This window comes from Ruditapes philippinarum, unplaced genomic scaffold, assembly GCF_026571515.1.
Source record: "Ruditapes philippinarum isolate M1 unplaced genomic scaffold, ASM2657151v2 ctg2985_1_1_1_1, whole genome shotgun sequence".
Classification (NCBI taxonomy): Eukaryota; Metazoa; Mollusca; class Bivalvia; order Venerida; family Veneridae; genus Ruditapes; species Ruditapes philippinarum.
In genome coordinates, this window is record NW_026856852.1 from 1 (window position 1) to 137,916 (window position 137,916).

A 137,916-nucleotide genomic window follows, 5' to 3' on the forward strand; every position below is an offset into this window, starting at 1 on the left:
ATTTTGCATCATGCAGTAGCCAAAAATTTTATTTAAATATAAAAACATCAACCTATTACCAAGAATTGCATAACTATTATAATCATATCTACATTGCTTAGACATTTAATATAAGAAGCCCTTACATGTTATTTAATTTAAACTTCATTTTATATAATGATGCCACGTGTTTATAGCTCTTCTCCATGTATTTTATTTTACAACAACAATGACATATAAAAGTTTACTTTAACAAGTGGAGCCATTAACCCTGCTGGTAACTCATAGTATGGGACTGACGGAGTGAGATCAATATCTGGAGGGGCATCCTCTGCATCCCCGGGGGCGGGAATCCTGGAGGGGGCTTACTGAAGTCCGGCATCGGGAAGCCTGGGCCACCAGGTCCTGAGGGTGGTGGACCTTGCCATGGAGCTGAAATATAAACCAAAATTGTTGTAATTTCTAAAGGTAATAATAACTAGAACTATCACTAAATGTGATTAATACCCCCACAAGAGTGCTTCAGAATTGAGGATGTTACTAGTAACAGAATACCTTGTGAAAAATTGAAATATAGAGTTATGGTTGTGGGCAATTAAAGATAGTTGTGGTTCTAAAGTATGTTGCATTTCCTTTCAAAAGTGGTTGGCCATTGATGAAGTTTTATTGAATTACTCTGTAATAACTCCAGAAAGACAAGGAAAAGGAACAAAGGGTAATGAACTCTATAAATACTGAAGATGGAGTTATATTTCTTGTGCACTGCACTTCCTCTTATTGTGCTTGACCATTGAAGTTGTTTTTTGAATTCCAACCAGTACCTTTTAAGTTATGCTCCGGACAAGGAAAAGTATCAAAGGGCAGTTAACTCTGTAATTTGTAAAAATGGAGTTATGGCTCTTGTGCATTGCACTTCCTTTTAATGTCCTTGACACTGTATGAAAGTTGTATTGAACACGTAGTTTTTCAATTTATGCTCTGGACAAGGAAAAGGGCAATAACTCTGTAATTAGTCAAGATGGAGTTATGGTTCTTGTGCACTGCACTTCCTCTCAATGTGCTTGACCATTGTATGAAGTTATATTGAATTTCAACCATTAGTCTTCAAGTTATGCTCCGGACAAAAAAGCAATGGAAAAGTAACAAAGGGCAATAACTCTGTAATTAGTCAAGATGGAGTTATGGTTCTTGTGCACTGCACTTCCCCTTATCGTGCTTGACTATTGTATGAAGTTTTTTTGAATTCCAACCAGTAGTTTTCATGTCATGCTCTGGACAAGGAAAAGTAACAAAAGGCAGTAACTCTGTAATAAGTCATGATGGAGTTATGGTTCTTGAGCACTGCACTTCCTCTCAATGTGCTTGACCATTGTATGAAGTTATAATGAATTCCAACAATTAGTTTTCAAGTTTATGGTCTGGACAAAAGAATGCAATAGAAGGGTAACAAAGGGCAATAACTCTGTAATTACCTTAGATAGAGTTATGGTTCTTGTGCACTGCACTTCCCTTATTGTGTTTGACAATTGTATGAAGTTTTTTTAATTCAACCAGTACTTTTCAAGTTATGCCCCGGACAAGGAAAAGTAATAAAGGGCAGTAAACTCTGTAATTACTCAAGATAGAGTTATGGTTCTTGTGCACTGCACTTCCTCTCAATGTGCTTGACCATTGTATGAAGTTATAATGAATTCCAACCATTAGTTTTCAAGTCATGGTCCGGACAAAAGAAAGCAATGGAAAAGTAACAAAGGGCAATAACTCTGTAATTACTTTAGATAGAGTTATGGTTCTTATGCACTGCAAAACTTCCCCTTATTGTGTTTTTGACATTGTATGTAGTTATATTGAATTCATACCATTATTCGTCAAGTTATGCTCCGGACAAGGAAAATGCAACGGACGTCTGGACCGACCGACCAACCAACCGACCACCGGGTGACTCCTATATACCCCCCCAAACTTCGTTTTTGGGGGTATAATTATATTACTATTTTAGCAAAACTTCTAAATTATACATGTACTTATAGAAGGTAATAATTATATACCTATAACAAGAGCTGTCGGTAGGACAGCACGCTCGACTATTCTAAGTGCTTGATAGTAAAAGAGCCTTGATAATGTTAAATTTTTTAAGTTCACAAAAGGGCAAATTTTTTTTTATAAATTTATGTTATAGGCCTTAGAGAGAGTCTAATTATACAGTATTGGCTTGGCTATTCGGAAGGTAATGTCCACAAGGGTGTTTTAAATTGAGTATAATAATACTAATTACCTATGAATACATAAATTGACAGAAAAGGTACAAAGGCTTGTAATTAAGATGTTTATCAAGTAAATCACTGCTTTATTATTATGAATGCATAAAATTTGTCCCAAAAATGGCACAAACCCTTCAGTAGGTATTAAGATAACAGCTAACAAGCAAAACTTTACCATGAATTCTAAAGTTGAAAAAGGGAGAAAAATCAGCCTAAATGCGAAGATAATTTAGGATCTTTGTCAGTGACTACAATTATGACCTAAATGCATATGTGAAGTTTAAATAAAATATCTTTAATAGTTATTGAGATATGTAAAACTTTTCATGTAAACATTAACCAAGAGACTAAGTAAGAAAAGGGGATATGATCAGCTTAATGCAAGATAGAGTTTATGGAATTGGACAGTGACAAAATTATGACCTCCAATTATGACCTAAGCATGTGTAAGTTTCAAAGTAAAAATATCTTTGAAGACTTTTACTTTAACCAAATTTCTAAGTTTCAAAGGGCAAATAATTCTGCAATTATTGCCAGGCAGAGTTATGCAATTTTGCAACTGATGTACAGTTGTTACTAAAAAAAGCTATTTAAATTTCAATTGAATATCTCAAGCAATAATTGAGATATTTGACTTTAACAAAAAAACTTTAACCAAAAATTTCGAAGTTAAAAGGGCCATAATTCTGTCAATTTCGTAGGAGAGTTATCCAACTTGTCAATCTATGTACCTTGTTATATTTTAAAAAAGTATTGTAAGTTTCAATTGAATATCTCAAGCAATAATTGAGAAATTTGACTTAAAAAAAAACTTTAAACCAAAATTTTAAGTTAAAAGGGGAATAAATTCTGTCAATATTGTAGGCAGAGTTATCAACTTGTCAATCTGATGTACTTGTTACTATAATAAGTATTGTAAGTTAAATTGAATATCTCAAAGTAATAATTGAGATATTTGACTTTACAAAAAACTTTAACCAACGCAGACGCCGACGCGGACGCTGACGCCGGGGCGACTACAATAGCTCTCATATTCTTCGAATAGTCGAGCTAAAAACCTCTTTGGTACTTATATGAAGTATAAGCATATAATATGTGTGTGTTTTTCTGCGTGTCATTTTAAAATGGCTTGAATCAAAACCTGAGGGATAAGAATCTAAGACAATTACCACTTAAGTTACAAAATGTAAAGTTAAATATAAACATCATTTCAAGATGACCAGTCACAACTATCGACCATTATGCCAGGTGAGTTTAGTTACTAAATTTGAACATGGGCAATGGTCAGAGCACCTTGCCTAGTTCAACATTTTTGCATGTTAATGAAATTGTTATCACATTTTAAATTTAAATGAATACACATTTAAATGATATAAAGTTACCATGGTAATCAAAGGGTGGTGGATGTGGAGGGCCTGGTCCTAATGGTGGTCTTGTAAATGGTGGAGGAGGGCCAAATGGTCCTGGAGGAGGATTGAAATTTCCCTGAAAATAAAAAACAGTTTAGAATCTGATAAATATTATAGTAAAAGTTGAAAATATGTGTTGTGGAGATGTTATATTAACAAAGAGACAAATAACAATTTAGAATTACAATATACATATCCATTTTATGAACCCTAGTGAACCAACTTTCAGTTTAAAAATTCTATTACTTTACAGGATATTATGACGAAAATTTGAAAGTTGGTCACCAAATAATAAACAGTTGGGTACAGATGCTCAGGCTGGTTTGGCCCTGTATTGCTGGCAAAGGCTTTTCAGTTTTGATAACAGCATTGTAAGTCTTATTGAGGCAAATTTTAATTGACAGATTCAGCATCATAATACTATTGTATCTTTTATTTTAAGTTTTTATTCAAATTTACACTGTAAAGGTAAAAAATATAACTATAAGAAGTTTGTGTAGATGTTTGTTTGTCTATCAATGAAAGCTGGAAATAAAACATGTCTTATAACCATTACAGTAACTGTTACTTAATAGTTAAAGTCTGCAATAACTATTACAAGAAAATGCCAAATGTACTCTAAAGTCTATATATATATATATATAGTTAATAAATCTGACCACATCTGAAACTAATATAAGAGTAAGTTTTACCTGAAACACAGCACTGTCAGGTCCACTTGGTGCTGTAGAATCAACTGCTGGTGCTGATGTCACTGTTACCACGGGAGCTATAGACTGTGTTATCACTGTAATATTATAATGTTACTTTCAACAACATTACATAGACTGTGTTATCACTGTAATATTATAATGTAACTTTCAACAACATTACATAGACTGTGTTATCACTGTAATATTATAATGTAAAACTTTCAAAAAACAATTTACATTAGACTGTGTTGAATCACTGTAATATTATAATGTAACTTTCACCAACATTACATAGACTGTGTTATCACTGTAATATTATAATGTAACTTTCACCAAACATTACATAGACTGTGTTATCACTGTAGTATTATAACGTAACTTTCAACAACATTACATAGACTGCGTTATCACTGTAATATTATAATGTAACTTTCACAACATTACATAGACTGTGTTATCACTGTAATATTATAATGTACTTTCACCAAACATTTCCTATAGACTGTGTTATCACTGTAATATTATAATGTAACTTCAACATTATTAACATAGACTGTGTTATCACTGTAATATTATAATGTAACTTTCAAACAACGATTCTATAGACTGTGTTATCACTGTAATATTATAATGTAACTTTCAACAACATTACATAGACTGTGTTATCACTGTAATATTATAATGTAACTTTCACCAACATTACATAGACTGTGTTATCACTGTAATATTATAATGTACTTTCACCAACATTACATAGACTGTGTTATCACTGTAATATTATAATGTAACTTTCAACAACATTACATAGACTGTTTATCACTGTAATATTATAATGTAACTTTCAACAACATTACATAGACTGTGTTACATCACTGTAATATTATAATGTAACTTTCAACAAAATTACATAGACTGTGTTATCACTGTAATATTATAATGTTACTTTCAACAACATTACATAGACTGTGTTATCACTGTAATATTATAATGTAACTTTCACCAACATTACATAGACTGTGTTATCACTGTAATATTATAATGTAACTTTCACCAACATTCTATAGACTGTGTTATCACTGTAATATTATAATGTAACTTTCAACATTATTACATAGACTGTGTTATCACTGTAATATTATAATGTAACTTTCAACAACATTCTATAGACTGTGTTATCACTGTAATATTATAATGTAACTTTCAACAACATTACATAGACTGTGTTATCACTGTAATATTATAATGTAACTTTCACCAACATTACATAGACTGTGTTATCACTGTAGTATTATAACGTAACTTTCACCAACATTACATAGACTGTGTTATCACTGTAGTATTATAACGTAACTTTCACCAACATTACATAGACTGTGTTATCACTGTAGTATTATAACGTAACTTTCAACATTATTACATAGACTGTGTTATCACTGTAGTATTATTACGTAACTTTCAACAACATTACATAGACTGCGTTATCACTGTAGTATTATAATGTAACTTTCAACATTATTACATAGACTGTGTTATCACTGTAGTATTATAATGTAACTTTCAACATTATTACATAGACTGCGTTATCACTGTAGTATTATAATGTAACTTTAAACATTATTACATAGACTGCGTTATCACTGTAGTATTATAATGTAACTTTCAACAACATTACATAGACTGTGTTATCACTGTAATATTATAATGTAACTTTCAACAACATTACATAGACTGTGTTATCACTGTAATATTATAATGTAACTTTCACCAACATTACATAGACTGTGTTATCACTGTAATATTATAATGTAACTTTCACCAACATTACATAGACTGTGTTATCACTGTAATATTATAATGTAACTTTCAACATTATTACATAGACTGTGTTATCACTCTAATATTATAATGTTACTTCCAACAATATTAATAAACATGTTTGTAGTTAAACAAGAATATCTGTAACATTGTTGGATGCTCCCTGATGTTATACAGACAAGGCTTATGTATCAACCTAATCAAGCTAAAACCCTGGCAAAGGGAAAAGGTCAATGAAAGGTATCAACATGGCAAACATAAATGTATCAACACAGCAAACATCTAAATAGTAAGTCAGTAAATATAGTTTATTTGTTTGGTTTTGCTGAGTTCAAAGTCATGCCTGTACTGTAAAGGTCATATGGCCACTTTCCAGCTTTACTGGTGGAAGAAAACCTTGGGTACCCCTTTCTGCATTATTTCATGCACATGTGGGCACCACAGTAGAACCATCAACCATCCATAAGCTAGCTGGATAACCTCCTCACATGAAAGAAATGAAAGAATCCAAAGTCGCTGGCAGAATTAAAACCAACAACAATCAGGTCAAGTGATTTAAAGTCTGCAAACTTAACTAATCAGTTAGTGGCCCTTTAGTAAATATAGATGCTCTTCCTATTAGAAATGGTCAGTGTGATGAAATGACCGACAAACGGGCATCTTTGTACTCTAACAAATTGGAGTATTGAAAATCACAATGCAGAGTACAATTACTGTGTAGCAGCAGATATTGTGGTGGCATAAAAATTAGAAAACTGCACATAAATTTCCATCTACTCATTACATGTAATAGGAAAACAAAATTTTATAACTGAGAAATGAAATATTGGCCTTCAGACAGGTTTTTCTGTAGATAGTGTTTCATTTACATGTAGTTTTTGACAAGTTTGACTGTATTCTATTTAAAACCTATTCTTCTAATTAAACAAGCAAGTTTAATTACCCTCTCCACCACTTGCATGCAAAAAAGTGGTGATTTTAATTAATTTCCTAGAATCTAATTTCTTTGATAATGTTATAACTTTGAAATCCAGCTCTCCAATATTGATATTATAAATATAGGAGACATTAATTAGTGACATTTCATGTCACATAAGCCACCTTAATTTCCCATACAGGAATAAAGTAAGACAAACACGTGAGAGTTCCTGAACTTTCACAACTATGTCAGGATGTGTTCAGCCTATATCATGTTCTACAGACATCAAAAAAGGCGAAGTCTCTCAAATGAAAATGTAACCTAATATAAAGAGGATAACCTTACTCTGACCTAATGCTTATTTCTGTAATAAAAAAACTTCCTTATCACAATCATAGAATTTTAAAATCACAATGTAATAGCAACAGTAATATCAGTAGTTGAGTTTATACAGCTTCATCTTTAATCATGTTTCATATATACTGGTGTACAGAAAGCCTAAAAAGCCACGTTTTGCACTTAAACGACACAACATGTCTACATCTAGTGTTTCTTAAAATATTTTATATAATCTAGATGATTTCTGTGACAGCATCTTGTCTCCTGATTCTCCCATTGATTTATACAATAAGGTAACTTATACAACACAGGTCTGCACTTGTACAGATTCCAAGATCATGATATCTGTCAAAGTTATCAAAAGGTTTATGGGGCTACTGTATAACGTTATAGTTAACTTATATCTGCTCTGACTTTTTTAATCATCAATTACCCATGATTCACTTGTATCATTTCAATCGAACACGTATACTATGCTGGCTGATATAAACATACCGGTAGATGTTATTCTATATTTCAATATACATGTAACTTACAGTGATAAAATTCATATCTCCGCTTGGTGTGACAATGTTGAATTTCCTACATTGTATAAAATCAATGTTTTTGTAACAAAAACATTAAAAGAGAGTAAGGGCTCCTCATCATCATAAACATAAAACACTTTTTTCTTTAAATTGGTTAGGCTGTATAATATCCAATAATGGCACTTTTACATTCCGAGCATTCAAAACAACTAGGATAGAACCACCTATCAAAAAGCTACATGTATCTGGACAACTTCTCCACATGTATCAATGTTAAGTTCTAACTTAGGAAGTGGTCTAATTAAAAAGTGCTAAAGTTACTAAAGTTGTATAAAGTTGTATAACATCAGTATACCTGCAGCCTGTGCCTGTGCTAACTGTGTTTGTAGTTGTGTAAGTTGTGTTTGTAGCTGCTGTAATTGTGTGGTGAGGTGATTACAGAAATCATTGTGTTGTTTCTGTAATGACTGGTACTGTATCTGTATCCCGGAGCTGATCTGTGTTACGATTGGTCCATTCTCTGTTATAAGGTCGGCCTATAATACATAATACAGACTTATAAAACAATTGTTATATATATTATTTGTACTGTTTATTTGGTTTACTAGAAATTACAGAACTAATGTTATACAAATTACTTGAATCATTCACATTTTTCTTAAAGAATTTCTTGATAAAATTAGTATACATAACTACCAGAGACATAGATTTTATCTCCATCTCTGTAACTACATAGAAATATTTGAAATGGATAGATAATGGTCTAAAACTATAGAAATTTCTGTATTTGTTTTTGTATTTTTTCATATGAAAGGCTTCATCATGAACAAAATTCCATTATTTAAACAAAAACAGTCATCTGCATAGATGTAAAATAACACCAGAAATGTATGATGACATGAACACTTACGTGATAATTTGACAATGCTTGATCTGGTTCTTTCATTTTCTGAAAAAAGAAGTAAAAATATCATAATAGAGTTGCTTCCCTTGAATTAAAAAAAATCATAATGTTGTGTGCAATGCAGTAGATAATTCAAGTACTATATTCTAAAGTAGGAAACATAAAATTGTGTAAGGAAAGGCAGATGCACTCTCATCAACTGCAAAAGATCAATGTTCAATACATGCAGATGATTCACAATGGTTATTCTAACACCATTAATCCATAGCAATATTCTGATATTAATTAAACATTTTTCTAGTTGTGCCATACAATATTTTATAAATGAATATTCTATTTTGTTGTTTTCTGAGTACAGAAAACAATACTAGATAATACAGCATTAACTATTCCATGAGAAAAATGGATGGATGGACCCACAAAAACCTTTTATCTTCTTATCTGTGTAAGGACTAGTTGGGCCTATTCTTTCAGAGTTTGAGACATTGCTCCTAAACTATATGATTGCATGTAAACAAATTTGGAAGGACAAAACAATTTTTCTATAATGTTCAGTACAACAACAGGTTAATATATGAAAACAATTTGTCTACAACCTCAACCGATTTAACTAATAAATAAGGCAATCAGTACATTCCACTTGCCTTAAGCTTTTCTAGTAAAACCAGCTAGACACACAGAGGTAAATAGCTTATAAATGTCAATATTCTATATATCTAATGTTTCATACTGTTTTTATAGTACTCCAATATCGTATTACACAGTAAGTTGACACTGCTATCACCTAGAGATTTGAACCTTTGTCAGCAATCACTGTTCTATAAGACATGGCAACAACCTATCAAACTTGTTTACACTCTGGTTGAATATTTTCTCAGAAATATGAAATTTGTATAATATTACAATGACAAATACAGAAAAACAATATACATGTGAAGGCAATTTTTGACTTGTCTTAGGTAATAGCATCATTTAAAAAAAAAATTATTGCATGTACATGTATTTTCACAAGTTTTGTCCAGTCTTGGTCAAGAGATATATTTTGACATAACTGTTATAAAACATGCCATATTTTAAATATATTTGAACATAAAGTATTGGTGACAAGATGTAGGAGAAGTCCATGGAGCAACTTCAGCAGGGTAAAAGCAAGTGAAATCAATTCAATATCAAGCCTGTTAAAGCAGAACAAGTCCATAGGACACACTTTAATTCAGCTGGGTTTGTTTTAATACTCAATATACTTAACCAACACCATGGACTTAAGTTGACAGGTAAAAAGAGTCTTCATTAGAGGGAACAACAAGGTGTTTTGATATAACTGATTAAAAACATAACAGTACAGTAACAAAACATGTTGACACTGTTTTTAATGTCATGTCAAACCAAGCTTCTTATTATGACAGGATACAATGATATAATGTTTATCTTGAACTATCAAGTACAAAAACTATTGTATTTTTTTATATTTTTCCCCTATTTTTTAACCAAACATCTGAAATAATATTCCGGAAACTGAGAAGTCTTTGACATCATTAAAGCAAGACCTGAGCCTGCAAATCCATTCATTCTGACAAGACTTGAAGACCAACTTCCAAGTTCTCATCAACTGATTATGTAAGTTTAATGCTTCCAATTTTTAAATGAAGCAAATTTTCAAGAGTTATGATCAGTCTGCTCCATGCCTTTGGTAAATTAGAAATTAGCACCGAAAGATTCTGTAGTCATCACTTTATCTAGTATTGTCCTAGTGACTTAAAGTTATATTCTGGGGCATCTGAAGGCACTTTAGATGTGGATTATTAGCAAATAAGCACTCCTTGACTTCAGGATATTATGAAGCAATTTGAAACTAAGCAATAATATGCAAAACTTCCTGGAGTATCAACAGTAGCAAAGTTCAGAAATTTAATATCTGCTATAAAATACTTTTTACAAAAACAACATTTTACCACAGTCTCAGGTGTGAGAATATGATAAAAACATTAATAAATTCAATAAATTACTTTTTAATACATTTGTATATCTAAACCAGGTAGATAAACTATATACAATGTATTAGCTAGACCCAAATGTCTTGAAAAATCATTACAAATAAAAATGTTATCACTTTACGTCAAAATTTGACAAGATCTCCCCCCCCCCACCCCCAAACAAAACCATTTTAATTTGCTCCTTCAAAATTCGAGAGTTTACTTCTTTAATTGTGCTTTATAGTTTACTTCTTTCTGTTTCCTGCAAACAAGAATACTTATGACCAGAGATGCAAAGATTATTCCTGCAAAATAACAAAACTCTGGCTAAGGGTTCAACAGACTATTCCTACAAACAAACTCCGGCCAGTGTTCCAAACACTATTTCTGCAAACAAACTCCAGTCAGGGGTCCACAGACTATTTCTGCAAACAAACTCCAGTCAGGGGTCCACAGACTTTTTTGCAAACAAACTCCAGTCAGGGGTCCACAGACTATTTCTGCAAACAAACTCCAGTCAGGGGTCCACAGACTATTTCTGCAAACAAACTCCAGTCAGGGGTCCACAGACTATTTCTGCAAACAAACTCCAGTCAGGGGTCCACAGACTATTTTTGCAAACAAACTCCAGTCAGGGGTCCACACACTATTTCTGCAAACAAACTCCAGTCAGGGGTCCACAGACTATTTCTGCAAACAAACTCCAGTCAGGGGTCCACAGACTATTTTTGCAAACAAACTCCTGAGTCAGGTGTCCAAAGACAATTCCTGCAAATAAATTCCCTCTTGCCAGGAGTCCAAACAAACAAACTCCAGCCAGGGATTCACTTTATCCTTTGTACTTGACATTTTGTCACATCAGCAGAATATCTACTTAAATAACATAAGTCACAAAGTGCTTCACATGATAACTACAATTTATTACATTAAAAAAAGATGTTATGTAGATTAACTTTTATATTGTAGTCCGTTTTTCTCCCTTATAAACTTTGGGTCACAGTTGAATTTTTATGTAAATAATTTCTTCAGTAAATCATATTGATGTCTTAATTATATATTATTTCATTTTTTATTCATGTTTATGTGTTGCTGAATTCTATATAATTACAAAGAAATTCAGAATTATATATGCTTTTATACATTTTATAGTCTCAAATGATTTTTGTTTCCCTGTGTTTTTGTGAGCTTCAAATCAGCAATTTTATTGTGTTTTTTTTATGTCAGAATTTTTACTCAAGTTTCTTTGCTGGTTTTTAATTGGCATTTTATTCTTTTCATTTATTCTTCATTTTTACTTTTGTTTTAACAATTTCTTTTTTTCTCAAATGATTTTCCTCTATGTTTTCCTATTTTTTTTCTTAAAAGTAACAAATAAACTACTGCATGTTACATACTAAACCACTTCTTGTTACATACTTAACTATTTTTGTTACATACTCAACTACTTCTTGTTACATACTTAACTACTGCTTGTTACATACTCAACTACTTCTTGTTACATACTTAACTACTGCTTGTAACATACACAACTACTTCTTGTTACATACTCAACTACTTCTTGTTACAAACTTAACTACTTCTTGTTACATACTTAACTACTTCTTGTTACAAACTCAACTACTTCTTGTTACAAACTTAACTACTTCTTGTTACATACTCAACTACTTCTTGTTACAAACTTAACTACTTCTTGTTACATACTCAACTACTTCTTGTTACATACTTAACTACTGCTTGTTACATACTCAACTACTTCTTGTTACATACTTAACTACTGCTTGTAACATACTCAACTACTTCTTGTTACATACTTAATTACTTCTTGTTACATACTTAACTACTTCTTGTTACATACCCAACTACTTCTTGTACTCATAATATAATGAACTACTTCTTGTTACATACTGACTTACTTCTTGTTACATACTTAACTACTGCTTGTTACATACTTAACTTCTTCTTGTAACACACTTAACTACTTCTTGTTACATACTTGAATACTGCTAGTTCAATACTTAACTACTTCTTGTTACTTATTTAACTATAATGTGTAGAGTTATCCTCAAGAAACCAGAAGAAAATAAATGGTCATGTCTTATGTTATTGCTAACAAAAGTGGTATTGATACAATTAGAAAAGATGTTTGCATTGCCAAAAGAAAACTAAGGAAATAACTGTTCTAGAATAAGGCTAACCAAATAAATTACAACAAAATTCTAGACATCACGTGCCAAGAAAATCTTTAATGAAAGGTCACACCATATGCTTTCTAAGCATTTCCAATAAAGCTCTATACTTAAATAAAAAAGATTGTGTCTGAGTTTCCAAGAATCTGTTCAATTTTCATACTACATGATCTACAACTTGAGACAAAAAGCTTTGTGGTAATTGTCTGGGTCTTGTAGTGAGGTGAAGAAAGTACAAACAGCACAGTTACATTGATAAACGCCATCACCAAAACCTAATTTTATATCTCACCATTTCCTCTATATTTCACAAAACACAATTCAATTTTTCAAGATATAAAAACTAAGTTTCTGAGAAGGCGTTACACACAGTGTATATAATGCTGGATTTTAAATTATGCTAAATGATCATACCAAGACTTTTTAACTTGACTGATGCTGATGTCAGCAAAATGCTAATCAAGATAATCATAGAAACAACTTGAAGAAAAAACTTTTAGTTAAACAAATTTAATAGGCATTGTTCTAACTGTAAGAGACAAAGCAAAATGAAGCTTTTCATTAACACAGAAAATCACTCATTGGATACTATTTATTCAGAGATAATGATTTAAAAGCTCGAAATAAAGGTTTATTAGTCTCACAAAATGGTAACATCTTTTATTTTTCAAAAGCTTTTTATTTTGATGCCCTGTTACAGCTTCCAAAATATTATACTCATTTGTCATTTATCACAGCTAATCCGTTTGCTTCTTTGGCATGTTGGCAATTTAAGTGCAGCTATAGTGACTAAGAATTTTGTATGGAAGTCAAAATACTACTTTGCAATTTCAGAAAGCACATGTTTGCCCTTCAGTTTCTAAGGCTAACTGTGTCTTTAGTCCAATTTAAAAGAAGGGTTACAAAATTCAACAACTCAATGAGCAGAAAAAACACTTATCATACATGTACAAAAAACAAACTTTATTTTCATTTCTACAAACTTAGAAAATTAGTCTGTTCATGTTTACCTTCTTAAACTTAAATCAAATTCTTTACATTCGATTCAGTCCATCAATTAAAAATTTCATTGAGAAATTAACATACTTGTTTTGCTCATCATTCTCTGATGTAATTATGTCAACATTTTATGTAACGTTATTGAAACTTTACGAGCGTGCATGTATACGTAGGATGATCTGTTATGTTCATTAACAAAACAGTGACGGTGACATAATTAACAAAGATTGCCCCAGATCTTGGTCTTGTTGAATATATTTATCAATATTCTTTTTAAATTTTGTTGTGTTTTTGTCTTGTTATGTTACCATGTTTTCTCTCCAAGCAAAATTAATCAAATAATTTCTATTAAATAACTTCTACATTTAGTTGTTACAATATAATGAAGTCTGTTTTTCAATTTTGACCTAGAATAGTTGAAACAAAATTTATTTTTTTTAAAAAGAATGCTATTTTCACATAAAAGATGCCCTGGTAACAAATTCTCAGTCAGATGAAAGTGAACATTTACATGACAATCCCTCCAGTCGGGTCATTATGACTAAATGGTCAGCACTAACATTTTCTTTTTTTTCCTGACCTTGGATCTCTGTATTTGACCTTCATATGGCATATGAACATGAATTTTGCACACTTCACCTTACCTCACAACGATATAAACATTTATGCCAAGTTATATAACAATCCCTGAATTTATGTAGAAGTTTCCTCTGACCCCTAAGTGTGACGTTGACCTTTGTTCTATTATCCCGGATTATGATGGTGAATATTTGTGTCAAGTAAAACTAAGATCAAAGAAAAGCTCCAGACAAAGTCTTTTCATTTTAATCATCTCTGGTGACCTAGACCTTGCAATACTGACCTTAACTGAGCTGGCAATATTTTGAAGGTTTTTCCAATAAGGAAATGTCACCAAAACAAAATATGAATAATGGTTAAAAAAAAAAATTTAAATACACTCATTGAAATTGTGTGGTGATATATCAATCTTAGATTATTATACACATTGTTTGTAACACAACAGATGTTTATATCCACGTAGATATCCTTGAAAACTTATGGAGGACATATATTGAAGTGTTATGATCATTAACTCTTATCCCTACAGGCTATTATGACCTGCCTAAGCCAACAACCTTAGTGCATGACTAAGTCTTGACTGCTTAATTTTACTAAATTTTATCAATTTTTGAAAAACTTGTTTTACGGTTTCTACTTCAAAGTTATTAAAATTTCTCATAAAAATTAGCTTATCAGAGTAGTGGTTAAAATTGCACTGAATTATTTACATAAACTATTCTTTTGGGGTTTTTTTCTTCTTTTTTTCTTGTAGGAAAGAAACACATCATTATATTTATGCAGTTTGTTTCAGATTTTAATAGCAGTCTGAGTTAATGATATTGCAAGTTGAAAATAAATTTCCATGATATTCTTCAAATCATTGGAAGTACTGATTGGATGATTTAAATCTTAAAACAGATCTACTTTATACAAAAAGCTCTGTTTTTAATTTTACCAATGTTGATTGGTTGACTCAAAGTTAAATTTGAAAATTAACCAATGGCAACTAAAGTTATTCTTTTATTAATCTACAATTGTTTTCCATCTAACTGTCTATCCTATTTCAATTAAAATTGTCCACAGTTCATAACTAGGAAACATAAAATAGTTCATTAACTTATAGAAATTGCTTAAATTTACATACAAAGCATAACTTTGCAATAAGATGAATATCTTATCTTATAATACACTGCAATTAAACAGCCACATCTAAAAGGTTGACAGTCATAAAATATCATATCTTAATAAGCATTTAAATATTACAATGGAAGAAATATGGAAACAAAAGAATAATATTCCTTAATCGTACATCATTTCACTTCATTTTGAAGAGAGGTCTAATGTCAAACTCTTGCAAAATACCTGCACAATCAAATAAACACTGTGTTAGTAAAGCCTAACTTATGGCATCTGACCAGGCTCTATATTGTTGCTTCCTCAATTTTGGTATTTTAATAATATAAAATTTAAATTTAAATCCAGGCAATACAATCATATAAACTCAGCAGGTTAAGTTATTTTTTTTCTATTAGTTTTTAAGTCATATACCAGCACAGTACAAGTCACATGGTGATTTTACGGCTTTACTGGTGGGAGAAGACCTCAAGTGCCTTTCATACATTATTTCAGGCATGAACGTGGTGCACCTGAGTGGAACCAGCAACCTTCCATCAGTTTACTGGATAGCCCCCTCACATAATATCCGTAGAATCCAAAGTTCCTGTCAGGATTTAAACAAGTTACTGTCAGGGGCAAGTACTTTGAAGCCTTCTTCAAACCACTCGGCCTCGGGCTAAGAGTTAAAATTCAGGACAACAACATGGTAGTATATGTGTTATTTATTCTGAGAAAAGAATTCAATTGTAACTGTGTAGAAGGGCAAGTTTTCTATTGTTGATTTACAAAGAAACTTGAACAATGTACATGTTTAAACTTAAGTCATTATCACATTGCAATTACAGGTTTTCTATAGCCAGTATAATTAACTATCAGGCTTCTAAAACATGAGAGAATTATTACTGCAGTGTTATTTTAAACATAGTAATGACTACATTTCACAATTAAAAAACACTTGAAACTATAATTACATTGCTAAAACCTTTTAATTATTTCCCTGTATGGAAATTTACTAATTAAGCTACAGCCCACACACAATGTCAAAATCTCATAGAAATATCTTTCTAAAACTGAAACAATTATTAGTCTCATTTAAAATCAATTTCTTCAAATACCGGAAGAAAAATTGGAACAGACTTCTTTCTAGAAGAATGGAAAGGATAAATATAATGTACATCATTATAATAATTTGCACTTAACAGACAAGAAAACCAATGAATTATATACAATTTATCATTTCTTATTATGCACTTAATATATATATTTAAACATAGTTATTCCTTTGTCAGTAAAGTTTTATATGTAGAACAGTGTATGAAATATTCTTTATCCTTAGAAATTAGGTCAACTAAATGCAAGACAATTAATTAAAGTAAAATTTCTGTCATTCAAAATTAATCTCTTTAAATACAATAGTAGGGTTATAACAGCTTTTTTCTAGAAGAATGGACAGAATGAATATTATGCATATTCACCAATTGTTTCATTATAATAATAAAGTACTTAACAGACAAGAAAACCAATGAATTATATATAATTTATCATTTCTTATTATGCACTTAATATATATCTTTAAACACAGTTATACCTTTTGTAAGTTTTATATGTAGAACAGTGTATGAAATATTCTTTATCCTTAGAAACTAGGTCAATTAAATGCAAGACAATAAATTAAATGCATAAAATTACATTAAAATTTCTGTCAAAAAAGTTTATTAATGTACTTTTAATGGTTTATAATATAATTATGTAAGTAAATTTTGCCTTATATCAAAATTTTGGAATTTCTTGCTAATATTATGTAATGTAAGCATTAACATATAAGTTAATATTAACAAACTGGTCTTGATACAATACTGACAACTAAGCTAGGCTTTATGTCTCCCCATAACAGTTGACAAGTAACCTTGTCAAGATCTAGATTCATAAAATATTCTGCCACTTGCTGCATAAGCAAAAATCTTTGTCACAATGAGGACAAAAAAATGTCTGTCACACTCACATTTCAGTTGAGAATCAGAAATGCAAATTTCTATAGGAAAAAAAAAGAGCTGCAAGACTATTTTTGCATAATTTTGTCAGATTCAAAAGTTAAAAGAGGAAACAGTGGCCTGAACACGATTAAAATGCTAAAATGTTTAATCTATGCTCTTTACATGGTTGCAGCTCAAGTACATTAAGTTTTCATATTGGTGTTTAACAATCACAACAACACTTCCAAATGTAACTTTAATATACATGTAGTTTCCTCAAAAACAAAGTTCTTTCATTTTGCCTATACCAGGACTCATGTTAGACCAGGAAACATTTTTTAAACCAGGACTTTAAACTAAGGAATTTAAGACCAGAATATGTATTTTAGACTTGAGTATTAATTTCTTTAAACCAGGACTTATCTTTACAAATACCATAGGTCTCAAATAGCTGCATTCAGCTAAAACAGTTGTTGCATGTTAATTTCATAGTTCAAAAACATACTATATGTCTGATTTTTTTGGTTGGCATTTTACTTCAGCAACACATCATTTTGTTTGCCATAAAGGAAATGCTGACTTATAATGGAAATTAAGATGCATTAGTCAAGGAACAATAGATTTATGGAAAAAAAAAAACTAAAACTGTACTTGTGGAAGTTTGCTTATTTTTCCCGCTAGTGTGGGACTTTTGCATATATTGAAAATAAAAATCTTGAAATCTTGGATCCTCTACATTTAATACATTTTTAAGGCACAACAACTTAAGGTTGCATTTAAGAAAATGTCATCAGCTTCTTGTGAAAAATTCATGTACTTACAAAAGGTTTCAAGCATAATCTAGAAATGTGTTCATAGGACATGGATGCTCCCCTATTTAATTTCACTGTTTTGTCAGTCTATAGATGGACAGTATGATGGACAAGGGCAAATCTACCCCCCCCCCCTACTTCCACAAAAGTCAGTGCATAAAAATATTTTTTTTAATGTTTACCTATTAGTAATAAGCAATTGTGACTAAACCCTGAATCCATTGCTCAAATATTACCCCAACTTCATTTGCCACAGTACCTACTGACCTTAACATCAATAAGGGTCATCTACTAGTCATGACCAATTTCCACACTCCTTACTTATTGGCTGGACAAGCTTTTAGCAGACCAGACCAGACTGTTTCAAACTAAATTGAGACACAAATATCACCATTAAACAACTTTTCTTTGTAACTGAACAAAAAGTGTGAAAGTTTAACATAAATGGCAACTGATTATAAGAAGTCACATTAAAAAATGTTTCTTGAGCCTTCCTTGATTCAAAGAAAAACCATTTGTTTTGTTTGTTTATTTCCTCAATGACCTTATAAAAAGAATATTACGCAGAAACAGACTTCAATCTAACATGTCAAACATTGTGATTACATTTGACATATAAACATGTAGGCGTTAGCATTTTCTTATCATTCCAAGCATCATGTTAACATCGACAATTACACACCAAAAAAAACAACACAATGACGAGCATCAAATTCTTACCTTTGCAAAACAAATGTTAACAAAAGTAAATATGCTTTGCTTAATGATTTGGAATGCATTCAAAGAAATAAAACATTAAAGTTGTTAAAAAACTAAGGTTAAATAACTTGAGGCTGTTTTTAACCTGTATATTTAAATGATAATTTCTCACAAAAAGGAACACACTAAGTCTTCAGCCGCAGTGTGCAATTAATATCTTTTATTTCAAGTTATTTCTATATATAGAGACAAATCTTAATTCAATACTATTTGAAAGTTTTCCTATATGCACTTCAAATGTTAATAGATGTACAAATATAAAAATAATTTCTTTAATAACTGTGATGGTTGTAAAGAGCAAAAGTTCATATTTCATTACATCAAGTCATAAAGTATTGACGTTCACAATATATTATATGTACAGACATCACGATTTTCACAACTTTCTCACAATTATAGCAGAAACATACACCAATGTTGACATATAACAGCAAAATTAATAATGGAGAGTTAATATCAAGATTCAAGTTTCCGTAAGAATAAATGCCCATATATGAGAAATAATAAAAAGTATCACGATTAAAATACTAAAGGTTTCAAATATGGTTCACATAAAGGTGAAATAGAAACAAATTAGCTAAGAAATGTTTTTTTCCCCCGACATTTCAGTATCATATAGTGTGAACATAACAAAATACAAGGAACAAACATATTTGACCAGGATAAAAAAAATAATGTTTTCCTCTTACTGTGGTTATGAAAGCGGATTTGTTTACTTGTTAACATTAAAAAAATCTTTACTTGAACATGGTTATGGTCATGTAACAACTCTCTGGGAGGCTTTTATCCGTTTATCCTTTTAACCTCCCTGGAAGATTTTAAAGTCAGCAATAGTACTAAGTACATTAATGTTATTATTAATAGCAAACATTTCATTGCCTCTCAAATAAGATCAACAAAATAAATGGTTTGATATAAAAAGTGCATCTTTCAACAACATTTGCCAAGGACATGAACTGGTCATCTAAACGTGTACTATATGAACCCAGCAATCAAACAGTCTGAATCATAAAGTGTCATGGATATTGGTTAAATTCGTAATTCAGCTTATTATTTAATATTGGCTGAAAGTGTCCATTTTGAAAATGCACATTTTTCATTTTGGCGATTTCATATTTGAACAATTAATTAAAATCAATCATTTGACAGTAGTAAGGTCAAACTGACTATATATGTAGTCAAGCTTGGCTGTAAACTAGTAGCATAAGCAAGTTGTGGAAGGACGCCAGCATTCAGACTTTTCAGAGAAATGGTAGACTACAAAAACTGTAAACTGATGTCCGTGTACAAACCAGTCTGTCTTCTTTATGCTAGAAATAACCTACCTCTATAGTGTCCTGGGTGAAATATTTGTTTTGTTCCCATAATGTCAGTAACTGTAAATAGAAAAAGAAACTCTATATAATTTCTAATATGTAACATTTTACTTTGCTTTAAGCTGAATCTTTCACTACAAAGCCTCTATATCAAACAAAGGCACTCATTCAGATTTCTTATACATTAAAATGACAACAGGATTGAACATGGCCATACCACAAGGCTGGATAAGCATAAAACATAAATCAGCATGGCAGCAAGGTCATAATTTTTTTTATTTTGCTAAAAAAACTTAATATGACTGATTTCTCTTATTTCATTTGTCATTTGATGTTAAAAAATACCTTCCATTTCAATCTGTTACTGTATTCAAATAACAGGCGTAATTATACCCATTGCCTTAACAAAAATGTGTTAAAAATTCTGACAATGTCATCATTCATAGGTACAATGTCTGGATTTGAATTGCAGATTTATGATTGATCACTTCCTTGTAATTTGCATATCATAATTTAAGATAACATTTCAATATTCTTATTTAAATCATGATTTTAATGATAAAGTACATCTCTTTTTTGTTCAATTTCATTTTGCACTTTATAACACCATCATTGATTAGTATAGTCTTCCAAAACTGCAGAATCATTGTCTAGTAGTACAATAAGAACTAGATACAAGTAGATGAGATTTTTAATCAAATCAGAGGGTAGCAATGGATATTCCTAAATTAACTTGAAGACTGTAATCTTCTGTTTGTATAATAGTTTGGGGACCTTTCTGTTGAAAATGTGTCAGAGTTAAATATGCTCATTCATTGGTTACTTTTTTCTGGGGTTTCATATTGTGACAACAGGAAAAGTTTTTTATGCTTGACTATGATATAAAAGAATAAAAAGAAAGAACATCAAAACACTCAGCAATGTGATTGATACTCACAAAACAGATAGCCTGGTGTTTTGATGTTCTTTCTATTACATATTTCATGACCTGACTAGATTAAAAGCATAAATTTATGACAAAAAGAAAGATCTGGATTTCCATATAATCAATGCCAATGACACAAGCCAACAACTCTAATATTCCTTCTTGATTTACTGGTACATAAAGTATTGATAAGTTAACATTGTTCCACTAGTTTTTGAACCCCAAATGACCCAAAGTTATCCATGTTAACATTAAAACAAAATTTCAGACTATAATGATGACCCTATTTAAACTGGGATATCTATAGTGTTAACAGGGTTTTCCTGAGATTTAAAAGATCAAGTTTCTGATCCAAAAATTAACTATATTCAATCTTAGGTAAGAAATCATTAAAACAGACCCACTGAGCAAGTTCCATGGCCATTGTCTGAGCTTTAAGACCTAACCTTCATTATATAATTTGGCAGTTAACAAACAAATGTTTTTTATCTTTACCAGAAATAATCATTCTTTACAAGTCAAACATTCCCAAGAATTGCTTGAACTAGTGATCACATACTATATGCAAAACTCATATTTAGCAAGTGTCCTAATTTTATGTACATCAATAAAACATCTCTATGATACCAAGATCATAATCAAAATATTGTCTACTAAATGCTTTCTATATCGGTAAGTAAACTGACCCATTTTTACAGTTTGTAGATCAAGGATGTTATACATTAATATTCCCAGAAAAACAACAACATCATTTCTAAAACCTTTTACATGTACACTGTATAATTATCTATGCTTATATAAACAAGATATGTTTGTAAAACATGTATGCCCCCTATCAGCAGCCAATTATTCATGTGATAAGGTAATTATGCATGACTTCTGACCCAGTGATCAAAACAATTAATAAGGGTTATCAAGTATCTACTGGTCATTGACCTTGACCTTTGACGCCCTTGACCCAAAACTCAATAGGGGTCATCTGCTGGTCAAGACCAATCATCATACAAAGTTTGAAGTTCCTAGGCCTAAGCGTTTTTTAGTTAATTGATCAGAAACCGTTTTTACTTACAAGGTCAATGTGACCTTGACCTTTGACCCCTTGACCCAAAAATCAATAGGGGTCATTTGCTGGTCATGACTAATCATCATGCCAAGTTTGAAGTTCCTAGGCCTAAGGGTTTTTTTATTATTGATCCGAAAAACCGTTTTAACATACAAGGTCAATGTGACCTTGACCTTTGACCCCAAAATCAATAGGGGTCATCTGCTGATCATGACCAATCACTATATGCCAAGTTTGAAGTTCCTAGGCCGAAGCGTTCTTTAGTTATTGATCAGAAACCGTTTTTACTTACAAGGTCAATGTGACCTTGACCTTTGACCCCTTGATCCCAAAATCGAAAGGGGTAATCTGCTGGTCATGAAAAATCACCATACCAAGTTTGAAGTTCCTAGGCCTAAGCGTTTTTAAGTTATTGATCAGAAACCGTTTTTACTTACAAGGTCGATGTGACCTTTGACCTTTGACCCCTTGACCCAAAACTCAATAGGGGTCATCTGCTTGGTCACCACCAATCATCATACAAAGTTTGAAGTTCCTAGGCCTAAGCGTTTTTAGTTAATTGATCGGAAACCGTTTTTACCTACAAGGTCAATGTTACATGACCTTTGACCCCCTTGACCCTAAAAAACAAAAGGTCATCTGCTGGTCATGACCAATCACCATACAAGTTTGAAGTTCCTAGGCCTAAGGGTTCTTAAGTTATTGATCGGAAAGCATTTTTTACCTACAAGGTCAATGTGACCTTGCCCTTTGACCCCTTAACCCCAAAATCAGTAGGGGTCATCTGCTGGTCATGACCAATCACCATACCAAGTTTGAAGTCCCTAGGCCTAAGGGTTCTTTAGTTATTTGATCGGAAACTGCTTTTACCCAAGAGGTCAATGTGACCTTGACCTTTGACCCCTTGACCCAAAATCAATAGGGGTCATCTACTGATCATGACCAATCACCATACCAAGTTTGAAGTTCCTAGGCCTAAGGGTTCTTTCGTTATTGATCGGAAACCGTTTTTACCTACAAGGTCAATGTGACCTTGACCTTTGACCCCTTAACCCCAAAAATCAATAGGGGTCATCTACTGATCATGACCAATCACCATATCAAGTTTGAAGTCCCTAGGCCTAAGGGTTCTTTCGTTATTGATAGGAAACCGTTTTTACCTACAAGGTCAATGTGACCTTGACCTTTGACCACTTAACCCCAAAATCAATAGGGGTCATCTGCTGGTCATAACCAATCACCATACCAAGTTTGAAGTTCCTAGGCCTAAGGGTTTTTTTTTTTATTGATCGGAAACCGTTTTATCCAAGAGGTCAATGTGACCTTGACCTTTGACCCCCTTGACCCCAAAATCAATAGGGGTCATCTACTGATCATGACCAATCACCATACCAAGTTTGAAGTTCCTAGGCCTTAAGGTTCTTTACTTATTGATCGGAAACCGTTTTGCTTACAAGGTCAATGTGACCTTGACCTTTGACCCCTTGACCCCAAAATCAATAGGGGTCATCTACTGATCATGACAAATCACCATACCAAGTTTGAAGTTCCTAGGCCTAAATGTTCTTTAGTTATTGATCGGAAACCGTTTTTGCTTACAAGGTCAATGTGACCTTGACCTTTGACCCCTTGACCCCAAAATCAATAGGGGTCATCTACTTGTCATGACCAATCACCATACCAAGTTTGAAGTTCCTAGGCCTAAGGGTTCTTTAGTTATCACTCGGAAACCATTTGGTCTACGGACCGACGGACCGACAGACCGACGGACCGACAAGTGCAAAGCAATATACCCCCTTTTCTTCGAAATGGGGGCATAATAATAGGTTAACCAATTAATTTCTCTGCTCTTGCCTTTAATCCAAGTAACATTTAAACATTAAAGTAAGGTCTGATTAATGTACAAATGTAGTTAAACCACGAAACACTTACATAATCATGTTACATAGGTTGACAAAACATGTCACAACTGACCTACATGTAGCTATATTGTCTCTTTTATATTAATTATAACTGTTTACAAGGTTCATCTTTAACTTAAAACATACATAACCCAAATATTCCTATTACATTATCATATTATTTTATTTTTCTTCAGATATCTTTAACAATAAATTCGTTCAACCAATATGTTTGAATGTTTAAAAAAAATAAAGTTAATTATCAGCATTATTTTGCATATTCAGCAGATTTTCCTTTGATGGAGAAACTCAAACATTACCTTATTCAGTTTAACTTTCTTGGCATCGTCTGCGCCCACTAATGCTGTACAAAACACCGGGACAACAATCTGTGCTAGATGTGACTTTAGAAGTTCCGCATTCTTTCTTTGACTGAAATGTTAAATAATTGAAATTAAGTTATATCAATCTATACCCTGCGAAACTGATAAGATAAGTCTTTGTCACCAGTATATAGCTGAGCCAGTCAGCAAAGCTAGCTGCAAAGCCCCTCGGCAAAGCCGGTCTGCAGGCCATCTGTGCTGTCTGACTAGGCTCTAAACAGTTGCCTGACTTACTTTAAAATCTCCATTTGATAATTGATAGTTGCAAGAATAGAAGCTGGAAATGTCCATTTTAAAAATTCCAGCAGGTTAAGAGCTAAACAGTATAAAATAAGAGTATAAAATAAGAGTATAAAATAAGAGTATAAAATAAGAGTGATATGAAATTAGGTGCTACCTATGGCGCGGAAAGCATTATGAATTATGATTTTAGCATAACATATTTAGTGTACATGTAAACCAGATCTTTCTTGAAGGTAATTTGTACCATAAACAAAACGAATAAATTGGTGGTGTTCAACCTATCATCGGAGCACCCGGAATATTCCGAAAATCTCTGAACGTACAGGGGGGACCTCTGCGCATGCGTCGGCGTTTGGAAAATCCCGTCCACCATTTTTAATCTCTAATCACAGTTGTTGTTTTAACGTTATTTTCAATGTGCTTATTTATCAAAAAGGATATGTTAAAGTAACTTTTTATATTTATAATCGTTATTAAAATTCTTGTTGATGAAATGCAGGTTTATTTTCTGATTTTGTACGTCATTCTTTCACCGGAAGTGTTACTTAGCATGCGTCTGCTAACAATAGTCTGAATTATGTAGACGCTCATTAAAAGCGCTCTGATATCTATATTTAGCTCAAAATGATTTCAAAATGGCGGCGCCCTGTTAACTAAGGATTTTTTCACAGCTCATTAGGTATAGGATATATATTTTTTTGAAATTTTCATTTAGTTTGAATTTGATTTCATTTGAACTGATACACGTCATACATGTTATCTAACAGCGCTATAGCCCTCGCGGGGCCTTTGGCCCCGCTCGGACTTTCCGCGTATAAAATAAGAGTATAAAATAAGAGTATAAAATAAGAGCATAAAATAAGAGTGTAAAATAAGATGACCAAACCAAAACACTACCACACAAGCTTTCATTGGTACCCAAAATGTCATAGAAAGATAAGAGGACACTTGGAGAAGATAACTGAATAACTGGATCCCATACAGAGATAAGATCTGCCAGTCTTGCATTTTGGTGAAGTCAACATAGCAGGATAATAATTATAGTACCAAATAAAATTACATAAAGAGGACCATATTGACGGGCGATAAGGAGTGAGTATTCTACAGTGGAATTTTAATAAACCATCAAACACACTTTATATCACACACACACACACACACACCATATCAAATCAGTAATTAATTCATTTCGACAATATTTACAAGTTAAAGCAGGGAAAAGGCAAAGCAAAGCAAGGAAAAAACAGTGATACTTAAGAAGAAAAATAATGTATGAAAAGTCCAATACAGTATATATTAAGTTAGAAGGGACGAAGGAATAATGTTTGTCAAAAGGGAAAGATCTTACAATGCCCCAAGGTGACTGGGTATATCAGTACTGACCACAGTATGAGATAGGACAAAATTTAATGAAATGGATTTATAGCAGAAGCACAAGAGAGGATAACACACTGTCATATTGGACCCAGGAAAAGAACATATGTAAGAATGACTGAAAACTAATTTTAACAATCTTCTTGGTATTCTAAAGTATGATTGGACTTGTGCCATTTTAAACCTCATTAAATGTGTGGCTTCAAACATAGTTAAATTATCTGTATATCAAGTAGCCGCATTCTAAATATTAACTTCCTTATGGTATCATGCAATCAAAAAACACCGCATTTCACTGGGTTCCCAATGATGATATCAAAATTATCAAATTACAATCTTAAAAATACTACCAGTGGAAAATCCAACCATTACCTGTTTCTATAAATAAATCCTATGAAAAAACCCTTACCTGTTACTTAAGCAGTTTTTATAAATTCTATTTTAGGCATAAATGGGTAGCAACTTAGCTTAAACCTTGATACATTTGAAAATCTCATACTGACAAGTCAAGTTGATAATCTACAAATTTAACAATAAATTACAACTTTTGATATTTGTTAAGTAAGATAACCATATACTTCTTTACAGTTCGAAAACATGGCTACCCACATGGAAAGAATGGCCAATGAGATGTACTATTGTCACATACTTGCATGTAATATACAAAATTTAACAGTAATAAAGTTAAAATATCTGAGTTTAACAACACATAATTTACTGTCAGAGACATGAAATTGGGGAAAAATCATAAAAAACTATTTATTCTATATGACCAGGCTATATCTAGCAAATATCTATATTAAATTATGGGAACAAATATCCTGTACACCATGAGGAAACCCCTTCAACTTGGCCCAACCCAAAAGGTAAAGTCTAAACAAGATACATGCAGGCCAAATATCCAAGATATTGGTCAATAACTGAATGCTTTGTAAACAAGAACTCGATTATTCTCAGTGCTTGAGTCTGGAGAATGTAGAATTTTCTATGTTCAAAATTGGTGAGGGTTTACATCGCACCAACATAGTATAGGTCACATGGTGACTTCCTAGTTTTACTGGTGGGGGAGAACCTCAGGTGTCCTTCAGTGCATTATTTCAGACACGAACTGGCACCTAAGCAGAATCAAAAACATTCAGTAAGCTAGCTGGATAGCTTCCTCACATGAAAGAATCAAAAGTTCCTGTCGGGATTTGAACCCACAGCAGTGAGGGGCAAGTGATTTAAATGGCAACCCTTTTTAGATGAGAGTTATTCTATTCAGTCTTTCCAGACCAGTTCTGGGCTTTTGCCAATAGGTAGGGAAAGGGTCCTTTCAATTTGGGGGCAAATTAACATTATGTATATACAAAAGGAGAAGATATGTTTTTATTTAAGTTGAAGTTTAGGAGAAAACTACATGATTTTTAAGAATTTTTCAGGGTCAGGATGAAATCCAAACCTGTAAACAGTCCAATCTTTAGGAGGAAATGAAACCTGAATTGTCAACGTCAACTAAATAAATTATACAAGTGAACACTAAAATCTTTTTACTGTGTTTCTTTACTTCTTTCCAGGATGGTATTAAATATGCAGGCAAATGTAAAACTCTTGTAACAACAATTACATAAGGCCTAAATAAAAATATCCAGGAAAATTAATCAATTTAGATTCAATGTTATTACATTTTATTATGTATGTTTGCTTAAAAAATATTGCCATGAAAAAGCTTTAAAACCACATGTAGTTCAATTACTTATTACAAATGAAAGTGCCTTGTGCTCTCTCACACTTTATAACAGGTCATAAATTCTCTTTTAATAAGTTTTTTCATAGAAATTATTTTCCTAAACTGAAAATAGATAACCTTCATATGATCAAGGTCATATAAAAGTCATTGTCAATTGAAGAACTTTTAACATTTTCTGTTTAAAAAGTATCATTATAATTTATCTAGCATGGTAGAATTATGGGGCTTTCTGTTACCATATCAACCTAATAAATTCCCATTGTTTTCTGTGGTTTCTTTAATCTGATCAAATTACCTGACTTAAATCAGCAGATTTTCCCGGGTTTTATATTATTTTGTTCTAGTTTTACAACACATGTGTATAAAGTAAAATACAAAACAAGTGTATATAGTAAAACGAAAGAATAATCTCCCAATCAAGTAATAGAAAGAGCATCGAAACACGAGGCTATCTGATTACTACGTGGGGGCATAGCCCTCGAGTATTAATCAGATTGCCGAGTGTTTTGATGTTCTTTCTCTTTTGTATCATAGTCAAACATAAAAACACATTCCCTGTTGTTACAATTTGATACCCCAGAAAAAAGTAACTAATGAACGAGGATCTGAATATGATATTTCTGTTGCTTTCTGTTTCTCTGTCGTCACAATAGATAAACCACAGTAAAAATGAGATAATCAATGGACATGCTCTGGAGTGCGGGTAACTAATACCTGCACTCCAGTTAACAACACTGTGCATGTATATGTATATGATTTAACTCTGACACATTTTCAACAGAAAGGTCCCCAAACTATGATACACTTTGACAATAGATTCTACCAGAGCTACATGTATTTCAAAACTTACAGGAGATCTACTGTACATGTTATAGCTCACAATATAAATAATATACAAATTGATATATCAGGTAGTTAAAACTATCAATAAATGTCATTGAGCTCATGTTTGCTTGATTGTTTATGTTGTATGTGTTACTGTGTTGTTGTTTTTATTTTTTGCTTATTTATTTGGTCCTTTTTTCATTTCTTTCTTTTTGGGAAAAGGGGAGGAGCAAGTGTTGATTGGGAGTTAAGTCACGCTGATTTTAGTCAATCTGATTTCTTTGGCTATTATGCTTCCTTAAAAGACATCTGACATGTTCACTACGTACAAGGCCTCTTATAAGAAGTATACGGGAAGAGATGATTTTTATGATTGTGATTTAAGTATGATAGTGTTAAGTATTTAAGTACTGTATGGGCGTATCATACTAAGTGTGTATTATCTTGATTTGTATTTAATTGAGAAACTGTTTCATCATGTAAGATGTATAATCTTTATGCCAATTACAGCTGAATAAATGGTCTTAAATACTATAATTGTCTGCCACTAATGCCACTAGTGCCAGGTAATTGGTCCAAATTCTTAACCCTATAATTCTTATTATTCAAAAATTCTCATCACTATTCGCAGATAGTATCAAAAACAAAATTTGCATCAGTAATTGTTTGAGACAGTAGCTGAATACTAACATCTTCCGCAAAGGTATCTCAACCTATCACAACACAAAACCATAGCAATCAGGATAAAAATTTTATTTTATAATGACATATGCAGCTATAAACCTGTCAGCCTCTATTTTAATGATGAAACTTTTGCAATATATAGACAGCATAATACCATAAATTCTTTTTTGACTATTTCTGGACCTTTGAAGTTGACGATTATTAATTTCTCTTGAAAATAAAAAAAAATCCCGGAAAATAATTGTCTTGAGGCCATAACTTACCAGTGATGAAGTAAATCATTTATTAAATAGATCAGGTGTAACCGCAATTCAAAACTTGCATCCTTGGCCATTATTCTGAAAAAAATAAAACATGTGACATAGACAATACGTATACAATGATGTGTCTAGTTTGTATCTAGTACAGTACACACCATCTTGTTCACCATAATATATTATTTACCAGTCAATATGTTACTGTTATTATTTTAAAGTTTATTATAGGAAGAAAATAACAAGGGAAAGTTTTTTAGGTGTTTATCAATTCTAGATTTCACAGGATGTTACTACACAGCTTGTGAACAAAACAAGCAAAACAACTACAAAAAAATCAGTTATGTTGTGGTATATATGCTTCATACACCACTTACGAACTTTCGCTATATGTATATACAGTATTTCGATAGAGCGGAAGTCAGTGTGCTAGCATGCGCTTTGCCATATCTCGTTCAGTTACCGCTCACGTTTTAAACTCGGTTGCCATGAAGCGACACTAAGTGTACATGGCTTTACAACTAAAATATCAGACAAACACATTAAAACAATACACATAAACTACACATGGTTGTTTTCCATATTAATATTTTGCATTTGAAACTGATAGTCAAACAAATATCTCAATATTCTTACCAATTTAATGTATTGTTTACATGTGATGACAGCAACGCTGTGTGTTAGATTACTTTCGGTTCAGAAAATTCATTTGTTTACCATCAAAACTCATATGTTTACCATAGGAACCATATATAGATAGAAAGCAAATTATACAAAGGTAAAGAAAAAATTGTTCGTTTCTGAACAAAAAATCGAATAAATAAATACAAAGTCCTTTTAAAAGGTCCCTTCTTTGAGTTCATTTGAAAGGGGAATAGTTTGGTGCGATTTTAGACAGGGAAACAGGGAGTTATCATTCATGGCTAGGGAATATGGCCGATTGAAATCATGCAAGCAAGTTTGTAAGTGTACACTTAATTACTTTTGTATATTGTTCAAAAAAACAAAACATGCAATAAATACTGGAGTGCCAAAAAAAGCATATTTTCAAAGAAAAACAACAGCTAAAAGTTAATTTTTTTTCTGGCAATTACCTCTTAAAGTTATATGCACTTTCAGATCAAATTTGAAATATGTTTTTAGTCAAACATGACTGTATGTTAAAAATATAGCACAAATAGAAGTGGTCTACAGTGTTACTGATTAAGGTCTAAATTTCTCTGTTCTGAGGATTATATAACTTTTATTTTCTAAATAAATAACATTTCAATAATACTAGTCTAGACAAGTGCCGGGGAGTAAAATATAATATCTGCTGGGGAGTAAACTCCAAGTGCAGACATAAGTATAAGTTTAGTGACCTAGTAAAAACACCATGAAATATGAAGATAAAAAATTACTAGACTTAATTTAAGCTTTTTTTTAGATATTACAATTAAGAGTATATTTGCTTACATGCACATATACTAGCTTTATATAATTTCATTTAGCAATACTTTGCTCAGTACATGTAAACAAACACGTCTTAATATTTCATCATGCCGAAATATAAGAGTTATGGAAGTTATCACTTTAACAAAATAAAGTACCATATCCTTTGTGTATCTATTACATCATCTACATTACCAAATATAGACATATAATGTATTGATTTTATCATGTTTTAAAAGGAATGTAGATAAATAAATGTTGTACTTAGACAGCGTCATAAAATTTAAAAGAAAATGTTTTCATGGTAACTTATTTTGAATTACTGTTTTGGGTTAAACATCAATTTAGCAGTATTTCAGTTATACACCTGAATGAATTAGAAAACCATGATGTAACATTAATTCTGTACCAGTACTTTACCTAATTCTCTACAAGTAATTGACAACTTCTCCACATTGATCATTTGGAACAGCAGTGGTGAACAAATGGCATTAAACATATTAAATATAATGTCTCATGAATCGTTAGAGAACAATGTCTGCCACGCTGATGTGCATGACACACAAACCTTTAAGTTTTAGACCATCAGTCCTCCCAAATGAGCTTATTATTATGTAGACTAATTAGCATTCAAAGTTATAAATAACATCTACCAGCCATGTGATAACTTATCTTATATAAGCCAGTTTTAAAATAAACTAATCAATACTGTAACACTGATGATGATCTGTATAGACTGTTTATATAAGCTTCAGTGTTAACTTAGTGACCCTATAGTTCGAAAGAGTTATATATATTAACCAAGTTGAAAGAGTTCAACTAACTCTTACAACATTTAATAACTAAACCCTTAGTCTAGTGTTGTTGATTCTATCGATGCAGCCAAGGCAGCACAAAACCAGCTGGCACACCCATGCCGTCTGCACTGTTCATTATATTTTAGTATATATTTTCAAATTTTGACTAAATACTAAAATGGATTTATCCAAATTGAAAGAGCAATAATCCATTTAAGTTATTAGAATGGTAAGTTTTAAACTTGCCGATCTCTCAATGAGAAAATTTCTAAAAACATTTTGTACATGTATGTATTAACTGAAAAGCGAACAGTGCAGACCATGATCAGATGTGAGAAATGTGCCAACTGATCTATGTTTGCATTGGTCACATGGGTACATACAGTCACTGCGAGAATGCTATAGATTAACACTGAAAGCCACATGTGACCCTGTCTGTTACCCTTCACTGTAAGTTTGTTTCTTATATAATGTTTATTTAGTATGTTTTCATTAATGGCCTACAGAAACAACATTTTTACCTTTTAACAAGGAATAAAGTAATAAGCTGTGATTGTTGGTCTGTTGTACAGTGCTGGAATATCCAACTTTTACCACTCTGAAACAATAAAATATTACACATATTTATTTAGTACACTGATACCATAAAAACCTGCTCAATCTTACAGACACCACTATTCTAGTAGAAATAAGCAGTGGCATGTAACTAAAATTACCTATTCTAAAGAAAAAAAAAGATGTAACTTTTTTTCTATAAGTAATTATTGTATTGGCTCACAAAAAAAAACACACAAAAAAACATGTATAAAGAAAACCCTAAAATAAACACATGCATGTGTGTCCAGAGGCTTTTTATACTTACACATATACATATGTTATTTTTTCAAATGAAAAATTTTGATCCTAATAATTCTGAACTTTTCACTAGACAATATTTCAGACTCTCAAATCAAGTTTCACCTGTATGAATTAAAACTAATGAGACAAAAAGAAATATCTTTGATAATTTCTGCATGAGCATTCATTAAAGTACATTTAGCAGATAAAACTATCCCTGTTCACCTAAATACCATAAAACCTTTTATATAATACATAAAAGAGCCCTTTAATGACAATGACAGAAAAACGGAGTGTAATTCAAGCCTTTTATGACTGTAATTTGTTCAATAATTCTGCTTTCACTGCAAAATATACAAATCTGAGAAACGTACAAAGGAAACCTTTTAATTTTGTCACATGCTTCTTGCATGTGAATTGTTATAATAATAATTCTAAAAGTAAGTCAATAGCCCCACTGTCCGTCATAAGGAGTCCATTTGGCTCTGGTCCTTTTAAAAGACTAAATTAGACAGAAAATTGCCTAGACATCACTTGTGTCTCCCATTAAATCAGTCATTTCAGTAAAAGCTGAACATTTAATTACTCTATTTTGTGAAGGTATCAAAAAATATGTCAAGAAATACTTCAACATTCAATCAATAAGCCTGACACAACACAACATGACACCACCAATTACCTTGTTTCTATTTTTAGAAATAATTGTAAGTCTGACATGACAAAACTTTATAATACAGTTATAACAATATTACAGTATCATGGTACATAGCCAACAAACCAACAACCTCTCCATTGTCATACAAACTTAACCTTTAACCTGCTGAATATAGGTCAAGGATTTGTCAAGCTTTGAATTTGGACCAGTCCATTTGAAGTGTTATGGCATTTTGATATCAGAATATAACAGGAGCCACAACCTAGTGGGGGTCACACTCAACTTTTTATTATTCCTAAAGCAGGAAGAATATTATAGTAAAGACAACTCCTACAAAACATATTTTTGTAACAAATAAACATATGACCTTAAAGGTGTAGGTCACTCAAGTTCAGTCTGGTCTACTTAAAAGTCTTGTCCAAAGGGTTGTTGTGTCCAAGTATGAAGACAATCCATTAAGAAAAACAAATAATGGCCAATGTTTAAGTTTCTGAATGGCAATGGCAACAGGAAAGACAACTGGACTGTAGCAATAGCTTGAAATATTTCTTCTAAAAAGTCAAGCTAAGGACAGCATAGATCATGGGCTGGTCACACTGCATGGATATGTAGACTTGGTTGGCTCTATTGTGGCAAAGGTTAATCAATTTTGGTTCCAGCTGGTCATAGGTTAAATCCAAACTTGCAAACCTAACTGTCATCTTTGTCAGGAATTTTTAAATTCATTCCAGGTAAATAAGAGCTATGACCAAACTGCCCATATGACTTGACCTATTGACCTTTACCTTCTACCATAGGTTGTGAGGTTAAATAAAAATCATTACACTTTAAAATGTCTAAATCTTTTAAAATCAGTGAAACAACTAGGACAGACATAATATGGGGATCATTTTGACATTTTTTCTCCTTGTGGTTTTGATTTAAGTCACTGCACTTTCAAAGTCATATGGCAACTTGCCAACTATAGTGCTGAGGAATGCTTCATGTGCACATACTTGCATTATTTGCATGCACCTGAGAAAAAAGCCATACAGAACAAACTGTAAACAAAGTCTTAAGTGTAAGGCACTGAAACAAATAATCTCAGAATGTATGCATTATCAATTAACATTACACACATAGCACCAGCTAAAAATTTTCATTCAATATTTATCTGGTGGATCAGTGCATGAAAGCCAAATGATTGTGAAATAATTTTCCCATAATTCAGATGCTATGACTTTATATCATTGATATATTAAGGTGTTTAGCAGTATAAGACAATCATAAAGGATGATCAAGTGTCGCCTTTCTTATGATTGACTGTATGCTAATAACATGTCAGTAAGACGCAATAAAATATTCATCGCCTCTCCACACCGTTGTCGCTGTCTACATCAACATGCATAATGACGTTAAAAACACATCCATCTTGCATGTTATAACTCAATGTCACATAATGATTTCCAAGAATAAGTATACAGTTTTCTCTATTCCAGTCAAGGTCCACGTGTAAAAAAATCACGTTATATCAAAATAAGCGACATCAATCTAAACAATTTTTGCACTTTTATAATATACCAACCTGAATGGCATCTTTGGTACATGATTCTATAATAGGCTGTACAGTTTTATCAAGGTCATCTAGGGAGATTTCACATTCCTCACTCAACTTCTGTAACTGTTCTGCTTTATTACCCCATATTGCATCTTCTATCTGTGACTGTACAATATAAATGATATTGCATTCTACATGCACATTTGTATATCAATACAAACAAAGCCTTGACAAAATACATGTATATCATGATAGATTATATAATATTAATAACAATAATAATGATATTTTCATATGAAAGAAACAAAGACAATAGGGTGTAAAATATAAGTTATTAGATGGATAATGATCAATTGTTATACACTTGTATATGCATCAATATATCATAACAAAATACTGAATAATAATATCAAAAACAAACAAACAAAAAAGACACAGTATGTTACAATAATATTGTTGATATTACAAATCAATAATTAATTCTAATAGACCTGCAATTTCCCCCACTGAACATAGAAGAACCGAAAGTGTGTGTGATTATGCTATAAAACCACAGTTTGATGTTGTTTTTTTTTAACATGTGACGTAATCATTATACATGTGATGTAACCACTAGAGATGCGACGCGCTGAATATAAGTACGGAAACAAATCATGTGCAATTTAGCTGAGTATCAGGTAGGGCAGCATTTATTTGTTGATGTCGTGTTAAAATCGAAATAATATATCCAAATCGTTGATTTTATTGCTTGATAACATCACTGTTTGTCTTTCGGATGCGCATCATTAAATCACTCGGGCTACGCCCTCGTGATATAATTCTCTCGCATCCGAAACTACAAACAGTGATGCTAATGAGCGATAAAATCGCTGTTTGGGATATATTATTTCTTAAATAAGATAAAACTAGTAGTGCTGGTCCACAGAGTGACCAACTGATTCTACCATCTCTATGACACAGAATTTAATGTAGGTCCATGTATCATTATTTGTTCAGATGAACATTTGAACTAAGTTTGAAGAAAGTCCTTCAAGGAGTTAAGAACTTATAGGTCAGACACAAAATTGTCCAACATCCCTGACCTTCAAGGATGACCTTGACCTGAAGTTGGCATAGCAGCTGCATGGATCCTGCACACTACCTTGTTAAGATAAACATTTGAGCAAAGTATGAATAGAATCCTTCAAGGTATAAAGAATTTATACAGCCAACACAGGTGCAGACAAACTAAACAGAAAATGCAACCTAGTCCCAGTAGAGGGCATAATAACTTTAGCCACTACCAAAGACTGTTCCAATCATCCATATTTTACTATATTATACAAGACATTTTCAAGTCAATTCAGGAATAAATGTTTTTTCCATTAGAATTAGGTTTAAACTTATATCTTTACAGTCACATGCCAAGCATCCCTCATATTGACTAGATGTAATTTTTGTGAATTTAATCAGCACAGTTTTGTGTACAACCCAGTGTTCATGACACTTATGTACAAACACCACTAGAAGGTTAATTTCATTCTTATCAGCACTGTATAATCTTGAAACTAGAAATGTGTCATCATGCCACGGATGCCCCCGCTTGCAGCCAAAATTTCAGATGTTATAATATTTAGTTCCAATTTATTTTGCACAAATTATTGTTTTCATTTTAAGTTCAAAGCCCTTAAAACTTTTCAATGTTAACACAAACCATTTTCATACAATGTTCAAGGCACTGAAATTATTCAGTCTCAACCTTTTGAAAATAGCATATTTCATATTTGTAGCCAAAATAATGGTTACATACATTTCCACAAAAGTATGAGTGCTGAAACTGAAAGTTCAAAATTTTTCCAGCATTCAAGAAAGCTAAGTTTGTCAAAAATCATTGAACCACAACCAAATTCAAACTTAAACTGCTTATTCCTAAGATGTATCTATATTATTTTCAAAGTGAAAGGGACATAACTCTGCCAAAAATTCATCGAACCATGACCAAATTCCAACTTGACCTGCCCATTCCTTTGACATATCCATATGTCAAATTTGAGTTGAATATGCGACACTGTTGGGTAGATAATAAACAGAAACTGTAAATTTCATATTATTTTCAAAGTGTTAGGGGCATTACTCTGCCAAAAATCATTGAACCATGACCAAATTCGAACTTGGCCTGGGCATTCCAAAAACATATCCATATGTCAAATTTGAGTTGAATGTGTTGTACTGTTGGGGAGATAATAAACAGTGTGTGTGTGTTTGGGTTTGTTTACCCTCGCCACCGGAAAGAGACCATATGGGCGAGCATATACTTCATATATAATAAACAGAAACTGAAAATTTCATATTATTTTCAAAGTGAAAGGGGCATTACTCTGCCAAAAATCATTGAACCATGACCAAATTCAAACTTGGCCTGGGCATTCCAAAAACATATCCATATGATAAATTTGAGTTGAATGTGTTGTACTGTTGGGGAGATAATAAACTGTAACTGAAAATTTCATATAATTTTCAAAGTGGTTCAAAGGGGCATAACTCTGCCAAAAATCATTGAACCATGACCAAATTCGAACTTGACCTGTATTTTCTCATGACATATCCATATGTCAAATTTGAGTTGAATGTGTTGTACTGTTGGGGAGATAATGAACGGAAACTGAAAATTTCATATTATGTTCAAAGTAAAAGGGGCATAACTCTGCCAAAAATCATCAAACCATGACCAAATTCGAACTTGACCTGTATTTTCTCATAACATATTCATATGTCAAATTTGAGTTGAATGTGTTGTAACGTTGGGAAGATAATGAACGGAAACTGAAAATTTCATATTATTTTCAAAGTTAAAGGGGCATAACTCTGCCAAAAATCATCGAACCATGACCAAATTTGAACTTGACCTGTATTTTCTCATGACATATCCACATGTCAAATATGAGTTGAATGTGTGCAACCGTTACTAAGATAATGAACGGAAACTGATGATGACGGAATGACAGAATGACGGAAGGACGGAACAGGGTAACACTGTATGCCCCGGCCATTACATGGCGGGGGCATAAAAAGGGCAAATATCTGGAACAAATGTTTGACAATTCCTCACTGTATCTACCTACAATATTCAAGTGCTGATTCTCTCTAAGCATGCTGTCAACAGCTTCTAAATCACCCTCCATGTCAATACCTGTGCATGGTCATAAACACCTGTGCATGCAGGTAAAATACCTATAAGACATGTTATGCCCATGCACAGGAGACTTGTAGTCTCGATGACTTATATTGCGTGTGAGATTTAAATATTAATGTTACAATCTTTCATATCAACGTAAAACTCCACATACAAATAATGCTATAAAACAGTTGTTTACTAAGAAAGCACTGATGCTTTTTTTAAGATATGGTATTAATACATTTGTTACTATAATTATATAGTAACAAAATTGTCAATGATTCCAACTGAATATGAGTGTCACATGATCGATTATGAGTTTGTGTTCTGTGGCCGAAAAGTCTTAATCATAATAAGCAAGCTGAACATGGGGGAAGAGCTAGTGTAAAACTGAAACAATGATGTCACATTTTACGTCAACAAAACAGCTACAGTATTTGATTAATAAACAATACATATATCTCATTCAAATTTGTTTGTTAATATGCAGCAGCACTCATTGAATATTCTTAGACAGAAATATTGTTACTTGTTTTGAACATACACACAAACAAGGGTAACACTTAAAACAACTTGATGTAGCATGTGCCACATGTTTTAAAACTATGTCATCCATGTGTCACACATCAAACAAATTCCTTGTTTTATTTCCTCATTGTTATTGTTGTTTTGAAATGATTATGAAATCAGAAAATTTGAACTTTTCTGAGAAAAGATGTTGTTGTTTTTTTCACAAGCTTGTTCCAAATTCCGCTATTTTATTAGTAATTAATGGGTTGTTATGATTGTAGTTTAGGCATGTGTTCAAGATTTTCTGTCAGCTTCCACTAAGATTATAGTGAATCAAGCAAACAAATATAACTACTGCATTACTACTGGGAAACTAGCCAATACTCACAAAGCACTATAGTTGCATAATTAACACCATTCCGTGTGCATGCTTGTACCATTTTAGTCCAATGGGATTGCAGTATTTTCAAATTAACTTTTGTAGATGGCTTTAATCAAACACTCTAGTAAATCCTATTGTGCAGATTTGTGAATGCCTTATTAAATGAATTATAACCTATACTTAATGAAGTTTTGTACAAGACTGAGATAAAAAGCTGACAAATTCAACAAAAATACTTAAGAAGCAGAAGACAAAAATACTTCCGACATACAGTTTCATTTTTTGATCAAAATCTGACAGCCACAATGTTGGTATTTGATTATGTCAAATTAATTAAAAGCAGGACAAGCCCATTTACACAAATTCAGCCGGGCAAGCAGGAAAGGTCAAGGATGATTTTACTATAATAAAACTGTGTAGATGAATTGATATTGTACATGTACGAACCTGTTGTTGCTGCATAAAGCTTTGGTACTGTGCTGCCAGGTTCTGCTCTGATTGTGTGATCTGCTGCTCATTCATTTGTTGTTGACTCTGTATCTGGGTCTGCTGCAACTGTATCTGCTGCTGCAGCTGGGCCACTTGTTGTTGTTGTGGTGTCTGGGGCGGGGCCTGACCAGGCGGAGGTTGCTGTTAATGTTAATATATATATATTTTAATATCATGTTCTGATAAAACCCTATGATATTTCAATGCTTCTTTTCATTTCTTGTTTTTGCACTTTGCAACAAGTATGTACATGCAGTGGTCTTGCTTAATTGTCTTAGATTTGGAACAAATGCTAACTTCATCGCAGCAATTTGCACATCAATATTTGCCATTGTGGGTTCTAATCCATCCAGGGAATGGATATTAAAGTCATGTTGTGAGAAAGCTATGACGTAAGCCTATAGAATCTAGGTGGCTCTGTATCTAAAATAGCACATAGAGAAGTACCGTTCTTCCTTTCATCTATAGAGCTGAGTTGTAAATTTGCAATATAACTTTAATACTGTACGTGTAGTCAGTGCGTCTAATTTGATTACTAACCATGCACTTAATGTCATCCCTAGTGGGGTTTTATGCTACATTGACATTTCTTTTTAGTTTATAAAAAAATCCAAAAAAAAATCTGGGAAAATGTCACATCACAGCTGATGCCTGTAATAACAGATGATACTTTAATGCCAGAAATATTTTACTTTAATACAATAAAATATCACATTGACCAATAATAATAATATATATCAGAATAAAAAGTTCACGTTCAAAATATTGTAAAAAAAAAAAAAAAAAAAAAAAAAAAAAAACTTTCAAATCAGGTCTGAAATACTGAAATGGGGCCTCAGAAGGTATTCTGTCACATATCAAACAAGAGCTGTCGGTAGGACAGCAACGCTGGATTATTCTTAGTGCTTGATAGTTAGAAAGCCTTGATAATGTAAAATTTCTTAAGTTAACAAAAGGGAAAAAAAATTTCTTTAAATCCATGTTACAGTAAGTGTCCTATTATGCTCTCAAAGAGTATAAAATTTCATCTTGTTTCAAAGCCATATGTCAATGGACTTTTTTTTTGAGGTATTACAAAAACTTTAACGAAAAGTCTAAGTCGAAAAAAAGGGCATAATTCTGTCAAAATGCTTGATAGAGTTACTTCCTCCTGTCTACAGGTTGGGGTCATGATGGTGAACAAGTGTGCAAAGTTTCAAGCCATATGTCAATGGACTTTGAAAATATTTGAGGTGTTACAAAAACTTTAACGTAAATTCTAAGTCAAACAAGAGCTGTCGGTAAGACAGCAACGCTCGACTATTCTTAGTGCTTGATAGTTAGAAAGCCTTGATAATGTAAAATTTCCTAAGTTAACAAAAGGGAAATTTTTTTTCTTTAAATCCATGTTACAGTTATAGACCTTGGAAGATGTCCTATTAAGCTCTCAAAGAGTATAAAATTTCATCTTGTTTCAAAGCCATAAGTCAATGGACTTTGAAAATATTTGAGGTATTACAAAAACTTTAACAAAAATTCTAAGTCAAACAAGAAGGCCATGATGGCCCTGAGGTCGCTCACCTGTATATAGGCCCCCCCCACCCCCCAACATTGCAGGGCCAATTTTAACCCAAGGGCTTTTATTTGCATAAACTTGGTAGACACCCATAAGAAGATGTTTCATGCTAAACATCTAAGCTCTAGCTCATTTGGGCTTTTTAAAAGAAGATTTTTTTAAAGTTTTTACTATACACATATAGTTAAAAACAATGACACCCCTGGGGCCGGGCCAGTTTTGACCCCAGGGCTTTTATTTGAACAAACTTTGTAGACACTAACTGGAAGATGTTTCATGCTTAATATCTAAACTCTAGCTATTTGGGTTTTTTCAAAGAAGATTTTAAGTTTTTGCTATACACATATAAGGAAAATCAATGACCCCCGGGGTGGGGCCAATTTTGACCCCAGGTCTTTTATTTGAACAAACTTTGTACTCACTAAAAGATGTTTCATGCATAATATCTTAACTCTAGCTATTTGGGTTTTTTCAAAGAAGATTTTTAAAGTTTTTCCTATACACATATAGGGAAAGTCAATGACCCCCGGGGCGGTGCCAATTTTGACCCCAGGGCTTTTATTTGAACAAACTTGGTAGACACTTATTAGAACATGTTTCATGCTAAATATCTTAGCTCTAACTCTTTGGGTTCTTTAAAAGAAGATTTTTTAAGTTTTTACTATATGCATATAGGGAAAATCAATGACCCCCTGGGGCGGGGCCAATTTTGACCCCAGGGCTTTTATTTGAACAAACTTGGTAGACACCTATTAGAACATGTTTGATGCTCAAGATCTTAGCCATAGCTCCTTGAGTTTTTTAAAAGAAGAATTTTTAAGTTTTTACTATATATGCATATAGGGAAAGTCAATGACCCCCCGGGGCGGGGCCAATTTTGACCCCAGAGCTTTTATTTGAACAAACTTGGTAGACACCCATTAGAACATGTTTCATGCTAAATATCTTAGCTCTAGCTCTTTGGGTTCTTTAAAAGAAGAATTTTTAAGTTTTTACTATATGCATATAGGGAAAATCAAAGACCCCCTGGGGCGGGGCCAATTTTGACCCAAGGGCTTTTATTTGAACAAATTTTGTAGACATCTATTAGAACATGTTTGATGCTCAAGATCTTAGGCATAGCTCCTTGAGTTCTTTAAAAGAAGAATTTTTAAGTTTTTACTATATGCATATAGGAAAAATCAATGACCCCCCGGGGCGGGGCCAATTTTGACCCCAGGGCTTTTATTTGAACAAACTTGGTAGACACCCATTAGAACATGTTTCATGCTAAATAGCTTAGCTCTAGCTCTTTGGGTTCTTTAAAAGAAGATTTTTTAAGTTTTTACTATATGCATATAGGGAAAATCAATGACCCCTTGGGGCGGGGCCAATTTTGACCCCAGGGCTTTTATTTGAACAAACTTGGTAGACACTCACTAGAAGATGTTTCATGCCAAATATCTAAGCTCTAGCTCTTATGGTTTTTTAAAAGAAGATATTCAAAGTTTTTTCTTTCGGTTGCCATGGCAACCAGAGTTCTGCATGGAATTAAATTCTTTGAACAATTTTTAAAGGTGACCACCAAAGGAACATTCCTGTGAAGTTTGGATGAAATTGGCTTGGTGGTTTATGAGGAGATGTCATTTAAAGTAAAAGTTTACGGACGGACGGACGGACGACGGACAGACGCCGGACGAAAAGCGATCACAAAAGCTCACCCTGTCACTTTGTGACAGGTGAGCTAAAAAGGGGCATAATTCTGTCAAAATGCTTGATACAGCTACCAACCCCTGTCTACAGTTTGGGGTCATGATGGTGAACAAGTGTGCAAAGTTTCAAAGCCATATGACAATGGACTTTGAAAATATTTGAGGTATTCCAAAAACTTTAACATAAGTGGTTACGCCGACGCGGACGCCGACGTTCAGGTGACTACAATAGCTCTACTTATTCTTATCGAATAGTCGAGCTAAAAATATCAATGTAACTGATTCAGTTTTATGAATCTACTCATGGATGGCAGTGGTTATTGCATATACTAGTACATGATCCATAGTAAATGGTTAAAGAACAACTCTAAATGAACACTTAATAAAGATACATAGATCAAGGCCAATTTGAAACACACTGATTTTAATAACTGCTGTCATTATCTATAACAAGACTTTTCTTAGTGGTTAATAGTTAAATATAAGCAACATAGGAAATGGGGCATAATTCTGCACTAGTACTCAGCAGATTTACCTGCACTTGACAACAAAGTCAACAAGAATTGATGCTAAAACTTAAACCAACATTAGATTTGTTTTTTCTTTGAAAGTGTACCTAAATATGGGCACTGTTTTGAACTTCTCTAAGCCAATCTCTATTTCTCTAATGCTATTAATCTTGAAAGTTCCCCCATAAGGAAATATAATGAGCCTTACCTCTATAGGTGCTGCCTGCTGTATTGTTATAGATGGCAGTAATGATGGGGGAGGAGCTGAAGTAGGCCATGGTGCCACCTGGGGAGGAGGGATCACGCCCGGAGCTACTGATGTGATCTGACTGATGGCAGCTAGAGGAGGTTGTTGGGGTGGAGGCTGTGGCAGGGGCTGCAGTTGTTGCTGAGCTTGTTCTTGGATCTTCTTGTTCTGTACATTTATTACTGCAAATAAATTAAAACAAAACATTATGAAATGTGTGAAGTCAGCCATATATTCTTCTAGTTAAACCATAAAACACTCAAGCTTTACTAGTTAAGGATATCATGAATTATTTCAAGCACTAGCAGGTAACTCTAAAAAATACATTTAGCTTTATAACAGTCTCAAAGCTAGAATTTTAATGTCCATTGTAGGGTCACCTTAATTTTAACCATGTTAGAAAAGGGTGAATAATATAAAGTCATTGATTTTAAGCAATCTTATAAATAAAAAAAATATATATACCTGTAATTAACATTTATCTGAATAAATGACTTTAATGACTTACAAGAGAAAAAAAATAATTTCATATCATTTTGATTTGTATGAATTAAGTTATTGGATGTTGTTACAATAAAATTTTAATATTGAATAAACTGTTACAAATATATGACAAAATGTATATATCATGATTCACAGATATTTGAACTATAAAATAATAATTAAAGTAACATTGTAGCATTTCAATAATTCTGCCTGATTCTGACATTCACAATTAATCTTACTTTTAGCAATGTACATTTGATTATATGCATCATCTAATAGAGATAAAGTTGTTATGGAAACATTAATTAACTTTGGAAATTCATGCTATTGAACTCTGGCAATCCTAGAATTATAACTTTACAACTTTGTAACTAATGTTAACAATGATAATTATCAATGTTGAAAACTAATGTGTAATGTAAAGTAATAATATCTATACAAATGTATTTGTTTTTTTGTTGGGTTTAAAGTCACTGACACTGTAATGGCAACATTCCAGCTTTCACTGAACAAAGACCTCAGCATTACTTTGGGTATAAACCCTAATTAGAACCACAAAAGTTCAGTTAGCTAACCTGAAAGCTTCTTTATATAAAAGAATTCAGAGTCCCTGGTAGGATTTGAACCCACAATGGTGAAAGGCATGTAGTTTGAAGTTAACAACCTCTACTACCAGGCCATAGCTGTCCCCAACAAATGATGACCTCTTATTCATTCAAGAATTGAAGAAAAATAGTATTTTCAATACACACAGAAGTTCATGTCTACTTTATCTAATAACATTTTCAAATCTACCTAAAGTTCAAAGGCCTATAGCTCAACAATAAAGTAATTATATTACATTCAATGACAGAAATTGTTGTTTCATGTTCGAAATAAATAAAACACAAGGCTATACTTACATACCTTAGACACATTATAACCTTGGATATATTAACAAAATCTTCAGAATGTTGATATTATTGTTTGAAAACTGGTTTTCTTGGGAAAATAAATCCTTTAACAGAATGATGTAAATTTTAGCAAGAATATATTGTATACAATTTTTCATGAACAGGGTTCATACAGACATCCAATGAGAAAATTTAAGCATGTTTTAAGTTCTTTTTCTGATCAAACTTGCCAATGATGCATTTTTTGCATTTTATTATGTGATACTACTTGCATTATTAAGAGGTTAATACACGGCAGGAGAGGGCCGGAAGGTGATAATCGGCCCGCAAAATGAATAATGGACCCGAGGGCTTTAGCCCGAGGGCCATTATTCATTCAGGGCCGATTATCACCTTCCAGCCCTACTCTGACGTGTATTAATGTCTTTAATACACTTGGTAGATCTAATAGTAGCAATTAAAAAAAACAACAAAGTTCTTTCGTTGAAATTCTTGTCTACTCTTCTACTGTTCTGTACAGAGATGTTCACTGTTTGTGTGTTCAAAGCAGTAGGATCTAGAAGCAGGTTTTATTTTCATTTTTTTCGGAATGAATTTGTCGTATTATTTCTTCAAATTTCAATAGTAACAAAAATGTGTTCGTACTAAATACGCTTAAGCTCTCATAATAAAAATAAAGCGATTCGTGCTGACAACCTACTTTCACTTTTACAGTTAACTGTTTGATGACGTAAAATATGACGTCATTGTTTCAGTTTGTGCACGTGCACATGTTCTGCGGGCTGATAACTAGTTCTCGGCCCCGGGCCGCAAACTCATAATAGGTCACATGACACTCATAATCAGTATAAAATCATAGCGATTTTGTTACTATATATAGTAACAAGTGTATTAATATCCTTTAACCCAGCAGAAATTCAGCAGGTTTTATGGTTTTTAAGAAGCTCATTGTACATGTAACAAACAAACATATTTTCAAGTAAAATGGTTTCCTGCGGTGAACATTTTAATGATATAAAGATATTTCATTTAACTATTTTCAACATTATTTTGGGGGTGGGAATAAATAAACGTTTGTATCAGGAATATAGTTGACAATTGAATAAACGATCAATATAGAATAAGGTCTTTGGAAACTGGTGACCGTTGAAGACCGGAGAAGGTCGAACATAAAACAATTATTTCTTTTTAAGAAAATGATTAAATAGGCCTGCCATTTTATGAATAATTCCGAGCAAAAAACAAATAAAGTAAACACACAAGTTTATGCAGAAGTTATCTCTATTTATTATGGCAGATGCCCCTACGAATATTTTAATTTTGTAAATTTTCAGTGTAAACAATTTATTGTTTGTAAAATTTGAGATAGATATTAAAGAAACATTGATAATTTTCAAACACATCATTCAAGTTTTTCCACCTTAAACAGTAAAATAATTATAGAAAATTAGAAATATCACGTAATAGTTTTTTGTTCTTAATAAGTTGTAATTCGGACTAATTCCCTACAGGTAAATCCGTAACGTAACGGCAACCGGTATTTAGCTAGGTTTTCGGAAAGGTCAATTAACCAATCATGTACGGTTTACAGATCACATGCTCCTCCATGTACCGAAAACAAGTCACGTGCTCCTCCATGCCTCAAAAGTTAAACGCGTACCAATACGCTGCGGTCTCCAGACCGCAGGGAATAATTCTGTGTTAAAGTCTTTATTCTAAATGTATCTTAATTTTGCTCTAATCTCTGTTATTTTTTTATGTCTCTGTATTTTGGATTTTTATGAAATGTGCTAGGCTTAGCCTGGGATTCAGGCGTTGATATTTTTTGCTTATTCTAACATATGCACTATTTCATACTCAATCGTCATAGATAACACAACATCTCTAGTTTTGATAGTATCAACGCCTGGGGAAACCTGCAGGGTTTCCCATGTAATTATCAACTTATGATAATCCTATTAATAGACCGATTAGCACGTGACCAACAAATTACATGACTAAATCAAAATCGAGGCGAAGATGACGAATGTTGAAAATTTGACTCCATTTACTATTATAAATTGCGTCCAGCACAATTCTCTGATGCTCACAAACATCAACTTTAATTATATAATCAAACCTGTTGATCAAATTCACTCGTCATGCAATAAACTTTGTCAACGAGTGTTAGTTTTTAATCGGAAATGGTGTTTTGAAAGTGAGGCTTCGTAACTGTTCGTTGAGCTTCAGGTCACTTTGTGGAAATTCCGTTTCTATTTATAGAACTAGTTTGTCGTTGCATGAGTTATCGTTCTTTAAATAACACCCATAATTTTCGGGATGAATACTTGGTGGCGCTTCGATTCATAATTGTATTTCCCCAGGCTGTCGATTTGCCGAACAGAAGCACATAAAAAATCGACAGACTGGAACCTAGGCTATGCTAGGCGGTGAAGTTACGTAAAAATTATGTGTTTGTGATCTTCTTCAAGTAAACTATATAAGTACATGCCTATACTTTATAACTATGTCTAAAAATAATATACCTATTTTTCCAGCAACTTGTCTAAAATCATATATCTATTACTAAATAACTATACGAGATATTAACAAGTCTGGAATTATATTCTTATATTAGACAATAAAGTCTGAATAACATACATATAAACAAGTCTGAAATTATTATATAACCCAGTTTGAAAATATATACCAATACTGGATTAACTAGTATGAAATTATCTTCCTAGACTAGTATTTAAAACATAAAAGATAAAAAATTTAAAGTTGCCGTAATTCAAAAATATTTGATATAGTATAGATATAGTAATTCAAATTGTTATATGCAGACCACCACAATAAATACAGAACTAAAACAGAGTAAGCAATTTCTTCTCGGAAGTTCAAAGAACGTTCATGACAAAATTCTGGGGACAATGACTTTCTCATTGCATCTCACATTCAAACTAACTGCTTTTTATACAAAAACATACAAATATAAGGACATTGTTCAAGCAATATTCCTATTTAAACTCTTTTTTCCCTGTAATCTTATTTATTTAAACCACCCACGGCTAGGATAGAATTATATTTCTACTATAAGCCAATGACCCTTGTATGTAAGAAGTTCAGTCATTCCTCTAACAATCCTAGCAATGTAAAACAGTGAACCTTATTATCCTGGTGAACAGCCGGGGTAAAATAACCAAGTTAATTATAAAATATCAGATATAATATCTAACATCAGAATTATATCAGTTCCTAATTATATATGTATACTTATAATTAACAGTGATTAAAAAATCAACAAGAGCTGTCAGTAGGACAGCATGGCTCTACTATTCTCAGTGCTTGATAGTAATCGGGCATAATATTGTTAAAATGTTTGATAGAGTTACCTCCTCCTGTCCACAGGTTGGAGGCAAGATGGTGAACTGCAAGTGTGCAAAGTTTCAAAGCCATATGTCAATGGACTTTGATAATATTTGAGGTGGTATGCAAACTTTAACATAAATTCATATAAGTCAAAAAAGGGGCATAATTCTGTTAAAATGCTTGATAGAGTTACTTCATCCTGTGTACAGGTTGATGCTGAACAAGTGTGCAAAGTTTCAAAGCCATATGTCAATGGACTTTGAAAATATTTGAGGTGGTACTGACAAACTTTAGCACAAGTGATTACCCGACGCTTGGTGTACTAGGATGAATAGTCAAGCTTAAAAACATTTGAGACAGAGTGTACATTGAAACACCTTATAGGCCACTTCCAATTTCCCAAAAAGCATGATTGCAGGAGACCATTTCTATACAGGAATAAATGAATTCAACATTTACCCTGGGTGCTATTCTGGATTTTTTGTCACATAAAGTCACTTCATGCAAAATAATTTCAGTTTATTTAGTAGAATGGTTTTTTATGAATAAAATCAGTAAAAAATTGCTTAAACAAAATGCGCAATAAGTAAGCCTCTATAACCCATCTGTGCAAATGGCAGATATAGAGGTTAGGCATCAAGCGATAAATGGGTTACCATTTCAAAACTGCTAATGTAGGCTACTCAAACTGATAAATCCAGCATAAATTTTATTGAATGACTTCATGAAGTGTAAGGTTACTAACCCTTAAAAGGTTAACAAAAGTCAAATTATTTTCAAATGATTTCTTAAATATACAGAAAAAAAACATGTGCATTATCATAGGAAGAAAAACCCAGATATTTTACAATTTATATAAAGTCCTTTTACAACTAAATTGTTCTCCTTTCTTTAAAGTTTTGGGATAAATAATGTAATTTTAAAAATGTTCTGTGAATTTTAAATGTTTTATACATGTAGAAGTAACTGAATGATAATGTCTGTAACTTTTTTCTCTGAACATGTTATAGGAGACAGCATGCTTTCTTAATGAAATACTGGACAAACAAATATTTGAAAATTAAAGTCAATCCCTTAAGTAATGAAGGTGTTAAAAGGGGAAATAATTCTGGAAATATAAATGCTAGAGTTCTTCCGCATATGGTGTGGGTGACGATAAGTAACATATATTTGAAATTAGAAGCCTCATTAAATAAAGTCTTTACTTACTTACTTACTTACTTACTATACATGTACCATTTGAGTATTTATTCTTTAAATGTATAAAACCTTAAAAAAACATGTCTTGTTTAAGTTTTCATATACATTTACCATGTTCTTAATTGTATACAGAGGTAAAATGGTAAATACTATGGTGGGTGTATCCTAAATGATTATACGCTAAACTTATTTTGAAAGATACAGGCATTTTAAGGTTTAATAACCTTTAAATAATTTGTTTTGTAAAAAAGTTTTCATCTGCAAGTTAGAAGGTAAATTTAAACTTTAAACTATTGTAATTTCTTTTAGTATCAAAACAATCTGATGAATCTGGTGCGACTTGTGAATGCTCATCAGGTCTGAATGGCCGATATAATTAATAATATAGCCCAAGTCTGGCTAAAGCACAGCCCTATTGCACAAAACTATAACTGCCGTTACTGGACATTGATGCATACATGTGGGTGAGAACAGTTCTGAATATACTTTATATAGTCTAGCTAAATATACATTAATTTCTATATAAACAGCAATTTATGTATCTATTTTATAATTATACATTGTAACTCCATTGTATTCTATATACATTGTAATTATGTAAAGTAACTCCATCAGTCAATTTTATTATTTATCATCTTTATATGTGAATAAATATGATAATTGGTGAAAATTATGGCCATTTTTATATGTTTGATCTGTCAGTCATAAATGTCACGGAATGGTCACTACATGAATAAAACACAAGTTGTAGGTGGACACCATGTTACAAATGTAACGTTTATTATAAAACTGTTGTAACTCGTTACACTGAAAGAACATGTTACATTAGTGTTGAGGAACAACATACAACCAAAAATCATTTAGCTGGTACTGCGATGATGCCCTATACAGCGGTGTTGTCCTAAACTTGTATCACATTTACAGAACACGTCAAACATGGATGACAACTTAAGATAAATGATTGTTTTTACTGTACTTCACTGACCAGGAGACCTGACAATGTTTGTCGGATAATGTAGAACATCTCGTATCTGCAGATGTTTGTCGGCATTCAAACCTAGACTTTATTGACAACAGTTCTCTTGACCTTGTAAAAATGTTTTACGATGTACCAAAAAAAAGAAAAAATCAAAATAAAAGTGCAAGAAGAATTTAGTCTACAAATGATGTCTTTCAAAACTATGTGGTTACACACTGAGCATGACCAGAATGATGGAGAAAGATTTTATCTTTAACTACATAAGTTAATGCAACCTTTTTTAATTATGTCTGACAACAGATTTTCTTAAATAGTTTCTCTTTAAAATATCTTTAAACATAATTACTGTAAAATTGACATGATATTGTAATTGATTTCAGCACTGAACATGTTTAAGTTAACTTGAATTCAGTCCTGAGAGAACTGCATTTCCTATAGCAACCTACAATATTAACAGTCAGTGACATTTTAAACACTTAATAATTTTATGAAAATTATCATGAAATATATCTCTTAAATGTTAAGATCTTGAACATACATCAATGAGTCATCTACTATAAGTGCTGTCAGGGACTGTAAACAAACAAATTACTGAAACCTGGCTGAGCGTGCAGATGTTGACCTGACTTAACTCTAACCTACTACACAACTCAACAAGCTTCTTCCTTCACCATCTCTATCTTTGTTATCAAATAACCTCATTGAACTTTTGCTTTTTATAACACTAATTGTGGGAAACATCAGTACATCATGAAATGCAAAGCCAAAATAGAATCAAAACATGACAACCATCATTAAGAATCTTTCTTTACATGCATGTACTCATATTTATGCATAATTATTTAAATTCCATAATTGCTTGTTTTTTCCTACAAGTAACATACTGAAAATAGTGAAATAATGTGTGTTAAGAAACATTAATGATCTCACAGCTCCTGAAAAATTTGCCATTTTTGACCAAAGGGGCACAATTTACATGAATTTTGAAAAGGTCCAGCATGCAATGCTAATGCCGAATACACTATGAGACTTAAATTTGTGCTCCTTAAAGTCTATACATGTACAGCAGTCTATACATGTACAGATAGAGTTGAAGGTAGAGGAGGGGAGGGGGGGTATAAACCCTGCTATAATTGTCTAAATTGAAGATGAGAAAATGCAAACTGTCTTATTTTAGATTATTAGAATAATGTAAAATATGCAAAAACTATTGATATATAATATTTTTGATTTTTGTATGTATTTCTTTGCAAAAGCCATGGGTAATAACACAGTGTCATTATTCTAAACATCAAAACAGAAAATACAATGGCAATTTAAGGTCTTTTTACTTAATTACACATTGTATTTCAAAATATCACAACATAGCTTCGAGCACTTCGAACCCGCTAACAACAGTTATATATCATAAAATATATCAGAAATGACATAATTTTTTTTTATCTTAAACTGCATAATTATCATTAACTGTTAAATAAAAGTTGTTCTATTTTCAATTTTGTTTAAAGCATCCTGTAATGAAAGAAGTAATATACTTGAACATGTTTTGATACAGTTCATATACTTGTACTTGTATCACCTCACGACTATAACCTTGATGCTATTTGTTTACTGTTTGCTGTTTGTACTTTATAAGTTCAAAACATAAGCCACTTTGGTAATTAAATATCAATCAAACGGTAAAACACAGGTTGTTCTGATGTCATAAGGTCATTTATTTTTCCTCAATTGTAACAAAACATATCTGCGTAAAAGAAATGACTGTTTCCATGAAGTAAAATTATCAACATTTCTTCAAAAGCCCCATCACAATTTTTGTAAATTATTGTAAACTGAAAAAGAGAACTTGTGAAGAGTGACTACAACAAAGCAATAGTAAATTGTACCTGTAAAGTGGATGCCCCTACAAAAGTAACAACAAAATGGATGAGTGCACATAATGTAAACAGCCAGGGTTCAACCAGCTGTGAAGACAGGTAACAGCAGCTGTCAATACTGGTCAACAGCGAAAGAATGACTAAAGCAGCTGTCAATAATGGTTAACAGTGAAAGAATGACTACAGCAGCTGTCAATACTGGTTAACAGTGAAAGAATAACTACAGCAGCTGTCAATACTTGTTAACAGTTTAAGGTGGGCTTAAGCAGCTGTTAATACTGGTTAACAGTGCAAGAATGACTACAAAAGCTGTCAATACTGGTTAACAGCAAGATATTGTCTTCAGCAGGTGGCATCAGTGAAAGTTCCGCTACAGCAGCTGTAGGAGAGTAAGATGAGAGGAGTAAAAGTCACCAAAAGCAGCTGTCAAAACCAGTTAACTTGGTAAGGTGGTCTACAGAAAATGTCATTGCACAAAGGCAGAATACAGAAACTATCTACAGTGAAGGGTAAGCCACAGAAGCTGTCACTGTCACATGATCAATAATTATCAAATGGTAACAGCAACCTATTAATAAAAGTAGAGAAAAGGTCAACTGAATTACAGTGAAAACCTAGTAAGGCTAAACTGTCACTTTCTTATAAATTAGAAACATGATTGAGAAAACTGTCATGTAATTCAGGTGTTATTCGTTCAACACTTCAAAATCATTTCACATTCTTACGACTTAAAACAACAAATCATTTATTTGAACATGTAGTACGTTAAACTAACTAACATGTTAGATAAAAGAAAAACATATGTTTAATTGATTACGATGGTTAACCACCAATACGTAATATTAAGGATGTACAACAGGAGATGTACCTACAGGCGTCACTCGCCATGTTGACATCACTCTGTCATGTTTACTCAACAGAATTCTTAATTGGCAATTAAAGTGTTTACAAAATTTAAAACCTGATTTTTAACATGATCCCTAGATTCTTTTTTAACAGCAGTATGACTGGAATGTAAATCTCAGTGAAGAAATCAGATACAAAGAAAACAGATACATTGTAGCATAAATAGTGCTTCTTCCGTTAACATTTAACTTTTTGTTTGTATTAAATACATTTTTTTCAGGAGAGATAAACCTTGCTTATATATCTTCACATTACCTAAAGCCAAATACAAGTACATCGTTTTCTTTGATTGTTTTCTAATATCATGATTCATGTATATTGTGTGATATCTAAATTATGTTCAATATTAGAAAACTTTCTTTTATTCAATATATTATAATTTAAAACATTTTTTATCACAAGGAATCAGGGCTTCTATTCAGAAGTCAGAGACTGCAAAGTCTTTGACAATTAAAGTCAGATAATAAAGGTAAAGAGGGAAAACTCATGACATTTTGGAAGGCACACATCTTAATTAAAGAAGTAAATGGCACCAAAAATCCCAGTAATGGAAACCCTATTGAATGAAATGAATTTATCTCTTAACATTTTTTAAAAAGAGCCATTCAAAACATGAACATGAAATGACAGATTTAAAGCATACAGGGCTAAATAATAAAATATTGATTAAGTTAATAGATTATTTCCTTTTCCAGAAACTGCATGCATCATCCATGTTAAGTTTACAGAATGAGATTTTACTAAAAAATATAAGTTTTCTGTTCCTAATTTCAACACATGACAATTTGTATGATTGTTTAATGCAAGTGCACACTCTTGTAAGATAACAATTATTTCTGAAGTCACCTGTAGTGTTACACGTGTCCCTCCCTTGCTATCATTTTACAGACCAATATAATTAAAACATTTTTTCACTTTTCTAGCAACAGCCCAATAATAATGAAAATTGCTTGCAGTTTTATGAAATTTTGTTGGAACAATGCAGCCGCTCTATGCTTGTGAATGCATAAAAAAATGGCGTTTATCGTTTAATTTACTTTAATAATATATCAGTCATATTATTATATACGTTCTAAAATGAGTCATATGCATGTGATGTGATTAATTACATACCTCAGGGTTCAATACTAAATATCAATTTAATACGCAATAAATGATAAGATGGCGTGGTGCAAACAGCTGCCCTTTATCCCACATAGTCCATAGTGCTTTACCATAAAAAATGGACAGGTAAAATATCTTTTAAACTGGGGTTTCCCTTTACAATTACCTGATCGATGATGCCAAGAGTCATCCTGTGTCCCGATGAGACACTGATGCTAAATACAACGCAAAATGAAAGTTATCACCTGATGGAGTTACCACGTGTTCAAATGTTACCATATAACCTATGACACAAGTTCTGACTTTACTGGTTGGTCGGTATCTAGGCTGATGCCATCTTACTATGAATCATACTGTTTACACGTCATTCTCCATATAGCAATATCCAACATGTTAAAATATTGAACTGACAAGCACATGGCAACAGCTTGAGCTATTTCTAAACTTTAATGCAACAGACATTGTGACATGGCCGATCATTATCTTATACATTGAATTTCTACGCTGATAAAGTTTATAATGACAATATTAACAGCCCTATGACTATTGCTAATAATATGCAAAAAAGACTCATGCAAATTCAAGAGGGGGAACTCATGCAAATGCAAGACGGGGAATTTATGTTAAACAAATTTTTTTGGTACAATATGATTGGATTTGGTTATAGAAAAAAAAGCCTGGAATGTCACTGATAATTAACAGAGGTGGTGGTGGTTGTGTTGGTGGTTTAACCCTCTGCATCAAGGCTCTAAGCAATTTTAAATTAACCATCTGGAGCACTGTTTAGCCACTGCATCATTCCTGGGCAGGCTGTCAAGCAGATTAGCAGAACTAGTGCCTTCACTTTGCATAACTGTACATCCAGAGCAGAGGTACAGTGTGAATGAACATAGAAAGGATTTTATGATCAATCATAACGAAAGTGACCTGTATTGTCTAGGAATCAAACCTGGGTCGCCCGATTCACAGTCCAACGCGCTAACTATTGAGCTAACTGGACAGTTTGAGCAGAGGTTTATTAAGAGTTTAATGTATAAGACCTCTGCAGGGGGTGTAGCTTTTCTAAATCCATGTGTAGGGCTCTTATAAATCATAATCTACAATGTATACCTGACTTCCTAATCAGTAAAAATAATCTTAACATTTACAGCTGTCAATGTGAACTACATGACTGTCTTAACAAAAAATAAGACCCTACAAATAACCAATTTGAACAAACAAGACCACCCAATAAACATTATAATAATAATATATTACCAATTTAAGGGCAGTAACTCTGAGTGACTACGTGTACAACACATTTTATATTGACTTTTGAGATATATACAATTTGTCAAAGTTTTCTTTCACAATATGCACCTAAAATTTGTCACACTATATGGAAATACTAGGACAAGTTGACTGATACTACAAGAACAAGTTGATTGTCCACAATAACAATGTGTACACATGACATCATGGTGAAATTTCAAAATAAAATGTTTAGAAGAATAACATGAGAAACTAAACAGCTGTCATTTATCTTCTGAAATTCTTTGAATAGTTGAAAGACCTTAAACTTACAACAGATCTGTATTATCATGTTTATACACAACGTTTCAAAATGCACATTTTTATGGTTTGGCCCCACTTAAATGACTATATTACTTTTATTGTTTTCATTTAATTAGATTAAACATATTTATGTAAGCTTGATTTCAAAACAAGTTCATGCAACTTATATTAATCACTTTCTAGTACAATTCCTTGAACCAAGTACTGGTGTCATATAAAGAAACATGGTTGTGACCTGAGAAGTGCACAAACCTGTGTCCCTAGGTTGAGAGACACAACCATCTTAACCACTTGGCCACCTCTCATTCAATTAGAAGAAAAAAGAAAAATAAATTCATCTTTTTGTTTAAAAAATTTATCTTTTTGTTTAAAATTTCCTTTAAAACCCTGTTAAGCCTCCAAAATTGCTATTATTATATTGATATTTTCAAAAGCTTTTTATTTTATTGTCCTATAACAGTTTCCAAACAGTTTTTATTGGCCATATTGCTGGGCCATCTTTTGCATCTTGCCTATATTAGTATACATTGAATTTGTATAGATTAAGTATTGTTTGATTTTATTAACCTGTCAATTCCATACTGATTATACGGTCAATGCACAGAATATATTACTATTCGATAAATGTTCGGTTAATTCCGTGAAATTAAAGCAATAAGATATGATTAAATTCATCTGGTTTTTATGCATTAGTTACACTGACCGTTATAGCGCAATAGGGTAAACTACGGGTATATAATTTCTAAATGTCGTACGTGTTGTAAGATCGAGACAGCGTATGTCCAGACATTTTTTCTAATTTATAACTATTTTCAACATTTTTTAAGTTTGTTCTCTTTGTTTTAATAGGTTTTGCACTTTTTTGTTAATACTATCTTTTTGTATATAACATTGTTAAAGAATTAATATTCAAAATTCATTCGGATTAAGATCAATAAATGTCATTTCAGTGCCGTAAAATACAATACAAAACGTGACAAGTCAGTGTTTCTTAGTTGTTTCATATCTGTGTAGAAAATTCTGAAAGCGCTTGATCATTTTCATTACAATATACTTAAAAATAAAGAAAAAATATGTCTAAAAATAAGTGACGTCTAAAAAAAAGTTAAAAGAACCTTGGACCTCTCATACATAAGGTAATCACTTAACCGACTTTGCTATTGCGGATGTTACGAGAATTTACATTGAGCTAGTGGGAGTTTTCCAAAAGTTAGCTATATACTCCATATTAATTCTCGTAAAATAAACGGACAAAACCGAAGTAGGATCGAATATTTAAATTAGTTTTATAATGTATTCATAATTGACAGGTCAATAAAATCAGACTATATTTTATGAAAGTCAAAATATACTTTTGTTTACATTTTGCTACCTATATCACAAATTATTTCACATTCAGGTGAAAAGTATCTTACAGGTTTTAAATTCACTGTATAGAACATTACACAAATTACTTTTATTGTCAGAACTTAAACAAAAGTGAATGTTATGTTTGGTTTATATTTAACTTTTTAATTTAATGTTTAAATTTGTCCTCCCATAATATGATGCAAAAATAGAAAACTTAATGTGCAGGTAGACTAGTCTTGTGGAAAGGTTAGAAAGTTGAAATAAATTACGTCAACCTTTTCCACACTTAACATTTAGTAATTATTAAATCTGTCATTACTGGCCACATCAGCCTATCATTTATAATAATTTAATCTTTTATCATGCCGTGGATATTAAAAATATAGTACCATAATCTTCTTATTTATGCACCTCAATAAACTATATTTAAACGTCAGTCATATTAATGATAGAAAATGGCCTGAGAAATTAGACGTGGACGAGATGATGCAATCAATGTACAATTTCTATATCCATAAATATTTATGTACACGTTAACTATGAGCTAATCTGATGACATTAGCATTTCAATCATGCCATATTATAAATAACCGTCTGACATGGAAAATACACATTTCTATTTTTAGACACAAAGCATGTTCTAGAAGGTTTAAAAATAGCTATGGGTATTCAGCAAAAAATCTATATTTAAATCTGCTTGTTACTATTTGAAAATCTAAAAAAAGACATTTAACGAAACTACATTGCACAAAATCATCAAGATACATTGCAACAGAAACCATTTCACTATTAACAAAAAAATATCTTTAATTATTAATTAGTTAAAGTGAAATATTTATTAAAATTGTGTTAGGCATATTTTTTTTACAATGTAACATAATTATATGAGTAATATATGATGATGTTTATATGAGAGCAGGAAGATCTTTTATGGTCTAATGTTATTACAGTGTGATGGCCATTAGCACCCAATACTTTGTTGAATAATAATACATAGTAAAACTCATTACTTCATTATAAAACCCAAGCTGGGGTCTAAGAGACCTAAAGAATTATAAGTATTTCTTTCATGCCATAGAAAAGGTAATTGGCATGTAGATTAAAGGCTGATAAAATTATATAAGAAACATGTGTGTTACATTTAGCAAGAACCTGTCTACAGTTAGTTATAACAACTACTAATTAATAATTGCAAACTATTTAGCACCTTCTCTATGCATTAGATAATACAGTACACACACAAGCTGTGAAATCTTTGAAGATCCTACCTAGCCAAAACATCAAAGAAAAACACCTCTATGTAGCAATAAAAAGGTGTATTACAGCTATTTCACATACTGTCTGGGTATGCTAAGGAAAGAATTATTGATAATTTGATACATTTTTACACAAATTATGAAAAAAGTGAACCCTTGGTTACATTTTACAGGGAAATTTCATTTAATCTTAAATATTCTGTAAGGTGACTTCATTTAATGCAGGAGCTTTCCCTGACTTTATACTTCATGGTTTCTACAACTCCAAAGCTCAAAAACTTATATTTAACTCTAAATAAGCAATGGGTGGATCTTTCATATAAGTGCTTTAGATAAGCCATATCATCAATAAAAACAACATTCTGATTCAGATTCAAGAAATATAAACATTTGACAGTTATTTTGGTTTAACCTTGTAGCCTGTTTTAAAGATTTACTTGCTGATTTAGGTATAATTAACCCTCTGTTGGCAACTGAATATACCAATGTGACCAGCACAGACCAAGATCAGCTGGTACAGATAACATCAATATTCAATTAGTTATAAATTTGAATTTTTTTTTTTAATAGTTTTGTTTGTTTTTTTTAATATATTTTATCAGAATAAGGATTAATCTATACAAGGCAACTTCCCTGATCCTTTTTTCTTTGAAAGTCTGTTTTAACTGTTCAATACACTTATTTTTTTTTCTTTTCAAGTATCATACAAGACATATCCTCCATCATTTAGAGAAATCCCTTACCAGTTTATTTATCTCATACAAATTTGTTGAATAAAAAAAGTGAGGTCCAATTTAAGTATACACTTTTAACTTTAAAATTACTTACTGGCTTGTTCTGTCTGTACTTTATATTGATAGTAACTATAATGTTCTCCTCCAAACAAAAAAGAAAATTTTGGATTATCTTGTTGCTTCTGTTTAGTCATGTTTTCAAATTCTGGTCCATTTCTTGCCACAAAGTTTGCCAGTTTGTCAATGATGTTCTTCAACTCAGGCTCTGAAATATATACATTTTTTTTTACCTTTCTAAGCAATTAAAAAGTGGAAAATTTTGGAGTGGTGAACATTAGAAAATTGATTTAAATTTAACAAAATAAGACAATTTTATGGTAGCTGAGGTTTACATTTTTGTTAGCAAGGCTATATTCTCCCATATATCTGGTCAGAAACTTGAAATACAAAATTGGCTGAAACATATTTATTCAAATAAACATTTTACAAGTGAACAATATTTATAAAGTACATTTTGGAATTGGGCAGAAAGCTATAAAGCTTATGAGTGTCCTCTCCTACAAAATTTATAACAGTTCCAAATGTCAGTGATGACGAGTTTATTCATTTTTCAACAAACATGTAGTGCAGGTTAAAGATCCAAGTAACTAAAGAAGATGAATAGGTACGTGAATGCTGCACAATCAAAAGTAATTCCAGCATAAACTCATCTTTGTAATGTAACTTATCTTTTGCAGTAATGCTTTTTAAATCAAGAAATATGCCAAATGTGATAATAAATCGTTAACAACTTATGCACCATAAAATAACATTTTACCTAAATGAAGAAAATATTGTTATTTCAATGTGCATGTAGAACAATGTTTCAGTTCTTCACAGTATATATGGCATAGTATATAAAGTGTTTAGCAAGTCAAAATTGGAAAATTTATTTGTATTATTATTATAATCATCAATATGTAAATGGTGATTGTCATAAAAACCATCGTTATATGCCTGGCAGGAAAAAAGAGTTTATGCAATTGCAATAGGTTCCATTGTGTAATGAATGTTTAATTGCATACTTTATATCTTATATTTATCATAAATTTATATTCATATAATCTTTTATTAATGAAACATCATGAACATTATAGGTATAGGCCACTTCCTACAGCCTTGCTGTTGGGTTAACCTTTTATCAATGTGGTTGAGTGTCCACTTTGTATCAAGAGGTCCCATTTCAGTGCCTGAGGATTTTCAGGTTTACAATTCAATTAATTAATTATGGCACCTTGTGTAAACAACAATGCTGGCTTATATCTATAGTGCTTCATTTGCCAGCATGAAATTCAACTTGCTATCAATTCATCTACATACAGATAGAAAGATGGAACCATGCATTTAGCATTACCCCAACAGGGAACTTTATAGGTAAAATTACAATATTAAGCATGCTGTATCCGATCAAGTACAGTTATTACAATCTGTCAAAATAATTAAGTAGGCAGAAGTGTATAGCACTTGCTGTTGGGTTAAACTTGAACCTGAAGCGACATGGATTAGTGTTAACTATTTGTACTGAGCGACAATATATTGTGCTATTTTTGTGTCTGGGCAATATCTCGCCTCTAAAAAAAGCGAGATTCTGACCCAGCATGAAAATATCTCGGAATCAAGCTTTGGCATGTCAATATATTTTGACTAGGATGAGTGTATGCCTTGTAAACGAAAAGGTCGGTAGGGCTAAACTTTAGAACATGCCTGTTGCTATTTTTAACTGTTGAATTTACCAAATATTACGGGGAAGTCAAAGTTCGGGCCCGCTTTGGCTTGCCCGGCTATAGACTACACGTGTATATTTAAAAGAAAATTCAAATTAAAAAAAAATAAAAAATATATAGAATTCTATACCTATCAATGAAATTTTCAGTGTCAGTTCTAGTTAGGCGCCGCCATTTACAATGTAACTCAATGATAAAAGGCGGTGCATTCCGATTACGAAACAAATCTCAACTTTTCGGATTAATAATAATCGTCGAGTGTTCCGAGTGAAAACGGAAGTGGGTACATATAATACCAAATGACACCTTTAAAACGGAAAAATGAAAGGATTTTTTACTGGCTTCCCCGTTCATAGGCTTTGCCTAATTTCATATTAAAAGTGCTCTGTCTGAAGTTCAAATCCCACTAAATGCCTGAGCTTTACAAAATTTTATTTTACAAAACTCCACTTGCATCAAATTTATGCATGACATGTGGGTGGGGTAAGTAATTTATCATGAATATATGGAAAACCACCCATCACCTGATAATTTTTATAACATAACCGTATAATATACCTTCTGGCGGCTTTGGTAGGTCCATGGCGAACCTTAACTTTGAAATATTAACCTTAACTATTTGAGGCAAAACTAAAATTATCCTGATAGCATGAAAAGTAATATCCGGCAAACGCTTGCAAAATGTTGTTAACCGTTCCAACGACACAGAGTAAATTTCTTTCTTATTATTACAGTTTCTTTTTATTTCAAGAAATGGCAATATATTGATAAGAATGCCTAATTACGATTTATTTGAGATGTTTCGGTCCTCTAAGCATTTATTTAGGGATTTATTTACTTCTTTTTCAAATTGTTTTTAATGTTAGTCTGGTTCTAGTATAAACTTCATTCTATGGTCTACGCTCTAGATGAAGCGAACCCGTCTGTCTTTCTTTATGCCGCAAATACAAAATGGTCTGACGGAAAATTCTATGCGATAATTCAAGGGGCAAATATGAAGCAGGTAATTACGCAAACAGATTTAAATACATTGCATTTCACTCATATATTGTATTTCTACCAAATTACTTATTAGAATAATTGGGAAAGTCGTAGAAAGATGTTGTTACAGAGCGTTTATAAATGACCTATTTCAAGTTGTGATGTAAACAACCGTGGCAGTTAGAGAGGTCATAGGTCATGTAAGAAAATGAGTCAGATATCTGTACACGTAGTTTACATATAAACATCGCCTGACGCAAGCATTATTCAGTGTTGGTATAGAATGTTTAGAAGAAAGATGGGCTTGTAGTACGAATGAAGAAAAAAAGGCTTCGGTCTAATATTATTATATTTTCAAAATCTAAACGGGTGTCACCAACGGAATTAAGCCATTCTATCAACAAAGGATTTGGAAATTATTTAGCTTTTTGAATCAAAATTAAAGAAAAAATCAGTAACAATGTTGGATACATTTGTAAGTATTCTTCCTTTTTCAGATTACCATTTATTATGAAATCTTCTGAAATCATTTGATACTAACTTTTTGATGAAAAAAAGTCTGATTTTAAAGAGATCAACGGCTAAGAATAGAAATGTTCCTGACTCTTGTACAACTTCTTAACAAAAATGAATTAATTCTTATTTTTAAAAAGGTGTAAATTGATGGATTATAGGATTATAATTTAGAGTACAAGTATGCTATCAAGCAAAGCCTTGATTACTTAATTGGTTGCCTTTTAACTAATTCAAATGTTCACACATTTTATGACTCCAGACTTTCTCATTGATAAAAATTGTGCAAGTTTTTTATCACCTTTAATGACTCTATAACTTCTCACTTATAGGCTATATAGGTTGAGCTAATCAATTGTTCACACATTCATCAGACCAGAAAAGAGTTTTTGGCTTTCATATTTGTTACACTATATTTCATACATGTATAAAATAGGAGAGCTAAAAACCACATCATTAGTTTGTTGAAGGGTGCTGGAATAAAATAAGTGTTTCTAAAGATAACATTCAAATGCTTTTTAAATTAAAATAACAACAACAATTATTTAAAATGGGAATTGCCTATGAAATTGTCTATGATGGAGTGAGTAATCAAATTATTTTCTTCTATGTTACAAGTTTTGACTGAAAGTAAAAGGATTATAATACTTTATCAGGAATAAGTAATGTGTCCTAGGATCTTACTGTGCTATCCAGCATTCACAGCAATGTTTGGTAAATTTGTATTTCTAAGTTTATAACAATCTGGAGAAACATAAATTTTGTCCATTATTAGGAAAGAATACAAGTGTTATTGGACCATATTTTAAATGTGAATATTTCTTTTTTCAGGTTGACCAGTCTCCCAGTTTTATTAATAGGTTATCACCGCCTAGACCCACTACGCTCATGATCGATAATGGACAGGAAATGGAAATGGACACTGACTTTAGGGATTGCGAAAATAACCAAATACTCAATCATAACAACTCTAACAAAAACCTTCAAAGAAATAGAAAGAAGAAGAAACGCGCTGCTGACATTCCAGTAAAAAAGTTCAACGGTAAGTTTATAAACATTCAGTATATTATATATTATCAGGAGATAAGCTTTAAGTCTGCAAAGTTTTCATATTGTTTTATTTTTAATTTTGTATGGTATCTCGCATGATTATTTTCATAACACTAGCTGTTTCAATTCACAAATACCGTAATTGCAAGAATTGCAGTTTTCAGGTTTTGAAAACTTGTGCATGTTTAACTTACATGAAATGGGAACCCAAACAAATGTTCTATAAATTTATTAATAAGAATTTTGTTTGCGCAGCATGTTTCCAGATACATTTTCATGAAAGTTTTGAAAATGTATTTTAAAGTAAAATTTTTTGAAGTGAAAACAAAGAAAGTAATTAACCCACTGCAATTAGCACTTACAATCCACATATATTACCAGAAAAAGTCAAAATATGCAAAATAATAATAATAAGCACATAACATTTTAATCATTATTTTAATTTTGAAACTCATATGAGGATAAAATATCAAATGAAAGAATGAATTATTACAAAATATTCAGAAAATAGTAACTTCTAATTTTAGAATGAAAAGATCTTCACAAACAACTGAACTATGAACTATACTAGGTCGTCTTGACTTACAAGTCTGGAAAGTTAAGGAAAGAATAACTTCAAATAAATAATTAAAAACAGAAAATTGGCAACAATTGTTGAATAGTCAAAAATGTTTTGAAATATTATTGCTTTTTTTTATAATCATAATAGAATTGAAGAATTATTACATGTTTGCCTTGAAATCTGGATATAAATAGTTTGGACAGCCAATACTTTAAATTGCTGGGGTTTTATTTGCTGTCTTCTATGTGTTCATCAGAGTATCTTTAAGATCAATAACAAAGTATGGTCACATGACATTTTGTATTCTGTATGACCCCATTCTACTTGGCCAGGAGCCAGTAACAACAAGCTAATTACTGCCCGACTTTGTTATAAATTTCCAATAGTCGTTCATAATTCCAGAAGTTTCTCTTCCTACTTATTAGTTTTAAGTCTTACACTGGCATGTAAACTTGTATTTTTAAGTTGAATAATACACAATGCATTTCATTTGTTCATGGTTTTTGCTATGTTTATAAATAAAACTGAAACTTGGGGGAATTTACCAGTATTGGTGAAATGGTTGAATAATGCCTTGCTCCGATTGGTTACTTAGTGGGTCGATAATGCATAAGGCAGGAGAGTAAATATTTTCATCCTGGCTCTGTTATCAATGAAATGTTTACTGATTAGACAGAGTGAATATAGGGTAAAAAGGCAGATTTTGGTATCCCTTCTGTTTTTCAGTTTCATTTCCTTTAACTTAACATTTAATGGCTTTCTTGTTTTTATTGGTGAATTTTAAAATAAAGCAGCAGAGCATGAAATGAATGCTACTGAATATTAAATCTTGGTCATGATCTGAATTTTTAACATTATGTAAATACTGTTTATCATTCAATTCTAATTCAAGCTCAAATTTTACAGTTCGCTAAAGTTTGTCTGCCAATAGAATTGCTCTATTTTGTTTAAATTTTGTCGAAATATTTACCATATAGTGCTGTAACTTAACTGTATGTATTTATATGTTAAATGAGCCGATTTAATGGACCCGCCTATTTACATAATGCACTCGATTTGAATGGGCTGGGCTAACTGTAAGTCGGTTATAGGTTATTACAAAGTTTTAAGAAACTAATTTTCTTGCTTCACTTTGTTCGCTCTGAAAACTAATTTTTTGAAAACCTATATGTAGCAAGTCAAATAAAGTTGGCAAAATTTTATAATAAAATGTAACTTGGGATGGGTTTTTTGTGAGAGGAAATAATTTGCGCAGTTAGTTAGTACAGATGTAAATTTGTTGAACCTCTGCCAGTATTTTCAGAAATGTTACTGGAATTGCATGTATTAATAGGATGTTTGCCTCGTGTGAAGCAGTTTCTTTCATTTAGACTTGATCTTGGCACGCTTTTCACATTCTGACTCACACACCTAGTTTCTTTGTGTCTTTCCTAGAAATAGCTTTTCACATGCAGATGTTCTCTGTATAGAATCAGGATAAAAAAAACGGATGGAGTTCTTGCGTCAGAATGTGCTGCTTTCATCCTTTATGTTATTCTGTCTGCAGAGTTATCTCAAAAACTTGGGAAGACTGTTTAATAAAAAAATTTAAAAAACGATAAATTGTTATAGAAAATATTTCTATATATTTTTTCATTTAGAGTTTAAGATCTAATTCAGGTCAAATTTCATTCAGAAATAATGCTGAAATCATCATTGCTCTTTCTGTTCAGATTTAGTCTGAGATAAGTTCAGTAAGTTAAACTGGCTGATTTGTTTAAGATTTTCTTACAAGACTTGTCTGTATCTATTTTCAGACCTATATGAACCTACAGGTGAAATATTGGGAAATGGTGCTTATGCCTCAGTACAAACATACAGAAACCTTGAAAACCAAACAGAATATGCTGTAAAGGTAGGCTGTGAATTGATTACTTTGATTTTTTTTTTATTATCAAATTTCGGAAATGTAGGTTATCTGGAAAATATAAATCTAGATGGGTAGACTGATAGCAGTATTTTGCACAGTATATAGTATGTAGAGATTGTTGTTTTACAATATGATAAAATAGGCAAGTCCGAAAAGTTAAATGCATGGATGGGACTTAAAGGCTACAAAGAAATTATATGCAATAATATCACCTTACCCTGGAGGAAAAATGTTCACTTATATGCATATGTACATTTTTCTTTGTGAAGTTTGTTTAACTGCTCATAAATTACAAAGTTGTGATTACAAATTGCCCTGCAGGTTACAGTTTGATGTAAGTTTACCGGCATGTATAGTAAAGGTATTGATAACATTTAACTTAGTTGTATAATATTACAGAGAGTCCCATTGCTGAGCAGGTAAAAATTTATTAAACACAGCTGCATATCATATGACTCCTGCCTGGCCAAGTGTACAAAGCCATTTTCTTTGTTCAGCATTTGCTGTTTACAACACTCAGTACTCTCTGCTTGACTGACTTCAAAATAAATAGCTTAAGTTTATAAACAGGTGAAGGTCGAGATTAAGAGGTGTTTGCTTAGTGTGACGGGGAGAGAGATAAACACTTTAATCTGATTGGAGCATTTTTAAACTGAATTATCGGACTGTAAAATGTTTAAACATAGTCCGTTTTGCAACTAAGCTGGAACAAACTGAATTTCAATATGTAATTTGTAAATGACCTGCTTTTAAAAACTGCCAAATGGGAGTCCTAAAATAACTTAATAATAATAAGTGCATGAAAGTTTGGCACAGGTTTGCTGTAAACTTTGACATTTGTTACACAAAATATTATATACTTGTATAAATCATTAAAGCTTAAAGATCCTGAACAAAGAAAATTACTGTTATTTTAAGAAAGTTGTGTATTGCAGGGTTTTTGTTATTAGCAAGTGTATCATATGACATGTCAGACACATTGCCTCCAGGGCGTTGTTGATGAACTTGCCTTATTAATGTCATCTAATTAAGCTGCATACATCTTAACATTAGAACGGGGAATTTTTTAGATGCCAGATGCAGTTGATAACAGAAAACTGACTGGTCTCTTTGTTTTGTTTTTGTTGTTTTTTTTTTGGTGGGGGTGCAATAATTTTTCATGCATTAAATCTGTTTGGTCATGCAAAAGAAAAATGCACAAACTATTGTTTGTGCATTCAAGTTTTGGTAAAAAAGTTGGGATAAAATAACCAAGGAATAATATGATTTAAACGAGAGGTTAACTCTCTTTTAAAAATATTTTTTATTGGATTGCAGCCAGAATTCTTGGCCTTGATATTTTCAAACAAAGCTGATACTGCCCACTTGATCTATTATTGTACTGAACCCTCATTAAATTTTGTTTGAACAATATGGTTATATGTATCCATTAAGATAATAGATAATATAAACAGGGTTTATCAAAGTACAAGATCAGACTACAGTAGAGATAACTGATATAATTGTTTTGTGATTGGTAAGCATTATAGGCAGATAGAATATGTAATATCTGAACCGAACAGTTAACACAGTGCATGTCATTGTCCTCTTGCAGTATCAAGTAAATACATAATAATATTACTGCCCAGGTTGATAGATTGATTGGTCGTATCTGACAAGATATGCTGACATGGTCATTCAATATAAAATAATCAAACATAAATGTCATTTAATATCTGTAACCTGCAAAATATTTGGCATCAGCAATTTTTCCTCTTGCGTCACTAAGATTTAAAAAAAAGAAAAATTAGGAACAACTAAGTATTTTCCTCTATTGTGAAAACTTTTTGATGTTTAACTAATACTGGCTCCCAGGACTTGTCATTGTAACAATTTCAAGATGGTTGACATAAGATGATAAATGGAGAGACAGAAAGAGAGAGAAGGGGAATAAAAAGCAAAACAGTGCAAATCACAAAGAGATAAACGTTTTGCCTTGCAGCAAATGTGTTCATGCATATAGCTTTAGTTTCTCAAGTTTTAACGCGTAAACCGTTTAAATACATTTTGTGCGTGTCTCACTCTGCCTTTATCAAATCTGTAAAGTTCAAAACGGAGCGCAATGAGATTTTTAATATGCCTTATCATTTATTTAACAAAAAATATCTAAGAAAATATTTATTTGTATACTTGCAGATTATTGAAAAAGATAATGTCCGTTCGCGTAGCAAGGTGTTTAAAGAAATTGAGATCTTCCATGTTTGTCGAGGGGAGGACAGCATCCTTCAGATGTTTGAGTATTTCGAGGAGGAAGAAAGATTCTATCTAGTCTTTGAGAAGATGCCTGGTGGAACATTACTCGCCAATATTGAACAGAGGGGCCATCTCTCAGAGCTGGAGGCTAGCCAGATTGTCAAGTGTATCGCACAAGCTCTTGACTTCCTCCACAGCAAAGGTACATATAATTTTCACAGTAGTCAAAAGAATATTGTGTAATTGTCATAGTTAATAGTTATTATTTCTCTAAAACTGAATATTTTATGCTATTAATATAAATAATACATAAATGTGAAAAAAAAATCTTATGTAGTTGTTTTTTGTTTGTTTTTATTTTAATCAAATATCATCTTTTATTTTGCAGGAATTGCTCACCGGGATCTCAAACCTGAAAACATTCTGTGCGAGAAGTGGGATGAAGTTGTACCAATTCGTATCTGTGATTTTGACTTAGCAAGTGGCATTCCAATCAGCAATGAGAAGGATTCTTGTAAAACCCCAGAGCTTCTAACACCAGTTGGTTCAGCTGAATATATGGCACCAGAGGTTGTAGATGCCTGGGTGGGCGAGTCATTCTCTTACGACAAAAAATGTGATTTGTGGAGTCTTGGAACTATCTTGTAAGTATAGTTTTGTTACCAATAGCTTTTAATTTATGCACCTTTTCAAATGAATTTAAGACTTAATATTTGATATACATGAAAATATATTGAACACAGAATTTCAGCAATTCTATCAAGAAAACTTTGTTTTCAATAAATTCTTAATTTTTGACAGGTACATCATGTTGTGTGGCTATCCCCCTTTCTATGGACAATGTGGATCAGATTGTGGTTGGGAACGTGGTGAAATGTGCTCCAACTGTCAGGAGATGCTCTTCACTACTATACAGGAAGGCATATACGAGTTCCCTGAAGAGGAATGGAGTTCTGTTACCGAGGAGGCTAAGGATCTCATCCGTAACTTGCTTGTTCGAGAACCAAGCAAGCGTTTCTCTGCTGCCCAGGTGCTGAAACATCCTTGGATCACTAACCCACCAGAGGCCACTCCACTAGCCACTCCAAGAATTCTTACAAGGTACTGTATTTCACATCCAGTTTGTGGCAGAAATAATACAGGGATACTTTATATGTAATAGAATCTAAAAGGCTATGGTATTGGTTTTTCTCTGCCTGCCTGGCATTATTGATTTAAACAAACATTTTATCCAGCTTCTAGCTGCCCCAGTTGAGAGCAGTGTTACAGTAATATTCACCCTTCCCTTCTATCTGTCATTTATATTGATATCTGTTTGAGAGTATGAAAATTCAGATAAATAAATAACAACTTGTTTTGCTATTTCAGGAACAATAGTACAAAAGATCTAGAGTCATTTGCTGATGCAGCCATTTCTATAAATCGTATGATGCAGCAACATCTTATTCTTTCTGAACCGCCAAAGTTTTATATCAGGGAAGAGATGGATGCATTTGACGAAGGTTTGGAGAGCGATGAAATCCAAAACGACGAACTTGATGATGGTTTTGATGGTCCAATGTTTCGACTTTCACCTCCATGCTCTAGCCTTGCCATGCGCAGGCAACCGCTTGAGGCGCGTATCAGCATTGGATCATCGGGATTTGAAAGCGGCAGCTCTTTGCCTAATTCACAGTCATCATCACATGGAATAATGTTCTAAACAACTATGATATATATATATATATTTGAAAGGGAAACATGACCTTTATGAACTTTGTTCCACATATCTTGTCATTCATCTCATTACACATTCTCATTTAACGTCATACCTCAAATATAAAAAAAAAACTACTTTGAAAAAAAACTGCAGTACGTCATACAAAAATGCTGAGGAAGAAAGAATTTCATTGGTCATGAAGTGGCATCTTCATTATTGATGTAATTTTGTGCAGTATTTTTGTGGCAGGCTTACAGGGCAGTATAAGCTCAAGGAACTCCAGTCCGACACAGCTAGTGAACGGAACTGAACAGTGTGCTAAGGACAAAGTGTTGAACAAAACTTGTGCTACCAAAAACGTTCAAGGATCCATTGGCAATGTGATTTGTCATCAGTTAGTGCCTAAGGATGGAGAAAAAAGATGGAGAAAACTGGTGCAGTTTTTTATTAAATGTTTGTTTTAAACATGCGCTGTCAAAACAGTGTTGATAATACGAAAAGTCTTTCAGAATGCCTTAAATATTGAAGCATCTTAGGGGAAAGTAAAGTGTACGAATGTAACTGTGATACCTATAGAGTTGACCATATTCTAGCATTCATACGCTCATTGTCACATTACAGAGATTTTCTCATTCATTTTCACATGACTTAGCTATTTTTTTCGACTTTTTTAACTAAATAAGCCAAAACAGTGCAGAAGATCAAGAAAAGACAACATAAAAAATCACTTGCCATTAAAACATTTATTTTTTAAGGGTTAATAAAGGTATTACAGTTATATTTTTTGACCACTTGAATATAGTGAGAGTCTTAAAGTGGATAATGTTGATGATCATGCAATAAAATGGGTCGTTCCAAGATTTGTCATCAACTGGTAAAGCTATTCTCAGTATTTCATGTGTAAATGTTCACTATAAATGAAGATGGGGGGTGGGGGGTAAAGAACCCAAACAAATTTTATTACATTGTTATTTACGTTTCTTTTTCATGTTTTTACAGATCATATTTGTTAAATGTATTTTTTTTGTTTGTGTGTTTTTTACATTTTTATAATGCTGGCAGAAAGTCAATATCAATGTTATAGCATCCTTTTTCACTACAGTAGCTTAGGAAACGTGTCTTTAAATACATTTGGTTTTATATTTTTAGAGGTCCTGGAAACTTTTATTGAATATTTTAAACAATCATAAACCAACAATACTGGTAAAATTATGTACGCTCAGAAATATCAAATGTTATTATGAAACTGGTTAACAAGACTTTTTTAAATATTTTAAAGTATTTCTCTGGTTATATTTAGATATTACTAAACTTATAGGGCATTGTATGTTTTTATGACAGTCATTTGTTTAAACTTCTTACATATTGATTTCATTACGTACTTAATGATAAGAGAAAAGGATTTTTAATAGTATCGTTCTCAAGCTTTTTTTCTCTCAGTAATCTAGGGAAATCATCATTAGCTAGCAGGGAAACTTTATGTTGTTGTGTTCTTGTCTAAGTTTTTATATGTTTGTTTTGTGAGATTTAATTGATAGGACTGAATGGGAAAATCTTGTTTATTTATATTTTTGTACGGTATTGATATATCAAAATTTAGTTTAAAAGAAAAACCTTTTCGGACAATTCTAACAGAACTTAATTTTTAGTTAGCAGTTTATTATTAGTTTCTTGTAAATGGTTACAAATACATAGTTTCATATGTTTTCATTTCCAAGATTTTTTTTTTTTTTTTTATGTATAAGATGTTAGAATGTATGTCTAAATGATCTCAGAGAAGTAAGGACTGATGATATATTCTATAACAAAATAGATCACTGTTCAAACTTCATTATGAAAGGGGTGGCAGTACTGTGATATGTGACGCTAAACGATAAAATTTTGATGAAAAAGAAAATTGGGTGTTTAACTGGAGCCTCTGGCCAAATATTGTGTGTTTTAGTCTGAGAACATGATGTGTTCAATTTGTGAAAAAACGTTTTGTTGTAATAATGTGTCGACACTGTGTTCAATTTTATGAACATTATGCTGCTATGTTTGAGGTTTAAACAAATTTTCTGAACACATAGTGTGCAGTGAAAAATACACAGTATTCTGGTCATCGAAGAATAGACTCAAATGATTCCAACTCTGTGATTGAATATATAAGACAAATCGATAAAGAATTGAAGTGCCCGTCATATATACCTCGTTGTTTTCGTGTCTTAGTTTTAATTTAGTTAAATTGATTTTTATAAGGGAAAAAATAATCTGTGGAATACTTGAGATTATTATTGAAACAATTTTTTCTTTCTTTTTTTTTTCTTTTAGTAATTTTATTTATAATATAGCCATCTAAGCAAATTTTTTGTTATTATTTTTCAAATTCTTTAAATTTGAGGTTGTAAAGCATGTAATAAATTTGGAGATAACCTTCACTAGTCAGTATATTAAGTGTTTATTTTGAGGGAATATTGCAAGGGGACATACTGCTTGTGCTTCCTACAGATTATAATGTTCATGTTTTATAACTGCACATTTGTCAGAATGTCTGGTCTATAAATGCTTATGTGACAAAAAAGTGTTCTTGTATTGAAAAAAATATGTTTTCTTAAATATCATTCATGACTAACTTAAATCGCTTAGATATATTTAGAAAATAATTACTGAAAATATATAAAAAAGGTCATCAAAAAAAAAAGTGATTAAAAAACTGTCATTGTTGTAAACATGAAGATGTAGATTTTGAAACACTCAGCAAATGTTCATTATAATTTGTTATTTTAAAAGGGCATGTGATCTTTTTATGTTATGTTTTTTGAAAATTGTTTGAATTCATGTTAAATCCAGGTGTAAACTATTCTAGACAAGTGTATTACAGAGCTAAGAAAATAACATTGAGGAAAAAAAAGTAATTGAATAACTAAAGGTTCTTTGTTAATACATTTTTGTCTAGTATAGTTTTCCTTATGAAATCTCTACAGCAGTACATTGGGTATAGATAGTTGATCTCATGTGTGGATAATGTGTTCTAAGAAATCCAACATTCCATGCACCTGTGTTCATATTTTTGTACTAAGAGACTGATACCATCTGGTAAAAGATGTAAAACAAATATGTATATGAACTTTGGGGTTTTGGAACTAATTTTATTTTGGGAAAAATATACAGTTGCCAATGTGATTGGAGTCTTCAGTTCTGTAGAAAAGCTAAAATTTAAATTTTTGTTTTCAAATTTGGAGTAATGGTAATGGTTACAAACATTCTGAAGAGTATAATAGAACTTGAGACATAATTGCATGTCGTGTGTTTTGTCTTGTAAAGTTAAATATCTGCTGTAGAGTCAGTCTGTCTTGAGGTTTGGTCTTCAGTAACACTTTTGTTCGGATATTTCGCAGCAGGAACCAAATGGGAACCAAACTTCAAGACAGGCTGTGATGGTGAAGGTCTGAATTGCATTCCACAATTGCATAGCTCAAAATGTTTTTAAAGTGTGCTACATTTTTATGTTAACTGAATTACTACAATGTTTTTTCAGTGAATGGGTTTTATTATGCAGGGGCACAGGAAAGCCCAGTATGCTCTTTAGCCAGAGAACCATTGGTTTATTTATTTTAATTTTTTTAGCTTATTACTAAAATATGTGCAGAACAACTTAGAATTGTGATACAGTAAAGTGAAGAAAAGCTCTGTAACGAAAACAAACCTTCTCTGGCTAGGGAAACATACTAACATGTGTGTGGTTTGCAATATTTTTTGATAAGAATCAAGAAAAAATGGAATAGTTCAAAATTTTCTACTTTTCGGAATTTAGTAGAACTATTCGAAAAAAAAGTGCAATAGAAGTAAAAAAAAAATCATCAGAAGGATGGCTTATATTTTATATTTTGAATAAGGAGATGAAGTAAAGGTTGTTTTCACCATGATTAATGGGAGATTATTTTGTTTATACTGTTATACTGGGGGCAATGGTTATTGTAAATAGTATATGACCTATTTAGATTACAAGTAAATTTTTCTTACAACATATGTACAGAGACCAAATTGATCAAAGTACAAACAATGTCTCAGTAAAACAGTATGAGTATGTTTTATGAATTTTGGCTCCAGGGCCTTCAAGTTTTGTGCCAGTTTCTCCCTGTAGTGGGCATATGTAAAATGTCTCAGGGCCAGGATGCATATGTACTTTCTGCATTTTGTAAATTGATAAAACTTGTTAAAAAGAGAAAATTTAAATAAAAAGTGCCATCAATGAAGTTCCTTTGTTGTTATTTCATGGTTTGTACTGTATCTACTAGATAGGAAGTAAAATGTTATTTTTATCAAGTATGACGTCAGAAAGCTGTTTATTTGTTAATAAGTCGTGTACAGCACTAGGCAGTGTTCCAGGTATATTACGCAATAACCAGGAAAAGAATCCGGTCATACCAGTCATGTGGGAAATTGTGATAGAAACAGATGTACGTTACTAGCACACGCCTGCTCTATTATTCCTCACATGACGCCAGCATTTCCTGTAAAATTATCCAATCAATACTTGGAAATATCCACAAAAGTATATCAATTTATTTACAATAACTTGGTGTAATTCAAGAATTGGACTTCCTATCATTTCAAGTCAACGATGCATAAAAATTGATGTCTGTCTCGTAGTGTCATTTCAGATAGATTTTGGTTAGCATCAAACTAGACCTGGTTAATGATATTTTTCCATGGAACAGAACCTGCCGCCGTGCGTTCTATAACTGGATCAGCTTATGATAATGGGCATATAGGGGGCATAGTGATATTGTGCAATATAAGAGTACATGATCGAGGAAGTGTGTTTACGAAAATAGTTAAGAAATTTTAAAAAACAGGGGTATAATTCTAACTTAAAAAAGTATACCATATACGGTAGTGATAATAATTTAAAATATAGTAAAATTGACCTCTTCATTGAGTCATAAGACCTCAAAAATCATTGGTTTAAAACGCGGAAGAGGAACTCAAATAACGAAATACGTAGTTTTGACAGTTTAATACTATGTTTATGATAAAGATATTTAATGTTAATTGACATGTTACGAAGTGCGATACCGTCATCCCGCGTTCATCCCGACGGCTTGATTATTTACCAAAATTCAAATAAAAAATAATTACTCATCGGCTGATAGCCTGGCGGCCTTACAGACGGTCAAATTATTTTACACTATGCTCCGAGGCTACACTTGCACATTTTATGGATTGGGGGTCTTATCGTGAAGACAAATATGAGCCGCGTCACGACAAAGCCAAGATAGTGCGTTTGCGACCAGCATGATTCCAGACCAGCCTGCGCATCCGCGCAGTCTGATCAGGATCCATGCTGTTCGCTATCAGTTTCTCTACTTGTAATAAGGGTTGGTAAGCGAACAGCATGGATCCTGATCAGACTGCGCGGATGCGCAGGCTGGTCTGGATCCATGCTGGTCGCAAACCCATTATGTTGGTTTTGTCATGGCACGGCTCATATTATAATAAACAGTATATTATATGAAGCGTCTTAACTTAAAACAGTTTGGACTCGTATCAAAGACATAAACAGATCCGTTAGATATTCCTCGGAAGTTATACACTTCAAGTGGTGCTATTTGGGCAACGTGTAAATTGGTTAGGATGGTAGATTCCTTATTTGTTTTCAATATATTTACATTCGCGAGAGGGATTATAAAGGTCAATAAGGAGTAGTCATTGACCTTGCTTAGAATTTCTGGTGGTCACCATCAGAATTTAAGCGACATGTTGATTATTGACGCGAATAAAGTCACATAATGATTTCTCTAGCACAACACGGTATTACATAATGAAATGAATGAAAAAACAGTGAGCTTGATATAAATCACAACTTATCATTATTTTCCTTAGTAATTCAAGAAATTTCAGAGAAATATGCTAAAATTAAGCCGTCATCAATATAAATTCTGGTCAGACTACATGTCGGATTGGACGGCCTGTTCTATATTTGTGCCTGTAAGCAAGTCATTTTAAGAGTTATTTTATACATTGAATTGCTAGTGTCAAGTTCATTAAAAGGCATATCAAGTAGAATTAATTTCAAAATAATGACATATATGCTTGATCTTAAGTTTAATGCTGTACTTAAATTTTGAAAACAGCCCGGCTTTATTTAGCTTTAATATGTTATGTCTCTATAAAGCACACGTTTAAACTAATTAATTAATTTATTTATTTACTTATTTATTTATTTAATAAAACAAAGGCCAGTAGTTTGGCAGCAGGACTCCCGTTTTGGTAGGCATTGAGCTAGTAAACTTTACTGACCAAATAGTATATGATAGAAAATATTAAAAAGGCAGGACCATAATTATCAGACACCTATCACTTCATTACTCACGTACCCGTCCGTTGTCGTCAACAGAAGGTGTACCGATGGGTAGAGTAATGAACGTACAAAACTGTTGCAGGTTCGGTTTGATTGAGTCTGTTCATGAACGGTAATGGTAAGTGCAAGTTACGGTCCACGCCCCACAGCACCGGCTTAAGCAGTTTTGAAATGTTTTGCTACATCCGCAGAAGTGCTTGGCAATTACGAGAGAACTGGGGGGAACGAGTCCTTCGTATACAAATTATTTACTTTTTGATGCCATTTCGTCAGCATTTACACTTAACCACGGACTTTAATTGACAATTTAAATCCGTGACTTAACGAAACTTATAAGTACTCCGACCAAGTTTTTATTATATTGTGTTAGAATTACTATAACTAGTCTAAGTCGATACTGTATAAACTTTAATCATAGTATCATCATTTTATAATAGTAAATGCATTTTACAATAACTCAAACTTAACAGAAAATCAGTAACTGAGATCACCATTGTAAAAAAAATCAAATACCTTCAAGTTTAGAATATATTTTGAAAACCGGAGTTTTCCTGCAAGTTTGAAATCGGAGTACTTATAAGTTTCGTTAAGTATATATTGTCTCGACTTTTATTAACATTAGCTTTGGTCTTTATTATACTATTATCTGACGAATATTTCACATTTATCAAAGAATTGTCGATATAGTTAATTATATACAAAACCGGTAAATGATCAAATTATGTATAAATAAATTCAAATAATTCAAAATAATTATACAGCAGGACTGTTTTCACTGAGCAAATTACAACCGTATTTTTAGATACATGTACGTTTGCAGTAATCACTTGCCTATTTTGTGAATATTTTAGACGACGCCTGCACGCGTTTGGAGATTTAAATCTGCCTCGTGACCGACTCCGTCACGAGGAGTTTCCTGTTGCTGATGCTGTATTCTGATAGGTAAATGAGCCGCGTCATGACAAAACCAACATAGTGCGTTTGGGACCAGCATGGATCCAGACCAGCCTGCGCATCCGCGCAGTCTGATCAGGATCCATGCTGTTCGCTATCAGTTTTGCTACTTGTAATAGAGTTTGAAAGCGAACAGCATGGATCCTGATCAGACTGCGCGGATGCGCAGGCTGGTCTGGATCCATGCTGGTCGCAAAACCATAATGTTGGTTTTGTCGTGACGCGGCTCAAATTAATGTTACTATCTTAAGTTTATTTTACTCAGAGGCACCTGTTTTAAAGGTAGAATAAATAGCGCTGCAGCACATTTGATGCCATAAATATACAAATCAACATGCATGTATCTATTGATGTTCGATCGATCTCGATTTTTTGTTGTTTATTTTGTTTAATTTATTAGTTTGAATGACTATCTAATTGGCTTCCAGAGCTATAACTAAACACTACTTTTGTCTTATGCTGAGACCAATACAGTTGAGCCCTCGTTAAGAAATATATGCGGTTGGGAAATATCAAATTTATATTATTAAAAAAACACGTTCCGCCTACATCCGCTGTTTCAGTTTAGTAATGTCATTTGAAACCACACGGCGACTACAGGATCTTAAATCCCTGTGACAAAATCCCCCAAAGTTGGATATATCATCCGAAGAAAAAATGTGTTGTTTTCTCGTACATTCTCTGGAATGAGGGATCGGGGTTACACACGTACAGACTGGTGCGTTGTAGAAGGGGTGTCACTCACCCAACTTGTAAATGATTACTTTGCCCAACTTGTAAACGATTACTTCACACACAGTTAAACAAAAATCTATTTTGTCAACAGAATATAGTGACATGGCCTTCACTTATTTCTTATCAGGTCAGCAAAATGTCGAAAAGGCCACATTGACATGTCTTGCCTGATATTGTGGTCAGATCCGTGTTTACTAATACTTAGGTATATAGTTAAATCTCTACTTCAAAACAATTCTACTAGATTCAATTTTTAAAATAAAGAACATAAACACTAAGTTCTGCACGGATTATTTTTTATTATTTCTTATTCTATTAGATTTCAAGTACTGTTTTTCTTTACATTTTAAAGTACATTTTGTACTTGTATTGTACACAATGAATTTAGCTTCTTTGATAAACAAAATTGATGTACAATAATTTAAGATTGACGAATCGCGTAAGAACAGTCTGTGAATTAAATTGTAAGAGAAATTATCAGAGAGAAAAATAATCAAGTCAGGCCATGTCTGTGTAATAAACAGCTTATTATTGATTTAAATAAATATTTGCAGAACAGCACGAACTATTTTGTACCTTCCCGCGTCGACAGGCTAAATTAGTGCCAGAAAAGCATGCAATACGGTGCTATGTTAAGAAGGTTGCTCGATCTGAGCTATAGGCAGTTTTAACATTAAATTTTCATGCAAGTCGAATTTGTCTGTTGAGATAAAAATGACTTTTGCAGTTCTTTGTAGATTAATATTTAGCATTGATTAACAAATGCATAATGGGTATAATTATATAAGAAAAATAATTATGTTTGTAACATATGACTGTTATATAATATCTTTTATATAATATCTTGTTAAGCAATGTTGATTCAAAATTGTACATAATATGAAATATGTGCAATAAAACAGTTAAAACAAAGAAACAAAACGTTTTCTTTCTTGTGGTGTTCAGGCAAAATGAAAACTGTTCGGAAGATACAGGATACAGGAGTACGGTTTTGTGCTATCTTCTCTTGAATTTGATTTTTTAGAAGGCGACTCTGAAACAAGGTCGACAGGCTCACAATCCCACAACCCTCATTATTTAGCTAATATATATTCAAAGATCTTGCAAAGTGTATAAAAAGAGCTCACAACTTTACAAAAAAAAAAAACAACAATTTTTCGCTTATATAATTCTAAAATAATTACTCATCAGCTGATAGCCTGGCGGCCTTACAGACGGTCAAATTATTTTACACTATGCTCCGAGGCTACACTTGCAGACAAAATTTAGTTCTCGTAAAATATTTATTAAAGTATGCGCCACGTTGAACGCTCTCATATGTATATATCAAACAACTGTTAAGGCCGTGGACGTGCGTTAGATCACTTTGTCGTGTTTATTAAATCTCGAATGACCTGAAGAGTTACTATTTTAGCTTTTTCCTTTTCTGGTTGTAGTGGAAGGGCTCTTTGCGTAGAGAGAGGGGGGGTATCTTTGCGCGGAGTGGAAGGGGTCCCTGTACGCTGAGTGGAAGGGGGGTCATTTTATGGATTGAAAGAGGTCTCTTAGCCTTAAGTGGAAAGGGGTCTTAGTGTGGAGAGACAGACGGACGGGGGTCTTATCGTGAAGACAAATAATTGAGCCGCGTCACGACAAAACCAACGTAGTGCGTTTGCGACCAGCATTGATCCAGACCAGCCTGCGCATCCGCGCAGTCTGATCAGGATCCATGCTGTTCGCTATCAGTTTCTCTCGCTATCAGTTTCTCTACTTGTAATAGGGTTGGTAAGCGAACAGCATTGCGTGAATGCAAAGGCTGGTCTGGATCCATGCTGGCCGCAAACCCATTATGTTGGTTTTGTCATGGCACGGCTCATATAATAAACAGTATACTATAAGAAGCTTCATAACTTAAAACAGTTTGGACTTGTATCAAAGACATAAACAGATCCGTAAGTTATACACTTCATGTGGTGCAAATAGTATTAGTATTTGGACAACGTGTAAATTGGTAAGGATGGTAGATTCCTTATTTGTTTTCAGTATATTAACATACGCGAGGGGATTTTAAAGGTCATTAAGGAGTAGTCATTGACCTTGCTTAGAATTTCTGGTGGTCTCGGTTGCTGTTTACCATCAGAATTTAAGCAACATGTTGATTATTGTTGTTAATTGCGACGCGAATAAAGTCACATAATGGTTTCTCTTTCTGAAAAAAGAAGGAAACGACGGTAATGTAGAAACAGTAAGTTTGGTATGTCTTTATTAATTCAAGAAACTTCAAGAGAAATATGCTAGAATTAAGCCGTCATCAATATAAATTTTGGTCAGACTACATGTCGGATAGGACGGCCTGTTCTATATTTGTGCCTCAACAGACGGTAGGATTTTGAAGTACAACACCAATTAAAACTAAGATGTACAGACAAATCTTAATGTGTGAAGGCTACTATTTCTTGATTTCGGAAACCTTAAGTCTAGATGTAAGGGATAGGACATGTTCTATTTTGAAAATCTTGTCGTACAGATTTTTACAGACCTCCCACAATGACAAGTAACTGATAAGCAAATTATCTCCTGATAATGGGTGTAATGAATGAAAATCCAGAACAATTAGGGCTAAAAGGTAAACATAGTAGTAAGATGGGGTAAAATGATGTTGAAAAACTCTTCAGGAGACCCAAAGTTGTGTTATGTTCGAATCCCAAATTATTCCGAAAATGATAATGTCACGGTATTGAATTGTTCTCTAATTAGGGGAGGGGAGGTAGTTTGTAGGCGGCCATATAGCTTAGTCAGTAGAGCCGCAATACAGTATTCTGAGGGTCCCCGGTTTGAGTCTCGGTCAGGCTTCACATTAAAAAAAATATATATATATTTGAAATGGAGGCGTTTCAATCATTACTCATGGCGAAAAAAGTATTTAGTGAGTAAAGTATGTAAAGGATCAATGTAAAGGGATACTTTTTAGGGGAAACCTCAGATGATTCTTACAATGTAGAATTACCGTCTGAATGCAAGTGTATAGCTTTGAAAATTGTACATCTTATCTCTAATTAGTGCTGTACAACTAAATCCTACCGTCTGTTGAAGCAAGTCATTTTAAGAGTTATTTTATACATTTAATTGCTAGATAGATAAATTAATGTTACTATCTCAAATTATTTACTCAGAGGGTAGAATAAATAGCGTTGCAGCACATTTGATGCCATAAATATACAAATCAACATGCATGTATCTATTGATGCTCGATCGATCTCGATTTTTTGTTGTTTATTTTGTTTAATTTATTGTTTGAATTCTTAGTTTGAATGACTTGTTCTACAAATTAAACATGTACAGCTCCCACAATTGACAAGTAACAGATAAGCAATTAATCTCCTGATAATGGGTGTAACGAATGAAAAAATCCAGAAAACAATTAGGGCTAAAAGGTAAACATAGTAGTAAAGATGGGGTAAAATGATGTTGAAAAAACTCTTCAGGACGACCCAAAGTTGTGTTTTCGAATCAAAATTAATCCGAAAATGACGGTATTGAATTGGTTCTCTAATTAGGGAAGGGGAGGTAGTTGTTAGGCGCGCCATATACTTCAGTAGAGCAATACAGTATTCTAGGGTCCCACGGTTGAGTCATGTTCAGGCTTCACATTAAAAAAAATATATATATATTTGAACATGGAGCTCTTTCCTTAATTTCATTATCATGCAAAAAGTATTTAGTGAAAAGTATGTACATGACAATGCTAAATGTGTATACTTTTCAGGACTCGTGATTCTTACAGTTAAATTACGTTAAGCAGTAGTTTAATAGTTGATTATACATCTATGCTCTAATTAGTACTTAAACATTTTAAAAAAAATGTTGAAGCAAAGATCATTAACATCAAAGTTATGCACCTATTTATTTTAGTTTATTTATATTCAAATTATTTTCAGATATAACACTAGGTTGCATGCACATTTGACCATTAAATTACATTTGGTTATTGATTGTATCCAATTTTTGTTTTGATAAACAGATTTGAATGCTATCTAATTGTATAAGTAAACTAATCAGCTAGTTTGCAAATCGCATGAGATACAGTCTATAGAATATAATTGTAAGAGAACTACAAATTGATATATTTAAAATAACTTCCAAGCTACAGGCCTATTTCAGTTTGATGTAATAAACAGTCTTATCACGTGACTTAAATTTAAATATTTGCAGAACAGCACGGACTATTTTGTACGTGCGTTTGTTTCATAGCGATTTTTACCTTCCCGCGTCGACAGGCTAAATTAGTGTCAGAAAATCATGCAATACCATGAATTCAGTGTTATCTCGATCTGTAACTTATATAGGCAGTTTTAACATTAATTTTCATGCAAATTTAGATAAAAATGACTTCTGCAGTTCTTTGTTTATGTAGATTTAAGACGAAGTACATTTACCTATCCCACTTTGATAATATACTTAAGCATATTAGTGCATACTTGTATTCATTGTTTCCTGTTAGTATAAAAGTAATTTGCTATGGTGTTCAGGCATTCGAAAGAATTTATTTCATATTTACAGGATACTAAGAGTACGGTTCGTCAATCTCGTTTTGTGCTATCTTCTCTTGAATTTGAATTGTTAGAAGATGACTCTTAAACAAGGTCGACAGGCTCACAATCCCACAACTCCCATTTTTTAGCTAATATATATTCAAAGATCTTGCAAAGTGTATAAAACGAGCGCATAACTTCACAAAAAAAAACCCCAGTTTTTCGTTTATATATTCTAAAATCGTGCAAGTGTCTATAAATTCAATGATACCTGTACAAACTAAATCTAACACGTAAATGAGTTCTCTCATAAGCACACACCTGCATGGAGACACGTGCTGTGTCTTTTTTTGCATTATTTAGCTTTCTATTTTAGATGTCCCGTAGTTTTCCGATACTACAAATATAATTTCAGTATGTTGAATAACATTTACTGCACAGTTGACCTAGCTATGATACGGGTGTTCCAATTTCATCAAAAAGTCGGTTAAGCATAAAGTCGGGTGATATGACTGTGTAATATGTTAGTAAACAAGCTGATATTGCTGATGATGAAATAGCAAAAAAATATATTTTGCATTATGTGACCTACTTAAAAAAATATTCTCTCATGTAAACACTTATTTAGTATATATATACAGTAGATCGTAAAAAATAATAAGGCAAACTGGCTAACCTCGGATAAAATTTTGATAAGCTTGATAAACAATACAATACATAACAAAGTGGTGTGATTTTAGATTTAGTTTATTTTGAATAATGAGTTGATCAATACGACTATATATAGATCTAGTATATAATTCATTTCATGGATCATTGATAAGCCTGTTTACAACAACCGTTGATCAATAATATTTACAATACTTTAGCCCCTGTGCATCGGACAAAAGTTTCACAGAAAAACCAGATCTACATGTATTAAAATAATAATAATAATAATAATAATAATAATAATTAATAATGATAATAATAATAATAATAATAATAAATAAATAAATAAATGCAAGATAGCCTATAACCTAAAAAATATACATAGTAAAACACTCATTCTTATTTATATTAAATTTTCAGGGTAACAGAATAAACATAAGAGATTAACCTCATATGGATCTCACAAATGAGTATATGATATTCCGCTAATCCAGATGTACTCTATAACACCATATATGTGTAGTTCCTTTAATTAGTCCTTATGCATTCTATGTCGAAGTATTCTTTCCGTCGTGGATTCTCGTGTGTCCAAAACATGCATGCGTATTAAGAAATTGTCACTAAACTGTCACATCGCTAGTTGGCGAGATTTCGTAAAATATCTTTATTTCGAATCCGTTTAGTGACATTTTCTTAATATGCATTTTGGACACATCAGAACACCCGACGGAAAGATTATCTCGACAAAGACTGCATTAAAATCCATAACAAAAAATGTGCAAATATAGAGAATAGTCAGGATGGTAGAATTACATTTTTATCTTCTTTAAAAAACTTTAGAAACTTACCCTGTGATTGACCTATTTTCTCGTTATAATATGGTGTACAAATGAATCATGAAATTTTCACCTTAAAAGGCAACTGAAGCCACCATCTAATATATAGATTCAATTTAAGACAACCATCTCCAAAACACAGTAGATAAAAATACCACACCCCAATCTGAAAATGCTTCATATGGGCCTTTTCATAATGTACTAGTACTACAATTGACATGATATTGCCATGTAATTAAACCGCTTGCCCATTTGGAACTCGAGATGTTAATCATAGTTTTACTGTAAATCCACAGAGTATTTCTTTCCGTAGGCTCAAGAGTCAGGCATAAGAGCATCTTAATTTATGACTCCTGGACATACATATATAGGCCTAATAAAAACAAAATGATTTTTTTTCCAACTTACTGAATTTAATCGGCATTACGCTCGAAAAAATTGGGAGGTGTTGGGGTCGGCGGGAAGCTGATCCCCCTCCACTGGCCCTCATGTTAGTCTCGTTCTTTTATTTTGTGTCGCCTACGAAGGATATAGAGAAGACAACAACATCAGCAAAAGCAAACAACAATGAGATATAGGGACTTATATCCCCCAAATTTTCAACAAAGCGACACAACTATTATAAATTATATAATTAAGGTACGTAAGAGTTATCTTGCCTTCTTGATTTTTGTTTAACTCCCCTTCATCGGTTGAATTTATTCCCCTTTCGATATACTACTTTCGGTTTAAAAATTTGGGTAAACAGGCGTTACATTTTGGAAGACATAATTATATTGCCTCAACGTAAAAAGAAGATTTCACCGTATGACTTATTACAGACCAAATCTACATCAGTGAAAAAGTAGGTTAATTTAATATAAATAATGAGTATTGATAAAATTAATATTTAATGTCTGAATTTAGAACACATACAAATCTGATTTTTACCAGTGTTTTCACATAACGAGCACGTATATGTATGCAAGTTTACACACAACTCATGATGTGTATGGTGTCTCATTTGTTATGTCTTGATTTTTTATTTAAATCCACCCTTCCCCCAAACTACAACTTTCGTATCTGTACTTCCTCATGAAACAACAAGAAACACAAACCTCCATTTCCTCCTTGGACGACTGAGATTCGGGACTGTCGTATTTACTAGGTAAATAAGGTTTATTTCTTTGTTTATTACACTTTCAATATTTCATTAGTGATTAACATTGAATCTTTGGAGATCTCACAATAAATTTCTATCTCCAGCGTCGACAATTTACCCCTTCTTCAAAAGTACATGTAGAATTTCATAACTTGTAGGACCCATTTCTCCCCACATCTGCAATCGTTTTCTTATATAGTTATCCTTTAAAACATTTCAGATTTATTGTCACGTGTGAGCAGGAAGCGAGTGGAGCTACTTGGGTCGTAGACGACACGGAATACAGGTAGTTGTTATCGACTACAAAATGGACGAATACTACACTGACAACGACAAAGCTGCGCCGGTTTTACCAACCTCTAAACCTGGAGAGTACTGTCACGGGAGTCCTATTGAAGGTCGGAAGACCTATGGTGAAGCGGAAGGTGCTCTTGAAGTTGAGAATACTAATACGAGTACCAATAATGAGGGTGATGAAACTGCATCAAAGCTGAAACAAATGTCTTGTGATGACCCACAAGATGAAGGCAATATCAGCAGACAGGAATGTATTGATACAGGGCAAGGAAAACATGAAACCAAACACGAGAAAAATCTACTTAGTAACATTTCTGTTTTTACAAAAGATCAGGAATACAAAGAAGCGTCAGCAAGGGAAGAGGACAACATAAAGAAAGTGGATAAAACAGAACAGGGTCCAACTTCCGTAGGATGTAAATTTAATGAAACTTTAAAAGAAGCAGAAGAACAATATGCATACTTTTGGGAAGCTCGAGACCCTTTCAGTCAGTGGCACAGATCGAAATTCCAACTGAATGAACAAACATTTTCTTGTGCAGAACAGTATATGATGTACACAAAAGCAGGTAAACTTTAAATATAATCAATCTAAAGTTCTTATTAAATTCTGATTAATATCATACTAGCCGATGACAGCAAAGAACAACATTTATTTTAAAAAAAATAAAAAGACGCAAAAAGTTTGTTTTCGATAATAACAGTTTGTCAATTTTTCCACCTCATGCGTTTTTTAAGATGAATTTTCTTTTTAGTGTTTTTTCATGATGACAGACTAGCCAAGAAAATTATGAACTGCACGGATCCAAGTCGTATTAAGTCTTTAGGTCGTAAAACTGAACAATTCAGTGAGGATTTGTGGGTAAACAACTGTCTACATGTGGTTAAAGAAGGCAACAAAGCCAAGGTTAGCCATATAAACCATGTAATAGTCCAATCAAATACATGTACATGTGCCAGAATTAATTGTTATAAAAAGTTACGTTTAACAGCATGCATCTTGTTGTTGACTGTTTTTATTTTGTTTGTTTTATGAAAACAAATACATGTATAGACATTTTGATATAATGTATTTATATGGCATTTGGTATATTAAAATCATTCATATGGTGTTGACTTTTCCACCTGTAGCGAGGGAAATGTTTCCGATATTTACGCGTTATGGTTTAATTATGCTTTTAAAAGTTTCATATTTGATTTATTTATGTTTATTCCACTTTGTTTCAGTTCAATCAAAATGTTGAGCTAAAAGCAAGATTGATTGGAACGTATCCTCGTATACTAGTGGAGGCAAGTCCTTATGATAAAGTTTGGGGTATTGGATTGAAGAAATATGAACCATGTGCATGGAATGAGGCAACGTGGGAAGGCAAAAACTTGCTCGGTTACATCCTTACAGAAGTTCGAGATGAACTGATGTATGAGAGCGAAATGATACTTAAACATCAAAGGAAGGTTTGTATATGTTAGAATGTGTATTTTCGGTCTAATTTATATGCAATGCCTATGGTCCTTTTCTTCAATGTATGTCAGAAATGGCTGTTTATGCCTATAAAGGACATATACAAACGTCTTGATATTTAAACGAATATCAACCACATGACAGCAACATCTTTGAATTAATTCACTTAATTAAAATCTAATTGACTCTTTCTTTATGTGAGTCAGTAAAATGAAAGTGTTGTAACCACATTAAAGCTGACGATATGACATGAGTTACAAAACAATTTTAATCACATCTATTTGCATTATTATGCAGGTTTACTTGGAAAAGTTAACACACGATCTAGTTAAAAGTTCTTCAGGGAAAAAAGGAGCATATGACAGATCTCCAAGAGATATTTATTGTCGATCTTCTAATCCCCATCATACAACGGAAGGTGCAAGGCATTCAGATCATCATGCTCACAATCTGAAAGGAAACCGGAGAGATGGTAATGAGTTTATAGGGAGAGATGCAACAACGGGGTCCGATCGGAATGCAAGAATTCACGAAAACATTTCAAGGACATCGGCGTCAAACTCTTCTTGCCGAGAAACTGATAATAATGATCCAAGACTTGAATCAAATTATGAAACGGATTCTTCAGTTAAAACATATCATGAAAAAAATGCCATAGGTACCCGGAGCGATGATGTTTGTTCTGAAAAGAGGAATAAAAATGAGAACCCAAGATGTACAGGTGAACAACACCCTAGAGCTGTCTGTATGGAACCTATTGGACCGGATTGTCGGTTGTACAAACCAGAGTGCAAATGATAAAATAAGATTTTTAAAAAGCCCGTTCATGTTATGACTAATATATTAAAAAGCTTCACCTTGGATTTTTAATACCATACGCTTTGGTGTAACATGATGATGTATGCATGCATTAAGAATGTGTATTTTATTGCTGTTTACTCTTATTTAACGCATTTAACTTTTTAGTGGACTACACAGTGCTTTTAAGTCTAAATTTTTATTTGTTATCAATACTCCTATAGTTAAAGGCAGATTTTATTTGAAGTGTGAATGCGTACGTGTGTGCTTGCATTTGTTTTCTAAACACTTATGTTTTGAGTGACAATTGAATATTTATAATAAACACATTTAAATGTTATACGCGTATTCATAATTATTTGGTAAAAATGTTGAATATATACAAGACGATGTATATAGAAGCTGTATACATTTATTTTGTATAAGACAAGTTTAATTATGTGATTATTGTGTGGTTATGTTATTTTCATTCTTGACATCAATTCAATCAAGGATATATCACAGGAACTCTGGAACAGGACCGCATATTGCGGCGCATAAATCCGAATCCGTACCGGCTGTACATATTAATTGTTTGTCCGACCTTTGAATATCTGTTCATATTATGCGACCGGGTGGTCTTTAATTATCTAATCTCAATTTAATATAATCTGCTAATTTAAAAATCAGTCAAATATACGGTATATTGAAGTCTTTTTTATAATACCGTAAAAGTTGACCAGTTTTAAAAGAGACAGATTGGGTTCAATTGATAATATATTTTTTGAGGCCATATACTCGGATAATACTAAAAGATATTTAGATGTAGCAGAAACGTTACACGATCGAGAATATGCGCCGCAATTTGCGGTCCCGTTCTCGAGTTCCAATGTGATATATGAGAGAAAAATCATAGTTACTATACATGTAATGCTACAATAATTATTTGCAGAAGGTAACATATAAGTGTACAAGGTTGATAAAACATCTTATTTTCATAGGGCCTTCCAAAATAGTAATTATCACAATTAAAACAAGAAAACATTAATAATTAATTAAAAAGGAGAAACCAGTAAAGCCCAAAAAGCAACAACAAAAGCACAAGTTCTCAGAAAAAGTTAAATTCTTCAGTCTAATGGTTTAATAAATAAATTGATACAAAACATTATATGACAGGCACTCGTGATTCATATATAGATTATAAAATCATCTTAAGAATTATGCATTAGAAAGTGTTTATACATGTATTTGAAGTGAGGTACTTCATTTTATTCGATACGGAATATTATTAATTTTCATATTGACTGTGTCTTAATAAGTACTTAAACCAAACGAAAAAGTGGTTATTTAATGCCGATGTCAACACATTAAACGAATTCAAATTAACCCTTGTTATGCTCATTATTATATACAGGTCGTATAAACTCTTAAGAACAACTTGCTCTTTGTGAGCTATTGTGACCACCACCCCTCCATCGTCGTGCGTCGTCAACAATTTCTTTAAACAGCATCTCCTCTGAAACTAATAACTGCACATTAACCAAACTTTACAGGAATGATATTTGGGTGGCCCCCATTATAAAGTTTTCATATGTTTCCGGTCTGTTATATAAAAAGGCCACGCGGCCAGTTAAGAAGTTTCAAAATGCAAATTGAAAAGAAATCTATTTGTTTGAAAGTACAAGCCCAAGAGCTTTGACATTTGGTTTATGGTATCATCTATAGGTCCTCTATTAAAATTATTTAAACGTTGCCTCTAGAGTCAAAATTGGCTCTAATACGGGGGTTTTCCTACATGTACTAGTATATGCACATGCAGTAAAAACTTTTTAAAAATCCTCTGAAATGAGAAAGGCTAGATATTAAACATTAAACAATTAATGTACATTGTATAGTGGTCCTCTATTCTGTTTGTTCAAAATTGTGGACATATAGTAAAATCATAGAGCTAAAAGACGTTAGAGCTCTGAAACAGAAACCATTGTCTAGTGGACCTCTATTATAGTTGTTCAAGTTATGCCTCTAGTGTCAAAATTGGCCATTTCCCGGAGTTCAACATTGTGTAGTGAAACTCCACCAAGTATGTTCACTTTAACTCGATATGTGTAAATCACAGGCTAAGTTTTCAACTTTTTATTTTTTTTTATAAAATTCAAAGATTTTTTAAAGAAAATTGAAATGTGATTCTACCCTCCCGACTTTCCCTTATATTTACCCAGCGGAAAGGCACATATATTTTTTAGCGATGCTCAATTTTAAGATCCATATGGGGTTCCACCCCGTGTAGGGACTCACGCACCCTATCACATCATCCTCTTCGTCTCTGCCTACATCGTAGGGCCTCTTCCCTCGGCTTAAGTCAGGACATCGGCAGCTGGTCGAAGTAGCATTCCGGTAACAGGCAGGTTAATTAAATATACCCACCAAGCGGCAATTTTTTTGCTAATGCCCGACGTGCACGCACCAAGGGAAAGTATATCATACCTTAAAAACACAGAATGATTCTGTATTATATAAGTTTGTTATACGGGTAATATAAAGGAAATACAATGTGGTATAGGTAAACTTGAAGCTATGTCATTGTTCATTTTATGTCCTTAACTTGCGCATGAATAAGTACACCATGTTACTTTGTAAATATTTAGTTACCTTTTTAGGCTAGGTAAATCGGCGAAAAGTCCGAATAACTGCTTCCATCACCAATGCTGTGATCAGCACTCCGATTTTATTTACCATCAAGCATTTTAAGTAATATGTTTTTATCATACAAACTCGTAAAATCCATTTAAGACTAAATTTTCCATATAAAAAAAAAAAATAAACAAGCCTTTGTTTATAATATAGTAAGCTGTTTTAGATGTTTTAGATTATATACATGTATAAGTACCAAACTACATATTCTACACAAATGTTATTTATTGGTTATGTACTGTACGTTCGATTTGTATATGTCATAAGAACATCTTCATAGTGACTAGTATTAGCGTATATATGCAAGAAAAAAAGAAATATTATATTCGTGTAGTTTCATTTCTAAATTAATTGAACTCCTTGAGTGGCTTACGAATATATTTTTATCAACTCATTCAATATTTTATTACTTCAATATACTCTATACATGTAGCTGCTATATGTTTAGCTTCTGTATAATCATAATTTAATAAATTTAGCTTGTAACGATTTAGACCTATAGAATTGACCTTTTCGAAAACCTAGCTAAACACCGTTTTCCGGTACGTTACCGTTTAAGCTCTGGGGAATTAAATAACACAGTTACGTGATATTTCTATTTTTCTATCATTATTTAACCGTTTAAGGTAAAAAAAATGATGTTATTGAAAATTATCAATATTCCTTTAATATATATTGCAAATTAATCAAAAAAATAAATAATTTATAATGAAAATCAATAAAATTCAAACAGACGTAGTGGAATCTCCCATAATAAATAAGGTTATTTTCTGCGTAAACTTGTGTATTTACTTTATTTTTTGTATGGAATTATTCATACAATGATATTTAATTATTTTCTTATAAAGAAATAACTGTTTTATTTCAATTTAATTTTAAAAAGGCCGAAAACATCGAGTTCGCTATTACACTCCATTAGGTGAATTCCCCAGAGCTATGTACAGAAAGTACCGGAAAACGGCGTTTAGCTAGGTTTTCGAATTCGTGAATCACGATTTAACATTTTAATATTTTTTTAGATCTCGGAAAAATGTGTTTAAATCACTCTAATCAGGTTACTTATCCTTTCTGACCAATTATTCTTTTTACTCAAAATTGATTTCATGTAATAAATGAAGGTCCTAAATATCAGAATATTACAAAGGACCACAGCAGCTTGATATTCTGTATATCCCAGGTATACTCGATTAATAAAGTTTAATGTTGAACATTGTTCCAATGCAGTCCATGCTTACTTGATTTGAATACACTACTTTCGGTTTCACAATATGTTGTTACAAAAATGTTGTGCAATTTGGTGTGTAAGATCCTGGTACATCTAGAATAAATAGGTCGTTAAAAATAGAAAATTATTATTAGATAGATATTTGTGTCTATGAAGACACTGATGTGAAGAGGAAAAAGACGCAAACGAAAAATACAGGTTAGTTTCTCTTTTGCTTAGATCAGTGTAGATTATCTAAGAATAATTTAGATATCAAAATAATCAGTTAACATGTACGATCATGAATTTAAATTGTAAATTTCAGATTTATTTGTGTTCTTCCACTTCATTTATCCATTGTTTATAGGTATAGACTGGACATTAGAATGTGTCCGCAAGTGTTTTTAACATTATGATTTCCCCCAAATATTAAATTTCATCAATATTTATGTTTTTCTACAAACACACTCAGATCACTGCTAGGGTTAGGTTAGGGGTTAGTGTTATGGGTTAAGGTTAGGATTTTAAAACATAGATCTTGCTGCAGAAGTTATCTAAAAGTGCTCCGGCATATATTTTGTCAACTGTATGACCGATACTGCAGTATTGCAATCAAATTGTGTCATATTGTTTCAAATTCTTTGCAACATTTAATCTATTAGATTGGCAATTTGTCTTTTAATACTTTCCAGTTATATCATACTTCCACTGTGTATAAAAATTCAAAACATTATAGGTCTATTCAATCACTAAGCTTAATAGCTTGGTGTTTGTTAAAAATGGAAAGAAAGTTTCACAAGTTAGAGCAACCACAGGGGGCCCACACAGTGTGGCCCACACAGTGTTTGGATGGTATATACTGCTTGATAGTGACCTTGAAATGAGATTTTAGTCATAACCTTATAATATGTATATAAATATATTTATATACATATTATAAGGTTATGACTAAAATCTCATTTCAAGGTCACTATCAAGCAGTATATACCATCCAAACACTGTGTGGGCCCCCTGTGAGAGCAACATAATTCATTCACAAAATGCAGCCCCGGCTAGACTTACAAATCTGTCTGCAGCAATTTTTTGCATAATGAATTTACCCAAATCACTCAGATTAGTTTTAGGGTTAGGGTTAAGGGTTAGTGTTATTGGAAAGGGTCAGGGTTAGAATTTTAAAACATGGATTTTGCTGCAGACATATTCTAAAAGTGTTCCAGCAGCCCCAAAAGAAGAATCACAGGACCACTGGTAAGGAGCTAAGCATGGCCACAAACAAGAAAGGAGGGTAAAAAGGTTGGGTAAGGATGGGGCACGTAAATCAAAGCCAATGAATGAAAATATTAATATGAAATAAATGAGATCATTAACAAAGTCGGCATAAATGCATTTTCTGTGTAGCGCCATTTAAGTCCCTGTCATGGCATAATGTCCCTCAATGTCATGTAAGTTTGGATATAGGACTCACATATACAAACTCGGCTTCTATTGGGGAAACATCAAGGGCCACTCTGAAGCCATTAAGAGTAAGGCTTACAAATCTCTTTAATTGTTTGACCCAAGCTGAAGAATAAGTCTTGTGTCTGGTCACTATGCACTGATGCTCTCATTGGCCAGTCGGACTACAATAATTAATTGGACATCAAGCATTTCTGTCATGCTTGGTTCCCTAGAATGGTGGAGCCTTGTACAAAGACACATAGTTTAATACCTGAATTTTATGTTTTATAATACATGTATTTTACAAAATACTGTTAACCATTCCTTTGCCAGACTACTCAAATCAGTAACAAAACAAACTCCAAATTCTCATTCCAATTCGCTTTCAAACAATTTAAGCAACACTTGACAATTGCAAAAACTTATTTTTGTCCAGGACCATTTATCACTTGCCCCTTGCAGGGCTCATGGTAAAAAGTGCTTTAAGCTCGATTTAACATGTCTTACCCTAAACACACAATGTCATACATCGAAGGATTTTTAAATAACTAGGCATAAATGTCTACCACATCAAGACAACATGTCACAACAAAGACCCATGTCCCTACCTTCAAGGTCAAGGTCACACTTATAGTTTGAAGGTACTCATTCTTTCGAGAAGAGTTTGAAGATACACATTCATGTCCAGACTGTAACTTTGTCATGCATGGAGGGATTTTAAAATAACTTGGCATAAATGTGTACCACATCAAGACAATGTGTCGTGGCTAAGGCTCATGTTCGTCTGTTCGTGTGTCCCCACTTACACAACAATCATGTCCAGACTGTAACTTTGTCATGCATTGAGGGATTTTAAAATAATTTGGCACCAATGTCTATCTCATAACAACATTTTGTCGCGTCCAGGAACCACGTCCCTTCTTCAAAGGTCAAGGTATCACTTATATTTTGAAGGTTCATGCGATCACATTAGAGATTACAGGTACAATAATACAACAAACAATATTCAGCAATTAGTTACTTTCATTCTATTTTCTTTTCATAATACCTGCATGCTTAAGAAACCTTTTCGGGGGCATTCATCACTTGGGTGACAGCTCTTGTTTGGGAAAAAGAAAAATAAAGTATGGCACATGCTTGTGTTAGCTCTTGTTTTGGGAATAAAGATAAAACATATAATTCAAGTTAATTTACTGATTAGCACAAGATAATCAAGATTTGAAATGAATATACATTTGCAGTTATAATTGTTCAGTTTGTCTTATAACCTTTATTTAGAATGGAGACCAGTTCATCTGAAGAAATTAACAATGTTGTAGGAGACGATTTATTGAGAGATCTTAGTAACAAAAACAGAAATGCAGATGACAATTCTGAAAGATGCCTTACTATGGACAACAAACCAGATTGTACAAAAGAAATCAATGAATCTGTTAACTCCCAGCCTGCTGAGGAAGGTTATCAAAGTAAGGGAGGTATACCAGAGGTTGATAAAGGTGGAGTAGGTATACCAAAGGGTGATAAAGGTGGAGGAGGTATACAAGAGGGTGATAATAGTGGAGGAAGTATACCAGAGGGTGATAATAGTGGAGGAGGTATACATGAGGTTGATAGAAGTGGAGGAGGTATACCAGAGGGTGATAAAGGTGGAGTAGGTATACCAGAGGGTGAAAATAGTGGAGGAGGTATACCAGAGGCTGATAAAGAGAAACAAAGTGAAACCCTGAGACAAAAATCTGATGAGGATGCTCTCATTCAAAATAAAGATTCACATGATAATGGTTCAAATATTACACCTAACATGAACAATGACTTTGATGGAAACCAGTATTCTCATGCAGTTGAAGTAAAAGATACATGTACAACAATATCAGTTCCAGGTAATTTGATGATTATTGATGTTACTAGTACACCGTCAGAAAACTTGCAGGATAGTGTACAAGAAAGGCATGAAACTGGTCAGTCGGAAAGTAAAATGAAAGATGCTAGTAAACCTGCAGGTACTGCAAACGGTAATAAAGTCCCATCTAAGGAAAGGGAAGATGCTCTTGCAGCTTTAAGGCAGGGACAAACTTATGATGAAGAGGAAGACTTTGAAGAAGATTATTTTGATGTTGAGAAATTTAACAAAGCCAGAGAGAATTATGTTTACTTTTGGAAAAATTATGATATTTACAGCCAGTGGCATAGCTCAGTTTTCTACGTCAATGGCAAGAAATTTTGTAATGCAGAGCAGTATATGATGTTTAAGAAAGCAGGTAAATCCTTTATACATTTATAGAGATAGCTAGTAAATAGTACATGTAATGCTTTTCTAATGCATGGAAATAGAAGTGGCAATTTATCTCTTAGCAAGGGAATAGTTGTTATTTGAAATTCAGCAAATGTGGGTTTTTTCCACAAGTACTATCTCCCAATACAAACAAACTTTTTCGATTAAAACTCCATGGTGCACTGCTGTTCAACCAGTTGCACTTATTTAGAAGTTGTATTTGTGAATGTTTTTTGTACCCCAGGATATAGCTGGTAAACACAAACTATTCTTATTTCTTGAGTAAGTCTATTAACTACTAAGATAGTCAATTGCATGATTGTATATAAACCAGGCTGGTGAAAATGCCCGATTGGGCTTATGACATAAAAAATCTTATTTTTAGAAAATAAATAAATATATTTCTTTTAAACTTTGTTTATTTATTGAGAATAATATTTGACATAAACTGAATGAAAAATATTTGGTTATTGTCACCTTTGTGAGTATTATTAAATTTTCCTCTTTTTATTGTTTCAATAACACATAATGTTTGAAGTCCTTGAAAAATATGTTACATATTCAAAGTGTAAAACAAAATAGAGTAAATAACTTCTTTGTGCTCTAATTATTGAGCCAATCTAATTATTGAGCCAACACCTGTCAGCATACATATCATTCAGTTTTCAGACAAAAATTCAAAATATAATGTTCAGTGTCAAAGCATTGTCAAAATATAAATGCAAAAAAACAGAATATTTAATCCAAATATATAGAATAAAGATACTGGCCAGTGCAATAATCTAGAGCAAAATGAAGTTGTTGGACACATTTCTATTAGAATATTTCATTACAACATAATTTCTACGAACTTAAAATATTTTGTTTCCACAAAAAGAGAAGAAGGGAAATAGTTCTAAGAAAAAAGAAGATAACCAAAATGTTTTTATTTTTATTTGTATCATATGTAAATGCTTAATAAACAAAACAAGTGAGAATGAAACATATTAATTATTTTTTTAGAAATACATTGTATGATATTTTATGTTTAAGCCCGATCAGGCATTTTCACCAGCCTGTTAACATGTATGATAATTTTTATAACAAATTATAAATCTGTTGCAAGGCCATTAAAATGTCCAATTTTCTCATATTCATTAGAATTTAAAATCATGGCAAACCAGTTATCAGAAGAAAAGCATGGGAATTAAAATGACCAGAAATCTATGGAATATATTAAATGACCTATTTTCCTATAGATGTTATGTTATTTAACTTAAAATCATTTTGAAAAACATGTGTTCCTAAATTTCTATAATTTAATAGGTGATGTTAAATTTAAAATATTCTATTCAGAGTTATTTGAAGATAGAGAGATTGCTAACCAAATTTTGAAGTGCAAAGATCCCAAGAAGATAAAAGCTTTTGGGCGGAAAGTAAGGGGATTTAATCAGGAAATATGGCAACAGCATTGTTTATATATTGTCAAAGAAGGAAATAGGGAAAAGGTAAGCAATTTTTTTAGATAGATTATAGAACCTTTAATGGACATAATATTGCTCATTTAATGTCTATTATTTAGGTAAAGATTAACTGTATTAATTGGTATTGAATATATTCATTTAAGAACATATTGTGAATGATAAGAGGGTTGCACCTTTTTCCACACATTTACATCTGCAGAAGTATGAGAACACATTGAAAGCCCACATCTGTAGGCAAGGGAATTAATGCAGGAAAAAATATACATTATTGCTACTCTTGCATAAAATTATATGTCTAAATCAGGAAATAGTATTTCCTTTTCGGTACTTTGTATGAAGAAACCATTGCTTAAGCTATGCTTTTCAGATGTCATTTGACAGTAACTGTTATAGTTTGATAATAAAACTCTAAGCTCTAAGTTTTAAGCTCTTTTTACATTGCACCCTGAGATACACTACATATAATTAAAAAAAAGTGCAACAACTGCTCTTGCCTTGGTCATGACAATCTAATGCATTTTTTCTTCTCTATTAATTGTTTACCTGCATGTGCAGTTTTTATACAGGAAAAAGTATTACTTTTTGAATGATAAAGTATTACTTTGTTTTTATATTTTTGAAACAAACAGCCAAATGAAATGATCACATTATTTTAGACTCAGCCTTGAAATCAGAAGAGGGTAAACTCTTAGAGCTGATTAGGGGAAATTTACTTGATTTAAATTCACATTTATGAATTTTCTTAGTTGTTGATCCATTTTAACTAATATTTCCTAATATCATTCATAGTTTTACTATGTATCATAGGAAAACATATTATTGGCAATAAATAAAGTTGTGCTTTAAAAAATACATATATGCATGTACACCAAGACTTAGAATATTTAGTGTTTTTTATGAACTTGTAAATGTTCATGTGTCAAAATGTTTTTGTGGAAAGGTGAATATTTTGATATTGTTTCATATTTGATATTTTACTCTTTATGAAACAGTTTTTACAAAACAACGATTATCTGGCAGACCTACTATTGACATATCCAAAAGTTCTTGTTGAAGCTAGTCCATATGATACTATATGGGGTATAGGGCTAACTGAAGACTCTCCGGAAGCTTGGGATGAAAGCACATGGCAAGGATCAAACTATTTAGGATATGTAATTACTGAGGTTCGAGATGATATAATGGTGGAACGTGGTATGATTGAAGACGAAGACAGACAGGTGAAGTGTTGATACAAATTCTTTGAAAATCAAGTTGACAAATACTGTATATATAATTTTCATGTTGTTGCTGTATATTTACAGAGATTTAGATAACAGAGATAAGCAGCTCATTGTACTCCATTGAAATATCACTCATGCCTATCATATCTCTAATATGAGAGTACCTATGATAGTGGTTGTATGATGTATATTGTTGAATATTTTATCTGACACTCAGAATTCATGATATCATTGAAGTTTATTAGTCCCCTACCGGATTAACCGGAGGGGACTTTAGGTTTACCCTCCGTCCGTCTGTCTGTCCGTTCGTCTGTGTGTCTGTCAGTCTGTCCGTCCGTCCACAAAACTGGATCCCGCCATAATGCAAAAAGTACTGAAAATATTTTTATGAAACTTCATATATGGATAGATGGCAGTATGGAGATTATGCATGTCTTTTTTCTTCTTCCTATGTTGGAAATTCTGGAAATAGTCTGAAAATATGGCAAATTTATCACATTTACTGGATCCAGTGATAACTCAATATTTTTATGAAACTTGAAATATGGGTAGATGGCAGTCTGGAGATTATGCACATCTTTTTCTTTTCTTCCTATGTTGAAAATTCTGGTTGCTATGGCAACAAATAGCCTGAATTTCAAGATTTCTTTCACTTAAGTTCTTTATTTCTTAAGGTGTTTACTTCAAACTTTAAATATAAGTTTCCAGTCATCAACCACATCATATGTGACAAGGTTTTCAACTCTAGCACAAAAATTATCAGTATAACCTCCCTTGAACTTAGAATTTTTATGAAAAAAAAATGTTGTCTTTTTTAAATAACTTCTTTATTTCCTAATGTATCTACTTCAAACTTCATATATATGTTTCTTATTATCACTCAACATTTTTGAGACGGTTAAATACTCTAGCAAGACTATTTCCAGAATTATGTCCCCCTTGAACTGAGATTTTTTTCGAGAAATTGGTATTTTTCACTCCAACTTCTTCATTCCTTATAGGATTTACTTTAAAATCCCACATTGTAATAATATGACAAGGTTGTATAAACATAATTTCCTTACTAGGCAGGGAAACTTAACACATTACTGTGATAAAGACAAACTTAGAACTCAAAAGATTTAAGTTCATTCATGTCATTCATTCACTGGTAAAATTGAATGGCCAATGGCCCATCAGAATGTTGCTGGGGTTCTAACAGGTAGGGGACTTATGGATTGCTTGCAATACTATGATAATTGCTTGTGATTACAATAGTTGGCATCATTTTGAAGATAAATCATGAATTAAGGAGTAGTTACTACTTCAAAAACATTGACAAGGGCGGCAAAATCAAATGTCTGTATAAGTTGTCCCACAGCCTGTATTGACAAGTGAATTTTTATTAAGAATGTACTTTATTGATATCAAACAAATAAGACAAAAAGATGAGTCAGATAAAACAGACAAATCAGATTTTGCCATAGTAAATAGATAGCCATGACATTTGGCCAGTATAATTGTTTTAATATTTTTTGCCAACAAACAAGTATACTATGGTCTCCTTGTAAGATAAAAACAGGACAGACTTTAGTGATCTTTTTAAATTTGGTAACTTTTACGTGTTTATGTTGACCTCATTTTTTTGGTCTCCAAAGGTTATTTTTACCCAGCTTCTAGATGATAGTTAAAATTGCTCTAAACACAGGCCATCATCTTTGAAAAATGGTTGTAATATCAACAAAAGATTGATAAATCATAAATAGAGAAATTTTGTTTATTAAGGCTGATACAGGAGTTTTTAACTTTTAAATGAAAATGTTGAGTTTATCTACTGTAGTAGTGTAAAAAGACCCTGTTCTAGATACCTCATTTAATGACCATAAAGTGAATTTGTCTGTAATAGTTGGTCTGCAATATAATGAATAGTAATGTTGATAGTATTGGATATAATACAAGTCAACAAATCAGGAAAGAAATATATATGAATGTTGTTTGTAAGTGTGGGATACATGATTTAATATTTCATATCTTTATAAACTATAACAGACATTGAAATGTTCTAGAACAGAATATTATTATTCATGGTGTATATGTTTAGACCTGTATCAACATTTTTTAAAGAAATATTTCATTTGAATATCCAAATGATACATTTCTATTGTATTTTTTATTATTTGAAATTTGCATGTGGCAATAAAAATCTTGTGCATATACATGTACATTGTATATAAGATAATGCAGCTATAGATATATAAATAGCTATTCACTTTCATATATACAAAATGATATGCTTATAGACAGACAAACATATTTTATAAATTGTTTTACAGAAGTATATAGAAACATTGTTAGCAGCTTCAGGATACGCATATGGGTATGACAGCTACATGGAGGGAGGCGAAGCAAGGCAAGGGCATGCTGGACATACAGGCGGAAATACTGAGCATGATGAACACACAAAAGGTCATGATGCCAAAAAAGAAACATACTTCCTGTTTGACAGGGGCATTTTCAGTCAGTTTTACCCAAGTCACTTCGTGGTTGATGATGTAGATTTTTCGTCTGCTGAACAATATATGATGTACAAGAAAGCAAGTAAGAATGCTATCAATATTCTATTATATTCTTTTATATTTTTTTATAACTATAGTCCAAGAGTTTACTCATCTTTAAAGCTTAGCAGAACCAGGAATGTATAGTGACTTTACATATATTAAACATACCCTAGCTGAACCAGTGGTTCACGATGAACTATTATCATAGAGTTAATATTTTAGAATCTGTCATTTGGTCTCAACATTGATCAACTCTTTTGTAAATACTGGGCATTGAACATTTATTCATGATTAAATAATCCATTTTGGTTTAAAGTATTTAGAGAGCAGTCATATTTAGCTTAGCATCTTCATCTACATCACAATATTTGTTTCAAGTTTACTACAATCATGTTGTTATAAATATAAAAGACAAAAGAAAATATATTGCATACACTGGGACTTGTGTTTGAGCTGTTGAAGTGCTGTTATAACACCTAACATTAGTACTTGTTGAAAGCAGATTCCACATTTACTCAGATATTTTTGGCTTCAAGCTTTCTTTACTATCTAACTTTTTTGTATTAAAAACCTTAAACTTATGTTGTCTTATTTTTTCCATTTACAGTGTTGTTCAATGATGATAAAGCTGCGAAGGAAATTTTAGCTAAAACTGAGCCGAAAAAGATCAAGAAATTGGGTCGGCAAGTGAAAGGGTTTGATGAAGAAAAATGGCAGAAAGAGTGCCTTTATATTGTCAAGAAAGGAAACATGGAAAAGGTAATGTCTTTCATATTAATGTTTTAATACATAGGGTGTCATATGATTACTGTAATTTAATTATAAAATAATACATGATGTTCATGTATATACTCGTAAAAAAAGTTTGTCTATATATCTGAGTCTGTTAAAAAGGCAAACAGAACATCATAGCTTGGTGAAATAAAGTAAATATTAAATTTTTTTCTTAAATAAAGTACATATTTAATGTTTTTCTTTATGGTGTCATCACCAACATTTAAATTATTCCATTCTATGCACACAACAGAATCAAAGCTTTCATATTTATGTAGCATAACCATAATGATGTAGCTCAATACCAAGTTTTTCTATCTTACATAAATGTGGTACAAAACTGTACAACTATTGGTCTGATATTGTAACAATTTTACATGATTTATAGGTGCTCCTTAAGTAGTAATTATGCTTAAATTATACTACTCAAAATTTGCTAAGGATCACTTTTTCTACAGTGCGTTACTTTTGTGTATTTGTAATAAATGTGAAAATTGATTAAAAGGAATTAAATATAATTATTTAGGAATTTATTTTTATAAAAAAATAATGAAAATGGAAGTGTTCCTTGACGTGTGCCTGTTGTAGAAAGGGTGTGCTGGATGAAAATCAACATTTTGGAGATCACATAGTGGAATAAAAAAATCTTGCAAATCAGGAAATGGTTGGCATACGGTGTTTAATACAGAGTATGGTGTTCACAGGCATTAATTACGGCATTGCCGCCGCATGCTGCTGATGAGCCTGCTGATGTGTAGGTCCGTTTTCCCCTGAGTGCTTATTCCTGCCCACACCATGACTGAACCTCCGCCAAAACGGTTGTGTTCTGCAATGCATGCTGGAGCTAAGCTTTCATTTGGACTTCTCCAAACCCTAGCCTGTCTGTCTGTGAAGTCCACACAAAACCTTGACTCATCAGTGAAGAGGACTGGGGTCCAATCATCAACTGCCCATGTGACATGAGTCTGCGCTCATTGCAAACGCTCTTGAAAATGGTGTTGTGTCAAGGGAATGCGAATTGCTGGCCTCAGTGACCTCAATCCAGCATCATGCAACCTGTTTCTAACAGTTTGTGTGCTTACACGCAAAACAGTTGCATTCTGGAAGTCGTTACATAAGGTCCTACTGTTAGAAAACCGTTGGCACCTGGCCTGAAGGACAATAAATCGGTCATGGGCTTGAGTCGTTGAAAGTTCCCGACCTCCGGCTTGGCCCTGCAAGACATTTCCAGTAATTTGGAATTGGTTCCACATCCTGGAGACGCTCTGGGATATCCCAAGGACATGGGCAACATGCTTTTGTGAACGACCAGCCTCCAACATTCCAATACCCCTGTTCATCTCATCTTCACACAGATGACGTCTAACCTGTTTATTTGCCATAGTTTGTTAATTTCAAACACAGTTTTACAATAAAACAAGAGAAGTCTTGCTGCTTGTACATATTTAAGTGAAAGCACATGGCCATAAAACACTAAATCTCCATGGGTATGTTTTTCCATGTGCTTATCATGCAAGGTGTACATGACAAATAGATAACTTAAGTACACGATTATGAGGTCCCCGTACAGGTGTATTGTTAGTGGAAATGTGATTTCAATATGATGATAATAGGACTGAAATATGCAATGTCAAAAAGTTGATCCTTAGCAAATTTTGAGTTATATATTTAATTATTTTTTTAATGAGTTAAGTTATCAATCTTTGCTTGCAAATAAAATGAAGTTAATTTTGAGGATGAAATATTTAAAATTAATACTTAAATTTATCATCTGACATTGTATTTTTTATAACTTTAGGGATTTAACTATTTAATACATTTTTTTTCAGTTTTCTCAAAATGAAAAATTGAGAAAAGCTATTGTGACAACATACCCAAAAGTTTTTGCTGAGGCAAATCCTTACGATAAAATATGGGGAATTGGTCTGAAAATCAGAGACCCAAAAGCAGACAAAAGACACACATGGCAGGGGAGAAATTTCCTTGGTTACATTTTGACTGAAGTCCGCGATGAACTTTTGAATAAATGGGGACTGCTAAAGGAGGAAAAAGTATCGGTAAGTTGAGACTGACATTGAGTTGATATGAAAGGAATTGAATAATTATTTTTCTTTTCAAATTAAATCTGTAAATGGCCCACAGATGATATGATATTGCTCTCTCTAAAAAATAAGCACATACTGATGCTCAATTATTATACCCCCCACAAAGCCTAGCTTGTCGGTCAGTCGGTCCACATCATGGTTTCTGGATGATAACTAGAGTTTGAAATGAGGTATTGTAATCAAACTTTGAATATAGCAACCTAATATGGAAACCCCACTTGGTATAGCATTTAGACCCCTTGGGGTCAAGGTCAAGGTCACCATTACTAAAAATAGAAAAAGTGGTTTTCGGATAATAACTAGAGCTAGGAATGAGATATTGTAATCAAACTTGGTGTATAGCCAGCTCATAGAAAGATCCCAGTTTGTATTGCATTTGGACCCCCTTAGGTCAAGGTCACCATTGCTAAAAATAGAAAAATGATTTCTGGGTAATATTTTATTTGAAATATCAATGCAATATCATAATGCAAATGAATGTTTTAAGTTTGATAACTCTAATAGGTAGTTATACCCCCGCACAACAAAGTTGTAATGCATACTGGAATCAGCTGTCCGGCCGTCCGACTGTCAGGCGTCCGTCAGTTTTTCTTGTCCACCCAATAACTTAAGATTCCTTTGACCCACAGTCTTCATATTTGTCATGGAGGATAGTCATGATTAGTAGATGACCCCTATTTATTTTGAGGTCACCATGTCAAAGGTCAAGGTCACAGGCACCTTGACTTCAAAAAGCTTGTCTGCCCAAAAACTTAAGATTTCTTTGACCCACAGTCATCATATTTGGCATTGAAGTTAGTCATGGTTAGTAGATGACCCCTATTTTTTTGAGGTCTCAAAGTCAAGGTCACAGGGGCTTTAACTTCAAAAAGCTTGTCTGCCCAATGACTTGATTAGTAGATGACCCTTATTGATTTTGAGGTCACCAGGTCAAAGGTCAAGGTTACAGGGGCCTTGAATGAAAAAAACTTGTTCGCCCAATAACTTCAGATTCCTTTGACCCACAGTCTTTATATTTGGCAAGGTTAGTCATGATAAGTAGGTGACCCTTATTGATTTAGAGATCACCAGGTCAAAGGTCACGGTCAGAAGGGCCCTGACTTAAGAAAGTTTATCCCCCCAATAACTTAAGAATCCTTTGATCCACAGTCTTCATATTTGGCATGGAGGTTGATTATGACCATTGAGTGAACCCTACAGATTTTGAAGTCAATGGGTCAAAGGTCAATGTCACAGGGGCCTTTAGTTCAAAAAGCTTTCCCGCAGAAGAATGCTTTGGTCAAAAGTCTTCATACTTAGTATTGAGGTTGGTTATGACTATGAGATGACCCCTATTTATTTTTAGGTGACTGTGTCAAAGGTCAAGGTCACAGGGGCTTTTATTACAATAAGCTTGTTTGCTCAAATGCCTGTCCACAGTGTATTGATTTGGCAGAGCTGCATTAATGGTGGGGGGGGGGGCAGGCATTGAAGTCATTCAGTGGCAGTTTCAGTTTTGAGGTCAGTAGGTCAAAGGTAAAGGTCACTTTGATCTTTGCCACTAAAAACATGTAGAATACATAACTTAGCAAAGCACTGGTTTACTTCCCTCAGATTTGGCTGGGAGGTTGTCCTTGAGCTCTAAATGACTACTGTTGATTCTGAGAAAGTGGTATGCGGGGGTATTCACCCCATGACAGTGGCAGTTCTAGTTTGACCTAATTGAGACCCTTTTTTACACCAGAACAAATTTTGTCATGTAATGTTATGCACCTAGTTGTCTGTATGTTAACAGTTTTGTGGCTGGTCGAAGGAAATTGAAACTACTTGACAGATATGTTAACCTTAATGAGATGAAGTGTATAGCACCAGGGATTACAATGTACTTGATTATATAGACTCATGCAGGAAAACACATAAAGTTTTATTGTGTGAAACTACAATGTCTAGAGCTTAGATATTTAGCATAGCATTGCCTTATTGCCCTACAAACTGGTATGACTCATGCTTCTTGGTTCAATATTGGCCCAGCCCCAGGGATCACTTGTTTTGTATAGACTTTTATAGGAAAACACATCTGAGACTTATTGTGTGAAACTACAAGGTATTTGGCATGAAACATCACTTTGTGGACCACAAAAAAACTGGTATTTATCATGCCCCTTGGGTCAATACTGGCCCCATCCCTAAGGTCACTTAGTTGATATGGTCTTGTATGAGAAAACTCATTTCAGTTTTATTTTATAAACTACAATGCCAAAATCTAAGATATTTAGCATAAAGCATTTGCTTGTGAACGTCTGTAAATTTTTATTAATCATGTCCCTGGGGTCACTATTTGTCAGCCCTGGTTTACTTGATTTATATAAACTTATATAGGTAAACACATTTAAGTCTTATTGTGTATAACTACAAAGCCCAGATTTTGATATTTGCCATGTAGCATCAATTTGTAGATTTCCACAAAAGTTATATTTATCGTAACCCTCAGGTCAAAATTGCCCCTGCCACGGAAGTAACTTGCTGTACATGTATGTAGACTAAGGTATTGGAGAACACATCTTTTTGTGGATAAAATTCTTAATACTATGCCTATATATTTGACATATAAGATTGCCTAGTAGACCTTTATAACAGTTTTATGAATCATACACTAAGGGTAGAAAATGCGTTCACCTTGTAGGTCATATAGTATCATTTGGATAATTAAGATAAACATTTGTCAGACATGTTTTTTTATTGAAGACCAATTAAAAGGTTATTTTTTATTATTGAAACAAATTATCATTTGGGTTTATATTGCCCAGATTATTTTTGATAACTCAAACAAATTTACATTCGGGCATATTGCCCTGCCTTTGTTGTGCTCTTTTTATTCAAATTGGCTTCAGAAGACAAAAAAAGGAAAAACCTTTTTTCTGTAAATTTACTTTTAAAAGATTTGTTGTTTGCTTTTAGAAAAGTGAAGAAGTCATGGATACCCCAATTTTCTTATAAAAATTAAAAGTGTATCTGTTTAAATGTATCAGTGAGTTCAAACAATGAGCTGTTTACACATATAAATCTTTTGTTATTTAGTTGTTAAATTTACTTTTAATAAGAAAACAGTTAGAATGTCAAAGTCCATTCACGTGTCAATAACTAATTGATCTTTGCAGAAATATATTGAGAAGCTACAAAAAGATTGGGTTGATGATTTAACTAAAAATGATCCACACACCACCACACCAGAGACAGACTATCCCATGGAAGCCAAAGTTGACAGCTGGTGGGAAAATAGTCATGAAGATCTAAATCTAAGAAATAAAGATAATTTCAGCACTGAACATAATGACAATGGTAAAGATGACAGGAATACAAAACATGCTGTTGATCACAAAAAACATAATGATGATGTTCACCATGGGAATTATTTCTCTAAACATGTTGATGACCATACAAAACATAATGATAATAATAAAGAGGACAACAAACAATCCTCAAAACAAAGGGGTGACCATCAACATCATGGGAGAAACTTCAAAAAGAATGAAGACATAAGGAAAGAAACTGGAGATAGAAATAAATCAAGGACCAAAGATAAAGATAGTAAAGAGAAAAGAAATCGTTCACCATTGAGAAATGAGACAGCAATTCCTAAGACAGATAACAAACGTTCTGTTGGTAAAGAAAAGGATTCATCGTTAAACATAGGACATAAACTAGCAACACATGCTGATAGAGATAGTACAGTTATGGAAAAAACTGTAAAATCAAATCAAGGTAATAAAAAAGGAGAAAATGTTCAGAAACAAAATAAGGATAACGGAAAGCAAGAAATTGTTGTTGAAGACTTTGATATACGAGTTGTAATGGCTGCTTATTCAAGTAATGATCAGGTAATAGACAAGAAACCTGAATCAGCATCAAATAAAAAAGGAAGTAAGAAAGGACAGTCTCAGCATGATGACAAACATTCAGAAGAGATTCATGAACCTTTAACTGATAGAGCTGAAGGAATGCCCTGCCAAGATAAGTCTAGAAGAAGAAGGAAGAATGCAAGTAAGAAAAGGAAATGACTAAGACATTGTTGTTGTTGTTGCTGTTGATGATAATGATTATATTTTCAATGTTTCAAAATAGCAATAATTATTATTTGCTGTCAACAAATGTTCGGATGAATGGATTATGTTCACATATAAATATATTACTATAGTCTGACTTGAGCTATTCAATGGTTACTTCTGAGTAGTGGTCACTTGCCAACAACAGTCATGCTAATTCCCCATGAAAATCCCGATTTAAATGGCCATGGAGAGTGGTCACTTGCTGTGTACAGCCAGCGGTCAATTGAATAGGCTTCCTTTTGGCCATTTTGAACCCAAACAATGGTCAGTGTCACTTTGTTGACATCATGATGTGACAAGATGTGAATAATTCAATGAATAACTCAATGTTGCGTATCATTAATTGATATTGCTTGTTTAGACACGCTTGATTGTAACATATTCAAACTGACAAAACCTTTTGCTTTTAATTGATGGATGTGCTCGTTTGAATTTAATTGAGTGAAACGATTTTTTTTATAAATCAAGCAAGTACAAAGTGGAAGTTACAATTGTAATCAGCACTAGGAAACAAAACAAAATGCTGTGATTGGGATTAATAGAAGTGATATCTAAAATGACCATAAACAGTTAATATCAAGCTTTATATTCCTCAGTTAAAAAATCAAAATACACCATAAGTTTCTGACAAGAAGTTTTTTCTGAAAATTAGATCTTTAAATAGACTAAATTGATCGTGACCTTTACTCATAAATGACCTTGAGAAACAAATTATTTGATTTCTCTTGATTTTTGCTATAACTGACTATTACTTTGTTATTTATGAATTGATTGTCTTCAAACTTGAAGAAAACTTTATTTTGGTCCTTGACTCATAATTAACCTGAATCTTATAGGTTCAATTATTGAAAATTCACTGTTTCTTTCTAAAACTGAAAGAATCAAGTTGATTTTCTTCATACACAACAATCCTTTGAACAAGACATTTCAGAAAATCTTAATTGACTGACCTTCATTTGACCTTGCAATTTAAGTTGACATTGAAATTTGCATTTATTCATGGATGTGATTTATGTATTTTTATGTATATTTATTTACTTGGACAAAAGAGCACTTACGTGTACTACAAAACTTACATGATGAATAATTTAAATAGGACTTTTAAATGACATTGATTGTCAAGGACAAATTATTGAATTAAGCATAAATTGTCCATACCTTTGTTACATTTTTTACAGATTTGATTCCTTCTTGGACAAAGGAATACTTATGACAAGACCGACTTGTTGAATGCGTCAAATATGACAGTGACCTTCAATTATCCTTGACCATCAAGATCAAATTATTGTATTTTGCTTAAATTGTCATAATTGTTATTTATTTACTGATCTGTTTCATTCTTGGACAAAAGAACGCTATACTGATACGATTAATAGGTCAAATATGACTTTGGCACATAAATTACTTAGACTGTCAAGGTCAAATTATTGAATTTAGCTCTGACTATCATCACTGTTATGACATGTTGAATATTTCATGTATGACAACCCTTAAATGACCAAATGTTTAAATTGTCATAGCTATGTAATTTATGTATGGATTGGATCATGCTTGGACAACACCACATATGACACAATAGATGTGTAGTGACCTCACAATGATCTTAATTGTCAATGTAGAATTATTGAATTTTGCCTAAATGATCATTTGATAATGTTTATACAGGTTTGATTTTTAACAGTACAATATACACACTTATTGCAAAATTGACTTAAGTTACTTTTCAAGGTTGACATTGACCTCAAAATAACCTTATCTGTTTTTCAGGGTGTGAGAATTCTTTGCTTCAATTTTGTTCCTCAGGTGTTTTGATTTAGAAATAAAAAAAGTAAAGCTTGAACCCCCCCCCCTCCCCCCCAAAAAAAAAACCTTGCATAGAAGTGGTAGAAGTGGCTCTATTTAGCTCACCTACCACAAAGTGACATTGTGAGCTTTCGTGATCGCAATTCGTCCAGTCTGCGTCCATCTGTCTATCTGTCATCAGTCCGTCCTTAAACTTTTACTATAAATGACATCATATAAACCTTTCAGCATATTTCATCCAAACTTTACAGGAATGTTTCTTGGGTGGTCACCATTGAAAATCGTTCAAAGAATTGAATTCCATGCAGAACTCCGGTTGACATAGCAATGGAAAGAAAAAAAATAAAAAATCTTCTTTTAAAAACCCAATTCAAAGTGCTAAAGCTTAGATTTTCAGCATGAAACATCTTCTAGTGGATTTCTACAAATTTTGTTAAATAAAAGCCCTGGGGTCAAAATTGGCCCTGCCCAAAGGTGTAATTGATTTTCCTTATATGTATACTGTAAAAAAATTGAAAAAAAAATCTTCTCTTAATCTACAAGAGCTAAATCTTAGTTTCCATAGCAACCAGTGACTTCATAGCAGCCATTGACTTTCCATAGAAAACTGTAAATTTTTAAAGCAAACTTTAACTCTCCAAAGCAACGATTGAATCTACCATTCAATTTCAGAGCAGGCACTGACTTCCAAAGAAACCATTTATTTTGTATAGCAAGCAGTGACATCTTAAACTGTAGTTTTCCCTTAGAAATAGCAACAGGGTAAGATTTTACAAGTACACTATTTCAGATACAAAAATGAACTTTGTGATATCAGTCAAAGATCTAGATTTTATTTATGCTTTCATTTATAGTTTTCAATATCACTTGTTCTTTGTCATGTCGAATATTTATATTCAGGTGCGCGATATTCGGGCCATCATGGCCCTCTTGTTTCTGGTATATATATTTTTCTTTTTGATTGTCTTTGTTATGTTTTTGTTGGTATGTATGGCTAGTAAAAGACATTAAAATTACAAACTATATGTTACACATAAAATATCCAGACATATTATATGGCTTGGTTCTTACGAGGTTGAACTAGGGATGTTTTGGGTCGTTCGTGGCCGATTAGTTAAAATCGTTGACTCCAAACCACTTGTCCCTCACTGCTGAAGGACTTTGGATTCTTTCATGTGAGGAAGCTATCCAATGTCGGTTGTAATCTACTTTGGCTTGTTGGTACAAATAATGAATGGAAGAGCACCTGATATCTTCCTCTACCCATATTGTGTTGGTGTGACGTACTCCATTTGTACTTAAGAGACCGATTGATGGCAATCCACAAAACTTGTGTGTTTGTACATGACCACTGTCAAGTAAAATTTACCAGTCTAATAAAAGGACCTACCTGCAAGAGCTAAAACAAAAAGGTTTTCTTGTGTACATTATATTGATCATTACCAAGGCTTTAATATCTTTAATACATCGTCCTCTTATCACTATTGCTGACTTAAATTTTGCCTTTCTGTTTTAAAAATTATTTCGATCAACCTTGGCCATAGATGTTTTTTGCTTATGTAAATACCGTATATATGCGTTCTGTTCTGTTTATTAGCCGTTGTCAACTGACTACGTGCCAAATTGAGCTCTTTTTAACGAGATTTCTAAAACTAACTTGGTAGCCCAATATTGATTAAACTAAGTGCTGTTTAATGATGTTATAATAACAGGAATCACATGTGCAAATTCAAAGTTGTGATTGCAAACAGTTATATTTATGCAGGGCTCTTTAGTCCAACAAACTGTACTACCAGTTGATGTATTGTGCTATTTTATGTTTAGGCAATATGTCGAGGTAGAAGCGATATTCCGACCCAGAACAAAGAGTACCCCACAATGTAGCTTTGAATGTTGTAATATTTTTACTATCAGAAGGTTCTGAATCACTGGAGTCAATCATTCTTCGGCGAAAGTTCTCATGAGGTGAAATCAGTTTTTTTTCATGCAGCCTGTATCTCAATGGTCATCTTTTTTGTCATATTGTTTATATAACGTAATGTTTTACTTTTGAAAGTGATATATAATTGCCAATCATAATAATTTTCAAAAAAATATTATTAATTGTATTTTCAACCCATATGGACATTTTAAAAAAAGGATAATTCCATTAACCCATTAGCAAAGGTCAAAGGCGCAGAAATGACATATATTCTTGTCTTGATGTACAGCTATGAAATTTGGACCAGGAGTACAGTTTTAGATTAAAAAATTAACCTTGATATCAAGTGACCAAGATTTTGACAAAGTGACCTTGTCCTTTGATTTACAGCTATGAAATTTGGGACTTCAGATTTAATTCTGAACTTTGAACATTGTGGAAATGATTCATACCTTGATGACAGAATCTTTTTTTTTCAAAGGAATAATTCTGATTATTATCCATTAGTACGAGCCACATTTTGACAATCATTTAAAGTCATATGCAAATGTATATATGTGGAACACTCGACCGCCGGCTCACAAGCATAAAGCACCCTAGTCCACTTAGCCAAGTCATCGATTTTCTGAAGCAGTTGTCAAAAGTTGTAGTTACAGCATTTTAAGCTATTTTCTCACCTCCGATCAGATCAACTCGATCGTCCCGATCACAATAATTCCCCGATAAAGCCCGACCAAGCTGGATTAAATGCAAATTCACGACTCCTACACGACCTCAAGTCGACCATGTTTACGACTTCTTCTCGACGACAACCCGACCAACATCCCGACTTCTTCTCGATCACCCAGACCTATACGCGAGTCATACACGATCTCAACTAGACTAACTGGACCTCTGCTCGATCGTTGCCAGATTTCCACCCGACCAGATCGGATAATGCTCGAGTAGAAGTCGAGATGATCGTGTACAGATCGGGTAAGAGATGTATACCCGATGTATACCCGACCAAACTAGATCGTTACACGATTTATTCTCGATCAACTAGATCTTCTACTCGATCACTATACGATCGCTTCTCGACGTCTTATCTACTCGATCGCTACTCGAATTTTTTTGACATGTCAAAAAAATTCGGGTAGGAAGCCCGAGCCATGCCGACCAAGGTAGACCGCTCCGACCACCCCCGATCACGCATGCAGACCGAGCTAGACCGCTACCCGATCGCTTGATCGAGTTGATCTGATCGGCGGTGAGAACACAGCATAATGTAGGTTTGAAGATTTTATATATTTTGTGTCCAGTCCATAACTTATTCATAGATGAAGGGATTTTAAAAATTCTTTGCACAAATAATCACAATAATAAGACGATATGTCAGGTGCAAAATATGGGTCCCTATCTTCAAGGTTACACTTAGAGGTCAAAGATTAACATAGTCTGTTATAGGGTATATTTTGTGTTCTATCTTTTACTTCTTCATAGTTCAAGGGATTTTGAAAATACTTGGCACAAATAGTGACAATAATAAGATGATATGTCATGCACAACACCTGTACCCCTACCTCCAAGGTCAAGGTTACACTTAGAGGTCAAAGCTTAACATGAGCAATTTTTAAATTCTTTGTGTCATTTTATTTCTTTTATAAATGTATTGTTGCATTTGCAGATCTAGCATTGATCATAATTTTGGACTGAAAGTCCTAAGATCCATACCTCAATCATTTGAAAAAGCACAATTTTATGCATCACAGGACGTTGGTAACTCTGTTACAAACTCTTGTATAAACTTATTTAGGAAAACACATTTAAGTCTTATTGTGTATAACTACAAAGCCCATAGCTTAGATATTTGGCATGTAGCATCAATTTGTAGATTTCCACAAAAGTTTATTTATCTTGACTCTCAGGTCAAAATTAGCCTTGGTCCTGAAGTAACTTGCTTTATGTATACTAACATATAGGAAAACATATCTTTTTTGCGGATAAATACTATGCCTCTATATTTGGCATAATTATAGCATTGCCTAGAACACCTCTATATAAGTTTTATGAATCATGCACTTAGGGTAAAAAATGCCTCCACCTTGGAGGTCATATAGTATCATAAGGATCATTAAGATAAAACATTTGTCAGACAAGTTGTTTGATTGTTCTTTATCCTAATAAAAAAAATATTTTAGATACTCAAACAAATTTACATTCGAGGGTATATTGCCCTGCCTCTGCGGTGCTCTTGTTATTCAAATTGGCTCCAGAAGACAAAAAAAGGAAAACCTTTTTTTTCTTTAATTCTACTTTTAAAAGATTTGATGTTTGCTTTTAGAAAAGTGAAAAAAGTCATGGAAACCCCAATGTCTTTTTATAAATAAAAAGTGTATATCTGTTTAAATGAATCTGTTAGTTCAGACAATGAGCTGTTTACACATATAAATCTTTTGTTATTTAGTTGTTAAATTTACTTTTAGTACTAATTACCAGTTGGAATGTCAAAGTCCTCTAACATATCAATAACTTATTGTTCTTGGCAGAAATATATTGAGAAGCTGCAAAAAGACTGGGTTGATGATCTAACTAAAATGATCCACACACCATCACACAAGATTATGGCGAGACCGGCTATCCCATGGAAGCCAAAGTTGACAGCTGGTGGGTAAATAGGCATGAAGATCTAAATCCAACAAATAAAGATAATTTCAGCACTGAACATAATGACAAGGGTAAAGATGCCAGGAATACAGAACATGCTGTTGATCACAAAAAACATTATGATGACAATAACCATAATTGTAGGAATTATTCCTCTAAACATGTCGATGACCACACAAAACATAACGATAGTAAAAAAGAGGATGACAAACAATCCTAAAAACAAAGGGGTGACCGTCAACATCATGGGAGAAACTTCAAAAAGAATGAAGACATAAGGAAAGAAACTGAAGATGGCAACCAATCAAGGACCAAAGATAAAGATAGTCAAGAGAAAAGAAGTCATTCGCCATTGAGAAATGAGACAGCAATTCCTAAGACAGATAACAAACGTTCTGTTGGTAAAGAAAAAGGTTCATCATTAAACATAGGACATAAACTAGCAACACATGCCGATAGAGATAGTACAGTTATGGAAAAAACTGTGAAATCAAATCAAGGTAATAAAAAAGACAAAAACGCCAATAAACACAATAAGGATAAAGGAAAGCAAGAGAATATTGTTGAAGAGTTTGATATAGGAGTTGTAATGGCTGATTATTCAAGTAATGATCAGGTAATAGACAAGAAACCAGAATCACCATCAAATAAGTAGGAAAGGATGGTCTCAACATGATGGCACACATTCTGAAGAGATTCATGAATCTGTAACTGATAGAGCTGAAGGAATGTTCTGCCAAGAGAATTCTAGAAGAAAAAAGAAGAATGCAAAGAAAAAGAAATGACTAAGACATTGTTGTTGTTGTTGTTGTTGTTGTTGTTATGATTATATTTTCAATGTTTCAAAATAACAATAAGTATTGTTTGCTGTCAACAAATATTTGGGATGAATGGATTATGTTTGCATATAAATATATTACTATAGTCTAACTTGAGCTAATGGTCACATCTGAGTAGTAGTCACTTGCCAAAAACAGTCATGTTGATTCCCAACCCACTCCCTATTTAAATGGCCATGAAAAGCGGTCAGTTGCTGTCTGCGGCCAGCGGTGACTAGAATAAGCTTCCCTGTGGCCATTTTGAACCCAAACAATGGTCAGTGTCACTTTGTTGACATCAAACAAAAGGTATGAGGATACAAATAACTCAGTGTTGGGTATCATTAATGTCCATTGTTTAGACACGCTTGATTGTAACATATTCAAACTGACTTAACTTTTCCGTTTAAAATGATAGACGTGCTCGTTTGAATTTAATTGAGTTAAACATTTTTATTTATAAATCAAGCAAGTACAAAGCGGAAGTTACAATTGTAATCAGCACTAGGAAACAAAACAAAATGCTGTGATTGGGATTATTAGAAGTGACATCTAAAATGACCATAATCAGTTAATATCAAGCTTTATTTTCCTGAGTTCAAAAATCAAAATACATCATAAGTTTCTGACATGGAGTTTTTTTCTGAAAATTTGATCTTTAAATAGACCAAATTGATCGTGACCTTCACTCATAAATGACCTTGAGAAACAAATTATTTGATTTCGCTATAATTTTTGCTATAACTCACTTATGGAACGCCATTCTGCCATGCCGATTGCAATTTACGAAATGACATTTGCTAATGATAAATGCGAAATGCAATTTGCGAAATGACATTTGCAAATGATTATTGCGAAATGACAAATGCGAAATGGCTATATGCGCTTCTTACTCTCTGGGGCTGGAATGGATGACCAGCAAATTGACGAATTTATCTTGAAACAAACAAAAATCCATGTCTGATATGCAACTACTTTTTAAAGTCAATTCGTGAGCTCAGGATGGTTCCGTTCATATGGACCGGCTACAGAATATGTAAATATTGCTGATGTCAAAACGCTTCTTCGTTCTCACCACAATGATATGTTTACAAGATGTGCTGTAATGGATAGATCATCGAATCACAACCAAAGGATCGAATGGTTTTGGCAATATTTGAGATAATCTCTGTTACAGACGTGCATGGATTATTTTGAGTGGTGTTTGCAAACAGACAACGTTCTTCATATATATTGCTTGAAGTTCTGTTTCATTCCTGCAACTCGTAATGAACTTCAATATCATGCACACCATTGGAATAAGCATCGTGTGCGAAAGATGAAGAATGTAAGATCTCTTTCTGAAATACCAAACATGATGTACACTACTGCTGAATTGTATTGCTGTACCGAGCAGAGCAAAGTTGCTGATGAAGTGGAGGTTGATCATTGCTTGCAAATAAAAACTGTTATGAACGTAATCAGTATTGCTTTCAAAAATGTTTTCCGACTGGGCCCAATGACAGTTATTTTCTGTCATTGAACAATACAGATGGCAGATGCCAACTAATCTTGATAGAGCATTTGAACTGTTTTCAAATTTGATCATGGAAGTATATAGAAGTGAAAAGATTTGAAATACATGTAAATAAAATCATTGTGGCACAGTAAAATTAAGAATAAAGAATTATCGATTCATTTGTTATACATGTACCATAATTTTAACCATTATAATACTCCCGCAAAAGAAGTTTAAGAAGGGAAATTATTGAGTCGGTTGTCGGGGTGGTCGGTCGGTCTGTATGCATAAATATCTACATTCTTGTGGCGCCAGCTTCTTTCACAAATTCTTTAGGGAATGGTTACAAACTTACAATACATCATCATCATGAAGTGAAGATATATATTTTACAAAAGTCAGTTAGGGCAATCCAGGCATTGCAGATCTTTGAATATAGACATGCACATATGTATTATTTGAAACATTAAAGATTGTGGAGCAAAAGCTTTCATATTTCTTAAGTGACTGGCTTCAATCTTAAATTATATCATAATCATGAAGTGAATATGAGCATGCCACAAAATTATGGTCTGTCAGTTCAGGCATTGCAGAGTTATGTTCCCTTGAACTCAGACATTTTATGTATAAAGGCTTAAATTATTCCTGCATGAAATTAAAGTTTGTTGTGCGGGGGTTATTATTCGCATCTGTGACAATTTTAGATTGAACAAGTAAATTCATTAAATTTATTATGTATATGGTTATCGAGGCATGATATGTAACTCACAAACAGTACTATCTCTCCAGTATGTATTCTCATGTATGAATTCATGTTCTTCGGCAAAAAGAGGGCTTTTTGGTCAAAATGCAAAATACTAACAAATTGAGACGAGTTGGTCCACTGGTAGGACACTCGCATGGGATGCGATAGTTCCAAAGTTCGATCCTCGACGGGGACCTATTTGGTGTTTCATCGAGCATTTGAAATAGCGTAAAAGGTCGTATCAATGAATGAATTGTGGGTTCAGAGTGCTATGTGCCTCCACAATTCATTGGAACTCCCATTCTCTCCCTATCTCGGTAAAACAGGACGACTGTACTTGTCCCCGAGAGGGATTAAACAGTATTGGTAGAGAGATATTTGAGAAAAAAATCAACAATCTTGTAAAAATCATATGTCTTATTTATTTGATTCAAACAGAGAACAAAATTAAAGGAGAGAACACATCAGAATCAAATTCAAGGGAAGAAACACGTCAATTATAAACTACAAATTAACAAGCTGAACTTAGCAATCTCCATCATCATCATCAACAACAGCAGCAAGGCTTCTGACTCACTATGTTGCAAACTCTTTTTCTTTTGTCTGTAAATCTAAGAAACATGCATGTTATAATACAACAAGGTAACAAATTATCCAAAAGAAGGCAAAAGAAAACACACGTTTAACTTAACAAACTTATTAGCATATTGAAAAATTAGGTATCTCCAAGCAGAGTGTAAATTTTATGGGTAACATTATATGAATTGGGAAAAAATCTTGCTTAAAATACAGATATTATATCAAAAGATAATTCATGGATACAAATGCTATGATTGAATATTACCAGTATAAAATATACAGCTAGAATATGAGATATTAATAAGTTTTATACTATTTAAAGAATGTTTTTACATTGTGATCTAATACCAAACTTTAAACTGGACGGGTCCTTTCGGAAACGGAAGTAGCTATGTCTCGCCTCATATATCACAGAATGGAATGTTTCTTTTAACATGAAGGCCGAATTGTAACACTTGTATTTATTTTCAACAGCGCTGCATGTTGCAAAAGTGCTCATCTTTTTCTGCGTATGTGCGAATGAGATGTATTGACCTATCAGAGATATGGCCCGGATATGTACTAACTATTGAAATTTACAAAAGGTAATAACTCTTAATCTATGAAAAAAGAGTCATGGTTTTTGTGTAATACACTTCACATATATGTAATTAATCTACCTACAAAGCTTCAAATTGATATCTATTATACGTTTTGATATAGCCCAGACAAGAATTTAGTATAGAAATTTACAAAGGGCAATAACTCATAAACTATGGAAGGAAGAGTTATGGTTCTTTTGCACTTTTTCATGTGATATAGCTTCCTATCAAGTTTCAAGTGGATGCCTCTTGTAGTAGAGTTGTGGAGCAGACACAAAAGTGTGACGGACAGACAGAAGGACGGACAGACAGACGGACAACGAAGTTGAACCCTGTACTAATTCGGACTCATTCAATGGAAAACATACATGTAGCATCATATTATTGTTTTGGCATCAAATGACTGCATATCATAATAAAAAAATACACAGCAAAGACTGAAATAATAATACAAGCAGAATCAACTCACACATAAATTCTGTTAAATTGTACTCATAACTAATAAACATGATAAATGTCCCATACAATACTAAAAGAACAACTTCATTTCTTTTTCTTTTATTCAAAAGTTTCATTCATAAAAGCCAATATTTTGTCAATCAGATTGCAAGTTATCAGGTACACAACAACTCATTCTTAGGGAAACTCTACACCATTACCATTTTTGGTACATACAATAAGAGGTGAAGTACATGTACTAGTAATAGGACTAACATTATATAAATTCTTGTTATATGAATCCCCAAAATTTCAAACAAATACATTTTTCGTCTAACAAAATGTCTTGAAAGAAAGGACTATGAAAGCGTTCATTACCTTACATATTTATTTAATATGGCTCTAAAAAATTCAACATGTAAAAAAGAAAACTAGATATGAAGGGACCTTTAGAGGACAGTGCAATTGATTTTTTCTGAAGAAAAAAATCTTTTGAAATAATTTCTTTTGTATTACTAGTATTGAACAGAATAAAAACAAGAGCTGGTCGTATTACAGCCAAAGCTCAAGTATTCAAAGTTTTCACTATATTAGAGATTTTGACAGAGATACAATCAAAATTGAAAATATCAGTATAAATAAAGTTGGAATATTAGAAACTAGTTACATTAGAAAAAGCTTACATTGAAACAAATAAGGTAAACATGCTCCATCACTTTAATGACTATCATTTTATTAAAGTTCTGACATAAGATTCCAGCAAGTCACATCACATTTCTTTACAGTAACAGACTATTTTGGATCGGTGGCATATACTGGACAGAATTTATTAGCATCGACGTAATCGATCTACTGATTCTAAATTATCACCTCTACTTTTCAAGTCCTTGAAATCTCTTGACACATTTTTCTCCGTTTGCACATTTGCTGAGCCACTTAGCTTCGATGACGCATTAGCTCAACCTACATTTCCCAGTTTGCTTCGTTTTGTTGACCTTTCAGCTGGACACACTTTTTTCTCAGAGTCACTGAAGTACATCAGTAGTTTGTTTTGCATACCCATGTATAATCTTGTGGCTCCAATATACTTCTTATTGTGTTGAATGTAGTTAAAAACAGAAAAATTATCTTCATCAACCATCTCGTCCATCATAATTAAAAGGACTATATAACCCTCATTTTAACATTCATCGTGAAATTAAAGATCTACTAGCAGTCTGTTTCTCACAGTTTCATAGTCATCATTACAACCTAAGTGCAGTTTCAATAATTTGTGTTTGATAGAGCGCATCAACTTAAGCTCCAGCTCTGTTCCCCTTTACACCACAGCGTATCAAGTACTCCTCAGCCTGCAATACGAAACAATAACAGTAAGTATTTAAAGTTACTTGCTACAGGGCATTGGCAGTGTTCATTACCATTAATGTCAATAAATAGTCTAAATCAAGCCCAGTTTTTGTATGTATTTTTTTGGTTCGGGTGATCATTTATCAAGAACTTATTGCTAAGTTTTTACTATCAACAATATGAACTGTCAGATTACTATGGATGGCTTTTCAGTAAGGCTTTGGTCAATTTTAAACATTTATCTACAATAACAGCTGCCTGCTGTCATAATGAGTATTTTTTTTTTAAATTGATATCTTTGTGACAATGGCTACTGTACTTGCCCGCAAAAATTAACCAAGCTGTGAAGCTGACGCGATTGCCAACACTAGGGTGAGTACAATATCTTGAAATATTCTTGGGGCTAAAAATCATACCTTCATTTTTCTGTTTTTGTTGCAACAACTAGAGAACTTGTTGGCATCTTTCTTGATGCTTTTAAGGACATGAGTTTCCATTTAAGTCTTCTAAAGTAGGAGCACTACCTATAAAATGTTTTGAAAGAGTTAAATTATTTTATATTAGCTAGCAAAGCAAATAGAAAGCAAATGTTTCCTTAAAATGGGCGTCTCATGGAATTTCCAACAACATGTTACATTTTGGTCATTTTGAGATAATTAAATGTTCACAAATCACAATCTATTACAGACATTTTCATATAAAAAGTATTTTAAACTGTAGCTTGGATATTTATTGATTTTTTTGATAACTATTTAAACTATATACAAGCGAAATACCGGAAATTACTTTTTTAAACAATTGATAAAAAAGTTAAAAACATATATAAATGGTCAATTACTGCTAATGATACTAAAGTTCTTTTTTAATATATTATCACACAGTAAAAGGATATAAACATTTGATAAGCATTGCAAACACATTTAAAATGTCATGTCGGGTCCAAATCGTTAGCAAAACCACTTGTTTACATTTATGTGAATATCGTAATTAAAACTATAATTTTCCTCAAAATATGCCATATTTTGTATAAAATTAATAGGAAAAACACTGCATACAAAAGAAATTTCTTATGGAAATATTATTATGTAAATACTAAATATTATTTGTAATATCTGGTCATTCCTGGTACAAAGTACCTCCTGCATTAAGTACTTTGAGGATACTGTCGTAGATCTTATCCTTCAACACGCCTTAATTGAAGCTTTAAAAAAAACAAACATGTTGAAAAATATTCTTTATTACTGTTTATCTTGATTTTTTACTTCGCAAACATCTGTTTACTACCTACCTTCCTGGAAGACAGCGGTCTGAATTAATGGTGGAAATTGATCTGAAATAACCTTGTGCCAATAAGCATTTTGCATTTATCATATTAGCAAATATCATTTCGCATTTGTCATTTCGCAAATAACAATTCGCAAATAGCAATTCGCATGGCAGAATGGCTTTCCATACTGACTATTACTTTGTTATTTATGAATTGATTGTCTTCAAACTTGAAGAAAACTTCAGTTTGGTCCTTGACTCATAATTGACCTAAATCTTATAGGTCCAATTATTGAAAATTCAGTGTTTCTTTCTTAAACTGAAAGAATCAAGTGGATTTTCTTCATACACAACAATCCTTTGAACAAGACATTTCAGAAAATCTTAATTGACTGACCTTCATATGACCATGCAATTTAAGTTTAACTGAAATTTGCATTTATTCATGGATGTGATTTATATATTTTTATGTATATTTATGTACTTGGACAAAAGAGCACTTACATGTAATACAAAACTTACATGATGAATAATTTAAATAGGACTTTTAAATGACATTGATTGTCAAGGACAAATTAATTGAATTAAGCATAAATTGTCCATACCTTTGCTACATTTTTTACAGATTTTGATTCCTTCTTGGACAAAGGAATACTTATGACAAGACCGACTTGTTGAATGAGTCAAATATGACATTGACTTCAATTTATCCTTGACCATCAAGATCAAATTATTGTTTTTTGCTTAAATTGTCATAATGTTATTTATTTACTGATTTGGTTTTCATTTTTGGACAAAAGAACACTAAACTGATACGATTAATAGGTCAAATATGCCAAAAACCACAATGAATTTAAATAAGCTTGATCTCGTACTCGTTATAACATAATTATTAGTATGCAATTTATTTTAATATGCCTAACAAAATTATTTTGGTGATAGATGCCCTCTATCCTAACCCGAAAACAACCACACCAAAGCAAGTTAGCTTTTAAACAATTACTTCGACTTAGGGCCCGTCCGTTTTATTCTATGAAAACCCAACCTGCTGTATAAGTTTTGGATTAGATTTGGGAAGAGACCTTTTTACAAAAAGTAAACAATGTGATGATAAACTATAGCTTAGTACTAGGGGCCCTTAGGCCAAGACTGCGCTGCGCACGGTCGATTTTGTCCTCTATATATACGGTTTATGTTGCATAGAAAGAATGACCATACACAAGCCGGCGGCGGCCATGTGTAATAACAGACCGCGTCGGCCCATTTTGAATTCCATATTCTAGAAACCTGACCATCATTCGACGTTATAAATAGAAAGCGAATAAAAAAAATACTCCCGAAGTTAAGCGGAGCTGATCGTAAATAACACGGTTTGGGCTTTGAATCGGGAATTGAGGGTCTAGTCCGCCCTAGAACGGAGAGATATACCCCATCATACAGATAAAATTTGTAAATAGATAGCGTACTTAGCATTTAAATTATAAAAAATACGTTATAGTCAAAATAATATTGACAATATAACTCCGTTCTATTACCTATTTGTAAGGAAATGCTGTCATAAGCGTAAGGTGCTTGTAGACTGGCGGCAGATCTATTTAGATCGCGGTATTTACAACCATCATGACTTATTTCATCAGCCCACGCAGGTGTCAATGAAAGAAAAAGGGCATTAAAGTACCGTCGCCGCTCAGTCTAGATTACAATATGCGGCACTAGTGTGAACAAAAACCTTTATCCTGTCGTTACTAATATAATTTTTATTAATCACAAAGAACTATTATCTCTTCATAAGCAAGCGACCACAAGTTACAGTGCACTTAAGTCTGATTTTACTATACCATGCGGAATATTGAACAAAAACCTTACCTGTCGTTAAAAAAGCTTTTCATTAATCCAAAATTATGAACTTGACTGGACTTTTCTGTTTACGGTTGATAACCGGAGGGGATGAATTAATGAAATATGACCCAATGAAGAAGTGGTTTTTTTAACAACGCATTCAATTATACAGACTTCCTGCCGACTAAGGCCGTGTTGGTATCAATGAAAACTCTACCGTCTTATGAATATCGAAAAAAAACTTAAAAACGAAATTAAAGATCACTCATGCGTAAAATTCATTAAAAATATTAATATAGACCTTACCCCAGTCTTACTCCTGCTATCCAAACTATTAAGACAAGTTTTATATGCCTATTCGTAAAATCGGCCCAGTTAGAGGACAGTTTAAACCGGTTTATTTGCTATTTTTGATTAGCCAATAATTGAAAGAACGAGTTTTAAACCATTTTTTTAAATTTCATAAAACTTTAGATTTATATCCGTTGAAAGATCTCTGCAGTAGATACAGAAAATGTATTATATATTAGATCTATCTTTACTGTTTTGAGATAGGGAGAGTTTCAATATGGCAGACAAAATCACTCATGCGAAAAACGCGCATAATTTTTCGTTTAGAACGAAACATAGTCATGTTTGTTATCAAATTGAAGGTCTTGACGAGTACAATTTCTGACGCTGGCGATAGTAAAGTTTCATACTGGAAGTCAAAATCACTCATGCGCGTAAAAAATATATATTTTGGTTACTAGAGCGCAACCGAATCCGACTATGATTTTTGAATTGTTTACTACCAATGAAAGAACAGTTCATGGTTAACTTTAATGTACACCCCATTGTCGATTCGATTTTCAGCCCGTTTTTGAAGTTATGACGCAAGAAGCGATTTTTAAACCCAATTGCGAAAGTGCATAAAAACTTAAAACTGTTTCCAATCGATTCGTCTCGTGCTGAAAATGAAAAATATAGTATGGGTTTCTTTTAAACGTTTGTGTATTCGAGTAAAAGTCCACCGTAAGTTGACGTCAAGGAAATTTCAAAATCGTTCATTTCTTCGTTATACTTGACCGAATATATATCGTTGGTATCGTGGGAAACATCTTTTACAACACCTGTTACTGACGCTCTATTTTTAAAAGCCATTGACCCGGAACGAAATAACTGAACGGTAAAACGGTGTTTTCTGACACCCGCTGGACGTTAGGCGTGTTTTGTATCAATGAAACGTCTTCAAGCCGCTCTTTAAATGGAATAAAATCCGAACATTAAAAATCACTATGCGTAAAAACATTAAAATATAAATAACTTCCCAGTCCTTTACCCTCGCAATCCAATCGGCAAAAAAATGAATGAATCGCTTACGTGTTAATCGTAAATAAATGGATAAAAGAACGTTCGATTAACACGATAAAACAGTACTTGCCACATTTCTTAGTGCTAACTGCAACTGATTGACTACATAGAGAGGCGGGGGACTTAGTTGTCCTGTATTACGGGGCAATACAGTACAATAGGCTATTCTGGAATAATAAACAAAACACTGGATCTTATATTTTTATTCATACGAAATCGTTTTAAAACTATTATATACTTGTTTGTCACGTCTTTCTATTTAGTTTCTCATTTAGACCCACTGACGATCATTTGCTCTTCTGCATACGGATCAATTCTTTGCGAACGTTTTCAAAGCTTTCCTAATCGTTTAGACAATAGTATGCCAAGTAAGAGGTCCGCACACTTGAATGTATTGGCGTAGTTTTGAGATATTTCTGGGTTAAGTAATATCAAATCCACGCCATAGGTTCTGGAACTAATTTCCAACCGATCGAAATATCGTAAGTCGTGTCTAGAAAACAATAGAAAACACCCTGTTTCCCCGGTCCGTTTACTCGTTCTGTTGTTTGAAATTCACAAATCTTCCCTTTGTTTACGAATTTGCATCAGCCCGCAAACACCCGTCACTGTATTTCAATATATTTCTATAGCTGTATTATCCATTTTAGAGGTGAACAGAGTCCAGTCAATACCGTTTTGAAACGCTTCTTAGTGTCCGACGTTTTTATATTGGAATCACTTAATCGTTACTCGACTTTGCATTTTCAACGTGAAAGCCACGGGCTAACCATTACACAGGCGTTTTCATTGAAGCTTCTCTTCCGTTCTTTAAGCTTTTCTCTTCTTTGAGCTCGTTCCTAGTGTCCAGACCTCACGCGAATTCCGTACATACTGAACCCGGTCTGCGGTTCGAAGTAAACCGTCCCTCAAATCTTTAAAAAATGCGAACCATTCTGGGTCATCTTATATACGCACGCATTTTTGGTGTTAATCGTCACACGTCTATGACCCCATGTTGTGTTTTAAAGTAAAGGACAAGTCATTCTTACGATATATTTTCCATCCTGATTGGTGAATCTTCATGTCCTCATTTTATATCACATTAAAATCTTGAGTCCCGTGATTAGGCCATAGCCTCAAACCGGTCTTTCTAAGTTACACGGCTGTTCGGATTGATTTCTTTCATGGTCATGTCGCGAGCAAGTTTCTCTTCCTGACTGGAGAATTTGTTGCTTGGGGGGTCTGTAATGCGGTAAAAGTCAAATCAGAATGGGCATAATTTTTCTTCATCTTCTTTTTCATAATGTGGCAGACGAAATCATTAGCATGCGACATAGCCCCTCATCAAGAAGTACTCTTATTATGTTAACGTTTCCGTTCTTTAAATTGTTCTTTACAAGACGTCGTAAAGGCTTTTGAAATCTTCTATCCATATGTCATGACGTTTTGGCGTTCTTTTTGAGCTCTTCTTTATACGCCAGGAGGTCCCATAAAAAAAGCTTGTCTCTTTACACCTCTATCACCACCTCTATATGCTCTTTATCAGTATCATCATCTGCATCTTCATCATCATTTGCATCCTTCATCATCATCATCATCATCATCATTTATCGTCGTGTCAAACGAATTACCTTCACCGTGTAACTGGTTCTCCGGAGGTATATCCATCCGTTTTCTAATTTCAGGATTGTTGGCCTCAAAAAATGTCATTAACGTAAACGATTATGTTCAGGTGTACTGGATTTTAAGATCTATTACCAAATATACCGTAACGTTTCGACGTGCTTGTTCGAACCGTTTCATAAAAATAGCACTTGATGTGGGAATATATTCTTTTGGCCAATGTCGCCACTTGCTGTCTGTCGATAGGATTATTGAACAATATCAGGTACTGGGTATTTAAAGATATGTCCCTGCAAGCTTTTCCTTGAGGAAATAAATTCTGGGTGAGATATATAATAGATATGTTTCTGTGGTGACTGCCCTTGGTAAAAAAGATCAGCAATTCTTTGATCGCATTTGGCTTCTGTCAATTAAATCGTCCAAAAACAATCAAGTTCCTTTTACGGGTATTAATATACTCTTGACTATTCAAGTAGTCGCGGATACTCGTACAAATTCTATCCAGGTATTCTACGTTGAAGTTCATCGTACAAGAGCTGCATTGCCCGTAACACCATATGATGCGCTCTGGTGGCGGATTACTAGATCGGATAAAAAGCAGTGTTTAGTCATTCAGTTTTTTCCACTACCACTAGCCCGGAGACGACCATGGAAAATGGGTGTTGAAAATTCATCTTTTTCTGAAGTGTTCCCTATGATGATGTTGGTATAAAAAACACTTTTTAAAACTATGTCATCCTCCCGTACATAAAGTTGAAGCCCTCAGCATTTGCGTCACTCTTGAGAAATTGCTGCAGAAGAACACTGATTCAATCTAAAGTGGTCCACTGAAGAACTGCGGTTATTTCTCCAATCTATCGATATGATCTCTTCTTACGCTGTAGACGTTTCTTTGATGGCGGCCCGGTGAGGTTGGGCCGCGGCGGCGGCGGCTGCGGGCCGGCGGCGTGGCGGCGGGCGGCGGTGCGTGACAAATTACACTCTAATTCATGGTATACTCTTCCGCACCAATAAAACGGAATAGTATTATATTACTTAATCTTTCCGTATGTATGAACTTGGTCTACTAATTGAAAACCGTCTTTTAGCTTATCCACTGAAGTATTCAAGTCTATGCCGCGAATTGTAGCCGTTCCATTAATGAACTCTCTAATATCTAGGAATACATAATTAGCCTGACTGCACACTGTAGCAATAAATTGTCTTGAAGATAAAACTGCTCAACAAAGTACATACAGTTGGTTCAAGTTGGTTCGTATGTTTCCATCGTTGGCTGCTACACCACAAATCCGAGTAACGTAAATCAAGAAAACAGGTATAGTACATATCAAGGCAATCACAAATAATCCCTATCAATTTGATAAAGTTCTAAATGATAATGCAGGCATGTGTTTCGAAATGAAACACTTTCCTCAACGTCAACATTTCCAAGATTTGACGCATTGTCATAGCCAATCATTAAGTGGTTTCTGGTTGCCAATCACCGCGCTAGAGTTCTGAAGTCAGAAATGACGAAAGGGGCTAAAGGCTCTCTTATATACTTCTCCACTGGGCAAGTCATATCTATTTTTTGGTAAGAACGTCATCGTTCTCCATTTTAATTGGTTGATAAAAAATAGCAATACCGGTTAAAACCTGTCGTAACTGGACCGAAAACGATAGGCTATAGTAAAACTTGTCATAAATAGTTGATAGCCCAAGGAGTAAAGACTGGGGTAAGCTTATTTTAGTTATTTAATGATTTTAACGCATGAGTGATTTAATTTCGATTTTAGTCCGTATTCATAAAGAGCGGCTTGAGACATTTCATTTGATACCAAACACGCCTAAGACTCGGTCCAGGCGTGGTACAGAAAAACACGTTTTTACGCTTCAGTGATTTCAGTTCCGGTCCAATGGCTTTTTAAATAGCGTCAGGTAACAGGTGTGGTAAAATGCTTTCCGAACGATACCAAACACGTATATATTCGTCAAGTAATAACGAAGAAATCGATTTTTGAAATTTCTGTGACGGTCACTTCGGTGACTTTAAACTCGAATTACACAAATAAACGGTAAAAGATAAACCATAAAACTATATTTTCTTTTATCAGCGCGACGCAGACGAATCGAATTGGAAAACAGTTGTAACGTTTTTTATTGACTTTTCGCAATTAGGGTTAAAAATTCGCCTCTGCGTCCCATAACTCAAAAACGGCTGAAATCGAATCGATGACAATGGGGGTGTAATTAAACGGTAATGAAACTGTTCTTTCAATTGGTAGTCAACAAATTAAAAATCATCGGATTCGTTGCCTAGTAACAAAATATATATTTTTTACGCATGAGTGATTTTGACTTCCCAGTATGTAACCTTTACTATCGCCAGCGTCAGAAATGTACTCGTCAAGACTTCAATTTGAATAACAAACATGAATAATTTTTCGTTCATAAAACGAAAAAGTTAGCGCGTTTTTCCGCATGGAGTGGATTTTGTCTGCCATATTGAAACTCTCCTATCTCAGAAAACAGTAAAAGATAGATCTATATAATATACATTTCCTGTATCTACTGGCAGAGATTTCTCAAACGTCATATAAATCTAAGGGTTTTATGAACTTTAAAAAAATGGTTAAAAACCTCGTTTTCAATTTCATTGGCTAATCAAAATAGCAATACCGGTTTTAAACCTGTCGTAACTGGACCGTTTAACGATAGGCTGATAGTAAACTTGTCATAAATAGTTTGATAGGCAAGGAGTAAAGACTGGGGGTAAGCTATTTTAGTTATTTTAATGATTTTTACGCATGAGTGATTTTAATTTCGATTTTAGTCGTATTCATAAAGAGCGGCTTAAGACGTTTCATTTGATACCGAGAAACACGCCTTAGTTCGGCAGAATCTGTATAATTGATGCGTTGTAAAAAATAAACCATCTTCATTGGTCCATTATTTCAATTAATTCATCCCCTCCGGTTTATCAACCGTAACAGAAAAGGTCCGTCAATTCTATTAATCTTTTGTGATTAATGAAAAGCTATATTTTAGTAACGAAGGATAAAGGGTATTTTGTTCAACATAGTTCCGCTAGGTATTGTAAATCTAGACTAAGTGGCGACTGTACTTGACGGTCGCTGCGTTTGAAAGGATAATAGATTCTTTTGTGATTAATAAAAAGTTATATTTAGTAACGAAGGATAAAGGGTTTTTGTTCAACATAGTGCCGCTAGGTATTGTGAATCTAGACTGAGCGGCGACTGTACTTAATGCCTTTTCTTTCATTGACACCCGCGTGGGGCTGATGAAATAGCTCCTGGTGGTTGTGAAATACCGCGACTAAAAATAGATCATGCGCAGTCTACAAGAACGTTACGCTATGACAGTCATTGTCTTACTAAAGTTAGTAAGTAAACGGTTATATTTGATCAATTATATGTTGAACTATTAAAGAACTAATTTTATAAATAAATGTTCAGTTAAAGTATCTAATTACAACATTTCTTTTTATTGTCATGATGTAATATCTCCTCGTTAGGGCGAGGACCTGAACCTCATTTCGCGATTGAAGCCCTAAAATCGTGTATACGAGTCAGAATCCGTATCTTCCGGGGAGATACTTTTTAATTCGCGTTTTCTATTTTACGTAATGTCAAGTCCTTAAAATAGAATCAAAATGCGCGCCGTGCTGTTACTCAACATGCCCGCGCGCCTGTTAGGAGTCATTCTTCTTCAATAGAACTAAATTTATAGAAACAAAATTGGCCGCCGCGCATTCGCAGTCCTTGGCCCTAAACAGGCATCTATATATACTGCTTTTTGAAGCCGCCGTCGGGACGTTGGGTCACGGCCACCATTTGCCGAAAGGTCAAACTTGCAAAAACAAAATCCAGGTCAATCATTCTGGTCAAAATAGTTTGACGATAAACAAAATTCAACGTTATACAAGAACTGAGTCGCCATATTAAAGTTGAAAAGTGTTGAATTCCAAACTTTGCAGAGAACATTGTTTCTGCTCGTGAAGATTATTCAGAGAATTGTGGACTTCCCTGGACAAGATTCCGCCTCGAACAAGTTCCTGTAACTTGTTGCCTGAAATCGAAACAATGCGTTACAAATTTGCGAACCTGTGGTTCGTTTTGCTTTCAACAAGATATTAAATTCTAAACATTTTAACGTTAACGCTCGCACAATGAACATAACTATTTCGGATTTTGATGTTAATGATTTAATATGTGTTCCACCGCTTCATTGTCACAATATTTTTTTTTATTCAGTATTTCTTTACCCCAGATATTTATGGCAATCCAAATCGGAAACGGTTCCAGAACCGTTTATATTGCTAGTAATTTCTCTTTTCTTGCCAATCTTTGGGTCATATTTAGCCTGACACCAGTGATAACAATAAAATAATCCAAAGCTCAAACCCAGGTCACCTGCGCTATCTTGTTAACATGATCGTTTGATGTTTCTATGTTTTGTGTGTTATATTTATATTATATTTCTGTTGCCTTGGCCATCATGAAAGTTATTGTAATAGACCGAAGACATTTTTTTTTCATGCCGATTTAGACAAATAAACTGTATTAATGTGTGGAATTGAAAACCATTGATATAATGTTGATTATTTACTTTTTTAGCTCACCTGTCACAAAGTGACAGGGTGAGCTTTTGTGATCGCTTTTCGTCCGTCCGTCCGTCCGTCGTCCGTCCGTCGTCCGTAAACTTTTACTTTAAATGACATCTCCTCATAAACCACTAAGCCAATTTCATCCAAACTTCACATGAATGTTCCTTTGGTGGTCACCTTTGAAAATTGTTCAAAGAATTTAATTCCATGCAGAACTCTGGTTGCCATGGCAACCAAAAGAAAAAACTTTAAATATCTTCTTCTAAAAAATCCAAAGAGCTAGAGCTTAGATATTTGGCATGAAACATCTTCTAGTGAGTGTCTACCAAGTTTGTTCAAATAAAAGCCCTGGGGTCAAAATTGGCCCCGCCCCAGGGGGTCATTGATTTTCCCTATATGCATATAGTAAAAACTTAAAAAATCTTCTTTTAAAGAACCCAAAGAGCTAGAGCTAAGATATTTAGCATGAAACATGTTCTAATGGATGTCTACCAAGTTTGTTCAAATAAGAGCCCTGGGGTCAAAATTGGCCCTGCCCCGGGGGTCATTGATTTTTCTTATATGTGTATAGCAAAAACTTAAAAATCTTCTTGTAAAGAACCCAAAGACCTAGAGCTAAGATATTTAGCATGAAACATCCTCTAATGGGTGTCTACCAAGTTTGTTCAAATAAAAGCCCTGGGGTCAAAATTGGCCCCGCCCCGGGGGTCATTGATTTTCCCTATATGCATATAGTAAAAACTTAAAAAATCTTCTTTTAAAGAACCCAAAGACCTAGAGCTAAGATATTTAGCATGAAACATCTTCTAGTGAGTGTCTACCAAGTTTGTTCAAATAAAAGCCCTGGGGTCAAAATTGGCCCCGACCCAGGGGGTCATTGATTTTCCCTATATGCATATAGTAAAAACTTAAAAAACTTCTTTCAAAGAACCCAAAGAGCTAGAGCTAAGATATTTAGCATGAAACATGTTCTAATGGATGTCTACCAAGTTTGTTCAAATAAGAGCCCTGGGGTCAAAATTGGCCCTGCCCCGGGGGTCATTGATTTTTCTTATATGTGTATAGCAAAAACTTAAAAATCTTCTTGTAAAGAACCCAAAAACCTAGAGCTAAGATATTTAGCATGAAACATCCTCTAATGGGTGTCTACCAAGTTTGTTCAAATAAAAGCCCTGGGGTCAAAATTTGCCCTGCCCCAGGGGGTCATTGATTTTCCCTATATGCATATAGTAAAAACTTAAAAAATCTTCTTTTAAAGAACCCAAAGACCTAGAGCTAAGATATTTAGCATGAAACATCCTCTAATGGGTGTCTACCAAGTTTGTTCAAATAAAAGCCCTGGGGTTTAAACTGGCCCCGCTCCGGGGGCCTATATACAGGTGAGCGACTTCAGGGCCATCATGGCCCTCTTGTTATCAATTAACTACACATAATCTAAAAAGTTAAGTACTTTGTGAACAAAAATAACTATAACTACATGTAATGTAAAATTCCGTTGTTGTGAGGTATTGCAAATGAGATATTTGTTTTAAAATTGTCTCGGAAACCTACCTTGCAGCAATTCAATATGGCGACTTTTTCAATGAAAAAAGACAGCAGCTTCATAATAGCCGAGCTGTAGAGCCAATCAAAATCCTCCAATCTCATAATAGCCGAATTTTCTTATAAAGGCCGTACTTTTTGCATTATGACCTTGTTTTATGTTTATAATGTCGTGGTGAACTTCGTATTAGCCTTACATTTGAAGTGAAAACTTGCTTAATATTAAAAAGTGGCTTATATGACAGTCTTCAGCTCAATAACAAGGTTCTTATGAAAACTCTTAATTATTAACATTATATTAATTTTGTAAAATTATCTCTATTATCAATCAGTGTCTAGACAGGCCTTTGTCTGGAAAGTTGACGAATTTATGAAAACAGAATACATCATTATAATAAATAATTCAATATCTTTGAGTGGTAGCTACGAGTATAGATTCTTTCCATGAATACGTAAAACCTTCATAGAAAAGCATACTCAATTGATCAATCAATAGAAATATTAAAACTCTTACAGAGTAATAGAATAGTTTTTTTTCATTCATGATTCATGATTTTTTACTTTCAAAAATGCCTTAATCATTTTTCATATTTACTTTTCATTTCAAACAGAGATAAATACGTCTAGCCACGTATCCACTGTCAAATTAAAAAATGGGAGCGAAGTTCACAGAGACGGAGACAGATTTTATTACATAATAGTAAGCATTACTAAAGTGAGGTTTAAAGGTTTTAATTTTGAATTCCTACTTTGGGAAGACCTGATATTGTTGTACAGAGGTTACTGCTTTACAGAGGGCAACTCTATTAATGTTACATTTCTTATATCATACTGAACCAAACGTTTGTTTATTCCGACTGTCTTTCATGTATTTCAATTAAACGTAATTTCGCACTAATATTAAAAGTTAATTGGACAAGCACTTGCAAAATGTGTTGGTTTTAATATCCAGGGGCGAAAGAGGGCGGGTGTCTATAATCAAAGTGTATGTGCATATAGTCTGATTTTATTGACCTGTCATTTATGAAAACACTACAGCTCTCATTTAATTAATTAGACCCACTTCACACATTATTGTGTGTATTGACAGGATTATACGCATGCAAATGACAGGTTAATAAAATGAAACAATAATAACGGTATAAACTGATATTAATTAAAGTAAGTTGTTTTACTGTACATGTGACAAAAATAGGAAAAAAATAGTGCGTAGGAAAAAGAATGACATTGTTGAGGGAATGGTCCGCTTTTAATAGATATTATTAAAACATTTTATACCTCTTGAATAATTGATGAATTACTCTGTAGGTGTCTTATTTCTATTGATAAAGTTCAATATTTGTTCTAGCTTACGGAACGATTAGATGTTAAAGTGACAATATGTTAATTTATTTCACTGTGAAACTGAGAAAAATTCGTTGCATATGTCAAAAGATTGACTGTTTTAATGGCGATTGAACAATGACTGATAATACAAATTATTCTTTCTTCAAAATATTTTTTTATATTTATACTGAGAAATCGTTACATTTACCATTAGAGGAAATGTTTACACTCAAGCGGAACACACTCGGAGTAGATCCGAATATAAATACGAGATATCGTGCACACTTCTTCGTATTGTCGATTTACCGTCGTAACTAACAGTCAGTAGTACTTAAATTGCCCACCCTCCGCCACACCCCCATTGCAAGTCTTACATTGTTCATGTTTCATGCCTTGATGTTATAGCATTTAATTTGGTACTTCAGTTAACCCATTACTGTGAAAAATGGCTGTTATCATTGAAAAGTCTTCCGTTACAAGTTCAAATTGCTATAAAACTATAAAAACTGCTTTATTACCAATCAAACTTGGCACAAATGTTGACTGGACCATTGCCTTTGCAACAACATGCTCAGTCTTAAAATTCCTGTTACCCTGGCAACGAGGGGACATCTCAAAATTGCCAAAAATCACTATTTTGCGTTGATTTTTTCAATCAAAATGGATTTCAAAGTGCTGCAACTTCTCAATGAATTGAGATAGAGTCAAATGCTTTTCAGCGTTGGTTACACGTTACCTTATGATCGGTCTGGGGTCATTTTTAGCCTCTCACAAGTCCAAAATTTTTATTGCAATGAGGGGGAATGCCGCTCCCTTCAACCCCCCCAAATAGAAGGGGGCACATCCCCCTTCTGGCAACCCCCTGATATATCTTTTGGTTGGGGGCCGCTCCGAAAAAGTTGCCACCTTTATAAAACAACATTTCTCAAACAAAAACATGCGTTGGGACCTAAATTAGGCATTTTTTACCCATTTGAGACAACAAAAAAGGGGGGGGGGGGGTGAAAAAGGCGTTAAAATGCGTGTATATCGCGTAATGGGTAAACAATGAATATGTATGGTTTCTCTACTGGTTTATTGTACATATAACTGTTGTTTGTGTCATATGTTTTTATGTTATGTACAGTGCCAGACTTGCTTTCTTTAGTATATATTGCAGAAATATTGAAGAAAACTTGAGTCTCCCATTGAGTTTGACTAACTAGTTCAAGACCACGAACCACGTGATTTTCAAGTTGAAGTGTTAACGTACAAGAATAATGATTGTGAACAATTGGACACCATAATACATGTATACTGAATCATCTTGTGCAAATATTAAAACAGTGTGTAATGACATTCGTGTGACAATGGCGTAAACTTTACTTAGTCGAATAATGTATATTTAGTCACTCGGTTATGTGTGGTTATTATCTGAATTCAAAGTGATCTTAATATTCTAAGTCGCTCGAACTGGCGGTCACAGGCGTATTTTTCATTCACAAGTAATGTACATTTTTATTGCCAAACCTTTTTTTGTTCTTGACAGCCCTCTAAATATTCACATCTTTCAGATATAGTGTTACTGTGCTTAGTCCCTGTGGTAGAATGTTGGTATACTGTGTTATGTTGATGGCCTTGATATGTTATAGTAGACTCGGCATAGGTTCGGGTCTCTAGGTCTCACCCTTTGTGTTCTGGTAAGACCTAGTTTGTAAGTGGGCATTAGTTAGTCATCTTACTGGATCCGATTTTAAGGCTGATTATTCGGTTGCGGATCTTTGCTCCCACGGAGAGTTTCTTGGTCGGAGAGTATAAACGCTCACCCTTCCGGATGCTTTTCATGGGCGGGGGATTTGTAATCGAGTGACCAGTTGGACTCTGAGATGATTCAAGTTTTTGTTAATGATGTCAGCAACAGGAAAATACGCTGGCTACTAAGTTAAGTTTACCATAGTGGTTAATTACTTGCTGCGCCTGGTCGCTTTCCGGCTTATTTAAATAGGTCTTGGTCGGATCCTCATTGGAGCACCCTTCCTTGACTTGAGCGGCCATAACAAGCCGACTTGATAGACATTTTTTTAGTTATCTGATAATGACGTTTGTTTGTGACGTCATAATTGTATCTTGATTGTACTGTCATCATAGCTGTAGTTCTGTTGTGTTTGATAATTTTGTGTTAATGTAATAAAGTTAAAAACACTGCAGGTTTTAGGAATTTATTTCGAATATGATTAAATGATAAGTAATTCTAAAGTGAGGTTTAAAGTTTTTTTTGAATTCCTACCTTTGGACGACATAAAGAGGTTGCTCATTACAGAAGGCAGCTTTATAAATTTTACAATTACTTATATAATACTAAACCAAACGTTTGTTTATTCTGACTGTCTTTCATGTATTAAAATAAAACGTAATTTTGTTTAAACTTGTTTACGCGTTGGACAGTAGACCATGTCACTCTTATATTTAAAGTTAATAGGACAAGCACTTGCAAAATGTGTTGGTTTTAATATTCAGGGGCGAAAAAGGCGGGGGTCTATGATCCAAGTGTACGTGCATATAGTCTGATTTTATTGACCTCTTATTTATGAAAACACTACAGCTCTCATTTAATTAGTCGGACCCACTTCGATTATGTCCCTGTCTTTTACTAGAATCAATATGGAGTATACATCTAATGTTTTTAAAAGTCACACCAGCTTAATCTATATGTTGTCATCACATCCGCACTAGTACAGCCGGTTGAGTGATTGCCTGATATGTTCCATCACTACAGTTGCTATTGTTTTATACCTACTCTTTATTTTTGCAGTACATTTAATGGAAATTGCCGGATGCAATTGTCTACATGGGCATGAGGCATCTTAGAAACAATATTTTGTCTCGTTTTGTTTAGTGCTTTACGGCACTGAAATGACATTTATTGATTTAATCCGAATACATTTTAAATATCAATTTTAATTAAACCATGTTATTTAAAAAATAGACTTTACCAAAATAAGTGCGAAACATTTTAAAACAAAACGAACAGCAAAATACAAAATACAAAATAGTCATAGTTAAATATAAATAAGAAAAAAAACATGGACCTAAGCCGCTTCGATCTTAAAATACGTAGGGCAATTAGAGGTTTATGCCATTGCGAGTAATTATTTCATTTTATTACATGCTTTTCGTTGGTTAATAGAAATATATCAGTGAAATAAAAAAACTGATAATTCACTGTTTAAAACAGTTAAATTATCAATTTGATATTTTTTTAATGTTTTGAATTTAAGCCCGTTACGTTGTTTCAGTGAAATATCAGCGTGCACAGTACTGAAAACCAACTTAATGACGTGACGTCGTAAATGACGTCGCGTTATACAATAATTATTTTGGTGCACTTTTCATTTAGTATAAGGTTTAAATGTCTTTTAAAACGTTTAGTGTGTGATCAAAATATATTTCACCTCGTGACCACCAAAAGTTTATATTTCACGAGTGGCGCTGGTGAAATAAACCTTTTGTCTTACACTGAACAAATATCCTCTATGACACAAATTGATTTAAATCAAATCTTACTGCGTACATCTCACGGAACTTGAAGATTAATATTTTGTGTGCATTGACAATATTATATGTATGCAATTGACAGGTTAAAAAATAAATAATCATAACGGTATAAACCTATATTAAAGTAAGTTGTTGTTTGCTTTTCGCTAACTGAACACGTGACAAAAATACATAATAAAAATGCGTAGGAAAAATAATGAATGTGTCGACTTTAAAGCTGCACGCCTCCAGATGAGCCGAAATATTTCAAGAAAACGAATATTGAGAACAGTGCACTAAACTTTTAAGAAAGGTTAAAACATTCAAGATTCAAGCTATATTTTGCATGTTATGTAGGTTTAAGACTGATTTTGCAGTCTTTTATCACCATATTTCTACTGCGTTAGTAACACAGTAAGGGCTGTGTTTTCATATGCTGAATACATTTTGGTAATTTTTGTTGATTGTAAGTGCCGATTGCAATATGCACATTACATTATTTGTTAACCTCACATTATTTTACTTTTAAGTACATTTCCAAAATATTTTATGAAAATAAACATGAATCTGGAGGCGTGCTGCTTTAAGTGTGTTTGGAGAAAATGGTCCGCTTTTTAATTATAAATATTATTAAAACATATTAAAGCTCTTGAATGATAACATTTATTTATTACTCTGTAGGTGTCTTATTTCTATAGATTAAGTTAAATACTTGTTCCTAAAGAAAGGTTGATATCTGATATTTTCGCAGACACTTGGTCTCGAGAATGAAATAAGCGGAAGTGAATACTAAAAAGGAATATCAATATATCAAATGAAAACGATCTAACGTACGATTAGATTTTAAAGTGACATTTTGCTCATTTTTTCAAAGCTGA

The 137,916-nt window shown here is 33.0% G+C and overlaps 4 protein-coding genes across 5 annotated transcripts; 3 read left to right on the forward strand and 1 right to left on the reverse strand.

The window, feature by feature from the left end:
• Positions 1 to 233: 233 nt before the first annotated feature.
• LOC132747911 (calcium homeostasis endoplasmic reticulum protein-like) lies at positions 234 to 61,906 on the reverse strand. Its single transcript, XM_060737441.1, has 14 exons — positions 61,727 to 61,906; positions 59,500 to 59,670; positions 43,677 to 43,897; positions 39,672 to 39,854; positions 35,206 to 35,343; positions 32,671 to 32,747; positions 29,931 to 30,005; positions 24,750 to 24,861; positions 20,550 to 20,600; positions 8,852 to 8,890; positions 8,297 to 8,477; positions 4,342 to 4,436; positions 3,623 to 3,725; positions 234 to 411 (listed from the first exon to the last, which is right to left on the reverse strand). Exons 1-14 carry the CDS (start codon positions 61,749 to 61,751, stop codon positions 245 to 247), a joined length of 1,638 nt encoding a protein of 545 aa, XP_060593424.1. The 5' UTR covers positions 61,752 to 61,906; the 3' UTR covers positions 234 to 244.
• A 118-nt stretch (positions 61,907 to 62,024) lies between these two features.
• LOC132747912 (MAP kinase-interacting serine/threonine-protein kinase 1-like) lies at positions 62,025 to 74,349 on the forward strand. 2 transcript variants are annotated; one of them, XM_060737442.1, is made up of 7 exons: positions 62,025 to 62,171; positions 63,494 to 63,704; positions 66,071 to 66,168; positions 68,359 to 68,617; positions 68,804 to 69,059; positions 69,217 to 69,516; positions 69,784 to 74,349. In XM_060737442.1, the coding sequence occupies exons 1-7, from the start codon at positions 62,061 to 62,063 to the stop codon at positions 70,115 to 70,117; spliced, it is 1,569 nt and encodes a 522-aa protein (XP_060593425.1). In that variant the 5' UTR covers positions 62,025 to 62,060; the 3' UTR covers positions 70,118 to 74,349. The 2 variants fall into 2 exon arrangements, with proteins under 2 accessions (XP_060593425.1, XP_060593426.1); XM_060737443.1 differs by lacking the exon at positions 62,025 to 62,171 and adding an exon at positions 62,406 to 62,624.
• A 10,490-nt stretch (positions 74,350 to 84,839) lies between these two features.
• Positions 84,840 to 88,182, forward strand: LOC132747913 (uncharacterized). The gene is made up of 5 exons (XM_060737444.1): positions 84,840 to 84,988; positions 85,506 to 86,151; positions 86,338 to 86,489; positions 86,810 to 87,037; positions 87,342 to 88,182. The coding sequence occupies exons 2-5, from the start codon at positions 85,593 to 85,595 to the stop codon at positions 87,840 to 87,842; spliced, it is 1,440 nt and encodes a 479-aa protein (XP_060593427.1). The 5' UTR covers positions 84,840 to 84,988; positions 85,506 to 85,592; the 3' UTR covers positions 87,843 to 88,182.
• A 3,564-nt stretch (positions 88,183 to 91,746) lies between these two features.
• LOC132747914 (uncharacterized) lies at positions 91,747 to 110,440 on the forward strand. Its single transcript, XM_060737445.1, has 8 exons — positions 91,747 to 91,935; positions 94,432 to 95,411; positions 96,761 to 96,912; positions 97,881 to 98,108; positions 100,424 to 100,688; positions 101,256 to 101,407; positions 103,252 to 103,479; positions 106,665 to 110,440. The coding sequence occupies exons 2-8, from the start codon at positions 94,433 to 94,435 to the stop codon at positions 107,562 to 107,564; spliced, it is 2,904 nt and encodes a 967-aa protein (XP_060593428.1). The 5' UTR covers positions 91,747 to 91,935; position 94,432; the 3' UTR covers positions 107,565 to 110,440.
• Positions 110,441 to 137,916: the final 27,476 nt, after the last annotated feature.

Excerpts from the sequence above, each read along its gene's own strand:
- LOC132747914 (XM_060737445.1), top strand. The coding sequence starts at position 94,433 with ATGGAGACCAGTTCATCTGAAGAAATTAACAATGTTGTAGGAGACGAT. Across the intron at positions 100,689-101,255 it reads TATGATGTACAAGAAAGCAA|TGTTGTTCAATGATGATAAA; the intron begins GTAAGAATGCTA and ends TTCCATTTACAG. Across the intron at positions 103,480-106,664 it reads TAAAGGAGGAAAAAGTATCG|AAATATATTGAGAAGCTACA; the intron begins GTAAGTTGAGAC and ends TGATCTTTGCAG.
- LOC132747912 (XM_060737442.1), top strand. The coding sequence starts at position 62,061 with ATGGTCTACGCTCTAGATGAAGCGAACCCGTCTGTCTTTCTTTATGCC. Across the intron at positions 62,172-63,493 it reads AAGGGGCAAATATGAAGCAG|GTTGACCAGTCTCCCAGTTT; the intron begins GTAATTACGCAA and ends TTCTTTTTTCAG. Across the intron at positions 69,060-69,216 it reads TGGAGTCTTGGAACTATCTT|GTACATCATGTTGTGTGGCT; the intron begins GTAAGTATAGTT and ends AATTTTTGACAG.
- LOC132747911 (XM_060737441.1), bottom strand. The coding sequence starts at position 61,751 with ATGGACCTACCAAAGCCGCCAGAAG. Across the intron at positions 8,478-8,851 it reads AAGCATTGTCAAATTATCAC|GCCGACCTTATAACAGAGAA; the intron begins GTAAGTGTTCAT and ends TATGTATTATAG. Across the intron at positions 412-3,622 it reads ACCACCCTTTGATTACCATG|CTCCATGGCAAGGTCCACCA; the intron begins GTAACTTTATAT and ends TTTATATTTCAG.
- LOC132747913 (XM_060737444.1), top strand. The coding sequence starts at position 85,593 with ATGGACGAATACTACACTGACAACGACAAAGCTGCGCCGGTTTTACCA. Across the intron at positions 86,152-86,337 it reads TATGATGTACACAAAAGCAG|TGTTTTTTCATGATGACAGA; the intron begins GTAAACTTTAAA and ends TTTTCTTTTTAG. Across the intron at positions 87,038-87,341 it reads TACTTAAACATCAAAGGAAG|GTTTACTTGGAAAAGTTAAC; the intron begins GTTTGTATATGT and ends ATTATTATGCAG.